The sequence below is a fragment of the Rattus norvegicus genome, chromosome 15 (genome assembly GCF_036323735.1).
Source record: "Rattus norvegicus strain BN/NHsdMcwi chromosome 15, GRCr8, whole genome shotgun sequence".
Taxonomy (NCBI): Eukaryota; Metazoa; Chordata; class Mammalia; order Rodentia; family Muridae; genus Rattus; species Rattus norvegicus.
In genome coordinates, this window is record NC_086033.1 from 90,901,949 (window position 1) to 91,046,127 (window position 144,179).

The 144,179-nt window shown below is 37.2% G+C and overlaps 1 protein-coding gene, 1 long non-coding RNA gene and 1 pseudogene across 2 annotated transcripts; 2 read left to right on the top strand and 1 right to left on the bottom strand.

Moving 5' to 3' along the window:
- Positions 1-55,091: 55,091 nt before the first annotated feature.
- On the top strand, positions 55,092-74,491 carry LOC120097074 (uncharacterized). The gene is made up of 4 exons (XR_005494267.2): positions 55,092-59,509; positions 61,032-61,107; positions 70,131-70,242; positions 73,931-74,491. It is a non-coding gene; the product is annotated as an uncharacterized LOC120097074 (long non-coding RNA).
- Positions 74,492-90,735: 16,244 nt separating this feature from the next.
- LOC134482006 (endogenous retrovirus group K member 19 Env polyprotein-like) lies at positions 90,736-95,077 on the top strand (annotated as a pseudogene).
- A 27,738-nt stretch (positions 95,078-122,815) lies between these two features.
- On the bottom strand, positions 122,816-124,782 carry LOC100363428 (PCNA-associated factor-like). The gene is made up of 2 exons (XM_039093860.2): positions 124,752-124,782; positions 122,816-123,208 (listed from the first exon to the last, which is right to left on the bottom strand). Exons 1-2 carry the CDS (start codon positions 124,780-124,782, stop codon positions 122,898-122,900), a joined length of 342 nt encoding a protein of 113 aa, XP_038949788.1. The 3' UTR covers positions 122,816-122,897.
- Between the last annotated feature and the right edge of the window lie 19,397 nt (positions 124,783-144,179).

Genomic DNA, 144,179 nt, shown 5'->3' on the forward strand with positions numbered 1-144,179 from the left:
TTAAGATTCCTTCTTATGTAACCTTAAAGTGTACTTTTCTAGATATTTAAGGCTAATTATATTAGTTTAATATATATTAGGAACTGATAGGTGTCCGGTAAGGAGAAATAAATTATTTTCCCATTTGGGTGTGTAGGCAATAGTAATTTACTTCTTTTTTTTTTGATAATTTAATGTAAATGTTGCATTTATATAATTTCCACTCTTCCTTCTAATTCCTCCAACTCTTTTAGTACCCTGCTCAAATCCATATCAGACTCACCACCACTCTTATGATTATTTCTGTTACACACACACACACACACACACACACACACACACACACACACACAAAAGCTAAGGAGTGAAGTTAGTTTTGCTGGTATATACATGTGTTTTGGGCCAACCACTTGAGATTTGATAATCTATCAGAAAACACAGCCATTGGTTACATATACTTTTTATGTAGGGGTAGAAGGCTATGATATTTCTTCTCTGCCTAACGGCATGTTAGATTATACTGTTATTATAAAGGATTTATTTAGGTAATCTTTTGTTTGAGATTTCACAAACCTAGGATATGTTATCTAACAGTAGATTCCTCGTCCTCTGGCTCTAACATCACTTCATCCTCTTCTGACATTTTCTCTGAGCCTTTCATGTAATAAGCAGGGAAAAGGAATTCACTAACCAAAACTGGCATCCAAAGTAAAAGAATGAAATGTGGCCATCCACATTTGAAACTTTATTTTGAACACGACTGACTTGTTAAGTCAACTTTAATCACATTTCACCTTGGTCATAAGACATTGAGAACACAAGGTGATAGATACCTTCCTGATAACTGACTCACAGTAGTAGAAGGTCTTAGGTGAAATCGTGTTGGGGAGGAAACATTAAAATTCTTACCCACCTATGAACCTTTTTATCTAAAACAATAATTGGCTTAAGATGGTCATGAGTTTAATAAGAGAACAAAGAAATAGTAAACTGCATCCCGATTTTTGAAAGGACAGGAAGAAACTAATTTTGTACTGAAATTGGGGCCTGGGATCCATGTTTAGAGGATTTTCATGCCCTACATGGGACCCTATAAAAAGCTAAATTTACAATTGAATCAAACTGTCAAAATACTTATATCTTATATCTAAATACTTATATCTATGTCTGCAAATTAAACCAGCTTTCGAGTATCTTTGGAGAAACTGCAGTTGTAGTGGAAGATGATCCCTATAGAGCAAACTTACAACTTAACAAAACACACAAAATAAGTGCCGGGTGAGTTTTCAGCATCAAGTATATTATCTCTATTATACCCCCTGCTTCCAAGACTCAGGAAACCCTGTATAAAGAACGGCATAAAAAGTAACAGCCAGCATTGGCAGAAGACTACTGCAAAACAGGGTTGCATAAACAGGACAGTGCTATTGCTCTCATAAACTCATAGCCGCTAATGTTGCCTGAACAAGATCCTTATTAGATGTTACCAGTTAGCATTCCGGTATGACAAGAAGAGAGGTTCAAAAGACTCTACTTTAATTGTGGAGCTATTCACAGCTGATGCCTTCTGGAACATGCCAAGTAAGTTTTCTTCAGATATATGTCACAGTAGGTTTAAATATATATGTGTATATATATAATATATTAAATATATATAAATAATATAAATGATAGTTGGTGATAATGCAAGCATATGAAAAGTATGTTTGGGTAGACATTGTGAACTATGAACGTTCACAAATGGTTAAGTCACATGGACAGAAGCACTAGTAGTTAAGGTACAGCATTAAGTGATCATAGAACGATAGTGTTTGAAAGGAAAAATGTAGATATTCTAAGACAATATCAGAGAAGAAGACGAGAGAGGAAAATCGATGGTGCTATGATGGCTATGAATACAGTCATAATCATAGAGAAATTCACATATGTATGTACATTCATCAATAGTAACTAAAGAATTGCTCATGCATTTCGTAGAGAGAGGGGCCGTTAAGAAATTAGGAGGAGAGATGAGACTGTACTGTTGTAGATTAAGTGTTCATGCATGAAGTTCTTAAAAAAACTATATTGATATATCTTCTGAATAATTTTAAGGAACATGTATTACTAGAGATTTTTTTCTTTTTTGCTTCTTGCTGGAAAACGTTTAATATTGCTCTAGTATATAACTTCCTAATTTATTGAGTGGTTGAGGTATGGATTTCTCTGTTGTTTGTAGAATGTATGAAAATTCACATTTACCTTCTGTTGGGAAATTGTTTGTTTGTTTGTTTGTTTGTTTTTTGAGACAGGGCTTCTTTGTGTAAAAACTAGTATAATGACATACACATATTGAAAGTGAATCTAAAAACAAACAAAAACAAGACAAAATAAAATAAGAACAAATAATGATACCAACAAAAATACTACACTGAGTTTAAATGGTATACCTCAATATTTGTTTATAATAATGTCATCATTTATTAAGTGTCCCACACGCGACCTCTCGCCAGCTCGCCAGCAAGAAAACACGCGGGGACATAGGAATCCTAGCTGCGACCAAACTTTATTAATATCTTAAGGAGAAGCCCCGGCGCACCAACATGGCGCGGCTATATAGACCCTAGCGCGGCACATCCACACCTGATTGGTCGCTTACCCATGATATCATAAGGCACACCCCGGAATGGGCAAAGACCTGGCACGAAGGGACTCTTGCACATGTGCACACAGTTAACTTCCTAAAAGGAAGTCGGCTGGCGAGGCGGAGGCCAGCGCCATCTTGTCTAGCTCGGCCTTCCACGTGGGGCGCAATGGAAGCCATCGCCATCTAGTGGTGGCGAATGTTGTTGCGGCCCTCTACAATTAAGTGATATTAAGTTATTAAAAGAAAGGTGCATTTACCTTATACTCTCCTCAATACGTTAACACTATTGTTACAGAAAGTATGCTACAGCAATTGTATTATATATTCAAGATTCAAGAACACAGAAGGAACTGTTGAAGAAATGGCAAAGAAATTATGAGCAGATCTTGTTTAAACAAGGCCACCAGATTTTGAATCCCTGAACCATAAGAAATTCAGGTTGTAGTGCTGCACACATGTAGCATAGTCCACAAAACTGAGGTGGTCAGATCAAGAAGAACTCTGTGGGTTCTCTACCAGTCTAAAAAAAATAAAATGAAATAAAAGAGAAAAAAAAAGGGAAGGGAAAGAGAAAAGGGGGGAGGAAGTCATTAAAGAAAAGAAAAACCCAAATCAACAAAGACAAAACAATTGAATTTATGTGTCAGAGTCTTCTGCTCTGACTTACAATAACAAGGAGTAAAGGGCAGAGGGGAATACCCAATGCCTATCTCTGACCTTTGTTCACATACACATGGGTATCTGCATGCACCTGTACATATATGTATATCTATAACAGTGCATATAAAGAGACATTCACTCACACACAAATAACTTACAAGTTACATTTATGGTTCACTATTTAGTTCAACTTATTTTTTGTTCCACTTTAGAAATCTTTTCTAAAATGAAGTAATATTGGAATGTGGAAATAGTTCAAAAATTGACATTTCTAAACTATGACATAGTGTAAACTATGAAGCATTATAGCATATTCCTCACTGGCTAACAGAAGTGCAATGCAGAAAAGGTAGTAAAATATTCTAATAGAAACTTTAAAGCAAAATGCAGTCACAGAAGCCCAGAATGCTTAAAATATCAAAGGAAAACTAACATGAAACATATTTTGGTCAACAGATAGCAAGATAGATGAGATGGTACTTGGTGTTGTCAATGAATGTTACTGAATTTCTCACTTCTAGACTCATGCAGTCAAGATATTTAAGACTTGGCAGTGAATGCCAGATGTAACAGCATTTATAATTTATACACTGTAAGTGTCATATATACATATATGTACATTATTTATGCATAAATTAGAGTAGTTTATAAATATGTATACATTCATATATACATACATGCATGCATAATGTGAATCACTTGGCAGAAAATACGTCAGTAATCCCCTTAAATATTGTTCTTCTAAGATTTCTACGCTGAGAATTCTGTGTCTCACCATAGAAGCTGCTTTTTCTTTAACATTCAACTTTTGTGATTAGGAAAAAGACTGATGTCCTCCTCACACTTCAACAAGCATGTCCTGAAGTCTATCAGACACAGATGTGTGTTGAGTTCACTAATCGACAATATCTTGCTTCATTGTTATTCTGATCCTATTTAGAAATGAAACCATAATGACTATAATTTAGCTTGAATGGAAGTTGATTTAAATGGGGGTTGCATTGCCTCATTCCTGCTCCTTAAATAAGCACAGATCTGTCTGTCTCAACATACCAAATGTTTCTCTTTCTCATCTGACCTCTTCATTTGGCTCCTTCACTGAATATTTCCTGAATATTGTCGCGACTACCAAAATTCTAACTCTTTGGATTTGTTATATATCATTTACTAGGATTCATCTAAAATATTTTAATTTCTGTATTGTAATACCTCGAGGTTGGATGGGAAAATAAAAAAAAAAAAAAAGAATCCACCAATTCTTCTCTGCAATGGAAAACTCAGTTGTGTTCTTGAAATTTCTTATTGTACTCAATGTATTCTACTTCAATAAAACTGACTTGAGTGATTGCTTTATTATTAGCATTGTCTAAAGTATATTTGCATATTCCATGTGTCTTGGAAGTTTTCTTCTCAACTTAAAAATAAATGCTAGTTTTTATTAAATGAGAACAGAAATATTTCAAACTTACCTCGATATTTTCTCTTTTTAGATTTTTCTTTTCATGAATAAATTTGCTTTTCAAATCTCTGAAACACGAGCTGTACAAAAGACCTAACAAGGGGAAATGTTTTAATTAATGGGCTGCATGGTTATCATACAGTCTCTCTAAGAGTGAGAATGAAATGAGTTGTTTATGAAAGATCAAATCAAATTATCTTCACCAATTCACCTGTGCTAATATTTATATGGATGCTTTAAAAGATCAAAGACTTTTTATGTTTCCTAACTTTTTCCTGAAAGCATGTTGACTTTTAAGACAATATTATCACAAATTCAACTAGAAAGGTTACTTATTTTTCACGTTTCATATGTGATCAAAATATTACGGCACCCAGAGCAGACCTGGGGTGCTGGCTTTGAACCCACTTCTACGATACTCAGAAGGAGCCCAACTCCCAGGTACTCAGAAATGCCCAGGATCACAGGTGAGGTCACAACAGCTGCCCTAACACCCAGAGTAACTGGGACCCCAGAATCCAGGAACACAGCAACCACTGCTCAGCCAAAGGCACTGGTTCTTTCTGGTTTAAAACTGCACCCAGAGCAAACCTGGGGTGCTTGTAATAAACCCACTCCTACAAAACCGAGAAGAAGCTCAAACTCCAGGTGCTTTGACACACCCAGAATCATAGGCACTCTGACACGTCCAGGATCACTGGAGCTCTGAAACAATCAAGATCAAAGTTGAGGCAACAACTTAGCTTCCAGTGTCTGGTGTAACTGGGATACCCAGAAGAACCAGGTAAACACAAAACCCTGCATAGACAGAGGCACAGGTTCCTTCCAGGTTGCACCTGTGCCTAGAGAAGACCCAGGCCTGTGGCTCCCCACCAACTACTGCACACACTGATAAAACTTGACTCTCAGGAGCTCGGCCACCACACCAGGATTTCAGGATCCCAGATGAAGATTAACTCATAGGAGCTCTGATACAACCAGGAACTCAGTATCACAGGATCCCAGAATCACAGGATCAGAGTGACAGCTGGACTCTAAGGATTTCTGCCACAACCAGGATCTAATCAGAGACAGCAAGGACAGTTGCCTCTAGAGATAAACAAATGGAGAGAGGCAAGCTAGAATATAAATAACCAACAGAAACCAAAATAACCAATAGAAACCAATGCTACTTGACAACATCAGAAACCAGTTTTCCCACCACACAAAGCCCTGGATCCCCTAACACACCTAAAAAGAATGATTCAGAGCTAAAATCCCATCTCATGAATGTGAGAGAGGAATTTAAGAAGGATATAAATAATTCACTTAAACAAATACAGGAGAACGCAGGTAAATAAGTAAAAACCCTTAAAGAGGAAACACAAAAATGCCTTAAAAATTACAGGAAAACACAACCAAACAGGTGAAGAAATAGAAGAACACGATCTAGGATCTAAAAAATGAAATAGAAACTAAAGAAATCACACAGAGAGACAACCCTGGAGATAGAAAACCTAGAAAAGAGATCAGGAGCCATAGATGCAAGCATCACCAACAGAATAAAAGGAGATATAGGAGAGAATTTCAGGGGTAGAAGATATCATAGAAAACATCCACACATCCATCAAAGATAAAATAAAATGATTGTTCTGTCCTTAGGATTGTACTACAGTAGGTTATGCAGTGAAATGTGTTACTTGAGTTTCTGTAAAGGTTTTAGTGGTAGTTCTTTATCCAATGTAGCTCAGGAAGAACAAATATTTTTCTCAATGGTACATAACTAAGGAAAGAAAAAATGTTTAAATGTGCGTGGGTGCGTGTGTGTGTATATGTGTGTGCATGTGTACGTGTGCCTGTGCACGTGTGCCTGTGCGTGTGTGTGTGTGTATGCGTGTGTATGTGTGTATGTGTGTGTGCGTGTGTGCGTGTGCCTGTGTCTGTGTTTGTGCATGTATGTATGTGCGTGTGCTTGTATGTGTGTGTGCTTGTGTGTGCTTGTGTGTGTGTGTGTGTGTGTGTGTGTGTGTGTGTGTGATAAGAAGGGTGGGTGCTGACGTGCCCTGAGTTCTCTAAAATGAGAAACAAAAGTAACCATATGTCACATTTTAGAAAAGACAAAAAACACCAAATTAAATCTTTTTGAGCACATCACAATAGAGCAGACTTAAAACCAAGTGCTCTCTTTATATGTTTCCTCTTCTCTCCAATGTCCATTAGTTTTTCTTAATTTAAAATGGTGAGCAAATGGGTACACTTACAGCACATTGTTTTGACTTTTCAATCCTTCTGTTTTTTTTCAAGTGAAACATACTGCCTTTAAATATAATTTGATTTTTAAAATAATAATCTAAAAGTTAATTCATAGAAACAGGCACAGGAATGCCAAGCCAACTATTTGGTTGCTGTTGGGTGTGCCAAGTTGACACACAAAAGTCATTATTGCAATATTTGTGATGTTTTCTATTAGTGCATAAACAGTCCTCAACATTAAAAAGGGTATGGTTTTGTATTTATAAAAAAAGCTAGTATTCATTCCTATCACCAATTAATAAGCAAACAGAAACATACTATAAATATAAACACAAAATGAAATATCACTTGGTAATCATATGTTTTAATTTTAAAGTCTTGGTACAAACAAAGGTAAATTTCAATTTATTCTTGATTAATACAACTTCAGTAAAGTTGAATGAAATGCGAATTGACATACTAACTATTGTAAACATTAAAATATAAAACATTAAAAACCTTGCTGGTTTTTCTGGCTAAACCATGCTTATCTATACCCATTGCTATTTGTGTATGTTATTTGATTACTCTGATTTTTTTTCCTTTTGCTCCTAATTTAATATTCATTTTGGCTTTCAGAAAAAAATGTGGCTTTTACTTCTGATTATGTAGTTAAAAATAGGGTTGATTACTTAGTATTGGTAAGATAATAACTGCAATGGTGTTTAATGCACTTTTCTAATTCATCCTTTATTATTTTTGGAGGGAGTTCTGACACCTTATAAATGCAAATCAACTTCAGAAGCACTTAGCCATGTAAATAAATATGCTGAAAGCATTATTGAAAAAATTTTGAAAATCAGAGCTGCTTTTAGAAGCAAGTAGAGAATGTGAAAATTATCTACCATATCATCAGGACTCACTGACTTTCAATGGATGACCCACCGAAACTTTTATTTTTATTCTGGGAAACAATATTTAATTTTTAGAATAATTCATAAGTATAAGTCCATAGAGGCAAATGTCATAAAAAGGAAATAATGGTTAGTTTTTTGCAGTTTTTAAGGGTAAAATGAGTAATTTGACTTTTTTCTAATATATTCCCATTTCTTTTTTACATCACTTTTAAATTGTCAATGGCTTATATGATTGTTGTGAATCGATTATTTCAATGTTGACTTCTGATTCTGCTTCTTAATAGTACATGGGAGAAAGCCACACACTCACAGACAGCTATGGATTAGATGTGTCTTAGTTTGGAGTTAATATTAGTACAATTTGTTCAGGCACTGATATTTTGTGGGATGTTAAGCAAAGATTTTGTAGAGGAATGTTGTTCCAGTAACATGGCTGCTCTGGCAAGGGGTCACGTCCACATACTTTCTAGTTCTCTGTTGTCCAGCTGGAATGACACACTTTTAATCCTTCTGACTAGTATTTAGATAAGTCTGTAGCATGTACCTTTAATCCCAAACAATGTAGGTAAAATTAGTTTGTTGAAGAAAGTACCCATATGGTGAATCAGAGAAAGATTTGTCAGAATGCATTAGATTCTTGGATACACCCAACTCTCACAAGAACAGATAGAACACAACTTAAGAGGGAAGGATACAAAGAGATGGAGGGAGGGAGGGAGGGAGGGAGGGAGGGAGGGAGGGAGGGAGGGAGGGAGGGAGAGACAGACAGACAGAGAGAGAAATGAGGAGAGAGGGAAAGGGAGAGGGAGAGGGGGAGAGAGAGAGGGAGGGGGGAGGGAGAAGAAGCTGAGTTTATTTAGCAGTAAGCTTTAGTGATGACAATTAGATTTGGTGAATATGTTACTTTTACAAGATGAATGAATTGTCAAAACGGGAGGAGGAATAAGAGGTGATACAAGCCTCTGAATTGCCTTTGTACATAAGCCTACCTGAAGCATTCAGTTGTCTTTGTTGTTGATTTTGTGTGACCCTATCTCCTTAATTACACTATTTCTTCCTTTTGGAATGGAAATATTTACACTGTCATTGTATTTGGCAGTATAATTTATAATATGCTCTATATGAGCCATATGAATTTGTTTTGGTTCTCAGTTTGTACATTATACTTGAACTTTTAAGCAATGATAAGCCTGTTAAAACTGTGGGAAACCATGCAGCAAGACTCACAAAACTATAAAACATGTTAAAGATTTTCCACTGTGACATTACAAAAATACATCATTGTGAACATGCCAACTGCCCTTCCTGAAAGATGTTGGTAAAGACAAAGATTAGTTAAGCGTTTTGATTACTGTTACTAATACTGCTTTCTAAAGCGGTCCTACTAGTTTTATGCCCACAGATATATGAGTATGTAGTTTTTTATAAAATAGATAAATCACATCTTTTCTTAAAGTAAAATAAGATAAGCCCCGTAAATCGATAAATAAGTAAATAATAAATACATAAATACTCTGGGAAACCTTGAGGATAGATTGTATTTTTTATGCTGTTAAGAATTAAGAACTCAAATGTGCCATCCTGGATGGGACAAGATGGCTTTTAAAACCTACTTTCCATGCCCCTACAGAGGTTTTATAAATAAGCAGTGAACAATTGTTAAAAGAGAAGCTTCAGTAGTGTTCCTAACTGAATTTATACCTATGATAGAGTGGCTTTTCAGTAAAGGAGTCCTCCTTTAGTAATATCCACTCTTGCTAGCATCCTCATCTTAGGTTTGGTAGGTAACGTTAATAGATTAATTTCTGTATCAAGATTTTCATGGTGTGATTGCACGTTTTCTATCACTAGGACCAAATCTATTATCAACATATATTTGCTCACATGTCCAAAGAAAATGTTGCAGAACACAAGGCATACTGCATTAGAGACAAGCCGTAGAGGCTAGGGGCTGAAAACCACGGCTTCCATAGAATCATCTCTCATAAGCTTAAATGTTTAGAACTTGATAGAGCATGATAGACTTTTGAGGAATAAATGGGTGTTGAGAGCTTTGTTGTAGCCAAGAGGTTAATTCGTAAGGTGTGGGTATTTTGGTAGCATGATAGGAGGCGATGAGAACATTAGAGTTTTGTGCTATTAGTGGTACAGTAGTGTTCTACAGAGTTGACGTTCTGTAATTCCTAGACTTCTATATGCTCTTTACTTTGAGTCTTGTTTATTATAAGGTGAGCTGTTTTACTTCTATTCCATACTAAAATGGAGAGTAAAATATATGTTAAAATACAGGCACATTTCATCCTTCTTCCTTTAAACCTTGGCAAGCCTTAATAATGCTATCAAAAACTAAATATGCAACAAAACAATTTAATAGAGTATGGGTATTATTGAACACATTGTCTTAAATGCTGTTAGGAAAGAGGGATAAATTTTGTAGATGAACACCGATTTAACCCAAAGTATTACTTTCATTTTGAGAATGCTACATATTTTCACAGATTAATCTGACTCATCTATGAAAAAAATTAACAATAATGATATTGGAAATCAAGCAGTTAAAGATAATTCAAAACTTTCATTAAATTCATGAAAATGAATCAAATTCACTGATTAACCAGGATGAATAAAAATATAAAAACAAGATCCATGTCTGAATAGATTTAGTATCCTTGGGCAAATCTGTCCATGACCAAGACCAACATAGATTTTATGTTTGATATATTTATATTTCATTAAGTTAATGGTTTCCAATTGGCCTAACATTTTCATCACCTTTGAATTATAAAATTCCACAGGAAGTGGGAAGCATTCTGTATCATTTGGCTTTGAGTTCATAGGCAGCCAGGATTTCTCAGTCTGACCAAGTACTGTAGTTAGATGCAGTGATAGAGCACAGCCATGTACAAATAGAAGCCCCAGGGACCTGGCACAGGAGAAGCTTTTCTGAGCCCCATACTCGCCTGCATTCTGTTTCTCCTTCTGCATGCACCATATGCTTCATCTTTAAATAAAAATCCTATTCTCAGTGAATCATAATGCACCACTTTAAAAGATCTGTGTATTCACGTATTAGCAGACTGGAAAAAGGATATTCCTATCATAACACAAATTTTCTGTAGATATTTTTGACATGGACCAGGTTTTTTTTTTCTTTAGATATTTGTTTTACTTTTTTCACTTATCTATTCACTTTACATTCTGATCACAGCCCTCCCCCTCGATTCCCTGCCCCCTTACACAGTCCCTCTGTATGCCCATGTCTCATTCATCTTCTCCTTAAGAAGGTATAGGCAATCTCTGGGTGTCACCACACTATGTCACATCAAGTTTCTGCACTGCTAGGTACATCCTTTCCCACTGAGTAGAGAGAAGTAGAGAGAAGCCCCGTTATGGGAATTGATTCCACAGACAAGCAACAGATTTAGGGACAGTCCTTGCTCCAGTTTTTGGGAGATCCACAAGAAGACCAAACTGCATATCTGTTAGATGTATGTGGGGCACTAGATCCAGCCCATATATGTTATTTGATTGGGGTTCAGTCTTTTTCAGCTGCCAATGTTAGTTGACTCTGTTGGGGTCTTCCTGTGGAGTTCCTGTCCCCTTCAGGGCCCTCAATAATTCCACCAAGTCTTCCATAAGAGTCTATGAGCTATGTTTAGTGTTTGTCTGTGGATCTCTGCATTGGTTTCAGGCAGTTCCTGAAGTGGAACCCTTCCAAGGACAGTTATGGTAGGCCCTTGTCTGCAAGCATGACAGAGTACTATTAGTCAGGTCAGGGACTGGTGCTTACCTATGGATCTCAAGTTATGACAGTTAATGGGTGACCATTCCCTCAGTCTCTACTCCTTTGTTCTTGCATATCTTGTAGAGAGGAAAATTTGGGTTACAATAGCTTTCTTAAAGGGTTGGTGTCCTTATCCTGGATCCTGCCAGGCTATAGTAGATGCCCTCTTCAGGTTCCATATCCCCACTACTGTGAGTCTCAGGTACCATCACCCACATAGGCTCCTGGGAGCCTCCCCATCCCAGGTCTCTGACATACACTAGAGATTCCCCCCAGCCCCACAAACCCTCAGAGCTAAGGATTTCTATTAAATCTCCCAACCTTCTCTCCTGTCTTTCCACACACTTGATCTTGAACACACCCAGTTACCTGCTCCATTAACCTTCTACCCATTTACTCCCCTACATTTGCATCCTAACATTACTGCCCCTTCCAATTGAGATTCAAACATCCTCTCTTGGTCCTTCCTTCTTGTTTATACTCTTATGTGGAGTGTAGCTTGGGTACCTTGTGCCTAGTGGCTAATATCTACTTATTGGTGAGGACATAACCACACATGTCATTTCCCATCTGGGTTACTGCACTCAGGATATTTTCTAGGTTCATTAATTTGTATACAAACATCATGATGTTCTTGTTTTAGTAACTGACTAGTATTCCAGTTTGTAAATAAACCACATTTTCTGTCTCTATTCTTCAGCTGAGGAGCTTCTGAGTTCTTTTCAGTTTTTGACTATTTCCAGTAAAGGACCTATGAACATAGTGGAGTATGTGCCCTTGAGGTATGGTAGAAAAACTTTGGGTATATGCCTAAGTACAGCACAGTTGGGTCTCCAGGTAGAACAATTCCGAATTTCAAGAGAAAACTCCAAATTGATTTCCAGAGAAGTTTTGGAAGTTTGCACTCTCACAAGCAATGGAGAAATGCTACACTTGCTCCACATCCTGGTCAACATGCACTGCTGCTTGCGTTTTTGAACTAGGTTGGTTTGAACTATAATATTTTGAATGATGGTGTTTTGAATTGTGATGGGAATAAAATGGAATCTCGGGTGTTTACTTTCTTCTCCCTCCAAAGTGGGATTGAAACATCCTCACTTGGGCCCTTGTGTTTATTAATCTTGAGTTCTGTGGGTTGTACCCTAGGTAATCAGTACTTTTATGGCTAATATCCACTTATTAGTGGGTATGTACCATGCAGGTATTTTAGGGTTTGAGTTACCTCACACTGGATATTTTGTAGTTCCATCTATTTGCCTGAAAATCTCATGTTATTCTCATTTTTTTATATTTTTATTGGATAGTTTATGTATTTATATTTCAGATGTTATCCCCTTTCCCAGTTCCTTCTCTCTCTCTCATTTCCCCTTCCCCTGCTTCTATGAGCATGCTTACTCTACCACCCACCCAGTCCCACCTCAATGCCCTGGAATTCCCCTATGCTCGGGAAACCAGCCTTCACGGGCCCAAGGGCTTCTCTTCCTATTAATGTCAGACAGTACCATCCTCTGCTACATATGTTGCTAGATCCATGGGTCCCTCCATGTATGCTCTTTGGTGGTTTAGTCCCCCGGAGCTCTGCACAGTTTGTTTGTTTGGTATTGTTGTTCTCCCTATGGGGTTTTAAAAACTTTCAGCTCCTTCAGTCCTTTCATTACCTCCTCCATTGGGGACACTGTGCTCAGTCCAACTGGGTTGGCTGTGTATATCTGCCTCTGTACCAGTAAGAGTCTGGCAGAGCTTTGCAGGAGACATCCATTTCAGGTTTCTGTCAACAAGCACTTCTTGGCATCCTCAACAGTATCTGGGTTTGGTGTTTGCATATGGAATGGATCCCCAGGTGGGGCAGTTACTGTATGGCCTTTACTTCAGTCTCTGCTCCATTCTTTCTTCCTGCGTTTCATTTTGACAGGAGGGATTCTTAATTAATATTTTTGAGGTTGGTGGATGACCCCATCCCTCAACTGGGTGATGTGCCTATCCACTAGATATGGTCTCAACAGGTTCTCCCTCCTCTTTGTGGGGTATTTTGTCTAATGTCCTCCCTTTTGGAGCCTGAGAACCTCTTGGGTCACTGGCATCTAGAACTTTCTAGAACCAATTCCCAGTGTAGACTTTAGCATCCACACTTTGGTGTGGTCTTTTTTCTTCTTGAGTTTCATATGTTCTGTGAAGTTATATTTTGGGTATGCCGAGATTGGTGATAAAGATCCACTTATCAGTGAGTGTATATCATGTGTGTTCTTTTGTGACTGGGTTTCCTAGTACCATCCATTTGCCTAAGAATTTCATGTAATATTTGTTTTTAATAGCTGCATAGTACTCCATTGTTTAAATGTATTCTGTATCCATTCCTTTGTTGAAGGGTTCTCTCCAGTTTCTGGTTATTAAAAACAAGGCTGCTATGAATATAGTGGAGCATGTGTCCTTGTTATATGTTGGAGCATATTTTGAGTATATTCCCAGGAGTGGTATAGCAGGGTCCTTAGGAAGTACTATGTCCAGTTTTATGAGGAACCATCAGACTGATTTCCAGAGTAGTTGTACCCAGTTTGCAGTCCCACCAACAATGGAGGAGTGTTCCTATTTCTCCACATCCTCACCAGCATCTACTGTCACCTGAGTTTTTGATCTTAGCCATTCTGACTGGTGTGAGGTCAAATCTCAGGATCATTTTGATTTGCATTTCCTTGATGACTAAGGATGTTTAACATTTCTTTAGTTGCTTCTCAGCAATTTTATATTCCTCAGTTGAGAATTCTTCATTTAGCTCTGTACCTCATTTTTTAACAGGGTTATTTAATTCTCTGGAGTCTACCTTCTTGAGTTCTTTGTATATATTGGACATTAGACCTTTATCAGATAGAGGATTGGTAAGGATCATTTCCCAATCTGTTGGTTGCCATTTTATCCTATTGATAGTGTCTTGTGCCTTACAGAAGCTTTGTGATCTTATAAGGTCCCATTTGTCGATTCTTGATCTTTGAGCATAAGCTATAGGTGTTCTGTTCAGGAAATTTTCCCATGTGCCTATGTGTTCTATGCTCTTCCCCACTTTCTCTTCTACTAGTTTCAGTGTATTGAGTTTTAAGTGGAGGTCCTTGATCCACTTGGACTTGAGCTTTGTACAAGGAAATAAGAATGAATCAATTTGCATTCTTCTATATGCTGACCTAATGTTGAACCAGCACCATTTGTTGAAAATGCTGAGTTTTTCTTGATTATTAGTTTTGGGTTTTTGGATTTTTGTTTTTGTTTTGTTTTGTCTTTTACCCAATTGGATGGTTTTAGCTCTTTTGTCAAAGATCAATTGACCATAGGTGTTGGGAGCGATGCCCTTGAAACCCTTCATTATTGATGTTAATATTATGGTTAGAGTTAAGTATGACTGGGTTCATGAAAAATCCCCAGCCAGCTGCAGAAGACTAATACAAATCTGGTGGTTAGGATGAATAATGATATGATAAAGTTCTTACTTTGCTGAGAAATACATCTAACGTCAAGATACCCAGTGTGATGACTTATAACCTTTCTGAGAAACCAAAATCCTGTTGACATCAGCTGACCACACGAATACTGTGTCCTTGGCCTGCATAAATGTTTCCCACTTGCCCCCTCTCTCTATTACCCCTGTTATGGTATAAATTCAGCCTTGGGAAAAAATAAAATTGTTGTCTTGATCAGGCTTGGTGTCCTTCTTCGTGTCTTTTGTCCCCCATTCTCTTCCAGGTACCCTCTGCACCCTCATTGTTACATAGGTATGTGGATTCATTTCTGGGTTTTCATTCTATTCCATTGATCTACCTGCCTGTTTCTGTACCAATACCATACAGTTCTTATCACTATTGTTCTTTAATACAGCTAGAGGTCAAGGATGGTGATTTCCCCCAGAAGTTCTTTTAGTGTTGAGAGTAGTTTTCACTATCCTGGGTTTGAATAGTTTTCACTATCCCGGGTTTTTTGTTATTCCAAATGAATTTGCAAATTGCTCTCTCTACATCTAGGAAGAATTGAATTGAAATTTTGATGGGGATTGCATTGAATCTGTAGATTGCTATTGGGAAGATGGTAATTTTTACTATATTAATCCTGCCAGTCCATGAACATGAGATCTTTCCACCTTCCGAAAACATCTTCAATTTCTTTTTTCAGAGACTTGAAGTTCTTGTCATACAGATCTTTCACTTATTTGGTTAGTATCACACTAAGGTATTTGACATTATTTGTAACTATTGTAAAGTGTGTTGTTTCCCTAATTTCTTTCTCAGCCTGTTTATACTTTGAATAGAGGTAGGCTACAGAAGACACACATACACATTGAAGCTAAACAACACTCTATTCACTAATAACTTGTTCAAGGAAGAAATAAAGAAAAAATTAAAGATTTCTTAGAATTTAATGAAAATGAAGACCAAACATGCACAAACTTATGAGACACAATGAAAACATAGCTAAGAGGAAAACTCATAGCTCTGAGTGCCTTCAAAAAGAAACTGGATAGAGTATACACTAACAGCTTGACAACACACCCAAAAGCTCTAGAATAATAGAAATAAATACACTCATGAGGAGTAGATGGCAGGAAATAATCAAACTCAGAACTGAAATCAATCAAGTAGAAACAAACAAACAAATTATTCTTGTTCTTAATAGCTAAATAGTATTCCATTGTGTAAATGAAACATACTTTCTATATCCAATTTTCCATTATGAGACATCTGAACTATTTCCAGTTCATGGTTATCACAGATAAAGCCCCATAGTAGACCATGTAACCATGTGGTATGGTCGGGCATCTATTGGGTATATACCCAAGAGAGGTATAGCTTCAGGTAGATCTATTTCCAATTATTTGAGGAACCTCCAGAGGATGACTGAGGCCTGTTTCTTTTTTGTAGAGTACTTTGAGGAGTGCTATTATTAGCCCTTCTTTGATAGTTTGGTAGAAATCTCTACTAAAATGACCTGGCCCCAGGCTTATATTAGTTGAGAGACTTTTAGTGACTGATGTATTTCAATAGGACTGTTTAAATAGTTTACCTGATGGTGATTTAACTTTGGTAAATGGTATCTGTCTAGAAAATCATCCCTTTCATTTAGATTTCCATTTGTGGAGTACAGGCTTTTGAAGTAAAATTTAATGATTGTTTGAATTTCCTCAGTGTCTACTGTTATGTCTCCCTTTTAGTTTTGATTTGTTAATTTTGATGCTGTTTCTCTGTCTTTTCATAAGTTTGGCTGAGAGTTTATCTAACTTGTTGATTTTCTTAAAGAACTAGCTCTTGATTTAATTGGTTCTTTGTATTGTTCTTTTTATTTCTAATAGATTGATTTCAGCCCTGTGTTTGATCATTTCCTGCCCTCTTCTCCTCATGGGTGGGTTTGCTTCATTTTATTCTATAGCTTTCAGGTGTTGTAATGAGTTGCTAGTATGTGATCTCTCCAATTTCTTCATAAAGGCAATTAGTGCTATCAACTTTCCTCTTGGCTTTGCCTTCATTGTGTCTCAATACCTTGAGCATGTTTTGCCTTCATTTGCCTTCATTTTTATTGAATTCTACAAAGTATTTGGATTTTTTTCTTAATTTCATCATTGATATATTGGTCATTGAGTATAGACTTGTTCATTTTCTATGAGTTTATTGGCTTTATTTAGTTTCTGTTGTTTAAGTCCAGCTTATTTTAAGGTGATCTAATAAGATGCAAGATAAAGGACACAATGTTCTTGAATTTGTTGAGTCTTTGTTTGTGACTACATATATGGTGAATTTTGGAGAAGGTTCACTGAAGTTCTGAGAAGAAGTTTCTTTTTTTCTTTTGTGTCCTTGTCGATTTCTTTTGGCTAATTTTTAATTGAAAGTATATTTTATTAGATATTAGAAAGGTTACTTCGGCTTGTTTCTTGGATCTGTTTATTTAGAAAACTATTTTCCAGTTCTTTCCTCTGATGTAATGTATACCTTTGTTACTGAGGTACATTTATTTTATGCAGCAGAATGATGGATCCTGTTTGCCCATAAACTCTGTGACACAGGATAACCTGTGTCCTTTTATTGGGGAATTGAGTCCATTGACGTTGAGATAAGTTAATGACAAATGTTTTTAACTCCTGTTATTTGATATTGATAGGGTTAGTCTCTTTCTCTCTCTGTCTTTCTCTGTGTATCTCTGTCTCTGTCTCTCTTTGTCCCTGTTTCTCTTTCTCTTTGTCTCTGTCTCTCTTTGTCTTTCTGTCTATCTGTCTCTGTCTCTCTCTGTTTCTCTGCCTCTGTCTGTCTGCCTGTCTCTGCCTCTCTCTCCATCTCTCTCTCTCTCTCTCTCTCTCTCTCTCTCTCTCTCTCTGTGTGTGTGTGTGTGTGTGTGTGTATGTGTGTGTGTTTTTCTTTTGGCTTCACTATTAGATAACTAATTTCACCTGTTTTCTTGGTGGTAGTTATCCTCCTTTTCTCAGAGGTTTTCTTCTAGTATCCTCTGCAGGGCTGTGTTAGTAAAAAAATATCTAAAGGTTTAAATTTCGTCTTGTAACGGAATACCTTTTTTTCTGCATTTATGGTGATTAAGTTTTGCTGGGTATATATTACGGGCTGACATCTATGATCTACTAGGGTCTGTAAGACATCTGTCCAGGACTTTCTGGCTATTAGAATTTCTGTTGAGAAGTTTAAGTGTAAGTCTGATATGGCTACTTTTATAAGTTGCCTGGGCTTTGTACCTTGCAGCTTTTCATATTCTTTCTTTATTCTGAATATTTAGTGCTTTGATCATTGTGATGACTGTTCCTGGTTGTCAACTTGACTACATCTGAAATGAACTACAATCCAGGAATGGAAGACATATCTGTAATCCTGTTCTTGGGGAATGGTGGCCATAGACAAGGCCCACATGGTAGTACATTTCTTTATTCCCAGGAGACAGAGACAAGATGATCCCTGCGTTCAAGGTTGACCTGGGACAGAGCAAGTTCTAAATCTAGGTGTATAGTACATGCTTTAATAAAATCAATGGGAAAAAGAAGTGTTGAGTTCTTTATTCATCTGCTTATCCTTATACACCAACACATCTGGTGGAAACTGCTTACTCAGGTTTCCAGTTAGTACACAGGGCCAGCTGAAACACCTAGTGTAGTGGGACTGAGCAACTACTAGATTCATGGACTTCCTTTCCACAGCTACCCATTGTTGTGTTAATTGGACTTCCAATAACTTCCCTTAATATATAGAGACCTTCCATAAGTTCTGCTACTATAGAGAATCCTGAAGAATACAGTTATTATGTGACAGAGCTATTTTCTTTCCTGGTTTATTTGGTGTTCTGTAAGCTTCTTCTATTTTTATTATCATCTTTCTTTGGATTAGGGGAGTTTTATTTTACAAATGTGTTGACGATATTTTCTAGGCCTTGAGCTGGAAATTTTCTTTTTCTTCTAGTCCTATTACTCATCAGTTTGGTCTTTTCAAAGCATCCTAAATTTCCTAGATGTTTGGTGTTGAAACATTTTTAGATTTTGCATTTTTTGACTTATGTATCTACTTCTTCTATTGGATCTTCTACACCTGACATACTATCTTTCATCTATTTTATTCCGTTGGTGACTCTTGTTTCTGTGTAGTTCTTGTTCTCTTTCCTAGGTTTTTCATCTCCATGTTTGCCTTCTTTTGTGTTTTCTTTAAGGTTTCTATTTTCATTTTAAGGTATTGAACAGTTTTATGTATTTCCTTCACATGCTTAGTTGTGTTTTCCTGTATTTCTTTGCATTTAATTGTTTCCTCTTTAAATGCCTCTGCTTCATTGTATTTTCCAAATAGATTTATTTATCTCCTCTTTAAATGCCTTTGTCATTTTCATAAGATGAGAATTAAGATCACTGTCTTGATGTTATGATATCTAGGGATTGTGGTAACAAGGGTGGTGAGTTCTGATGGTGTTGACTTGCAGTGGCTTTTGTTAAATTTTGTTCTTGTTCTTGACTTTAGCCATCTGGTGTTAGCTGGGCTCCCAGGAGGTAGGCAGAGTTCTGGCCTGGAAAGTGCAGTGCTGGTCTGCAATTACAGGTAGAGATGTGGACTAGAGATGGAACACAAAAAGTACTGGGCAACATTAGGGCTGCTGGGGTTGAGGAAGTTCAGAAGACAGGGGACTGAGGTGTGGGGATCTCATCTGGTTGTTCTAGGGGGCAGCAGACCTCCTGTGAAGCAGGCAATGGTGTGACCCTGGGAGTAGAGTGCAGACCCACAATTATAGCTTCACTTTTTAAATTAATAAAAAACTTATTTTTCTTTTGTTTTTGAGATTTTCATATAATTAGCGCACTTCTTCATTTCTTTTCCTCCCTTCAAACCTTTCAAAATCTTTCTCTTTGCTCTCTTTCATTTAAAATACTGTTTTTATAAATATACATGGATATCCATATACATATATAGTCGAGCCAGTGTTCTCAAAATTGCACAAATGACATTGTGCCTCAAAGTAGTAATTAAGTATATATTTGTAAAATGTTCATTTGAAACTAGATTTTTGATGAGATAGAAAATAATCCTAGATAGTTGTATATTATATGACAGGTTATAATGACAACTTTCAGATAACTTAAACCTGAAAACTATTTCTTGAAGAAAAAAAAATTAAACCAGAACCTGGAGAGGACATTATTAAATATAATCATATTAACAATAAAATTTTCTCTATGTTTTTACTCTATGTAATTTTGAGATCATTGCATCTTTTTAAATGAGAATAAATATTTTTTCTAATTATGCAGAAACTATATCATACTGCAAATAATTCCTCTATTCCCTTTGTAGTGACTTACTGAGTAACAGGAGTGGAAAAGCCGATTTACATCACTGTTGTTAGACAGGTATTATGGAGCAAAGCTGACATACGTGCTTTTACTGTTCTCAAGGAAGGAGGGAGGGTTTTCACACACACCTACACACATGCACATATATACACATACACAAATGCAAATATATCCATGTGGTATGAATACTAGAAGCAGGGCTAACTTGAAAAGAGAAGGCGAGAGGAGGATAAGGTGCTGGGAATTAATGTTTTCAAATATATGATAGAGCTCTATGTATTAGAAAAACGTGATGAAAACCTAAAAAAATTATATACATTCGGATGTGTATATTATGTATATATGTGTATTTATTAATATATACATATTAATAATTATTATTGGATTTTATAAATGTGTCCAGTACATGTATTTCAAAACATTTCTTTTTATCTTTTTATATTTCCTTTTTAAAAAATATTTTGTTATTTCCTTGATAATTACTTTTTTCACAGCAATTCCAAACTTTTATTTAATCCCTCAAATTTATATTCAGTCCCCACATTATTTTAGGCAGGACTATCCAGCACTTTTATGAGATCTGACTAAGAATTTTCTATTCTTTTTTATTCTTTTTCTTTCTTTTTCCTTTGTTTTTGTTTTTAGAGAAGGAAATGATTTCTTTCTTCTTACACTTCCAGGTCAAATGCATCATTGAGGACCTCAATACAGGAGCTCAAGCAGGAACTGAAGAAGAAGCCATAAAGGAACACTTTTACTGATTACTGAGGCGCTCTTTTTTGGATCATACTCAATTAATTTTCTTTTATAACCCAGGACCACCTGTCAGAAAGTGGCACAGCCCACAGTGAGATGAACCTTCCTGATGAATCAACAATCAAGAATATGCCCCCCACGTGCTCAGAGGACAGTCTGATGGAGACAGTGCTGATGGAGGAAGAGGCTGCTCTGTTCCAGGTGACTCTAGGTTGGGTCAGGTTGACAATAAACACTAACTAGCATAACTATCTCTTGCTAACTTAACACACAAACATATCACTGTAAGCCATAACCTTTCATTTCTTGTGTGTCTCCAGGTGTCTAATGTGGATATTATAATAGGAAATACAACTTTTAAAGCTCCACATCATACTCACCCCCTTATCCCCCAGTTCTTCCCCTTATCTACCCATAAACCTTTTTGTGAATTTTATTTTAACACATTAAAACTAATTTAGTCTACCTATATATTTTTGGATGTGTGTGTTTGTATTAATAATATATTATATATACATATATATATATAAAGCTATACATGTGTGTGAGTGTGTGTTTGTGTGTGTGTGTGTGTGTGTGTGTGTGTGTGTATCACATCATCTGTTTTTAAGAATTAAGGTTCTTTGTTATGAGACATAGAAATAATAGATTGCTACAAGGACTACACCAGGGCAGCTACATGCAATAAATGACAGTGGTTGTGACTGAATGCAGGAGATCTGTGCAAGTCAAAGCCACATCAAATTCCTTTATAAAGAGGGAATTTGGGCATAAAGTTCTATGCATAGGCATGAGGTTAATGGCAATTGGTAGATGTTGAGAGGGAGAGTCCTTTATTGCTAAAAGTGTAGCTGCTGGTGAGTCAATCATATGTCACTGTAAAGCCACTTCCACTGAAATGCAGCCCATAAATGGTACAATTCTCAGATTTAAAGTTTGAGTAAATTTTCGATTGTGTCTTGTGAGTTTCCCACTTCTTGTCTCAATCAATTTTAGTACATTTTTATCATCGTTAAATGTAATTATTTCCCTTATTGGTATCATTAATTTCTCAATCCACAGATGTAGGCAACAACTAATTTAGTGGCTACAGATGCTCATATCCTGGCCACTGTATATAAAGAATAGGAAGCAATTTGTGATCTTTGTGCTTACGTTTTTTAGCACCTTGGCTTAAATGTTGATCTTTTCAGTGTCACGTACAGAGCTTCCAGCTTGTATTATTTTAGAATAATTATGTGCTCTATATGGAAAAATCACCTATTACATACTCAGTGTACATTAGGAATTTGGGACATTTCTGCATTTTGGTTGTGAAGAGTGAAGCCCTATGGATACTTCCTTCCTAATTCTAATTCAAATTCTAGCTCCTAAAGATTGTTAACATATTTTTCTATTTTCTCTAGTTGACATCTTCCTTTCTTCTCATGGAATTTATTATTCCTTGTCAGGGATAAGAAATGGCCTTCTCTGGGCTTTGATAACAAGCTTTATCAGACAGTTTTTTTTTTTCTTAACTGTAAATGTAATCGTTGACTATCTTCCATTAAAGAGAGAATATATATTAATACATTTGCTTTATTATTCTCAAACTATTATCTGGATTGACTCAATTGGGGAACCATATTAGCGCTTCAAAATAAGTACCTTAGTGACTTAAACCAACAAATTGATAGGCAAAATGACTTCCCTCACTGCGAATTGTTCGGGGTAATTCTTTTATTATCAAAACAAAAAACAGATCAAAACCCAATAAAAACGGCATGCACAAATTAAGCTCTGTGCTTCATTTAACTGCATAACCCTTTTTGAGCTCTGGAGTATTTCACAAGTATTATGAGAAAGTGCAACATTTTCTTAATTATATTGGCTGTATATTTCTCCTAACTAAGCATTAGAACATTGCTGTTTAAGTCTGATTAGTTTCATTCTTATTATAATATGCAAACATGCTGTCTCATATTCCTTCCTTATTATTGATGTTTTAAGTCTTTCTTGAATGTCACATACGAGCTTATGTATTTTACATACATATTGTCTTTTCACCCCTGTTTGATTATTATTTTTCTTGAGTCAGGGTGTAGCTCAGATCTCAGGCTAGTTTTCATTATAGATTTGAATCACCACAAATGATTTCCTCAGTGCGAAACATCTAGAATATTAGATCCATAGATTATGATGAAAATATTATATTTAAAGCATATGTTAGTTTTCAGTCCTGAGAAGAAACTCAACGGGAAAAAACTTTGTTCTAAAAGCAAGAGAACTTGAGTATAAAGCCCAGGAGCCATATAAAAGCCACAGATAGCAGCTGAAAGATCAGAGGCAGATATTTGCACCCAACCAATGGACAGAAGTCGATGACCCCTGTGGTTGGATTATGGAAAGGCTGGAAAAGGCTGAGGAGGAGGGCAACTCTGTAGGAGGACCATCAGTCTCCACTGGACTCCTTTGATCTCTCAAACGTTGGAGCACCAATCAAGGAGCATACACCAACTGATATGTGGCCCCCAACACATATACAGCAGAGGACTGCCTTTTATGGGTTCAGTCAGAGAAGATGCACCTAACTCTCCAGGGAGTGGGAGGCCACGTGGAGTGGAAGGTAGGGAATGTGAAAGGTTGGGTTGTGGGAACATCCTCACTGAGATGGTATCTGCGAGAAGGTATGGGATGTGAAACAGTTAGTGGGTAGACAGAGAGGGGGATAAAATTTGGAGTGTAAAAAAAAACATTAAATGAAATTTAAAAAAAATCTAAAGAAAGAAAGGTGAACCTTTCACACTGCCTCACCACAATAAAGAGAAAGGGAGAGGGAGAGGGGAAGGAAGAAGGGAAGGGGATAGGGGAGAGAGGGAGAGAAAGAGAGAGAGAGAGGGAGAGGAAGAGAGAGAGAGAGAGAGAGAGAGAGAGAGAGAGAGAGAAGAAGAAGAAGTAAGTAAAGTCATGTTTACTATAAAGGCTTTTGCAGAGTAAGGCAATGACTTTACATGAGCAGAAGTACTAGCTTAGTCAGTTTTGGATCAGCACTGAAAAGTTCAGCCCATTTTCATTTTGTTAGGCTAATTTTCAGCTGCCAAAATATCAGATCATTATAAGTAATTGAGGAAATTATCCCAGGAGATATCTAACAGGAAGTATATAACAATAATCACCTAAGAACTTTAAAAATAATTTTATTTTTTGTATATTTTTTTATATTTTACATTTTCATATTAAATATTTATATTGAAAACACTTTCTCTCATACAATATATTCCAACTACAATCTCCACTTTTTCTACTCCTCTAAGCTCCCCACACACCTCTCTTCTCCCCCAGATCCATTTCCCCTCCCTTTCTTCTTCAGAAAAGAGAAGGCTTCCAAGAGACCACAATCAAACAGGATAAAACTAGATATAATAAAATAAGGAGAAAGTCCTGCCATCACGGCCGGACAAGGCAATCAATACAAGGAGCAACATCTTCAGAGCAGACCATAGAATCAGAGGTTCCCCATTCCCACTGTTAGGAGTCACACAAAAACACCAAGCTCTCATTCATAACATATACAGAAGGTGTGTTTCAAACCCATGAAGGCCTTGTGCTTCCCTCCTCAGTTTCAGTGAACATATGTGGGGCCTGATTAATTGATTCAGTGGGCCATGTTCTTCTGGTATCCCTATTCCGTCCAACTACAATCTTTCCTTCCCATCTTCTCCAGAGTTCCAAAATACCTGAGGGAGGGACTTGAGTCAGCCATCATATTTAGATTCCATCTCTGCATAATGTCTGGCTATAATTCCCTATCCTTGCTTCCATCAGGAAGCCTGTCTGATGATGACCGGGCAAGGCACCAGTCTATGAGTATAGCATAGTATCATTAGGAATTGTTTTTCATTGCTGTGAGATGTCAAGACAGAAGAACCACTGATGGTGGACAGCAGCTTATTTCCTGGTTCAGTGACTGAGGGGAATATGGCAAATAGGAATCCATCAGGACATTCTTTCCTCTGGCCTCATAGCATGTACCCGCACATACATATGCAGACACAACATGCACACATACCATACTCACACATATTCATACACATTCATATGCCAAAAAAAGTAAACGTGAATGTGGAGAGATATTCAGTAACCACCTTTTTTATTCGATATTTTATTTATTTACATTACAAATGCTATACCCTTTCTCAGTGGTTTCCCCTCTGGAAACCCCCTATCCCATCCTCCCTCCCCTGGCTTCTATAAGAGTGCTCCCCCACCCTTCTCCCACTTCCTCCCTCCTTGCCTTGACATTCCCATACACTGGGGCATCGAGCCTTCACAGGACCTCTCCTCCCATTGATGCCTAACAAGGCTATCCTCTGCTACATATGGGGCAAAAGCCATGGGTTGCTCCATGTGTACTCTCTGGTTGGTGGTTGAGTCCTTGTGAGTTCTGGGGGGTCTGGTTGATATTGTTGTTCTTCCTATGAGCTGCAAACTCCTTCATCTCCTTCATTTTTTCTCTAACTCCTCCACTGGGGGCTCCATTCTTGGTCCAATGGTTGGTTATGAGCATCTGCCTATGAATTTGTCAGACCCTGGAAGAGCCTCTCATGAGACAGCTATATCAGGCTCCTGTCAGCAACCATTTCTTGGCATCCACAATAGTGTCTGGGTTTTGTGTCTGTGTATGAGATGGATCCCCAGGTGTGGACTACTCAAGGGAGGAAATAGGGAGACAAAGTGTGGAGCAGAGACTGACGAAAAGGTCATTAATAACCACTTTTTATGTCTTTAAATTTAGACTGATGTTATCTGTTATCGGTTTTATCAGTAAGTGTGCTTCTATTAAAATTCAAAGAATTTAAGTTATTCAGAAGAAAATGTAGAGCTAACATGATAGAAAATTATTGAAGGCTGTAGTCTCTCAGAAATGTGCTGTACACAGTCTCAAGAGATTTAGCAAATTGAAGTGAAAGTAGAAAGGAACAAGAATGAGAAGCTATGAAACTTCCACCTGGGTGAAAGAATCAGTGTTGGGCACATTGTTAAGCTATTCGAAAGGAATAAAGACAAAACAGGATTTCAGCCAGTTCTTACTTCCAGAGACAAGAAATAGCTTCATTTTTTCCTATAACCAGTTGTTTTTCTGTAAATATTGGGAATATATAATGGCCTTTCACTTACCTTTTTCTCTAAAGTATTAAATGTTGTATCTAAGATGGTCCATGAGTCTTTCCTAACAACAATACTTAATCTCTTACACCCAGAGTCAATATCAATCTGAACAATTATAACTGCTTCCTTAAAGAGTGAAAACTACTAGTGTGTCATTTTTAAAAAGGAGGTAAAAATATAAAAATAAGAGTTGACTATAAGAAAAGATCACACAGTTTACGGGTTGTTTGTTTAGGTGTGTTTAGTTTTTCTTTTGTTTTTGAGTTTACTTGTCACCTGAAGCCATCCATGTTACAATAGGGAGATAATGTCATGGAGACAGGATAGAATTCTCTTCTCTCTCTTCCACTATCCTTCTCCCCCATCTCATTTCCTCTGTCCCCCTCCCTGCCCTATACTTTTCTCTTTTTGAAGTGTTTAGTGAGTGAATATAAGAATTTGTACATATTAGAAATAAACTCTTGTATGGTTTAGATGACAGAAATAGAGTGGATTCATAAAAAGACATTAGAATTTCTCCTTTTTTTCACTCTTTCGCACTTTTTCTTGTAACAAAATGTTTAAAACACTAAATAGAGAGCCTGACTGTTTAATGCTCATCACTCACTTTAAAACAGCGATGCTTCAAGTAACCTTCACCTATCAGCACTGTAGAACAGAAATAATAGCAAACTAAAAATACATATTGGACATTAATCCTAAAAACAATCCAAGATTTCCTCTATATGAACCATATGAGAGTCTTGGGGTGTTTGGTGCAACAATTCATCCTAAACAAATTTCTTATCTAAAAGTGCTCCTTAGATATATGCTAATTTGTACTGAACTTAGTATAGGAAGCCATTTTTTAAAAATTAGTCAAATAGAATATTTATAGAAATTAGCCGTTTTGTTTGTTTTTAAACAATTAAGACACATTTATTAGATAACAACAACAACAACAAAAAAAAAAAAACAAATGCAACCCCAGAGCGACCAGAAAATCAAAATAGTTAAAGGCGATGCTCTTTTTCAGCATAATTTACTCATTATAAAATACAACGAAAGCAGTTTTAACGAAATACAGTTAAGCAGTGGAGATAAATATAATTAATGTTCTAACATCACATTTTGATGCTGTGTGACTTCATGTTTAGAGACACAAACTCATAGTAAACTAGCTCTAAGCTATTACTACAGTAGTGACCCCAAATTATATTAAACAAATCTACTTTTGCAAAGGTCAAACAATCATGATATGACTAGGAAAGAGCAATTTTGAGAGTTAAACTTTTGACATGAAAAAATAAAAATGACATTATTTAAAATGGTTTTTATTAAACATAGCATTTTAGAGGAAGTATATAAAGCAGTCTCTGTTTACATAGCATTCTCATTACCACAGCTCAATATTTTAAGCCTAATAAAATAATTACAATAAAAGCTAAGCAAATATAATTCTGTCACATAAATACAATAAATGATAAATAATCGTTAACAGGGAAACTACAGGCATTAACTCTGAAAACAGATGATTAACTCAAAGTGTGATGTTTTAATGAAAAAATTATTTTATTTCAAATTTTTTAAAGAATTTCCAGTCGTCATGAGCATAACATCATTCTCATGCTAATGATTTTCTATGATATTTTAATTATGGAATTTATGATGGGAACAGAATTAGGCTTTGCTCTCACATCTGCTTTTATGTGATATGATTTCCAAAATGGCATGAGAAGCCTTTATTTCTTTATTTGGATTTTCAGCATAAGTTTGTTATTCTATACATGTAAACCAACATGTATTGATGATCATTTTACAACAATATATATTTTTTCCCAAGAAGTATGTTTTAAGTGAATTGGGTAGGGGTTTCCAATAAAATTGACTAAGGAGCTGGATGTGTTCATAGGCTTCCAATATTTATACACATAAGACTTTTGTAAAAATTATGAAAGTAACAGACAAGCCAGGAAAAATGAAAAATCTCAAGGAAAGGCAAAGCTCTTTATTAAGTCACAAATAATGTTCTCTCTCTCTCTCTCTCTCTCTCCCTCTGTGTATGTGTGTGTGGGGTGTATGTATATATCTATAAAAGCTTAGTGTACATAATTTGTTCTGATAAAGAGTTCTTTGACTTCTCTAGAAACCTGTTTTCACCATTCATTAATGTTTTATTTTTGGGGGGGGGGATTGACCCAAAAACATATTAGTTTTACAAGATGACTTTATTCCTTGAATGAATCTGGCTATTAATGTTTAGATTTCAAAAACTTTATGTGATATCAAGAAATATTGGAAATATTCTATTGAAAAGTGTATCCAGACATTGAAGGAAACATAGTAAATGAGAGATTTTATAAGAGGTACATGGTACAGGAGAGTTGTGTTGAAAATATGGATACAGTGGGTTGGACAGAGGACTTAGCAGTTAGAAATGCTTGCTGCTATTCTAGAGGAACAGAGTTCAATGGGTAGCATATTCACTTAGCAGACCATAAATGTATGTAACTCTTGTTCCAGAGAATTTGATATCCTACAGTCTCCATCAGTACAAACATACATTGTATGCATACACACAGCAATAATTTAAAAAAATGAAACAATAGTATATAAAAAACAAGTCATGGGTAAATAAAACAAAAAGACTGTGTAATTAATTTTACTTTGCTGGGTATGATACACTACTCACTAAACCAGTATTTTCTGCAATATTTTTATTTGTTTTTAAAAGTGGTTTGATTATTTATATAATCATATATTTGTATAAAATACATTATTATCATATATTATAATCACATTTTCCCCTCTGCCAACTCTTCAAAGATCTGTTCTTCGCCCCTATCCCACCAATGCACTCAAATATACAGTTTGCTTCTTTCACTCATTAGAAAACAAACAAACAAAAGCAAAAATGCCAACAAAACACAATAATAAAAAAGAAAGAAAAAGTAGAAATATATGTATATATATATACACACACACACACAAAATATAGAAAGTTGCATACATACAAAAGAAATCAGAAAGTACCTTATAAAAGCACAGGAACTATAAGTTAGAGAAGAAGAAAGAAAAGAGGAGCAGGAGCAGAGGAAGAAGAGGAAGAGGAAGAGGAAGAGGAAGAGGAAGAGGAAGAGGTGGAAGAGGAGGAGGAGGAGGAGGAGGAGGAGGAGGAGGAGGAGGAGGAGGAAGAAGAAGAAGAAGAAGAAGAAGAAGAAGAAGAAGAAGAAGAAGAAGAAGAAGAAGAAGAAGAAGAAGAAGAAGAAGCCGACGCCGACGCCGACGCCGACGCCGACGCCGACGACAACGACAACAATTCCTAACCATTGAGTTAATTTTCTGTTGAACACCTATTACTGGGCATGGGGCCAGGACTTAAGTGTTCTTTGTGTTCCCAGTAAAAGTCATTTGGAAAAAACTAATTTTGTTTTGAGAATTTTTATTAATTAGAGATAGCTCCTAGGTTAGCTATAGGGGATGGGGTCTACTTCCACTCTCCTGGGACCCTATCTGGCTTACAATTGTGCCAGATTTGCTATGACTTCCCATATATGACTACTTTATCCTGTCCAGAAGACTTTATTCTTTTGGTGTTTTCAATTCTCTCTGGCTTTGCCTATCTTCCAAGCATTTTTTCCATTAAAGTACTTGATCTTTGAGGGGAGGAGTTTGATGGAGACATGTCATTTAGGATTGAGTCTTTCACTGTCTCTCTGTCTCTCTGTCTCTGTCTGGCTGTCTCTCACTAGAATATCATTAGAATATAAATATACATCTAGAAAAATAAAGTAAGATAAATGAAAACAGAAAACAACAATAATAATAATCATAAAAAAGAGCCAAGGAAAAAGCACAAGAAAGATATATGCATGCAAAGACACATATATTTGCACACAAGTAAATCCCATAAAAACACAAAAGAGGAAATATATATATATACATACATACATACATACATACATATATATATATGTGTGTATATATGGAAGAAACTTGTAAGGTTAAACTAAAAACACTATGGGACTAAGAAACTCATAAATGTAATTGGGTTCATATTACTCCTGGGCATGAGGCCTGCCATTAAATGTGCTTTTGTACTCAGTGGGACTCCATTGAAGAGAAGCAAGTTTTATTTGCTAATAGTTATCAACTAAAGATAGCTTCTGTATTAGAGACAGGGCTTTGTGTGCACTTCAGTGCTTCTCATTTCTGGGACTCCATCTGGCCTAGATCTGTGTAGGCCCTGTGCATGATGACTCAGTCTCTGTGAATTCGTATGTATATCAGTCATGGTGTGTTTAGAATGTCTTGTTTCCTTGGTGTCCTTAATCCCCTCTGGCTCTAATTCTTTCTCATTCTAATATTCTGTGTCATATTCTTAAGTGTCCCTTGATTCTGGAAAAGAAAGATTTAAAGGATACGTCCCATTTAAGACTGTGTATTCCAAAGTCTTTCACTTTCTTCATTATTGTCCAATTCTGGGTCCATGTATGTACATATTCACATCAACTGCAGGAGGAAACTTCTTTGATGTGGCTGCAAAAGAAACTGACTATGTGTATGGATTCATTGGGAGATATTTATTGCTAGGACCTTAACCAAAACAGACAATATTTTATTTTCCCCTAGGTTCCTAGTCTATCTATTCTCAGGTTCTGAATCAGCAGTGCTATATTGGTTCTATCCAGTGAAGGGTCAAATAAGCTGCCCAAACTCCAGTGCAAAAACACAATTAACAACAGCTGGGGCAATATGACATCTGCAAAGCCTAGTTATCCTATGACAGCAAGATTTTCAAATGCTGGGGAAGCACAAGAAAACCCATTAAAACCAAATTTATGAAGATGATAGAGGTCTTCCAAGAGTATGTAAAAATGTTCCTTAAAGAAATTCAGAAAGATACAAACAAATAAACAAAAATGAGAAGAAGTCAAGTTCCTTAAAGAATGTGAAGAAAGCCAAGAAAACCAAAACAAACCAATCAATCAAACAGGAAAACAAAGAAACAAAGAAACAAACAATAAAACAAACAGGTGAAGGAAAAATTTCAATATCTGAAACTAGAAATAGAAGCAATAAAGAAAACAAACTAGGGAATTCTGTAAATCAAAAATTTAGGTAAGTGAGCAGAAACTACAGATAAAAACATCAACAAAAAATTGCAAAAGTTAGAAGAGAGACTCTTAAGCATTGAAGATATAACAGAAAAATGAGATATTGGTTCAAAAATATTGCTAAATCTAAAAAGTTTCTATCACAAGACATCCAGAAAATCTGGGACACTATAAAAAGGCAAAATGTAAAATTAATAAGAATAGTGGAAGGATAAAACACTAATTCAAAAATGTAAGAAATATACTTATTAAATTCATAGAAGAAAAATTTCCTAACTTAAAGTAGAATGTGTGTGTGTGTGAAAAATCTTACAGAAGACCAAATATTTTGAGTAGAGAATAAGTCCCAGTGTCACATATTAATCAAAACAGAAAAGAGGTTGAATGAACAAACAAAAGTGAATATTAAAGTCTGCAAGGAAAAAAAATCCAAGTAACATATAAAGACAGTCAAGTTAGAATATACTCAAATTCCCAGCAGAGACACTAAAAGCCAGGAGGGCCTGAAGTGTCTCGAAAACTCTTAAGAAACCACAGATGTCAACCTAGACTACTATACAAGCAAAGTTTCAACTGCCACAGATGAAGAAAACAAGATCTTCCATGACAAAGTCAATTTTCAACAATATCTATGAACTAATCCAGCCATATAGAATATAGTAATAAGAAAATACCAACAAAAGGAGGTAAGCAACAACCAAGAAAGCAAAATTAACTCCCCTTTGTACATTTAGGTTTTAATAAGGGTTCTTATATGCTTTAACCTCCTTTCTAGCCCACCACCCACTAGGGTAAAAGGAAAGATTAATAAGGCAAAGTGGGGTTGCACCTGTTTAGAAATAGTTCTTTGGGTTGATTCCAATCTTCATTGTCAGGATATTAGCAAGTCAGTTCACAGGAATCAGCAGCAGTAACTCGATCCACTCTCAAACACCATTCATAAATCAACAACCGCAGTTGGATTCAAAGGAAAGCACAAGGCTCTGCCAGTTGGCCTGAGACTTCAGAAGTTGTAAGAAGCTGCGAGAAGAACAGTAGAGGTTCTTTCAAGTGTTTCTCTCTATGGAGTCATGGCAAGCAATGATCAGTGCAAAAGGCAGGCTGAACCAATGTCAGAGCATTGTCAGTCAAAAGCAGCATCAGCGAAGCCCAATGAAAACCTGAAAAGAGTGAACCAATGCCAGAGTATTGTCCACTGTCTGTTGGTTGTACCTATACTCTATTGAATCATCCTGTGTTCTCTAAAGCATCTGTTCTAGGAAAACATCTAGGCCCTTTCAACAGGCAGCTTCCAGTAAAACACCATGTGTCTGTTTTCAGCAAATCATTCCTTTACATGTCTTCTTCAGAGAAACAATTGTCATAAGACAATTCCAGAACAGCATCACATGACACAACTGAGTCTCCAGAGAAACCAGAAATGTACACATCACCGCTTCATGAGAAAAAGTTTTGAAGAGATTAGGAAATAAAGGGACACACCTAACCATAATTAAGGCAATTTCCAGCAAGCCTATAGTCAACATCAAATTAAACAGAGAGAAACTCAAAGCAATTCCACTAAAATTGGGAATAAGATAAAGCTGTGCACTGTCTCCCTATCTATTCAAAATTGTACTTGAAGTTATCGCTAGAGCAACAAGAAAACCAAAAGGGATGGAGAGCATAAAGTTTGGAAAGAATAAATCAGTGTATCATTAGTCACAGATCACATGACAGTGTACAATAGGGATCCGAAAATTTTTACCAGGAATCATTTGCATCTAATAATACCTTTAGCACAGTGCCTGGATAAAAGATTGATATATATATATATATATATATATATATATATATATATATAGAGAGAGAGAGAGAGAGAGAGAGAGACTCCATACATATAGTCAATAGTCCTCCTATATATAAATGACAAACAGAATCAGAAAAAGAACACTGTTCCCAATTGCCACAAAAAATGTAGATTATCTTGGACTAAGTCTAACAAAGCATGTCAAAAATCTGTATGATAAAGTCTTTCACTCTTTAAAAAGGAAAATTCAAGTTGTCAAAAAATAGAATGATCTCTCATGCTCACGGATAGGTAGAATTAACATAGAATGGCAATGGCCATCTAACAAAAAAGTAGACAACACACCAAAATTCCATTACAATTCTTTGCAAACCTTGAAAGAACAAAATTCAACTTTATATGGAAAAAAAACCAAAAACCAAAACCAAACAAACAAAAAACACCCTCAGCATAGCCTAAACAATCCTATACAACAAAAGAACTGATGGGGTATCACCATCCCTGATTTCAAGCTGTACTACAGAGCTGCAATAATAAAACCCACATAATAATTAGCATAAAAAGAGACAGGTTATTAATGAAATCTAATAAAAGACACAGACCTAAATGCATACAACTATAGACAGCTATTTTTTGATAAAGATTTTTCATATCTATCACCCTGCATAAAGCTTAAGTCCAAGTGGATCAAAGACATCAATGTAAAACTATTCACACTGAATCTGATAGAAGTTATAAAAGTCTTAGTGATTGACATAGCAGACAACTCCTGAAAAGAACACTGATAGCATAGACCCCAGGATGTTAAGTAACAAGGAGGGCTGAGAGGTGTAGGCAAGCATCTCCCTGGGAGGGGGAAGTAGAATTGATTTCATGGATGGACTGGGAGCAGGTAGGGTTAGGGACAATAAGGATTAGGTTGAGGGGGGATTAGAAAATACTGGGAGAAATGACTCAAAGGAACTCATACCAACTTGGAGAGGTCAGGGAGCCTATAGAAATCTCACCCAGGTCTTCTGCATATATGTCATGGTTGAATAGCTTGATGTTGCACTGAATCCTAACAGTCCAAAGAGGGACAGCCCCTGCCTCTTTTGCCTCCTTTTGGAACTCTTTCCTCCTATTGGGTTGCCTTGTCCAATTTTGATTGGATCATATGTGCTTGGCCTTATTTTAGCTTGTTATGCTGTGTTGATGTCCCTAGAAGGACTTCTCTTTTCTTCAAATTAAAGAAAAAGTGGCTATCATATTGAGAGGGAAAGGGAGGGATTGCAGGAAGGATATTGGCTGGAAAAATGAAAAGACGAGTAGAAAGTAATGTAATTCCACATCAATTATCCTGAATGAGAGAATCCAGGCAACAAAAGAGAACTTACTTATCGTCTTAGGGATTTACTGCTGCAATAAAGCACTGTAATCAAAAAGCAAGTTGTGTGAAAAAGGGTTTATTCAGTTCGTACTTCCACATTGCTATTCAGAACTGAAAGAAGCCACGAGAGGAACTCCGGTAGATCTGGAGCTGAAGCAGAGGGCATGGAAGAGTACTGCTTACTGGCTTGTTTCCCCTGGTTTGTTCCTCTTGCTCTTTTATAGTACCCAAGACCACCAACCCATGGATGGTCTTAGCTGTCAGGAAGCTAGTCTTCTCCTAGGGGCCTTCATTTGAAGAGGTATTCTCAGTTCCTCCTGCACCATGCCTATCTGGATGCTGTCATGCTCCTGCCTAGATGATAATGAACTGAACCTCTGAACCTGTAAGTCGGCCCCAGTTAAATGCTGTCCTTTATAAAGTTGCTTTGGTTGAGAGGCCAAATTTTTAAGTTCAGAATCCATTTTAGGGTGCCTGACCTACGTTTGTACTCAGGTAAACTCACAGGCCGGTACCTAACATTAGTTTCCAAGTTGTCCCCCAATGAAACCCAAGCCTAACTCCAGTCTCTAGGCTAATCCCCAACAAGACCAGCATCTCTAGGTTATACCTCAACAAAACCAGTGTCTCCAAGTTACTACCCACCCCCTCCCTAACAGCCACAAATATAGAGGAAAACACAAATTCTTTGACAATTTCACATGCAGATGTTGCAATCTGCCAAACCCAATGAAAATAGTTCCGGTTCCCCAGCTCCCAAGCCACGATGCTGTTCTGGCTGATGATAACTCATGTTGCAGAAAGTTAAGCCCAAAACTCAAATGCAGTGGTTTAAAGGTAGGGTCATTGGTGGTAATTAGAGTTGAATTAGCACATGAGGTGGGAAGGCATGATGGCATTACCGGCATTGTAAGAGAAACAAAAAAGAAGACAAAAGAGCATATTTGCTGTTCATAAACACAGGTGACAACATTCTTGCCCTTACTTTGAACACATAGTTGTTTTTCTTCTCCCTTATCATTTCTACTAAGCCACATATTTCTTTTTTACCTTGGCCAAAGGTTAGCAACAACACACGTTCAGCCTTGCCTGAAGATAAACAGTGTTAAATTATTACAGTGATAAGATAAACCTTACTGAGACAACAGCTAAGGAAAATTTGATTTAAATCTATGTGATATGTAATAGCTTTTTAAAGATTATGAGTTTTAAATTAAGAAATAATGAAACTGTTTTCTTTATACCTTGTCTTCTTAATGTAAATGTACCATCTGAGACTTCAAAGTACAACACACCACGTTTTTAAAGAGATGGTGCTGTAAAACACAGAGTTGTTGATAATTTCTAATCACCATCAAATTCACATGACTATCATACTCTAAGTTATAAACTATAATATGCATATTTATTGTTATTTTCCTGGAATCCAATTGTTTAACATATCAGAGAAAGTGAGAAGTATATTGCAAAGTACACTTTTTGAAAGTTATTGCCTAGTTTATAGCCATTTGTCATATTATCAGAAAATTTGGAGCAAGCCCGACCTTGGTTGCCAGGCGGTACTAGGAAAGTTGGAGTCCCATGCAGGACTGTTAATCTCTTTAATAAAGTATCTTAGAAAAAGATTCAGATGCATGTTCAACAACCATTGTGTTAGCATTAAAATACAAAACACACAGAACGCAGGTTGTGAATCTCAGCAGTGAGTGGGAGGAAGGAGATGGAGGAGATAAGAGAAAGCCATTCCTTTTTGATTAATAATAGAGGTATTTCATGCAGCTGCATTACACAGAGAAAATAGCCTTAAAGCAAGAATGCAGTAGACCAAATGATCAGAGAAAGCATATGTTGACTGTGTCTAGTAACTAAAGGGGACAAAAAAGGTAATAAAGGAAAAGTTACAGAGTTTTGTGTCAGAACTAGGAGCGGCAGACAGATAAAGCAGAGGGCTGAGGATTCTGGAAAGAAGATAGATATTATCTCATAGAAGAATAATTATTCTGCCCATTTTTTTCAGCATATCTTTTGGTGAATTGGTTTCCTGATGCATGATCTCTTGTCTAGGTAATTGACAGGTAGCTTGACTAGATCTTATACCTTGAGTACAATGAAAACATAGGTATTCACTCAAGAACAGAGCTAGAATCAACCCTCTTGATTGTGAGAAAATAACTTTTCTAAAACAGACCTTAGCAGAGCCCTGATAATGAGACTACTGTGAAATCTACGCCTCGGAAGAGGTAATCTTAACATCATTTATGAGATAATATGAAATGGCTGTAAAGATATCACCTATTTCCAGTATAAGAACCCAGAGATGTATTTGCAATGATCTTCCTCAGAAGACCATTAGAGCTTAGACTGGACTGACAGTTAATACTCATACATGTCATCCCCTAGGAAAGGGTGCTCATCTGGGAAGAAATTAGAAATTATGAAATGTTGGATCCTCTAACCTGCATTACTGTCCTGACTGGGAACAATCAAATGTTCCACTGAGTGGATTTGATGCCTGCTACGCAGGGAGGATTTCATATCTGATACTGTAAACAAATTCAAGGCCCAAAGCTAGGAAGTTGTATGCTATTCTGGAGAAAATACTGATGGTTCTGTTTCTTGCTATTATTTTTTATTTGTTCATTTTGTTTGTTAAACATTCTGTCAAAGTGTCCTCTAAATAAAATTTTGCACTGCTTCCAGCCTGGCTCAGGAGAGCTTCCTCCTGCAGAGAATTATGAAGAACATATTGGTCCAAGTGCTGAGAATAAGCAATTCTGATTGCTCATCCATATATCTGTATCAGTCCCACCTTCACATTAATGCTGAGAAAACATCACGGAATTGGAGGTAAAAAAAAAAGTCTAAGAGCCAGAGGATAGAGAGGATTATGGCAAGAGCCTAGTCTCTGAATGTACATGGTTACTGCAGGAAATGAAGTTGAGGGGAGGCATTAGGGTGAAGGAGAAGTTTGATGTACGGTAGGAGTGGGTTCAAAAGAAATTGATTGTGTACATTATGAAATATTCAAAATACAGAGCAAAATAAAGAAACAGGACTTCCTTCTGGCTTTTCTGAAGCAGGGATCAGTTACATCCCTGTAACCTTTGCTCCCATGGCCTATGACCTAAGCTGCCTTTCCGATTTCTTTTTCCTCTTTCTATCTGTATATGCTTTAGTATTTTTTGACTTTACTTTTTTGGTTTGTCTGCTTGCTTTTTGTTAGTTATTCTATTGCTGTAAAGAAACACTATGCAAGAAAAACAAGTTTGATATGAAAGGGTCTATTCAGTTTACACTTTCCATTGCTGTTCGTCACTGAAAGAAGTCAAGACAGCAACTCAAGCAGGGTAAGGACATGGAGGCAGAGGTTATGGAAGACTGGTATTTACTAGCTTGCTCCTCATGGCTTGTTTCTCCTGCTTTCTTATAGAACACAGGACTACTTACCCAGGGATGGCACCACCCACAATGTCCTGGGCACTCCTCCATTCAAAACTAATTGAAAAGCTGGATCTCATGGAGGCATTTTCTCAACTGAGGCTCCTTTCTCTCTGATGACACTAGTTCATGTCAAATTGTCACACACCCAAAAAAAAATAGCAGTACCCTGCTTTTGTGTATTGATTTGTATATGTAGATTGATTTGACTAATGTGAAAGTTTTTTACTATTTACACATAGCCCTTATAAATGGTCTCTTGTATTCCACATACAAAACAATTTAAAGTATATCTTGGGAGATGGCATGTTTGTATTTTCTAGCTTTATAGTGAACTTCCTATCATCTGCATAGTGAACTCTCTTTGCTCAAGGAAATTTCAGAGACAACGTTGTGTTCCAACGCTTCTGACAAGTTCCTCATTTTTCAACATTAGCCAATAGATTCACCTACAATTTCATGAAAGCAAGACAAAGTAATTAGTATTTTCCGAGCCTAAAATGAACCTTTCCTAATTCCATAAATTAGTGCCGTTTGCAGAAAGACACACTTTTTGGAATCGTATGTGAGCAAGTCTACTTCAATACAGCAATCAGCACATCATAAACATACTAAGGCTTATAAAATTTAATTACTAAATATGATACGATACGGTTTATTATGTACACGATGTTTTAAATTTTATTGTGCTATATATGCTAATATGCTTTTAAAATTATACTGGAATTGTTTTTCAAATCAAACAATCTTGATTTTATTTAATCAGAATATAAAACTCAATTGTAGCTATATGATAGCAAATTACTTTAGAAATAGCCCCTGAATTATATTTTAATGCTTAAGGAGTGGCACTGTTTGAAAGGATTAGGAAATGTGACCTTGTTTGATGAAGTGTGTCACTGAGGTTAGGATTTCTGATTCTAACAGCCCAAAGCAGACCATTTGAGGTTACGAAATCTCTAGGAGGCCAATTATCACTCTCTTCCTTCTGCCTAAGGATCCTGATTTCTTGTCGACGTTCGCCCATGGATATTGAGCTCTCATCTATTCTTCAGCAGGTTTGCCTGTATACCACCATGTTCCCTGACATGACGACAATGGACTAAACCTCTGAAATTGAAAACAAGCCCCACTTAAATGCTTTCTAAGAGTTCCTGTGGTCATAATGTCTCTTCTCAGAAATAGAACACTGGCTTACACCATATCTCATGGGAATCCCCATGGCTGCTTCAAATACTACCGAGCTCCATTGCTGAAAATAACACCTGCACAATTCACTGAACACTGAGAAGTGGTAAGTGATGTTGTCTACATAGAATTGCCTATATAGAGCATCTACTCCAACATTCTAGTATCTTTGGCACAGGAAGTTACTCTACAGACTACCAAAAGAAAAACAAAATCTAAGCAGTCATAGAACAGACCTACAATGGTTCCCTGCCTGAAATACATGCTAGTGGAAATGTGACACAAAACTTGTGTAAGTCTGGTATTACTTAAAGCCCACTCCGTGCTATGGCATCCATACCCAATGTTGCTTAGGTGAATAAGAACCAGACCTAAGACAGGATATTCTACAGATCTAGAACAAAACATAGCAATAAACCATAGCAGTAAAATAAAATGATCGTTATAACACTCTGCTGTACTAATAGATCAGTGGCTGCATTCTGCCATTAGCAGAGAAGCTTCCTCCCGCAGAATAGGGTAGTAAACACAAGACTCTCATCCAGATATTATGCACAGCATGGGAAACATTAAAATATTCATGCCTAAATCGAATGACCCCATCTAATTCCTATTCTTGAGGCTCTATGTGATACTCAAATAGTAGTTTGCTTTCCTAGTAGCCACAACAGGCTGTGTTCACTCATGGGACCTATTTAAACTAGGCATGGTAGTACAGGTCTATAATGGCAATTAGAGGTTGAAGAGTAAGTTCCAAAGTTTGAATCCTTCTTGAGCTACCTTAAAATTTAAGAAAGACCTGGAGACCCTGAAAAACTCAAGGAAAGGAAAGGAAAGGAAAGGAAAGGAAAGGAAAGGAAAGAGAGAAGGAAGGGGGGGAGAGACAGAAACAGAGAGACAGAGAGACAGAGGCAGAAAGACAGAGACAGAGAGACAGAGACAGTGACAGAGATAGAGACAGAGACACAGAGATAGGTAAGAAGACACAGAGAGAAAAAGAGAAAGGAAAGAAGGAAAAAATTAAGGAAAAGAAATAGCAAATTAACAAACCATTATTAAAATGAAAATTCCAGTAAACTAATACTATGTCTAGAAATGTAATCAGTATCAGTTTATTATATTGAAAAAGTTAGGCAGGCCCAAAGCACAACTGAAAAAGCAGAAAATTATTGGTTTTAGTCCATGACACATATTGCATATTAAAAATTGCAATATTGCAATGTACACTGAGGAATATATTCATTATTCAGGTATTTTTATAAATTTATATATCTTACAAAAAGATGAAATATGTACAAATAACTAAATATTAATGAAGGAAGTAAAATTTTATAATCCTTGGGTTGGGGATTTAGCTCAGTGGTAGAGCGCTTGCCTAGCAAGCGCAAGGCCCTGGGTTCGGTCCCCAGCTCCAAAAAAAAAAAAAAAAAAAAAAAAAAGAAAAAATTTTATAATCCTTTTATTTTTAATTATGTGTGTTTCATTTATTTGTATTTAATTATTTTAGCAGGCATAATGAGGCTTCCACCTCTTCATAAATTGTAAAAACTCAAAATAAAGAAATTGGGAAGGTAGTAATACTATTATGTTACTAGTAAGAAAATAATAGAATCATTAAAAGGCAAATTAAATATTCTATTGCACTCCTGAGGCTGCAGAGCAGAGGAGACCACCAACACTGCCCACCCCTGCCCACATCCCTGGCCCAAGAGGCAACTGTATAAGGCCTCTGGGTTCCCGTAGGGGAGGGCCCAGGAGCGGCAGGATCCCTGCGCCTGAGACACCGCCAGAACCTGAAGGAAACAGACCGGATAAACAGTTCTCTGCACCCAAATCCCGTGGGAGGGAGAGCTAAACCTTCAGAGAGGCGGACACGCCTGGGAAACCAGAAGAGACTGCACTCTGTGCACATCCAAACGCCAGAGGAAAACACCAAACGCCACCTGGAACCCTGGTGCACGGAGGCTCCCGGAAAGAGCGGCGCAGATCTTCCCGGTTGCTGCCGCCGCGGAGAGGACTTAGGCAGTACCCCACGAGCAAACTTGAGCCTTGGAAACGCAGGTAGGACCAACTTTTCCCCTGCAAGAAACCTGCCTGGTGAACTCAGGACACACAGAGGCAAAATTCCTCTAGGACCGGGCACTTCCTGTGTTTACCGGAAGTCCCACACCCGCGGATCCCGGCCCGCAGCAGCTCTCTGCTCCCAAACCCCGTGGGAGAGAGACCTCACCGCCTGATCAGGTGGGCACTCCTGAGGCTGCAGAGCGGAGGAGACCACCAACACTGCCCACCCCTGCCCACATCCCTGGCCCAAGAGGCAACTGTATAAGGCCTCTGGGTTCCCGTAGGGGAGGGCCCAGGAGCGGCAGGATCCCTGCGCCTGAGACACCGCCAGAACCTGAAGGAAACAGACCGGATAAACAGTTCTCTGCACCCAAATCCCGTGGGAGGGAGAGCTAAACCTTCAGAGAGGCGGACACGCCTGGGAAACCAGAAGAGACTGCACTCTGTGCACATCCAGACGCCAGAGGAAAACACCAAACGCCACCTGGAACCCTGGTGCACGGAGGCTCCCGGAAAGAGCGGCGCAGATCTTCCCGGTTGCTGCCGCCGCGGAGAGGACTTAGGCAGTACCCCACGAGCAAACTTGAGCCTTGGAAACGCAGGTAGGACCAACTTTTCCCCTGCAAGAAACCTGCCTGGTGAACTCAAGACACAGGCCCACAGGAACAGCTGAAGACCTGTAGAGAGGAAAAACTACACGCCCGAAAGCAGAACACTCTGTCCCCATAACTGGCTGAAAGAAAACAGGAAAACAGGTCTACAGCACTCCTGACACACAGGCTTATAGGACAGTCTAGCCACGGTCAGAAATAGCAGAACAAAGTAACACTAGAGATAATCTGATGGCGAGAGGCAGGCGCAGGAACCCAAGCAACAGAAACCAAGACTACATGGCATCATCGGAGCCCAATTCTCCCACCAAAGCAAACACTGAATATCCAAACACACCAGAAAAGCAAGATCTAGTTTCAAAATCATATTTGATCATGATGCTGGAGGACTTCAAGAAAGACATAAAGAACTCCCTTAGAGAACAAGTAGAAGCCTACAGAGAGGAATCGCAAAAATCCCTGAAAGAATTCCAGGAAAACACAATCAAACAGTTGAAGGAATTAAAAATGGAAATAGAAGCAATCAAGAAAGAACACATGGAAATAACCCTGGACATAGAAAATCAAAAGAAAAGACAAGGAGCTGTAGATACAAGCTTCACCAACAGAATACAAGAGATGGAAGAGAGAATCTCGGGAGCAGAAGATTCCATAGAAATCATTGACTCAACTGTCAAAGATAATGTAAAGCGGAAAAAGCTACTGGTCCAAAACATACAGGAAATCCAGGACTCAATGAGAAGATCAAACCTAAGGATAATAGGTATAGAAGAGAGTGAAGACTCCCAGCTCAAAGGACCAGTAAATATCTTCAACAAAATCATAGAAGAAAACTTCCCTAACCTAAAAAAAGAGATACCCATAGGCATACAAGAAGCCTACAGAACTCCAAATAGATTGGACCATTTTATGGATTTTTATCTAATTAATGTGTTTAATTTCATTAAATTAGGACATAAATTTAAGTTATAGATTTTAGTATATAATCAATCCCTCTTTTAGTAATGGTGACATCATGGTTTGAGCACATCAAGAAAATATCCCAGGACATTGCATCTTTTTAGTGACAGATCTAGAACTCAGAAAGTACCTGCCTAAGAATAAGAATTCAATATGATATGTTTGAATCATTAAAATTATATGTAATGTGATTAAAACTAATATAATATATATGTATAAATTATGGATCATTTTTAATAAAAATCATTCATCTTGTTTTTACTTTAAATCCTTTTATTCATTTTAGTTCTTACTTTCATTATTACAGTTAAGGCAATTAAGCCTTATCTAATGAAATTAGAGAAATTCCATTTATTTCATTTCCTATGCTTCAAAGTATCTATGGTAGTACAATAGTCCAGGGAAATGAATCAAATGCAACAAGACACATTATACTGCAGTGTTTAACATTGTCTTAATTGTTGACATAATTAAGTAGGCCTATTAAAGTCCCTACTTCGTAAGTTGTGATATAGGAGATAAAAATAAAATGTTCTTTTCCTAAGTAAATGAGAACGAAGCAACATTTTCTTACTTCTTGGGGGTAATTTAATTTCAAGATGAAGCCAGCATTCTTTCCAGGAAGTGTTCCCATACATTTCACCATTTCAGTTTATAATTTTTAGATTTTAGTAGTTGTGAGAAACAGAGAATTAAAATTACTCTGGTGAAATGATTCATTAAAGCAACTTCTATATTGTGAAACATTTAGATATACACACGTGCATTCTCTATCTTTTTTGAATTTTTACATTTGCACATAGATTTGATAATTTTGTACAACTTATCAGAATAATTTTAAAAATGTTGCTGCAGTTTAGCTCAAATAACTTGTTTGGATTGACTTCAGTACTGCTAGTAAGAATATCTTGTGCACATTGCACAAAGAACTCATGAATGTACTTGACTAAATGTGATTGGATAGCCAGTTTGTATGTTCTTCATATGGAAGATTATTTCTTCTTTTAAGATCCCTTTGTAGTCTTATGGGGCCATAAAATGGAAAGAGGAAAAAAAAGGGATGCATGGGAGTCTTTGTAGGGAGGAATGTGAAGGGAAATATGATGCAGATATAAAATATTCTCAAAAATATTTAAGAACTCACACTCCATTACTAAATATATCATTATCCTTGCCCCAAGACAACTGTGTGGACAAATTTTAATTCAGCAACGTGGCTACTCTGGCTGGACACCATCAGTCTCAAAAGACAGAGGCAAAAATATTTTTGAGGTAAAGGCAAGCCAGATGTAGAGCAAGTTCCAGGTACAGAAGAGCAGAGCAGTTCAACTGGTGGTTGTTCAGTGTGTGGAGTTCTAAGGAAGTTCTTCAGAGACCGGTAGCAGAAAGAACAAGCTAGGCACATATGAAGACAGAGCCAGTCACAGTCAATATTACAATTGAGTATGCATCTACATTCGAATGCTAATTTTTCATATGGTATATACTCACTATATGTTGAATTATGTTTCATGAGTAATTCCAGTTTCCAATAGATTATTGTTGTATATTTTCATATATTGATCATATTTTTATGCCTAAAATTTAATAATTAAATATTTATCAGAGTATTTTCTAGGCTTTTGCTTTTCATCTTATGCATACAGTAATTTCCTTTTGAATTACAATCACTATTATTCCAATATCTTCCCTCTTTTTTACACTTGCATTTTTAATATTTTCCTAATTGCTTTCTAAATATTATTACACTGTGGTAAGAGGCACATTAAATTCCCTTTTTCAAATTTATCTCAAACCTCATGACTTATATATCCATATTTTATAATATTAAAAATAGATTCTTCTCTCATAGAATACATCCCAACCACAGTTTCCGCTAACTCCACTCTTCCAGTTCTATACTTCACCACTTTCCAAGATTCACTTTCCCTTCAGTTGATTCCATTGAAAAAGATCAGTCCCCCTAGAGAACAAAACCAGAAACAACAAAACAAAATACTAAAAGACAAGGCAAAAGCCCTCTGATAAAGGCTGGAAAATGAAACAGGAAACACAATAGGATAAAAAGAATCTCAAAGGCAGACAAGAATCAGAAACAGAGACACTATCACATTTAAGACTCCCACAAAAACATGAAATTAACAGCCATAACATATAACATATAACTTGTACAGAAGACTAGCTGCAGACCCCTGCAAAGCCTGAGCTTGCCTCTTCAGTTTCTGTGAGATCATATGAGCCCTGTATTAATTGTGCTCTTTCCTAGAATTCTATGACTTAAAATATTATTTCAGGTCATTTTTTTAGTATTTGAAGATGGTATATAGAATAGACTTAATTTATATTTTGTTGTAATATTTAGGAGCCAAAGTAAATTTACATAATTTAATTCATGGTATACCTCTTGTTTAGTATTGCATTCAAATACTAATATTTCTATTTAAAAAATCTTTCCTTTTCAATCTTAAGAGTGTTTTGTCAATGTAACCTATCAATTGGACATTTAGTATGACATAGGACTAGAAGCTGAGTGTACAAATATTGTGTGCATTCTAATTTCAAGTTTCTAATGCCATGTTATAGACCGTGTAATTGTATTCTTAAAATTCTGCTTGGTACAGGGAGATTTGTGTTTAATGTGGTCAAGATAAATTGCATAAATTTACAAAAATGTTTAAGAAAAGTATAAATATATTATTATAATACATCTATAAGATTTAAATTTGAATAAAGAAATAATTTTAAAATGTTGAAAAAGTACTTGTTATGCTTATTGACTTAATTATAATACTAAGTAAAAATATATAATAGGTTGGATCAGAAAAGAAATTACTCCCATCACATAATAGTAAAAACAGTAAATGGACAAAACAAAGAAAGAATATTAAAAGCAGCAAGGGAAAAAGGTCATGTTGTTGTAAAAATATAAAAATAAAAGAGTAATGGTGCCTTTTTACCCCGCTGGGTCCGTACCTCGGTGTCCAGATATCTGCTAGATATCTTGTTGGAAACACATCCTGGCCGCACACTTTCCTACACTCAAACACTCACATAAAATAACACACAACACAATAATCTTAGATCCAATTGATAATATATAATTGCCCATTTAAACATACAAAGCCTGGTACCATCCATCTCTTAGGAACATTAATAACAACCTGTAAATGCACAGAGCAGAATCTGAGCATCACCTGTCATCTTCTCCTGTCACGGCTTCTCTCCCCCTTCTCTCTCTCCTCCTCCTCTCTCCCTTAGTCTCCTCCTCTTCCTTCCTTCCTTCCTTCTCTCCCGCCCATCCTTCCTTCTCCTCCAATGACAGGCCTCCTTCTATCCTATACCTGCCTCACCTGTGACATCATCCTACAGGTCAAGTAACATATACAGGCAGACCTATCAGAATAACACAAGAGTTTTCAACAGAGACTATGAAAGCCAGAAGATCCTGGGCAGATGTCATACAGACCCTAAGAGAACAGAAATGCCAGCCAAGGATACTATACCAAGCAAAACTCTCCATTACCATAGATGGAGAAACCAAGATATTTCATGACACAACCAAATTTACACAATATCTATCCAGAAATTCAGCCCTAAAAAGGATAATAGATGGAAAATTCATGCTGGAAAAAGTAAGAAAGTAATCTTTTTGCAACTAACCTAAGAGAGACACACAAACATAATTCCACCTCTAACAACAAAATAACAGTACGCAAAGATCACTTTTCCTTAATATCTTTTAACATCAATGGACTCAATCTCCCAAGGGAAAAAAAAAAAAAACACAGACTAACAGACTGGATACATAAAGAGTACCGAGCATTTTGATGCATACAGGAAACACACCTCAGTGACAAAGACAGATACTACCTCAGAGTAAAAGGCTGGAAACCAATTTTCCAAGCAAATGGCTACAGCTAAATCTTAAAGAGTCATTTTTTAAACTGGGAGTCCCTCCTCCCAAATGTTTCTAATTTGTGAAAACATAACATAAAACTCACCAGCATAATTGACCCAATGTCAACCTGGCATAAATACACCTGTTAAGTTATATAATGCTTTCTTTCTTTTTCAATAACAAACCTCATATTAATATCACCAACACCATAAAGAACACTGTAACATCTTAATCCTATCATTTTCATTTTGTTCCTTTAATCTTTGATTTTGAAAGTATAATATGACTACATTTTTCCTTTTTTTCTGTCTCTCAAACCGTCCACATACTCCATTTGTTGTCTTTCGAATTCATGGCCTTGTTGTTTTCATTAATTGTTTTCATCACATGCATACATACGTATATGTTCAAAGTCACATAGTCATTGAAAAATCTTAACATGTTTTTCTTTTAATAATATCCAAAATCACTTTCTAAATTATCTAAATTGTCTCCAAAATTTCAAATAATCTTTAAAACACATTCACATTCAAAGTGTTGAATCTCTCAACTGCAGAATCTTATAATATTTTAAGTACATACTTTTCTTTTCCAAGGGATATAAAATGTTCAGTACTTGGTTCCTGGCCCGAATTTTGTCACAATTTCTGTCTTATTACTATTATAAAACTTGGGAAGGAAAAGAGTTTGTTGTATAGACAACCTTTAATCTACCATGCACTGAGGTTGTAGCAGAAACTCAAGGCAAATGAGGAGAAGCATGAAATGAGGTAAAAGCCATGGTGGAATACTGATTACAGCTCTGTTCCCCCAAAAACTGATTACTCAACCTTCTTTCCTTTAGCACCCAAACAATCAGTCCCAAGTATTATTTACTATGAGCCAGCCCTCCCACATCAATCATTGAGTGAGCAAATGCACAACAATGTAGAGGAATCCTTTTTTGGCCTAATTAGATTTTCTAATTTTTCTAATTTTATAATGTATTTATAGCCTTTTTCATGCATCTATATTTTTAAGACTACTGTGTATCTGTTTTTAGAAAGTAAGTCAACTTGAACAACAAACACCTTACAAAAATGAAAAACAACAATAATATTATTGTATGTGTTGAGATAAAATATTTAGTGCATTATCTATTAAGAAGAATCATGTTAATGTATATGTACCATGTTTTTTTAAATTTCCTTATTCACAGATGTTTGTTTTGTCATGTGTTCACAGTACACGTATAGAGGAGTTAATAACTTATTCACTAAATGTAAATTAAAATTCTTCTTATTAGTTGTAAAACAAAATTAAACATGTCAATTTTATGTTATAAAAACTATGTTTTACATTAGTGTGCACTTAATGTGCTGTCTTTTAAAATATGCTCTAAGGTCCTTGGCTTTTTTATCAATTTTATGGGTTTGAATATTAATTTTTTACTAGCAAAATATAGTTTATAAAATCTAAAATCCAAAATCTCAATGAAGAAACAGCTTGATAAATGAGTGCTACTCGCATAATGTAAAAGGAGAAACTATTTTTTTTGGAGTCCTGTGTCCTGTTTATTTGTCTGGAGAAGACTATTATCATCACAAAGTGCTCTTTTGGCATTCCATGTTGCCTTTGTGTCTGCATCATTGACCTCTGGGTCTTAAATAGAAAATAGGGCAAGTAGACAGTATTATAATCCCTGAATTATGAAGACAAATGTTAAATGGAATGTAAAACCATACACATGAAAGATAAAAGGAAAGAAAGGGCTTATGAAATTAGATGCTTCTGAAGAGATTTTGATATCTTGCCCTAAATTTAAATGATATATAGCCTGACAGAGGGAAGAATGGAGATAAATCTGATTAACTTTCATCTAGCAGAGGACATTGTGAGTTTGTATACTAGGACCACGAAGCATATCTCTTGGTGTTATATGACATCCAAATATTTGAAATAAAAGTAAATATGTAGATACTGAGTAGCTTGGAGGTTAATATTTCTAAAGATTCTCATAAATTTGAAGAGATAAATTTGTCTTATGACCTTATGTCTATTATTCTTTTTTTTCTAATGTCGGAAATATTTTTTATTGTTCAAATTATTATAATTGTTAATTTTTAACCAATAATTTCACCCGTCATATTATTTTGGTATTTTACCAGATGCCAGTTTGTAGAAATAATTATATAGTTAAGTTGTAGAAGAAACCAGATACTAATAGAGTATTATTTTAGTTTTTTTCCTCAATAAAATTGACCTTTTCTCATACATAAAATATTAAAGCAACAGGGCTAGAAACAAAAGGCCAGACATGTAGGAAATCAGGGTTTCACAGATATTTTTTGAGTATGATAAAATTGTATTTCTCATTTTATAGTAAGAAATGGAAATGGGGCTCCATTAGAAATTATTTTATGATGTCCATGTACTTTTCATCATTAATATCTTTTTTTTTGTCTTCTTTTTTTTTTTTTTATTATTAACTTGAGTATTTCTTATACACATTTCGAGTGTTATTCCCTTTCCCGGTTTCCGGGCAAACATCCCCCTCCCCCCTCCCCTTCCTTATGGGTGTTCCCCTCCCAACCCTCCCCCCATTGCCGCCCTCTCCCCATAGACTAGTTCACTGGGGGTTCAGTCTTAGCAGGACCCAGGGCTTCCCCTTCCACTGGTGCTCTTACTAGGATATTCATTGCTACCTATGGGGTCAGAGTCCAGGGTCAGTCCATGTATAGTCTTTAGGTAGTGGCTTAGTCCCTGGAAGCTCTGGTTGCTTGGCATTGTTGTACTTTTGGGGTCTCGAGCCCCTTCAAGCTCTTCCAGTTCTTTCTCTGATTCCTTCAATAGGGGACCTATTCTCAGTTCAGTGGTTTGCTGCTGGCATTCGCCTCTGTATTTGCTGTATTCTGGCTGTGTCTCTTAGGAGCGATCTACATCCGGCTCCTGTCAGTCTGCACTTCTTTGCTTCATCCATCTTGTCTAATTGGGTGGCTGTATATGTATGGGCCACATGTGTGGCAGGCTCCGAATGGGTGTTCCTTCAGTCTCTGTTTTAATCTTTGCCTCTCCCTTCCCTGCCAAGGGTATTCTTTTTCCTCATTTAAAGAAGGAGTGAAGCATTCACATTTTGATCATCCGTCTTGAGTTTCGTTTGTTCTAGGGATCTAGGGTAATTCAAGCATTTGGGCTAATAGCCACTTATCAATGAGTGCATACCATGTATGTCTTTCTGTGATTGGGTTAGCTCACTCAGGATGATATTTTCCAGTTCCAACCATTTGCCTACGAATTTCATAAACTCGTTGTTTTTGATAGCTGAGTAATATTCCATTGTGTAGATGTACCTATTATTCTTAATGACAATTAAACATAATAGACACCTTCATTGTACACATTTGCAGATGCTATGCACAATGACACATTTTCTCTACAAAATGTATTCAATTAATAAAGCATCATTTATTAAAATATATTTTATGTCTAAATTGAGTTTCAATACATATATTAACAAAATTCTATATTAATTAATGAATTTTTAACTTCAGGAACTCTTAAAAGGTCACATGTTTCAGGTAGATTCAAGAGTATTTAATATATTTGTATTAACTTTAATTTTGTATCCATATAGTATGTACATTGATAGATACAAAATACATAGATATGTATGCTTTTACATGAAGTAAAACTTGAAGGAAACAAAACAATAGTAAATGCTTCATAAGTTATATTTTTAAAAGATGTACACTACAATCTACAAGAACGAATAATTAAAACTGTGTTGCTGTAATGGAAGGAAGATGGAAATTAATATTGACTATGAATGAAATTCGTAGGCAAATGGTCGGAACTGGAAAATATCATCCTGAGTGAGGTAACCCAATCACAGAAAAACACACATGGTATGCACTCATTGATAAGTGGCTATTAGCCCAAACACTTGAATTACCCTAGATGCCTAGAACAAATGAAACTCAAGACGGATGATCAAAATATGAATGCTTCACTCCTTCTTTAAAAGGGGAACATGAATACCCTTGGCAGGGAAGAGAGAGGCAAAGATTAAAACAGAGACAGAAGGAACACCCATTCAGAGCCTGCCCCACATGTGGCCCAGGCATATACAGCCACCCAATTAGACAAGATGGATGAAGCAAAGAAGTGCAGACCGACAGGAGCCTGATGTAGATCAATCCTGAGAGACACAGCCAGAATACAGCAAACACAGAGGCGAATGCCAGCAGCAAACCACTGAACTGAGAATAGGACCCCCGTTGAAGGGATCAGAGAAAGAACTGGAAGAGCTTGAAGGGGCTCGTGACCCCATATGTACAACAATGCCAAGCAACCAGAGCTTCCAGGGACTAAGCTACTACCTAAAGACTATACATGGACTGATCCTGGACTCTGACCTCATAGGTAGCAATGAATATCCTAGTAAGAGCACCAGTGGAAGGGGAAGCCCTGGGTCCTGCTAAGACTGAACCCCCAGTGAACTAGACTATGGGGGGAGGGCGGCAATGGGGGGGAGGATGGGGAGGGGAACACCCATAAAGAAGGGGAGGTGGGAGGGGGATGTTTGCCTGGAAATCGGGAAAGGGAATAACACTCGAAATGTATATAAGAAATACTCAAGTTAATAAAAAAATAAATAAATAAATATTTTTTAACAAAAAAAAAAAAGAAAATGCCTCAAAGATGATATACTCTTGTTATACTATCAGATGTCTTGTTCAGATATATGTTCTTAAGATTAATTTTCCTTGGACAATTCTTTCATTTCTTCTCTTGATATATAAACCCTGTTCCAAGAACTCTGTCTCTCCTATTATTCTTGGTGTCTTCATTCCATTCAATCCATGGAGTTGGGATGTGTCTTAATTGTTCACTTATGACCCAAAGCTTCCTGAAAACATTCAAGGCTACAAATGAATGGAATCATTTATTTCATTTGGAGTTTTCTTTTTTATGGCTGTACCACTCTTTATTGCCCAATATGAATTACTTGAAACATCAGGTTTACAAATATATATTTTATATTTGTCTTCTATGGATGTGAACCTTAACATTACTGCTGCAGTTTCACTGTGTTGGAAGAAAATATCTAGCACTTAGAATAAAATAAACATTTATGATATACATTTTATTCACAGGGTGAATACTTTGGTGACTGGAATTATTTTATATTTGAGGTTTACTTTAAAATCCCAGTGAAATCTAACTGAAGACATAAATAAATATTTTAAGTTTTAGTCACTTATAGAATAAGAAAAATTTCAATTATATTTTACTTAAATGCATTTCCTACTCAATGTAGAACATTCTTCTTGGAACCTCTAACACACAGTGCTATTTGATAGCATCTGTTGAAATATTAATCAGTCCTCCCCTCAAAGGAAAAGAAAAAGAGACTTAGTCACTCAAAGGAAAAAAAGAAACTTATTCAACAGCTTGTTAAATTTTATGCCTCCTGCTTCTACTAGAAAAGTATTATGGCATTATAACATAGGACTTATCTAACAATATGTAATAGTAAGTACAACAGGACAATACACTAAGATCTAGAAATTAGCATAAATTCAATGAGTAATATAAAATAAAATATGGAAGATAAAACTGACAACAGATAGGATAGAAATAGATAAATTAGCGCTAATAGGAAATTTTAAGTGCTGTCAGCCATAATGATATAATTATGATTAAGAATACAAACAAGAAATATCAACAAACCATCAACCAAGACGATTTCATAAATATGTGTAGAACATTTATTTATGCATTCTTACCAAAACTAGAAAACACATATTCTTCCCTTGTTCTCATGGGAAATTTCCAGAGCATTGTGTATTAACCCTTATTCAATAATAAGAAAGGAAAGAACAGATCATTGATCTTACAGAAATGAAAATCAAAACAGAAAGGCAAATGTAACAAAAAAAGAAAGAAATCAACAAAACAAAACAAAATGAAATAAAGGATATTCTCTCTGTGCCTTGTGTACTCTCTCTCTCTCTGTCTCTCTGTCTGTCTCTCTCTGTCTCTGTCTCTCTGTCTCTGTCTCTGTCTCTGTCTCTGTCTCTCTCTCTCTCTATATATATATATATATATATATTATAAATATAAATTTATTTTGTGTTAGTCAACTATTCCTAGGGATGGGACTGCCCTGGTTGTTATAGCCAGTTGCACTATATAGGAGAACACGTACTTGTTTTACCAGTAGACATTAATTGCAAATAGCTTCTAGGATAGGGTGAGAGCCACTGTGTCACTAATTCATGGCCCCATCTCCCTGAACCTGCACAGATTTTGTAAATGCCGGCACATTTTCTCTGAGTGCATATGTGTGTCAATCTTGGTATGTCTGAAAAAGGTCCTTGCTGTCATCCACCCCTCTGGCTCTTAAAACCTTTCTGCCTCCTCTTGCATGAGGATAATGGACCCTTAAAGGGAGTTTTTTGTCCGTTTGTTTTTGTTTTCCTAGATCTTGTGTTGCTTTAACTAGTACAAATAGAGAAATTTTCTTTCTAGAAATAAATTTAATTATTTATTTTATTAAATAAATAATTTGTTTACATCTCAAATCATATCCTATTTCCAGGTTACCCCCTCCAGCAACACCCCATCCCACATCTGTCCTCTTATCTCACTAGCTACACATTGTCAAGTTGTGGGTCTCTGTGCTAATTCCCAAAAAATAATACTGCAAAAAGGGTCTTCTCTGAAATTGGGTGGTGTAGGCAGTGATCTATAGAATAACATTTGGCATTAGGAGTTGTTTCATTACCATTTTCCATTTGCAGGATAATAATATTAGATTTCCTTGTATTTCCATGACTTATCTAGTCTCAAATATTTGTTCACTTCCACAGTAGGATTCAATTTCATGGAGTAGGCCCTAAATCTAACTAACAAAAGGAAAGAAACAAAAAAGAATTGCTGTTTACTCTCATTCCTTTTTTGTCACTATTAAGCCAGTATCTCTTGCAGACAAGTAGCTGCTATAGGCTTTAAAGGATGTATCTGGATGATACAGAAGGTTACTTTTCTCCTACCATAGTGTACATGGTACCTTCCAGTATCCTCATGATAGTTAGCTGTTACAGTGTAGCTTTCAATATTATGCACAGTAGTGAGTAGGAGTAAAGCTCCCAGTTAGCCCTTGACTCCACTTCTGGATCTGATGTCCTCAATAATTATCTTTAGCAACAGAGCCTTCCTATCATGTTGTAGAGAGAAAGCAATAGGCTTACGTTCCATTATTCAAGAATACGTAGCTTATTCCTGCCTCTTTGTGACTTGACTTGGTTGCATAAAATGTCTAGTTGGGGTTCAAGCCAAGAGAACATCTTTATTACCCAGCTGCTTACTACCATAGGTGTTTGAGACATGAGTGTAGCCCCAAGCTCCTCTCAGCATGGGTTTTTAAGCAAGCAAGCAAACAAACAAACAAAAACAAAATAAACAAACAAATAAAACAAAAAACATCATTTGGATTGACATACTTCATTTAGAATGGGTTGGCCAGAAGTAAGAGAACAGAAGCCAAAAAGCTTCTTTACAACTGGACTAAATGAGGTTTTAGTTAAAATGACAAATCACAGTTACTTTCCCTAATCCCCCCATCTCTCGTATCACTTTATTTTTTGAATATACATTTTTTGGTCTTTTGTAATAATTTTCTTAATTTTCACAATCCTGAGACCACCAGCATTTGGGGATATGGAAACTGAAGTGGTCAGCCGTCCCATGAGGGAGAGCCAAGCCCTGACACTATTAATGATACTTGGCTATGCTTGCAGACAAGAGCCTAGCATAACTGTCTTCTGAGAGGAATCGTCCAGCAGCGGATTAAAGAATGCAGATACCAACAGCTGACAGTTTAAGTGGCGCTTGGGAGTCTTGTGGAAGAGTCGGAGGAAGAATTGAGGGAGCCAGAGAGGTCAAGTATACCACAAGAAAAACCTACAGAGTAAACTAACCTGGGCCTATGGGAGCCTGAACCACAACCAAAGAGTTTGCATAGGCTGAACGTAGGCCCCGTACACGTAAGTAGCTTGGTCTTCATATGTGTCTCATAACAATTGCAACAAAGGCTGCCTCTTATTCTGTTGTGGACCTTGGGATCCCTTTTCGCTTGCTGGTCTGTCTTGTTTGGCCTCAGTAGGAGAGGATGTGCTTAGTCCTGCTGCAACTTGGTGTCCACAGCTGCTTGGCAACTGTGAGCTGCTTCTCGGTTCTTTTTTTTTTTTTTTTTTTTTTTTTTTGGAAGAGGAAGAGGAGGAGGAGGACTGGGGTAATGGGGGAAGGGACCTTGTGAGGGTGGGACTGGGAGAAGAGGAGCGATTGGATCAGTTTGTAAAATGAATAAATAAAGAATACAAAAAGAGTTGGGTTTGAGAATTTTGATAAGCCCTCATTGTTTTAATGAAAGTGGGGCACTTGAGAGGTGTCTGCCATTTTTAGCTTTAAGCAATCTAGTTTTGCATTCTATTCATTAGAACACTTTAGTTGCACTATTGTGGGTTCACAGTTTATAAACACTGTGATTGGATTCTATGACACCTTAGAATCTTCAAGAGACTTCTGTTAGAGATAAGAACTTTAGTGTGGGAAAACCTTGCTAAGAAAAGTTGAAGTACACTATGACTGGATAGCCTGGGGGCTCAGCACAAAAGCAAAAGGGGAGACTCCCTTCATTAGCTGTTTTCTCACTGCCTGCCTTTGTCTGGAAAATGAAAAACCCCTACCTAAGGATGTCGCCAAGCCTTAGCTTGAGTACAGAATCAATTCTGAGTTTCCAGATAAAACCTGTTTAACCAGTACCTGAGATTCTTGAAATGCCTTAAGTCACACTGAGTAGGGTTGATCTGCCTACTGACAGCTGGTCCTGGTGAGGTCTTTCACCATACTTCTTCACAGAGCATCTCAAGCCCCTCATCCCACCCTTACCTCACCCAACCCCTTGCTCCCACTGCTCTCATGGATTAATTGGCTGAGGATCCATAAGAGACCCACATTCCAAATGTAATCGCACATTCTTATATTCATAATATGTACTTTTGAGGAAGAAAGATATAAGGTAATGGTCCAGTTAAAATTGCATATAAATATTAATTTTCAAAAGAATCGAAAGCAGGTAATACAGTTCAATGACGGGATCTTTTCTCCTTGACCTAATCTCTGCGTTTGGTACAACTATAATAAAAAAAGATAATTAATTAAAAGTAGATGAGAATGTTATATGCTACTCTTTTAATATTATGGACATATCTTTTCCAGGGCATTTTTTAATGTGTTTTCTTTGTGACTAGCCAAATTTGTATTTATTACTATAATTGAAAGCAAGGCCTCACATTTTCTAAGTAAGAACACTCAGCAGCTATAAAAATCTCCTCAAAATGAATATTAGCTTCCATGCATAAAACTAATGGGAATACTTGTGTCTCTTTTACTTCATGTATTTGTGTTTATATATACAAGTGATAGCTTGCTTGGTTAGGGATAGAAGAGTGATATAAATACAGTGGTAATTAAAATCACTTTAAGTTGAAATAGTCTATGGTTTATCTTAGAAACAGGCCCAATAAATGCTAAAGGGACTAATTAGCACAAATATTTGAAGATGAATGATTGTGTCTGTGGTCAGTGAAGTCCAGTGAAGAAAAGAGTGGTTGATTAACAGTTTGATTGTTTTCTTGCTGGCTAGTCTGTTGAGAAATATCTTTTTCACAGGAAAAACTCTGCTTTCAGACTTGTTTGGTGTTATAGTTTCATTAGAAAGGAGTTGTTCCCAATTTGTTCTTTCCTGCCCAGGTGTGACCTTTGCTGATACAGTTTGGAAACCTAATTCCAGTACAGAGAAAGATGAGTCAAGGGTCAATCATGAGAAGCATGGTAATGTTCCCTGTACAGCTGCTACAATTCATGTCAAGGAGATAGAGTAAAGGTCAGGGCATAAGGTGGGCTCAGGAGTGTTAATAGAAAGGCTACGCTTAGCCATCTAGATTCCCACTGTTTTTTAGTGCAGGTCATATTTTAGCAGGCAAATATAGAGAATTTATAAATTGTCAATAACGCATATGATTCTTCATGTTATACATTTGATATATTTTATATATTTTACTACATCTATTTTTACCTCAAATATATTTTACTTCACCCATTTTTGAGAACAGAGGGTGGCAGTTTTGTCACTTTGATAATATTGTTTTCTTAGTTTATAACTATTATATATATAATTAAAATTGAACATATGTATATATATGTATTTAGATACTTATGTATAATATATATGGTTGTCTTAATGTATTTAATGTTGAATGGGTAAAAAATTATTGTTTCAAAATAAAGTCTAGGAAAATTTCTTAAAAGTGTAATATAGGTTTGTAGTAATAGTGAATACTGTTATGCTGGATAAAACTGAATAAAACTGCAGATGTATAACAATAAGAATGAAAAGTGTTGCACAAAATAAGAGCAAAAATAGTTAATAACCTTATAAGCATTGTAATGTAGCTTACTTCTTCTGTGTGTGTGCAGTCATGTGCACTGCTCATTGAACCACACTATGCATGAAGAGGTTAGAAGAAATCTAACTTGTTAGTGCTCACATCCTATGGGTATAGTCAGGATTCTTTGTCACTGTTCATTCTGTCAATGAAATTGTCCTATGGACTTCGACGACACCTCTGTCTCTACATTGCGCCTTTAGGAGAAGGATTGGGAGATAGAAGTATTAATTTCACTTCTGATGTCACGTGAGCATGAGTAATTTAATCTCATGTCCCAATATTCAGGCCCGATGCTTTGTTAGCTGTCAATTTAACAACTCCCTAGCCTCAACTGTTGTCATTTCCAGGAATCGCTTGCTTCCCAGTACACCAAGTTACATGGTATAGTTTGATAATCAGAAGAGTTGATCAATTATAATGTCCATTTAAAATGGAGCAAAATACATTTTTGTCATTTAATAATAGCTATTTGGAGATACAATTATTTTCTAACTTGGATGTATATTAAACTGAAATTTTTAAAAAAGAAACTTTGCATTAGTGATATGGGTCAAATTATTCTATTTCATAGTTTGTTCAAATTTTCTTTAAAATTAATATAAAAATGATTTACTATTTTGAAAGAGGCTGAAGACCGAACCTAGGCCATGCAGGATGCTCCACTGTGCTAACCGGGAGGCTTTAAATATGGCATATTTAAACAGTAATTTGTGTTTCGTTCAAAAATGTTCTGATTGTAAAGTTATTTAAAGTTCGTTGAGCATTGTAAATTATACTTTTTCCATAAATATTTTGAAATATTTGTTTTTAAGCTATTAAGACAAAATAAACTATGGTAGACTTTCATGTTTTTAATTTGCATAATATACCATTGTATCTTTCTCTAGTTTTAATTAATATAATTCTGCTTTCAAGCAAATAAATGCTTTCCTGTCAATTTGCCATTTTACCAGCACTGTATAAATTAACCTTATTTTTAAGCCTTATTTTTTATTATGGCAGCTTGCTATTTTTGTAACATGGTGATTTGGTTGAACACAATAAAGTACAGTAGTAACTGAAAAGAAAAAGAAAAAAAAAAGATATAAAGACAACAGTCCAGGTAGTCTCATATACATAGATGTTTTTCACAAACGTCAGAAATCCACAAAGTATGAGATTTAAAGTTATTTATCTTTTTTTGAGACATATCTGCTCCTAACTGTTCCCCTTTGGTGGATTTAACGAAGAATGTGAACATCTCTACCTTCAGGTGAGGAAATAATTTGTGGCTAGGCAGCCACTTGACAAAACTGCCTGTTTCATCTGCAGACTATACTGTCCAGAAAAGGACAAATTATGCAGAATATTTGACTGATAAACTCTGCCAAGACAGGGTGATTAGCCCTTCAAAATCTCCATTTCAAGAGTCTGTCAGTTGATTTTGGGCCCGAAGACTGAAGACTTGCACTCACATGTTCCTAACAGGCGACTGCACTAGTGGAGATTTGTCTCTACAACCTCTCAGTTCTGGAAGCCATGTTAGGCTTCCTATGTGTATAGATATTTGGTCGTTCTCAGATTTCTGATGGGGTTGAAGACTGATTCTAGTTTCATAGCCTATCAGGCTGTTTAACTCTGAAAATACATATTTTATTGGATAGTTATCAGATAGTGTACAAGCTAGCAAGATATAATATAGATTTTAGGCCTTTCTTAAATAATGGATAATAATGGAATAGATAACTAAATATTCTGTATAACTGATGTAGTGTTGGACTGGGTGTTAGATATATTTTATGCTTTTAATTACAAAATGATAATAGTTGTGCTCAGCTTAAAAAAAAAAAGAAATGATGGAATTTTCCCGATATTTTTCAGCATCTAATGATATAATCTTGTGACTTCTTTCAGTTTTTATATACTGAATTATATCAATGGATTTCCACATATTGAATCATCCCTTCATGTCTTGAATGAAATCTACTGGACTAAGATGGATGATGTATTGATGTGTTTCTGCATCCAGCTTGTGATTATTTTACTTTTTTTTAAATAAATGATCCTAAGAGAAAAAAAAAAAAAAAGAACTGGGCAAGTCCAGGCAAGCACAGGCAAGTTAATTACTAATAGAGAAACCCCAGACTCCAGCCTTTACACTCTGATAATGGTTCCAGAATACCTAGAGATAGAGCAAGAGAAGGCCACCTACCGGGGATTTCTTCACAACGGTTTCCAGCCTCTACACCCTGGCAATGGCTCTGGAATGCCTAGAGATAGGGTAAGATAAAGTTCATCTACCCCAGAACTTTAATGTGCTTTAAATAGAGCCTGGGAACTCACTTGATTGTCTCTGTCTTGGTAATGGGAGACCCCAGCGTGCTGGACTTCTACAGAATAAAACACTCTGCATTTATAAAAAAAAAAAAAAAAAAAAAAACTAGTATTAAGAATTTGTTTAAATTTTTAGCACTTAAAATGAGAAAAAAGCTATTTAAATATTTGGATTACATGCAAATATAGCTGACACTTTATCTTTTGAAATGTTCATGAAGTGTCTGAATTTTTTCTACTTGTTCTATATGTGATATTTTCTTGTATTTATAAAATCAAATTTTTATATTTATTGAAGTCACCCTTTCATATTTTATATTATGTAGAAATATTAATAAATATGGGCTGGTTATACTTAAAATTTTAATGCTTGTCTAAACAATGTTACTTATTTCACTAACAGATAAATCATTATTTTATTAATTAGAATTATTTAAAAAGCCCCCAATTTATATATGATGCAAAACTTTGAATTACCTTTCATTAACATGCATGAGGAAATGAATTTTAAAATACACTGTCTTTTTCTTTATTGTATTTATTTCTTGTGACTTTTTTCATGTGTTTCAGTTTTCACATCTCTTTTTTTTTTTTTATTAACTTGAGTATTTCTTATATACATTTCGAGTGTTATTCCCTTTCCCGGTGTTCGGAAAACATCCCCCTCCCCCTCCCCTTCCTTATGGGTGTTCCCCTCCCCATCCTCCCCCCCATTGCCGCCCTCCCCCCAACTCTTAAGAGTCCTCTGAAGAGGTAAATTATATTTAATACACCTTTAAATTACCTTTTATTGATTATATTTCTCCTGTGTATAACTTCCCCACCTGTTTTTTAAGAAAATTTTATCTTTCTCTGTCTGTCTCTGTCTCTGTCTCTGTTCTGTCTCTCTATCTCTCTTTGTCTCTCTGTCTGTCTCTCTCTCTCTTCCCCCTCCGTGTGTGTGTGTGTGTGTGTGTGTGTAGTATGTGTGTGTATGTGTGTATGTGTGTGTATGTGTGTGTGTAGGTGTGTGTGTGCGTGTGTGTATATGTGTGTGTATGCAGCGTGTGTGTATGTGTGTGTGCGTGTGTGTGTGCATGTGTGTGTATGTGTATGTGTGTGTATGTGTGTGTGCGTGCGTGCGTGTGTGTTTGTGTGTGTTTGTGTGTGTGTGCGTGTGTGTTTGTGTGTGTGTGTGCGTGTGTGTGTGTGTGTGTGTGTATTACTGTCATCTGTCAGTAGAAGATGCCGGATCACCTACATCTGGAGTTACAGATGGGTGTTACTCAATATCAATAGCTTCATTTCAATCTTTTTATCTTACGAGCAATAAGAATTTTAATTCTGCCATTTTGTTTTTATTTTCTAGTTTACAATGTGAAAAAAAACCCATTTCAATTGTAAATTATTTTAAAGAACAATTTTAATTATTAATTTGCTTCACATATATCTACTAACTGTAAATGTAAATGTTTCTATTATTTCCTCAGATAAAATGATGAGACCCCTATCCAAGATCTGTGAATTCATGCCTTAAGCTCAGCCCACAATGTTTCTGTGCTCACGGTAGGTCTGGAAGACTTTAGCTTCTGGAGAATCTAATCCTCTGCAAGCCTGGACCTTGAAGGCTTCTGCTTCCAACCTCCATCTGTTATCTAGAACTAAGCTGCTGAGACTTAATGCTGAATACACTCATATTTCTAGCTTTTTTGGTAGTATGGAGGCTGGTCCAATTCAGTTGTTTTGACCAAAACTCCTCTCCATCCTGACTGGTTCAAATTGGCTTCTCTTGGCTTCTGAATGAATCGCTTTGTTTAGAATGACTCTCTCCCTCATTGCTCTTTTAGTAACTTCTCTTTCCTTTCTGTTCTCATCAGAGTTGGGCATAGCCTATCTCTGCCTCATTCTGTCAATTATTTCTGTGACTTGTCGGTTTCTTTGCTTTTCAATTAGTGTGTCTGTGTTCCAGGCAGAGAGATTAAAGGTGTATGGTATGCTTGCAGTCCATCAGGGATTATATCCTTGCATGTGATCCCTTGCCAGAACAGCCATGTTGCTGGATTAAGATTCCTCTATACCCTACTGTTTTAGATACTCAGTAAATTATACAAGTCACACAAAGTAAACAGATGTCATAACAATTTTCAGGTTTTATTTCTATCAAAATCCTCATTAAGTGATGTACTTGAAGTGGAAACTTAGGGTTCTTTGGAAAGTTGGTTGGATGGTAATTTGCTGGGGCCAACATTTAAAGAACTGTTTAGCTGAAGCAGACACAGATGAAAGGCAAAGCCTCTGCTGAGGCAAGGCCTGTGGAGGACACATGATATTTGGATGGTATACATAGGACTGGACAGACAGTGAACACAGCTGAGCTTGGCTTGTATATAGAGCTAGTTGTGCAACACTTGTGGGTCTCTAGTCTTCACTGATCTTGGTTTTTGCTTCCCTGAGTGGTACAACTCAGGACTTCTTCTAGCACTCCTCCTGGTCCCTCCTGCTGAGTCATGCCCAGGCTGAGGCCTGGCTATCTCTGCTAGGTAGTGCCACAGCTGCTGATTCCTGTTTGCTCTCCTGACTCGACTGAACTGGACTGCTGGTGTAGCCCTGAAGTGTTTTTCAGTGGATCGAGCTGCCACTGCTGACCTGTGAACTGAACTGCTGATTTCCAGACAGCACAGACAGGAGCTGCTCCAAAGAACCTTTCTAAACAGGTCCCCACTTCCCTTGTATCCTTTCTTTCCTTCTACGTCTTTTGGGTGGTCGGCTAGAAAGGAATATAAAATGTTTAAGAACGATCATTAAAAAATAGGTGTTTGAAAAAATTAAAGTTACATCTACTAGGAAGCCATGGGACTGCTTTCTATCAGTCCATGATCATAAATGTGGATTTATCTCTTATTTTGATTTAATATTTTGCCTTATTACCTATACTTATTTACATGTGTAGAGCTTATTGATACATATGTGTCATCTCTATGTATCTATATCTATATATTCATTTATATTGATACATACTATATGTTTAATAAAATTTATTACATTTCTTTAATTCATATGAGAATTTTAGATCTCTGTAGTTTCAACCAGATATATCAAACACGCAGGAAGATCATTTACCTTAACTGAGAAGTATTTCCCCTTTTAGTTTCTAAAAATATATGTGGGGAAGACACTACACTTATTGAGAAGTGAAAATTTACCTGGAATTTAAAATAATACCCTGCTGTTCAGCAGATTGGAATAAAAGGTCCAGGAAAACCAGCTGTGAAGTTGACAGAGACTAATATTTCTCTGAATAAAACACTGTAGCTATAAAGTTTCCTACTAATGCTTTTTCTCTTTTATCTCTGTCTGTGAGAGACTACTGAATTTCTCTTCACCCAGGAACTCTGCTCACTAACATTATCCACTACCAAATTCTTTAATACCAAATTCTTTAACTCTTTGTTATTTGACATTACACACACACACACACACACACACACACACACACACACACACACAAGACCACACAAGCCCATGAAATCCCACTTCTAGCACATGCATAAATTCTCTCTTAAGAAAAGCCCAAAGCACTCCATTACTGCCTGTTTTTTCATTATATTCCTACAGTTCCGGCATCTCAAATCTATTGGAGCTCCCCTTAAGACATTTCCTTCACCAATAGGCTTTTGTGGGTTTCACATTTCCAATTCTTTCTATAACCATTCAGTGCTCCACATGCTGCCAATACTAGTAAAATGTGGGAAACTCATACAAATTACCAAATTTGGTTGAAATGATTAGATATGATCCTAGCTTGCTCTATTCCATCACCTCTTGTTGTTGAAACTAAGTAGGTTTAGCATCAGTGGCACTTGTCCTTATTCTTTATCATGGCTAGTTCCTTAGCCACAACAAACTAGTGTCAACTGCACCAGAGGTGCTTGTCTCCTCAATCACAACTAGTTTCTCAGCCACACTTGACCAGAACAATATTCCTTGAAGTGGAAGTTTCTGAATATGTCATGTGATGCAGATGCACATGGTGTTTTGCTAAGAGAGATTTCCTTGGTGCTTGACTGGGGCAAGGCCATGGGAGGACATGTCATATTTGACAAGAGTAGAAATAGGACTCAAAGGTCAGTGAAGGCATGGGATCTCAAATCATCATCTTCACTGATCTTCTTTTCATGGAGAGAGGAACAGCAAAGGTCTTCATATAGCCTCTGAGGTAGTCTTGGTGTCTCCTGCTGACTTGTACTAATTTGGATAATGCTTGGTCATTTCTCCTACATTGTGCCATGATTGCTGGTTTGTGTTTGATCCTAACACTATGGAACAAGACTGTTGGTATCCTGACAAATGGAGATTGGATTTGCCCCAAGGAACTTCTTCTAAACAGATCCATATCCCTTTGTCCTATTTAACATCTTTTCTCCCCTACCTTTAGACAGTGGGCTAGAAGGGGGATTGAATCATTTGAGAACCCTTTTTAAAAGTAGATTTCAATGCTATCCCCTTTCCTGGTTTCCCCTCTGCAAATGCTCCATCTCATCTCCCCTACCCATGCTTCTATGAGGGTGCTTCCCGACCCACCTACCCACTCCCACTCAACACCTTGGCATTGAAGAAAATAAAATACCTAATTAAAAAAGAACCCAATTTATCTCAAACTATCTAGAAAAGAGGGTTTTGAGTTTTTCCACTCTCAGCAAAGAGTCTGACATTGGAGTGATAGATATGCTAATTGCCCTGATTCATAAATTCAAATGAAAATTGCTTTTGTTCATCATAATTCTGTGCAGTTATTATGTTAATTAAAATTCAGACTGAAAGTAAATTAAATCTAAAAAAATAGATTTAAAAAAATTCTAAGCCTATAATTTTCAATTGAGACCATTAAAGGAAAGACCCTGACAGAGATTTTCATGGACTCTAAAACTTCAAATTTAAACTTTAAATCCCAGTTCACCAACATGTGCTTTATTGTCAGCATTATAATCCAAGTTCCCAAAATAGCCAAGTGTGCTTAAGCACTCAATGTTTCATAGACCCCAATGGCCCTAACTTTTTCCACAATCCTCCCAAAAGCAACCTGACTGGGTCTATCACAGCAATTCCCATGATCCAGGTACCAAGGTCTCTTTTTGATTATTTTCTGTTAGTGTGATATAGACTACAACTTAAATCCAATTATACAGAAAAAAATTAATTTGGCTTACTTATTTTTATTTAGAGATCATTGAAGAAAACCAAGTCAGTAACTCAAGGCAAGGGCCTAGAGGAAAATCCTGAAGCAGAGACCGTGGGAGAGAGTCTTGATTACAAGTGTACTTTACCTGCCTTGTTCAGCTAGCGTTTCCCTATAACCATGGACCATCCGCCCAGGGGTGGCACCACCTGCAGTTGTCTAGGCTCACCCACATCAATCATTAACTGAGAAAATGCTTCACACGCTTGCCTACAGAAAATAATGTTGGAGATATTACAACATTTGAAATTATTTGTTTCTAGATAACCCGTTTTAGTTGACATGCAGCTTTCTACTCAGTGTAATTAAATCTCCCTGGAAAGACTTATCCTCTGAGATGCAGAAAATGCTTTGTTTCTTATGTGAATCATAATTCTGTAAAATTTGTCATTATAGATAATAACATCATCTGACTGGATTCTACGTATGTTCACACACACACACACACACACACACACACACACACACACACACCACATTTTACATTACTTGGTGCATGAGTATTTGTTTTAGGATTGTGCTGACTGTGACTTTCTTTCTTTCTTTTTTTTTTCTTTTTTCTTTTTTTTTTTTTTTTTTTGCACTTCTATGTCACAGACTGTGGTAGTTTGAATATACTTGATTCATGGGAATTGCTGTTATTAGGAGGTGTGGCCTTGTTGTAGGAAGTGTGTCACTGCAGAGGTAGACTTTGAGACTCCTGCTAGCTTCAGGGAAGACAGACTATAACAATTTTGCTTTAACAGTCAACTTGAATAGTTTTACTTATGCACAAATGTGGTTGTTTGAATGAAAATGCCCCTCTAGGCTCCTAGGGTGTAGCACTGTTAGATGATTAGATGCACTGGAGGATTTGTGACCTTGTTAGAGAAAGTATGTCACTGGGGATGGGCTTTGAGGTTTCAAATGCTCTAGACAGACCCAGTAACTCATTCTTCTGCCCACTGATCCAGACATAGAACACTTGGCTTTTTCTCCAGACTGTGTCTGCCTTTGCTCATCCATGCTTTCTGTTGTGGTGATAATAGACTAAACCTCTGAATCTGTAAACCAGCCCCAAAGAAATGTTTTCCCTTTTAAGAGTTGTTGTGGTCATGTTGTCTCTTCACAGCTACAGAAATCCTAACAAAGATAACTGGGATAATACACTGATAGGCCTGACCATGCTTTTGTTTAGAGGAATGGTAATTTTGGAACTTTGGTATTTTTGAGAAGCAACTGAATATTTAAGCAGTGTTTAATGAGCCGTCATAGGAGAAACAAAGAAGACAGTGTTACAGGGAGAGATTTGAACTGTAGGTGACAGGCTCAAGACCTTTCAGAGGAGAAGAATATTAGTGTGTGGCTTAGAGATCATTCTTGTGATATTTTGGAAAATAATATGGATGATATTTGCCCTAGTCTGAAAAGTCTGTCTGAGGCTAAATTGAAGAGGTTTGGATTAATTGCATTTGCAGAGATTTCAAACATCCTGGTATTGACTGAAACACTGCCTATGTCACACTGACTGTGTCATATGGTTATTAGTAAACAGTCTTATGCATAGCTACAATTTTATAAAGTAAGCTGAGCAAGGAAAAATATAAAATGTATAGTATGAGAATAAAGAGAGCACCTTTAAACAGATTAAAGAAAAGCCTGTTGCTAAGTAAAATAGAAGGGGTAGTGACCTCAGGGCAAGAGCCTACCCAGCTAAACTTCCAATTTGTGCAAAGGAATTAAAGTGAGAAGAAAAGAAAGCTTAGAGAAAGACATGGTGGTATACCTCAGTATGCTTAGGCTGGTGGATCTCTGATTTCAAGGTCAACTTGATCTACAGTGAGTTCTACTCCAACCAAATTTAACAAAGAAGGAAGGCATAAAAAACAGAAAGCCGTGAAAATGTATTTGAATGATATAGGTCACATTCTAGCCCGAGCAAAGAGCAGAACTTGGCAGATTTGATCATATGATTTTGTCAAGGATACAAGAAAGGGGTTATGGAATATCCCTCCATGACTAAGGAAAGCATCTGGGCTAAGCATGTGTGTCAGGAATATTCCAGCATGGAGGTCCAGAGAGGCCATTTTGTGAAGCTGTGAAGGTGAAGTCTGGATCCTAAGATATTAGAGATGCCAGAGTTGTAGAATACCTGTGCAGGAAGCTGCTAACAGGAAGTGAAAATAGACCAACAGAAAGAAGTATGTTGCAGTTAACAAAGCTAAAAGGATTTGAAGATCTGTAGAGAACTTTCACTATTACACATGAAGATGTAGAGTCTGGAGTCTGGTCAACTCATTTTCGGTATTGTCTGATCCAGTATTTCTTCACTATACTTTCTTTACCTTTCTTCCCTTTTGGTAAGGTAATATGTACTCTATTCCATTTTTTTCCTGGAAATATGTAATCTGCTTTTGTTTTCAATTTTCAGAAGTTACAGTTAAAAAATTGCCACAAGTCTCTGAAGAGACTTTGGGATTTGAAAAGTCCTGAGACTGATAGACTATGGAGACTTTTGAAGGTAGACTGAATGCATTCCCATATTATGATATGGTTAGAGGCCTATGGGAAGCAGGTACTAGAACACTGTGGTTTGAATGAAAATATCCTCCTTAGCTTCATAGAAAGTGGCACTATTAGGAGGTTTGTTCTTGTTAGAGTATGTATGATTTTGTTGGAGAAAATATGTCATTAGGGGTGGACATTGAGGTTTCAAATCCACCTCACTTTCTCTTCCTGCTGTTTGGTGAGACAGATATAACCCTTGGCTCCTTCTCTAGCACACTGTCTGTTTGTGCTCCACTATGCTTCAGCTGTGATGGCAATGGCCTGAACATGTCAGCCAGTCCCAATTAAATGATTTTCTTTAAGAGTTTCTGTTGTCTTGGTGTTTTTCCACAGCAACAAAAACACTAAAACAATCGTTAAATACTATGCATGAAAGTTAATGACTAACACGTCATTCAAAGTTAAAGGTAGTATCTTGATAATTTATGAAATGATAAATGGATAGATAAATGATGGGATGGTTTCTTTTATTAAATGTTTCCTTATATGTTTATTTTACATTTGTTTGTCTGCATGTATGTTGGTGTGACATGTGTATGGTAATTACTGACAGTTCTGGTTGTCCTTTGGGCACTCTGGAAATTAACTGGGTCCTCTGGAAGAGCAGCCCAGACTTAACTGCTGGGCTAACTCTACAGCAATAAGAGAATTTTCTTTTGTTCTACACTGCATTGATTACTGTCAGGTTAATGTATGATTATTGTTTTTAAATGGATCTTTATAGCATGTACTGCAAATCAGATGATAGATAATAAATATTTGGTGACACTTAATTTTTCCTAAGTTTCATTTCACAATTTGAACATATCTGAAAATCCATAAAAGAAGACCAAAGCCAGGTCTCTAGCAGACTATTCACTAAGCACCTTGAAATTAAACTATTTGAATTTATGAAGTCTTATATACTGAGGGGCTTGTTGGCCGACATGATGTTATGTTCAAAATCTCACGACTATACTGTGTTATTTTTAGTCATTTTCATATTTAAAATACCATTTTGTTTTATTCATTCATTTTTTTTCGATTTTACGAACCCTTTTGTATGTTCTTGAGAAAAATATCTAAAATCTATATTAGTGGACCACTATGAAATCCATGACAATATCTCTCTGGCTTGGCACATCATTGAGAATTAGCATCAAATGACCTAATAATATTTTACTAACCCTCTTTTACTTGCACTGTATAATTAAGAAAAATGTGACTCAAATGTTAAAAATGACTACTGCCTTCAAATTTCTAAGATATTTTTTCTTTAATATGAAATGGTTACTTAATATTTGCTAACTTTATATCATTTTCAGCCATAATCAAGAACTAACTTATTATTGGAATTAATAATTATAGAACATTACAATGGGCATAATAAAATGAATGATGTGTTTTTGAAAGAATGGAATTCTTAAGAAGAAGACCACTATGCTTTATTTTTTCTGTGTGTCACTACTAGGTATGTTAGGCTTGTAAATTTTTGTAATGTGAGCTGAGGAAAATGTAACTATTATAACCCCTTATATTTTTAACTCTTCATTTCATATGATGGCAAACTATAAATATTCAAATTATTATGTTGACATTACCTGAATTTTTCAAGCTAAGCTATCAAACCATTTTGGACACTATTTTTTTAAAATACAAATACACTATGAAATATTTGTGGAAATTTACAATATTTTTATTGATTTCTGAGTGTGCATGTGTACACCTAGTACACATATGTGTGCTATGTCTATTTGCCAGTTTGAATGGCTGAATGTGTAGGCACACCCACGCCATTGTGTATGCATAATGGTCAGAAATCCTTCATCTGTCACTCTGTGACTTCCTCCTTGCTTGCCACAGGGCGTTTGTTGGTCACAGGGGTGTATTCCACAGGCTACTTGGGTTGAGCTTCACGCTCCTGTCTTTCCCCTGCTTGCCATTCTCCAATGGAACAGGAGAATTACAGACTCAGCCCTGGCTTTATGTGGTCCTTATAATTCAATGTCAGGTCTTCAGGCTCTTGTATCAAGTGCTTTACCCTCCTCTCCAATGTCAAGATGAGTTTTAATGAGGCTCCTTGCTTTCATTCCCCAAACTGGTTTAAAACCTATCAAATTAGACTTGTTGATTAGTATTCAGTCAAATATTTAGAATTTAATAACCTTTAGCTACTTTAAATATAGATCTCCTTCTTGCCTGCAAATGTTCAATTTGGATTGTCTCGGTATGTTTGATAACTGTGCCCTGTTAGTTCCAAAACTGTCCTGAAGCGGACTAAAAGTTAAGTTCAATGCAATGTGGTGAAAAATAATAGTAGGAGTTCCTGGAATTGTCATGGAGGTTGTCTTTTTCCCCACATATTTTACTAGAAAGATGGCTGCAAGGTCCAAACACACATAAAGCTTCAGTGTGATCTCCAAGATGTATTCATGCAAAATTGAAACCCATTCTAGAACTAGAAGCAATAATTCTCAGTAGATTCTGTCACATTAGAGACTAACAAACTTGGTTTGACATCAGTATGAATCCCCTTAGAATTATTAGCACAACTACATTTTGTACCAACAATTCCCGCCCAGCTATAAATCTATTTTCATAGTATTTAAGGGAGGTATCAAGAGATAAGTAAATAGCAAAAATGTATAATAAAATTATTAATTGCCACAACAAACTGAGATAATATTTGCATGTGTTTTTAAGTACTTGAACCCTTGATATTTTAATTGTACTTCTAATTAGTTTTCAAATACCTCACTAGTGTTTAAGTGTAATATTCATATACAGTTTTCATTATGTTTCTGATTTCCCTGGTGTGATTTTTCAGGTCTCCATTTGCTTTGTTTTCCTTATCTCTGGATCAAGCTATAGGAGAAAAGAAGGGGTCAGAGACTCAACACAGTGACGGAAAAGAAGAGGCTTCCTTGTTTTGATCCTCTGTAAGTGTGGCCAACCTCACTTTTAAAATACAGTGTTACCTATGAGTACATTATTAAAGCTACTTTATTTTTCCTTCATGGCCTTCTGCTTGCTATGACTCTCCTCTGTCTCTCTTCCAGGCTTTTGCACACAAACTTTAATCTAGTATAGTTTATTAAAACAATCTGCTTTTTCCTCAAATTTATTAGGTCCTTTGCTTATGTTATCAATACTAATGGAACTCGGAACAGATTCAGCCTCTTGTTCTTGCCCCAGTGGTGACTGGCCTCAGTGGCCTGGTAATTACTGGCCTGGATGGGCCTTTCTTCTCTGCCAGTTTTTACTTCTCTCCTCATCTGAATTCCTTAGGCATTGTAGCTGTAGTATTTGAATACTACATTTCACATCATCAGACTGCTGTTCTAAACAAACATGTATACAAACACATTTTGATCCACAGATCTTCTAAAATATTGTCAAAATATATTAAAAATCAGATTTGCCCTTTCTGAATTGCCAGCCACCTTAACTGTCCTACAATAACAATTTTCCACCTGCTTTATCTCCATAGCTCTAAGCTCTGTTCATTATAATATCCTTTCTTTTTAATTTTTTACAAACCTTTATTTATATTGCAACTCTCATGAGTAAAACAATATCCATCTTTGCGATGATAAAAAAGGCATGAGCGTTTTCTACATCTGGACCCAATTCAATTATTGAATCACCTGGCTTTGCTTTTTAAGGAATCATAAGACTTTATATGCTTTTTCATTTTTGATTTCAAAACATTGACTTGATGTGTGGATGTCTGGCCTTCTTCCTTAGAAATCTGGAGCACAGTGGGGTTCAATTAATTTAGATTAGGGCTGAAATAAAAATATAAAGAATTATGAAGATAAAAGTAGGATTAGCTCAAAGGCATTAGGAAAGTTTAAAATGTGTGCCTCTCATAGTGGGTCTAAGATGCTAAACTTGCCACTAAGAGATAATTTATTATTAATAGTATATTATTAATATCAGCTTTCAAAGCAAAACGGTATAGCATTTGAAAAGAAAATGAAACTAATTTCATTCAGCAAGTTTAGCTTCTTAGCTATTACACAATTTTCCTTGCAGCATTTGGATACGTTTTTCGCCTCATGAGAATCCTGTTCTGAGCAATTTAACACATAAATATAAAAGAATGTTTCGATTCACAGATTTTCTAAAAATATTATTATGCTTTTCTTAGCCTAATTTCAACAGTAAAACCAAGTATCAGGATAAGGTCTCATTCCCCCTTTAAATAAGGCAACATTTTTCCTTTCTGTTCTCCCTCTAGCCCTCTGTTAATATTGTAGAAATCATGAGTTGTCCCAAAGCATTTCCATTTCGTGTGTATAAATTTAAATATATGTGTTTTGTTTTGTTTAAATTAATACTAGTTTTAATACAAATTCTGACTTTTGCATGGATCTTTTATGATTAAATTCACCTGTAGTTAACATATATTAACCATAGATAATATTTACAATATGCACTCTCTAAAACCATGAGTGTTGGAAAAGCAAGATCACTCAGTAGATAAAGATGGCAGGCTTCAAGCCTGACAAACTGAACTCTACCCTTGCAACAGATGGTGTGGAAAAAGAAGACTCTTCCTAAATTTCCTCTGAACCTAAGTGTATACCATGATATGAGTGGCCATGACACAAACACACCCACCCCCAAACAAATAAATAAAAAATTTAAATTCATATATAACAAAAATATGATTCTTACATTTTCCCATCCATCAGAGGTATTTGCATTTGTCATAATTGTGCAAATGTTTCCTTAAAATAATCATAATTTACTGCTATATATCCACACATATATTAAAAACACATATGTACATGTGTGCATATATATATATATATATATATATGTTTGTATATGTTTATATACCTATAGGTTATAAATTAGAACACCACAACAGTATGTGAATACTTAATATGACATGGTAATATTTTTATTTTGTTTTAAGAGAGTATGTAGCCCTTGCTGTCCTGGAAATCACTTTTTAAAGCCTTTCTGGCCTCAAACTCAGATATCTACCTACCTCTGCCTCCACCATCTGGCTTGACAAGGTAATAATTTAAATATTATATATACTAGAAAACATTTTATATCAAAACTACTCCTTATATTGTGATTATTTGCTTCTTGTTTCACTGGATAACCATATTTTGATCTTTGATACATTTTAGTATTATATGAAACAAAGAAAAGTATTATGTGGAAATAGGGAAAGCGAATGAATATTTTGGGATATTTTTTCCACAGTTAATTATTATATGAAGTGATTTGATGGTCATGAGTTATTAAGTAAATGTTTATTTAGAAATATTTCACAATAAGATTAGTAAAATACAAGAATTTTTCCATGATTCATACTTACACAGGTAAATTAAATCATTAAATCATTAGAGGTAAAGGAATGTCAAATAGACATACTTTCCAAGTGTCTGTGAAAGATGTTCATTACGTTTATCCTTTCTGAACTATATCTACTTTTTCATGGTCAGACAACGGTCATAACTTCTAGTGTATAATTTTTCATGTATCATACAGTTGGCAGGGAAAAGAATCTCTCACGAAACACAGACACTGCTGTTACAGATGGCTTAATGGTATAGCCTTAGACAGAAGCATTATGCTCTTATTGACAATTGACATTTATAATAGGAGAGTGAGCTTAGCTGGTAATTTGAAGACAGGAAGGTGGCCAAAGACGTCATGTTAGCATTGGGTGAAAGGATCATGATAAACTGGTAGTTGAAGGATGCTTAGGGGATGCTGGTGTCAAAATGAAAGAGATCAAGTACAAGGGGAAAAGCAGAGACTAAGAAAGGCTGTGGACCTGAGTTTCCTAGTCACAGGAAGATTTTTAAGAAAACAGGCAAGTGCTGCAAGTTAAGTCATGTTTTGTCAAGAACTAGAATCCATGCTGGCAGAAGGCACTCCAGTTCTTATTAGAACGGGAAATGAGCCAACACATTTAGTGACAATTTAGTAATACTGGGCTTAAACCAGACAATAAAACTAATGCATTTTTAATGTAACCATGTTGATCCTCTCAGTCTCATGGTAGAACAATGCAATGTGACAACAACATCTAAATATGGTCAAGTGATCTTCCTCTCACAAAACAAGTTATTCTATTAAAAAGGTTGCTAACAACTTTAACTAACTTCATATTATGGTAAATAGAATATATTTATTGCTGTATATTTTGATTACTATATGATTTGCTCACATAGCAGATGATATTGTGAATACACACAACAAATAAAACTCTGACATTCTACACACAGTCTATTAAATAGCCATTTATCTTTAAATTAAAGAGTATGAAAGACTATACATGGTCTGACCCTGGACTCTGACCTCATAGGTAGCAATGAATATCCTAGTAAGAGCACCAGTGGAAGGGGAAGCCCTGGGTCCTGCTAAGACTCAACCCCCAGTGAACTAGATTGTTGGGGGGAGGGCGTCAAGGGGGGGAGGATGGAGAGGGGAACACCCGTAAAGAAGGGGGGGGGGGATGTTTGCCCGGAAACCGGGAAAGGGAATAACACTCGAAATGTATATAAGAAATACTCAAGTTAATAAAAAAAAAAGGAAAAAAAAGTATGTAAATTTATGTTTCTAAACACTAACATGTATAACATTTTGTGTCAACAGATATAACGTGGTGAGCAAAGCAGCACAGTTTTGTAATTGATTCTGGAAAGATTGTGTTACTTTCTACAAGAAGACTGGAATCGCATTTATGGCTTGGTAATAAGAAACTCAGAAAGCTATTTATTCTAATTTGAGATATCTGTTGCTGCTATACATGACAAATGAAATGGTACTTGTTTTTGTACTTGACTTACCTAAATTAGTTTCAGTGAACAGTGGTTCTTTAGAGCAAGCCATTTTCTAGAAGGCACGGTATTGGGACGTTTCTTCTTTTTTTGAAAGAAAATGAATTTTTTCATATGATATATTTTGATCATGGACTTTGTTCCAGCATCTCTTCCTAGATCTTCCCACTCCTTCACTGTTCCACACCTCCCTTTTCCTTTTCTCCAGAAAACAATCAAAACAAACAAAACCAAAAAAAAAAAAAAGAAAAAGAAAATAACAACAGCAAAACTTTTAATTTTTATAGACTTAATCTTTGAGTTTGATGTAATCTCATTTATTGGTATTTTATTTTGTGGCCTATTTGTGCTCCCATTAAAAGAATTTGCCAGTATCAATTTTGACAATTTCCTTTCCAGTCTTCTGCTTGTATGACTTGAATTTTATTTTCTTACACATAAATCTTATGTGTGGTTATCACTAAAATGGGATAATCGGGGACTCAGTTTATGCTTCTGCAGATGCATATACATACAGCATTATTTGTTAGAGAAGTGATTCTCTGCCTGTCCCGCGCGCGACTTTTCGCCGGCAAGGAGCACGCGGACATTAGAAATCCTTACTGCGACCACTTTATTAATCTTAGAAGAGGAAAGCCACGCCGCGCCAACATGGGGCACTTATAAAACCCTCGTGCGGCGCACCCACACCTGATTGGTTGTTACCCATGATCTCATAAGGCACGCCCCGGAGTGGGCAAAGACCTGGCACGAAGGCACTCTTGCACATGCGCACAGTTAACTACCTGAAAGGGGGGCCGGCTGGCGCGGCGAAGGTTGGCGCCATCTTGCAATGGCAGAGTCTATCCTGACCTACCACGTGGGGCGCAGTGGAAGACAGCGCCATCTAGTGGTGGCGAATGCATTGCGGCCCTCTACATCTCACCCTTACAATTTATATAATTTTATAGCAGAAATGATCACCCTATCGCGTGCAATGAGGAAACCTCAGCGATGTGCAAGGGCTGTTCAAAGGAACACTGAGTCTCTCTCAATCCCAGTGCAATGGATCCACAGATCCATGGGGTGCAGGAGCAGAGAACTCAGATACAGAGAGTATCCCTCTCCTCCCAGTGCAATGGACCCACAGATCCATGGGGTGCAGGAGCAGGGAACTCAGATACAGAGTAAATCCTGAACAAGATAACCAAATTCCAGGTGAGGCCCTATGTACAATGGCCACAAGTGCTTGAGTGATAACGGCCTTGTCACGTTACTGTTGAGATCTGAGTTTGTAAACCAACCAAGTATGAACACTGATCCACAGCATAGGGCTGTATCAAACAGAGCCACTCCCGATAAGTAGTGGGCACCTCATATGGTCCTCCTCAGCTGTTACCACCAAGGGCCGTGGTCAAGCTGCTCTTATAATAAAATTTTGAATTCCCAATTGTTAGTAACTACTCCAGAAAGTTCACCCACTGTACTTGTCTAACAATAGATTGGGGGAGGATAACTCCAGACACTGCAGACACAATGTCTGCAGCAGTAATGGCTGCTACAATAGCAGCGAAAGTGTCAAGGTCTTTTCCAGGACAGTTCAGGATCAGTCATTCTTCTCTGGAACAACCAGCAGGCAATGGAACCATTTCTGAGATCTGTATAACCAGGACAGAGTTCTCCAGTCACTGTAGCTTTACACAGGTGGCTTTCTGTGAAGCTACAGTCTGTAAAATGACAACACCAGTTACCAGTTAAGGCAGCAAGAGTCACCAGGGAAATGAAGGGACAGGGGTAACAGCTGGAGTCCAGTCTTCTCCAGGAAGCAGCAGTGTACTGAGCGTAGGCCACAATGGGACGGGAACACACGCAGCGGTAATGGGACTGCAGCAACGGCAAAATCTCTGTGATGACAAAGGATGAAGGGGAATCTTCTATCTTCCTCTCAGGGCAGAGGAATGACTCCAGGGACCCGAACCAGGAGAGCTGAATAACCAGGATCAGCAAGTCTCAGCAACCACCCAGGCAGCTGGCACACTCTTGTAGCATCCTGTAGAAAAAACACAAACATTCCCTCTTCCCCATATAAAATATCTGGACAGGAACATGTCAATAAGTGGATCTCTCTATTTCACCTAGGCAGAAGTATGCCTAGTTGTAGGGTGCCATAAACTTTGGCATCCAAATTTTTAAAATTGAAATAAAAGGAGCATTATTTAGCGTACAGGGATAACTCCCCCTTTTTATTTATTAAGATATAGTAAAGATATTATTTATTAAGGTAAGTCCTCGAGGATTAAGTTGAGGACATTGAGCACTTGTATTTATAAATTGACTTGTATACCAAAAATATTGTCTCTATCATAATTGTATTGGATATATAAAGAATGAGATTTTTTTCACTAATTGTTCTTAATGTAAGGCCTATAATCTGTCTGGAATCTTGTCCGCCCTTGTTAAGGAGCCCAGGCAATCCAGTTTGAGTTCTTAAATGTCCTATAAAGGAACAGTATTTAGTGCTCTTAACCACTAAGCCATTTTTTTTTTACCTCACAAACTTTATTTACCTAAACATAAGCATTAATTAGAAATGTCAAATCTTGTAAATATTGTCCAGATTCAGTCTTACTAGAAATCTCTGAGCTGGCAGGATGAAGCTGGGAGTTGAAAGTAAACAAATGGAGTCTTCCTCTTTTTGTGAGGGTGTGTTATCAACTCTATTACCATTTTTAAAGAGCTGGGTCTATGGTTTTGTTTAGTTGTCTGAGCCAGAGCACTGAAGGGACAGTGAGTTGTCAGACATTTACACTGAAATCACTCACTGATTTCATGTAGAAAACTTGTCTCTAATAAAGCATTAAGTAATTGAAATCAATTGTAAACCACAAGCCACACATTGGCTATCAGTATATGAATAGAAAGCTTGATTTTTTAACATATTAAAAACAGCGGCTAAAGCATGGAATTTAATAATCTGTGTTGAAGCAATAGAAACTCAGGAGAATAAACAAGTGATCCAATCATACCTGTATCTTTTTCATTAGATGAACCACCTATAAATACAGTAAGCACATTTCCTATGGGTTGTATGTACAAATAATACAGGCAGTACAAAAGCATGTAAAGAGTAAAATTATCAATTTTGTCTGAGAAATTTGTATATGTAATAGGCCAAATATCAGTATTTAGTAGTAACCAATTAACTGTTGTTTGGAATAAGATATGTTTTACCAGGTTTCTATTCAAAATACTTCCATGACTCCAGTCCACAACTCTGTACTAACACAGCTGAAGCTTTATCTCCAATGTGCATAACAAAGACCTAAGTCCTCTGGTAAGGTGAGGTACTTAGCCAATTAACATATCTTTAGAAGCTTAAAATTAGCTTCACATATTCTTATCCAGAGTAGTGTAACAGCTACTCCCCAAATATTAAAGCTCATTTTGAGAGCAAAGTTTTGTAGTAAAAATTTCCATATACATTGAAAGATTTAAGTTCTAACTTCTTACACTGAAGAAGCAACAAAATTATATAATATAAGGCTGTTAGCCATTCTTAATGATATCACTTTATGGGCTCTCTAAAACTATAAGCAAGCTCACGAAATGAAAACTCACAATTGCTATGACGAAAACAAATTGTATAAAATCAATCCTCTAAATCTGTCTTGAAATGGCAGTTGGAGTAAGGAAACTGACTGTAATGCTCTCACAAGTTCTAAAACCTCATCAATCCTTCGTAAATCTTGTAACAATCTCTACCTGTTTGATTTTCCTTAATTAAAGATAAGTTTGAGTTAGTCAATGTAACACTGGCAATCCTAAATCACAATCTTTAAGTTCTCTTTGTAACACCAGAACACAGCCACGAGGTCACCTGAATTCTGAGTATGTGACTAGGCAGCTGTTCTCCAGGCAGTGGAAATTAGCATTAGAATACAGATAACTTCAGGGCAAGCCACAACTTTGGAAAGCAAAACTCAACCTCCAACAAACAATCTAGTCTCCAAGGCACCCCAGGTCTATCTATTATGTTACAAAGTTTGACTGTCAATTCTTACATTTGGATGCACAATGGTGTGGTCTCCAATACCTCAACAACGGACAATGTCCTAAATTCTTTTAGAAGCCTGGTTTTTAGGATAAGAGTTCCATAAAAATATTACCTGTTTTAGACCTGTTTCCCTAGGTTGGCCCATGTCACACGCTATCTAGAATGACTCCATCCAGATTACCAGCTTTATGTTAACTTTCTGTTACCAATATTATACCTTTTTAACCATATCCAATAACTTGAAAGCCAATAGTCCATAACCAAGGCAAGTAGAGCATATTTATACATATAAAACCAATGAGAAACAAAATTGAAGTGGCTACACCTATCTTTAATATATAGACCAAACATCATTTTTACCCTTTTACCTATGATTTTAAGAGAAGCACCTTGTCACCTGTTGAGTCAAGTAATAAGTCAGGGATTTTTTTTTTAAGAGAAACAGCTATCAACTCTTGTATGAAGAAGCTGTTGGCGCTTTTAAGATCAGCTCGTGTAGACGCTTAGCTTCTGGTCAGCTTCTCCAGCTAATCTAGACACCTGGCTCCAGGCACAGGGCTTTAAAAACCTGATTGAAACTGTTTTTTATTCATTTGTTCCTTTTTGAAACGAGTTAAAACCAAGTCAAGGTGTGCACGACCGGCAGATAAAGTTTTTACCATTTTTTCTTTTGAACAGGAAACATAAAACTTATAGACAACGAGAAACAAAAACCACAGACATACACTGACAGACATGGGGACATCCTGGTGCACCAGAGAAAACAATAGACAAAGAGGGGAAAAAGCCAGATGGTGTTCATGCCGACTATCCACTCGAGTGGAGCTGATATGGGCGATGGATTGTCTCAATTCCTGGGCTAGTCCACCAATGTGTTGAAACCCAATTTCTGTAAGATACTGAGAGATATTATCTGAGCAGTACGATCGACATTCGCCAATGGTATGGAAGTGAAACACAGCCCTGAGTTTTTTACTCACAACCCAATTACATTAACTCTATCAGGCTGTGCACGGGCACTGAGATGTCCTTTTGTTTGATTCTCCTGAATAAATTTTCAGGCGGTCTGCCTCTATCAAATCTGATCAGTATGACTCTGTAAAGCTGTCGCGTCAGCGCCCGGACGCCGCGGCGTCCCCAGAGCCGGCACGGGAGCTTAATTACACCTTTCATAAGCACTAAGACAAAGTTTTTCTCCCAAAATACTGTGTTCCTTTTACCTCCTCCCTTCTCACCCGGGGCGTTTTTTCCCCAATCTTTCACTTCCAAATTGGAAGGGTCTGGTGCTTGAGATCGATCAGTTCGTTGCAACTTTTCACTATCCTCTGTTTCTGACGCTTTTCGCCCTTCCCCCAACACTCTCCGCTTTGCTGTTACAGCTGGGCAGTTCCCACGCGACCTCTGACGCCTTTTGGCAGTAGCTAGAAACTAAAAAGGTCAATAGAAACAACTCGAGGGTTGCCAGAGCAACCATAGCGGCACCTGCCGCGTCCGGCAGGGGACTGAGCTGGAGCAGATCAAAGCAGATCATTGTCTCTCAGAGTTTTTTACCTGCATTCCACAGCTTCTGGATTTCTTCCGTGAAATGGAGGCTTCCTCTTGGCACCGGCGATGATGTAGCTTTCTGTGTCCCGGTTTCTTGGCACCAAATGTCCCTCGCGCGACTTTTCGCCTGCAAGGAACACGCGGACATTAGAAATCCTTACTGCGACCACTTTATTAATCTTAGAAGAGGAAAGCCACGCCGCGCCAACATGGGGCGCTTATAAAACCCTCGTGCGGCGCACCCACACCTGATTGGTTGTTACCCATGATCTCATAAGGCACGCCCCGTAGTGGGCAAAGACCTGGCACGAAGGCACTCTTGCACATGCGCACAGTTAACTACCTGAAAGGGGGGCCGGCTGGCGCGGCGAAGGTTGGCGCCATCTTGCAATGGCTGAGTCTATCCTGACCTACCACGTGGGGCACAGTGGAAGACAGCACCATCTAGTGGTGGCGAACGTATTGCGGCCCTCTACATCTGCCATTAATTTTTGTTGCACTTACTAAATTAAAATTGACAACATAAATACATTTATTTATAGACTCTACACTCTTTGCACAGATCTATATTTCTATGCATTGTGTTTATACGTTGAATGTATTTTAAGGTCAGAAATTGTGGTGCCTCTCATTCTGTTCTCCTAGATCAAGGTGACTTTGGTCCATCCAGATGGTTGATAGATTCATAGAAATTTTGCTATCATCATTTCAATCTTTAAAAATAGTACTTCATTTTCATTTCATAAGACACCCATTGTACCTCAAATTTATGTGTGAGGACTACAAAGACATCAATGATTTTAAAATTCTGAATGAATTTTTCGAAACCATAAATGTAGGTTCATTATGATTTGTACATTGACCAAAATCTTTTTTATTCATTTTGTTCTTGCTCCTTCTTGTCCATTGATTTTTTTTTTTACCCCCACACCCTTAGAAGCACAGAACTTACGCATCCTTAGAAAATTCCCTCCATCGTTTTTATTTTGTACTGCTGTAAGGTATCTTTTTCTTGATTTCATTTTCAAATATGTTTCCTTGTACATGGAGATGTCTGTCGTTAGATATCTATTTGTCATCTTCTGGGGAACATTAACAGTGTTTTTTGGTGTTATATTAAAAGATAATTCATTTCCAAGAAGTGAGAATTATATTGTATATTTCAATACATAAATATGGCATATAAAATTTATCAAAAGTAATTGTATAGCACTGTCAAAAGAGATGTGGAGAAGATATTGAATTTGGCAATGATGACAATCAGATACACTCTTCAAGAAATCACATAAAAGCATTGTATTTTAAATAACCATGGCCATGCTTATGGAAAACAGAAATACAGATTTCCAACATGCTAAGAAGTTAAAATGTTTTGAAATCTGAAATACCTGATAGGAAAAATATGTTTACTATCACCATTCTTACTAGAATTTCTTGTGAGCTGTGAGGTAAGAAAGAGACTCAAAGCTTTGAAATTTAATAGAAATATTTATACCTATAGGATATTTTACTAGAGTAAACTAAGATAATAACCAGTCATTTTTTTTTTCATTTCTTTTAAATTTATTTAATACTTAATAATAATACTTTGGTTTCCAGGCAAACATCCCCCTCCCCCCCTCCCCTTCCTTATGGGAGCTCCCCTCCCAACCCTCCCCCCATTGCCACCCTCCCCCCAACAGTCTAGTTCACTGGGGGTTCAGTCTTAGCAGGACCCAGGGCTTCCCCTTCCACTGGTGCTCTTACTAGGATATTCATTGCTACCTATAAGGTCAGAGTCCAGGGTCAGTCCATGTATAGACTTTAGGTAGTGGCTTAGTCCCTGGAAGCTCTGGTTGCTTGGCATTGTTGTACATATGGGGTCCCGAGCCCCTTCAAGCTCTTCCAGTTCTTTCTCTGGTTCCTTCAACGGGGGTCCTATTCTCAGTTCAGTGGTTTGCTGCTGGCATTCGCCTCTGTATTTGCTGTATTCTGGCTGTGTCTCTCAGGAGCGATCTACATCCGGCTCCTGTCGGTCTGCACTTCTTTGCTTCATCCATCTTGACTAATTGGGTGGCTGTATATGTATGGGCCACATGTGGGGCAGGATCTGAATGGGTGTTCCTTCAGTCTCTATTTTAATCTTTGCCTCTCTCTCTTCCCTGCCAAGGGTATTCTTGTTCCCCTTTTAGAGAAGGAGTGAAGCATTCACATTTTGATCATTCGTCTTGAGTTTCATTTGTTTTAGAAATCTAGGGTAATTCAAGCATTTGGGCTAATAGCCACTTATCAGTGAGTGCATACCATGTATGTCTTTCTGTGATTGGGTTAGCTCACTCAGGATGATATTTTCCAGTTCCAACCATTTGCCTACGAATTTCATAAACTCGTTTTTGATAGCTGAGTAATATTCCATTGTGTAGATGTACCACATTTTCTGTATCCATTCCTCTGTTGAAGGGCATCTGGGTTCTTTCCAGCTTCTGGCTATTATAAATAAGGCTGCGGTGAACATAGTGGAGCACGTGTCATTTTATATGTTGGGGCAACTTTTGGGTATATGCCCAAGAGAGGTATAGCTGGATCCTCAGGCAGTTCAATGTCCAATTTTCTGAGGATCCTCCAGACTGATTTCCAGAATGTTTGTACCAGTTTGCAATTCCACCAACAATGGAGGAGTGTTCCTCTTTCTCCGCATCCTCGCCAGCATCTGCTGTCACCTGAGTTTTTGAACTTAGCCATTCTCACTGGTGTGAGGTGAAATCTCAGGGTTGTTTTGATTTGCATTTCCCTTATGACTAAAGATGTTGAACATTTCTTTAGGTGTTTCTCAGCCATTCGGCATTCCTCAGCTGTGAATTCTTTGTTTAGCTCTGAACCCCATTTTTAATAGGGTTATTTGTCTCCCTGTGGTCTAACTTCTTGAGTTCTTTGTATATTTTGGATATAAGGCCTCTATCTGTTGTAGGATTGGTAAAGATCTTTTCCCAATCTGTTGGTTGCTGATTTGTCCTAACCACAGTGTCCTTTGCCTTACAGAAGCTTTGCAGTTTTATGAGATCCCATTTGTCGATTCTTGATCTTAGAGCATAAGCCATTGGTGTTTTGTTCAGGAAATTTTTTCCAGTGCCCATGTGTTCCAGATGCTTCCCTAGTTTTTCTTCTATTAGTTTGAGTGTGTCTGGTTTGATGTGGAGGCCCTTGATCCACTTGGACTTAAGCTTTGTAGAGGGTGATAAGCATGGATCAATCTGCATTCTTCTACATGTTGACCTCCAGTTGAACCAGCACCATTTGCTGAAAATGCTATCTTTTATCCATTGGATGGTTTTGGCTCCTTTGTCAAAAATCAAGTGACCATAGATGTGTGGGTTCATTTCTGTGTCTTCAGTTCTATTCCATTCGTCTGTCTGTCTGTCTCTGTACCAATACCATGCAGTTTTTATCACTATTGCTCTGTAATACTGCTTGAGTTCAGGGATAGTGATTCCCCCTGAAGACCTTTTATTGGTGAGGATAGTTTTAGCTCTCCTGGGTTTTTTGTTATTCCAGATGAATTTGCAAATTGTTCTGTCTAACTCTTTGAAGAATTGGATTGGTATTTTGATGGGGATTGCATTGAATCTGTAGATTGCTTTTGGTAAAATGGCCATTTTTACTATATTAATCCTGCAAATCCATGAGCATGGGAGATCTTTCCATCTTCTGAGGTCTTTTTAAATTTCTTTCTTCAGTGTCTTGAAGTTCTTATTGTACAGATCTTTTACTTGCTTGGTTAAAGTCACACCGAGGTACTTTATATTATTTGGGTCTATTATGAAGAGTGTCGTTTCCCTAATTTCTTTCTCGGCTTGTTTCTCTTTTGTGTAGAGGAAGGCAACTGATTTATTTGAGTTAATTTTATACCCAGCCACTTTGCTGAAGTTGTTTATCAGCTTTAGTAGTTCTCTGGTGGAACTTTTGGGATCACTTAAATAAACTATCATATCATCTGCAAATAGTGATATTTTGACTTCTTCTTTTCCGATCTGTATCCCCTTGACCTCCTTTTGTTGTCTGATTGCTCTGGCTAGAACTTCAAGAACTATATTGAATAAGTAGGGAGAGAGTGGGCAGCCTTGTCTAGTCCCGGATTTTAGTGGGATTGCTTCAAGTTTCTCTCCATTTAGTTTAATGTTAGCAACTGGTTTGCTGTATATGGCTTTTACTATGTTTAGGTATGGGCCTTGAATTCCTATTCTTTCTAGGACTTTTATCATGAAGGGGTGTTGAATTTTGTCAAATGCTTTCTCAGCATCTAATGAAATGATCATGTGGTTTTGTTCTTTCAGTTTGTTTATATAATGGATCACGTTGATGGTTTTCCATATATTAAACCATCCCTGCATGCCTGGGATGAAGCCTACTTGATCATGGTGGATGATTGTTTTGATGTCCTCTTGGAATCGGTTTGCCAGACTTTTATTGAGTATTTTTGCGTCGATATTCATAAGGGAAATTGGTCTGAAGTTCTCTTTCTTTGTTGGGTCTTTGTGTGGTTTAGGTATAAGAGTAATTGTGGCTTCGTAGAAGGAGTTCGGGAGTGATCCATCTGTTTCAATTTTGTGGAATAGTTTGGATAATATTGGTATGAGGTCTTCTATGAAGGTTTGATAGAATTCTGCAGTAAACCCGTCTGGACCTGGGCTCTTTTTGGTTAGGAGACCTTTAATGACTGCTTCTATTTCCTTAGGAGTTATGGGGTTGTTTAACAGGTTTATCTGTTCCTGATTTAAATTCGGTACCTGGTATCTGTCTAGGAGATTGTCCATTTCCTGAAGATTTTCTAGTTTTGTTGAATATAGGCTTTTATAGTAAGATCTGATGATTTTTTGAATTTCCTCTGAATCTGTAGTTATGTCTCCCTTTTCATTTCTGATTTTTTAAATTTGGACACACTCTCTGGGTCCTCTCGTTAGTCTGGTTAAGGGTTTATCTATCTTGTTGATTTTATCAAAGAACCAACTTTTGGTTCTGTTGATTCTTTCTATGGTCCTTTTTGTTTCTACTTGGTTGATTTCAGCTCTGAGTTTGATTATTTCCTGCCTTCTACTCCTCCTGGGTGTATTTGCTTCTTTTGTCTCTAGATCTTTTAGGTGTGCTGTCAAGCTGCTGACATATGCTCTTTCCTGTTTCTTTCTGCAGGCACTCAGCGCTCTGAGTTTTCCTCTTAGCACAGCTTTCATTGTGTCCCATAAGTTTGGGTATGTTGTACCTTCATTTTCATTAAATTCTAAAAAGTTTTTAATTTCTTTCTTTATTTCTTCCTTGACCAGGTTATCATTGAGTAGAGCATTGTTCAATTTCCACGTGTATGTGGGCATTCTTCCCTTATTGTTATTGAAGACCAGTTTTAGGCCGTGGTGGTCTGATAGCATGCATGGGATTATTTCTATCTTTCTGTACCTGTTGAGGCCCGTTTTTTGACCAACTATATGGTCAATTTTGGAGAAAGTACCATGAGGAGCTGAGAAGAAGTTATATCCTTTTGCTTTAGGATAGAATGTTCTATAAATATCCGTTAAGTCCATTTGGCTCATGACTTCTCTTAGTCTGTCGACATCTCTGTTTAATTTCTGTTTCAATGATCTGTCCATTGATGAGAGTGGGGTGTTGAAATCTCCCACTATTATTGTGTGAGGTGCAATGTGTGTTTTGAGCCTTAGTAAGGTTTCTTTTACTATGTAGGTGCCCTTGTATTTGGGGCATAGATATTTAGGATTGAGAGTTCATCTTGGTGGATTTTTCCTTTGATGAATATGAAGTGTCCTTCCTTATCTTTTTTGATGAATTTTAGTTGAAAATTGATTTTATTTGATATTAGAATGGCTACTCCAGCTTGCTTCTTCTGACCATTTGCTTGGAAAGTTTTTTTCCAGCCTTTCACTCTGAGGTAGTGTCTGTCTTTTGCCGCGCCTGCAGCAGAGATAACCGAGCTCCGGGGCAGACATGACGCCTGAGTGGGAGCTGGTTCGAGGGTTCGCACCACACGTGGTTAAGCCCCCTGCTTGCATGCGGTGGACTCCAAGAAGATGTGCAGCTGGACTTGCCCCCTGCTGCAAACTTGGCTCTGGGCTGATGGGCATCTGGGTCATGGGAAAGATCGTTGTCAGCACTTATTTCTTTATTTTTTCTTTGTTTGATTCTGAATATGATCTTGGCAAGACAGAGACTTCCTTTAATAATAGGACAGAAGGTCGTGATCTATTTTTGATCACTAATACCACAAGCTTTCCTGCTTCCTCTTTACAGCAGACAGAGCCTCTGATGACAGGGACTCCAAGGTTGCAGATTATGTCTTCTCTTATAGATAAGGAAATATAAGATTTAACAAAGAATTATACTTATAAGGCTCGTGATGCTTCTTCTATTAGGGTGTTGGTAGAACTGTTGAGAAATGATTCCTTGAGCTTTGGGTCGGCTATGAATATTTTACAGAGTATAGAAACAGGTGGTGGCAACCAGGTACTTACAGGGGACCATATGTGCATCGACCAACGGATGCTCCATTACCATATACTGGAGAATATGATTTGAATTTTGATAGGTGGGTTACTAAGGATGGATATAGGGTCAGGTATTTGTCACTGCCTTGGTCAGAAAGATTGACAAGAGCCCGTCCTCCTTGGTGTGTGCTCTCAGAAGAAGAGAAATGGGAGGTAAGGTCACAGATCATCAGATACTTTAGACAGGGATCAGGCATACAATATTATTGCCCCAAGCCTTGGATGTACATCTACAGGACTAACAAAGATGGGATCAAAGGGTTAACTAGAGCGATAGAACTAGGTGCACAGACCTGATGGCGTAAAATATGCCAGACTTGCGGTCCCCTGAAACTTCCTCCTTGATGTGACAAACGGAAAACTAGACTAGGCTGGCTGACTGCGGCTCGTCTGAAAAAAAAAAAAGCAAGCTATACCTTTTTGCAGAAAAATCAAATGTTCTTGGCCATGGTCCAAGATTGTTATGCAATGAAAATTGTGTATAAATGTCTGATGCTCTCTCAGTAAAGTTGCAACAGCTGACCACACTCTCTCTGTGTCTGTGTCTCTGTTCGCCATCCTGTCTCCGCTCCACGCATGTCCTCAACAGGGGTCCCCCAGCCGATCCTTGGAACCTCCAAGATTGCCGACCACGGCAGCTGGCGCCCGAACAGGGACTTGAACCCTGGACACGTGCATGCTGTTGTCTTCTTGTGTTTTTCCTGTTTGTCTTTTATCCTCTTGCTTTAGAACTGCAATCACTACAGGAGCGGAACGGACTCACCGAAGGGAACTACAGTCCCGCCTACGGAGAAGAGGTAGGTGAGGGTGAGTCACTCATTATGGGAGGAACGGGCTCAAAAGGACAAAAAATGTTTGTCTCAGTATTACAGAGGCTCTTAGCAGAAAGAGGCCTCAAAGTCAAGGAAAGTACTGCTGTAGAATTTTATCAATTCCTCATGAAGGTTTCCCCCTGGTTCCCAGAAGAAGGAGGTTTAAATCTAGAAGATTGGAAGAAAGTAGGTAGAGAAATGAGAAGATACACCGTTAAGCATGGAGAAGAAACCATTCCTAAACAGGCATATCCCATATGGTTACAGATGAGGGAAATCTTGACAGAACAGTCTGATTTGGTCTTGTTATCAGCTGAGGCACAATCAGAGAAGGATGTTGAGGAACCAGTGTATGATTTGCCTTATGATGATGTTACTGAAGTTAAGGTTAAGGAAGTCAAGGAAAAGACTTATGGAACTAATAAACCCCTTGTTAAGAAAGACCCCCCCAAAGATGAACCTCTTGGGATTGGATGATGATGATGACCTCTCCCCAGGGGATTGGGATGATCTAGAAGAGGAGGCAGCTAGATATCACCTTGATGATGATCTGGTCTTTACAGTGAAAAAGGGATCCAAGGGATCTAAAGCACGCCCAATACCAGCCCCTCACAGAAAACTACTACCTCCAGTGGGTTTCGCAGGGGCCATGGCTCAAGCTAGGGAGCAAGGTGACACTTCCTTCGTTTTCCCAGTGGTCTACACAGGAGACAGTGATGATGAAGATTCCCCCACATGGGAACCATTACCCCTAAAAACATTAAAGGAATTACAAGCTGCAGTATGAACCATGGGGCCTTCAGCGCCCTACACTATACAGATAGTGGACATGGTGGCCAGCCAATGGTTAACTCCGCATGACTGGCACCAGACTGCCAAAGCAACTCTCTCCCCGGGGGATTATATCCTCTGGAGGACAGAATATGAAGACAAGAGCAAAGAAACTGTACAAAAATCCTCAGGAAAAAGGGGGCCCAAGGTAACTTTAGAGATGATGCTGGGGACAGGAGCATTTGTTGCCCCTGCTTCTCAGGTAAAAATACCCAAGTTTATCCTAAAAGAGGTTACTACCAACGTTGTTTTGGCCTGGAGAGCAATCCTGCCTCCTGGGTCAAAAAAGACTGTCTTGGCGGGAATAAAACAAGGAAATGAGGAATCCTATGAGACCTTTGTCTCTAGACTGGAGGAAGCTATCCACAGAATGATGCCCCCAGGAGAAGGGGCTAAAATGCTCTTAAAGCAATTGGCATGGGAAAATGCTAATTCACTATGCCAGGATCTTATAAGATCAGTGAGAAAAACGGGAAGTATACAGGACTATGTCAAAGCCTGCATAGATGCCTCCCCTGCAGTGGTACAGGGGATGGCCTATGCTGCTGCCATGAGAGGACAGAAGTACTCAGCCTTTGTTAAGCAAACATATGGAGGAAACAATGCTAGGGGCAACTCTGGCCCCACTTGTTACTCATGTGGAGAAGTGGGACATTTAAAGAAAGATTACAAAAGAGGTCAAGGGGAGGGCAAACGCCCCCCTCCTGGCCTGTGCCCGCGCTACAAGAAGGGCAGGCATTGGAAAAGTGAGCGTAGATCAAAGTATGACAAGGATGGAAATTTGATTACAGATAAAAAGGAGGAAGAAACAAAAAACTAGATGAGGGGCAGCCTCTCAGCCCCGTACAAAGAGAGGAAAATAAAGGTCAAACCTCGGAGTTAAACCCCGAGGCCATTCCGTTCACTATTCATGACCTTCCGAGAGCTACAACCGGAAGCGCGGGTTTAGATCTCTCGTCCAAGGTCGATGTCATCATTTCTATGGAAGAAGGGACGGTTTTAGTCCCTACAGCAGTAAGGGGAACTCTACCTGAGGGAGTTACAGGGCTCCTTATAGGAAGAAGTTCCAACTATAAGAAGGGCCTAGAGGTCCTTCCAGGAGTCATAGATGCAGATTATCAAGGAAAAATAAAAATTATGGTTAAAACAACCAAACATACAGTCATCATACACCAAGGAGAGCGTATCGCCCAGATATTACTCTTGCCATATTTAAAGCTGCCCAATCCAGTGATCCAGTCAGAAAGAGGACTGGGAGAGTTTGGATCTACTGACCACATACATTGGGTCAAAGAAATCAAGGAAAGCAGGCCAATGCTCACTATTTATCTTAATGGTAGAAAGTTTGTAGGCCTTCTTGACACAGGGACAGATAAGACATGCATTTCAGGAAAAGACTGGCCTTCTCATTGGGCCGTCCATCAAACAGAGAATTCCCTACAAGGCTTAGGCATGGCCTCAGGAGTAGCCAGAAGCAGTGAGCCTCTGATTTGGGAACATGAGAACAAGACAGGTAGCATACAGCCTTATGTCATACCTACATTACCATTTACCCTCTGGGGAAGAGACATTATGAAAGACATGGATGTAAAATTGGTCACAGCAGAACAGGATTTTTGATGGGGGCCATTGAGGGCAACCTGTTCGCAGATCAAATATTGTGGAGATCTGACCAGCCTGTATGGCTCAATCAATGGCCCCTGAAAGAAGAAAAATTACAGGCTTTACAGAAATTAGTCCAGGAACAATTGAGGTTAGGACACATAGAGGAAACCAATAGCCCATGGAACACTCTGGTGTTTGTTATAAAGAAGAAATCAGGTAAATGGAGATTACTACAAGACCTAAGGGCAATTAATAGCACCATGCATGACATGGGGGCCCTCCAGCCTGGACTGCCATCCCCGGTGGCAGTCCCCAAGAACTGGGAGGTAATAATTACAGATCTACAAGATTGTTTCTTTAATATAAAGTTGCATCCTAAAGATTGTAAGTGATTTGCCTTTAGTGTTCCTTCTTCAAATTACCAACGACCCTATCAACGATATCAGTGGAAAGTACTCCCCCAGGGGATGAAAAATAGTCCCACATTATGTCAAAAATTTGTGGATCAGGCCATTTCTTCCGTTAGGAAAAAATATAAAAATTCATATATGATTCATTATATGGATGATATATTGATAGCCCACCCTCAGAGGGCCATAGTGGACCAACAATTAATTGACCTTATAAATGCTTTGGAGGAATTTGGCTTGATTGTCTCTGAGGAGAAAATTCAGAAATATGATAATTTAAAGTATATAGGTACCAATATTAGAGGTAATAATATAACATATCAGAAATTACAGATAAGACATGATAGACTAAGAACGTTGAATGATTTTCAAAAGCTTTTGGGTAATATTAATTGGATCAGACCCTATTTGAAAATAACTACCGGAGAGTTGAAACCATTATTTGAGATACTTAATGGAGATCCTAACCCCATATCTACCAGACAATTGACTATTGAGGCCTGTGAGGCATTAAACAAAGTAAATGAAAAATTGACTCTAACAAGGGTCCAACGCTTGGATCCTGCTGAAGAGTGGTCCTTGTGCATTCTAAAAACTAATTATACCCCCACAGCCTGCCTGTGGCAGAATGAGATATTAGAATGGATTCATTTACCTCATATTTCGCATAAAGTTTTGGTTTCTTATGATACCCTATGCACTCAATTGATTATCAAGGGAAGACACAGGTCTAAGGAATTATTTGGAAGAGATGTACATAATATTGTCATCCCATATAATAAAGCTCAACTGGAACAATTATTACAAGAAAATGATGAATGGATCATATCCTTAATTGGCTTTACAGGGAAAATATTTTTCCATTTACCTCAGGACCCAGTTTTAACTTTTGTATTAGAAAATGAGGTGATTTTCCCTAGAGGATATTCTAAAACTCCATTAGAAGATAGAATCAATATATTCACTGATGGGTCCTCAAATGGATGATCAGTGGTGTGTATACAAAATAGGGACCCCATTATTAAGAAGAATTCAGGGTATTCAGCTCAACAGGCTGAAATTGAAGCAGTCTTAATAGCTTTTACAGAAGTGAAACAGGCTTTCAACCTTTACACAGACTCCAAATATATATTTAACTTGTTTCCGGAAATAGAGACGACAGTCCTGTCGCCGAGAACCAAGATTTATCTCAAATTAAAACAGTTACAAGAATCTATTCAGCAGAGACAAAATAAATATTTTATAGGACATGTGAGGGGCCACTCGGGGCTTCCAGGTCCTATAGCCCAAGGAAATGCTTTAGCAGATTCACTAACAAAAATCATGCGGGCTGTAGAGACAGCTAAGAAGAGTCATGATCTACATCATCAGAATGCTGCTACACTTAGATATCATTTTCAAGTTACTCGTGAACAGGCACGAGAAATAATTAAATCTTGTCCTCATTGTCCAGATTGGGGGCATACATTAAAGATGGGAGTTAATCCACGAGGATTAAAACCTCGCATTTTATGACAAATGGATGTGACTCACATAACAGAGTTTGGAAAATTGAGTTATGTCCATGTCACAGTGGACACCTACTCACACATGGTGTTTGCCTCTGCCAGAACGGGAGAGGCAGTGAAAGATGTAATACAACACCTGGTGCAGAGTTTCTCTTACATGGGTATCCCGAAGAAAATAAAGACTGACAATGCACCTGCCTATGTGGCAAAAACCTTAGAGCATTTTTATCAACAGTGGAACATAGCCCATGTCACAGGAATTCCATACAACCCACAAGGGCAAGCCATTGTGGAACGTATGCATCAGAATATTAAAACACAGATTCAAAAGTTAAGGTCAACAGGTAAGTATTCAACTCCCCATCATTTGCTTAGCCATTCCCTATTCGTTTTGAATCATGTAAATACAGATAACCAGGGGCTTACAGCCGCCGAAAGACATTGGACAGAGAAGGAGAGTGCTCCTAAACCCCTGGTCAGATGGAAAGACCAATTAACTGGCCTATGGAAGGGGCCAGATGTGCTAATTGCCTCTGGACGAGGCTATGCTTGTGTTTTCCCACAGAATGCCGAATCACCAATTTGGGTCCCAGACAGACTCATCAGGCCAGCCAAAGGAAACGGACATCCGTCCCCCACGCCGAAAGAGGCCGAACCGCCCGATAATGCGGAACCTGGCCAAAAAGATCAAGGCGACTCGCCTAGAGCCAAAAATAAAACCACGCCAGACGCCGACGTGGACACAACTTAAAACCCTGACAGCTCAGGCAAAGAAAGTATTGAAGGCTGCACATGCCCCGGAAACGGCAACCTTGCTGTTTGTGGCTATGCTTGCAGTCATGAGTGCGCCCACCGCTTTAGGGGAAAGTTATTGGGCTTACTTACCAAAGCCACCCATATTACATCCTGTAGGGTGGGAGGTGTCGGATCACATCAAGGTTTTAACCAATCAAACATTAGTAATAGGGGGATCGCCTGACATTCACCTTCTAAAGAACAGCTCGGGTTATGTAGATTTTGAGGGAAAGTCCGATTCTCTGCCCATTTGCTTCTCTTTCTCCCCTTCAGTGCCAGTGGGCTGTTTTCAAGTGGGAAAAAGGGTGTTTAACACAGATACCCCCACCTTGGACAATACCAAACCAGATGGAAAGGGCAACGGGCGGCGTATGTGGGAATTGTGGATGACCAACGTGAGCGATAAAGAAGAAAAAAAGACAACATTATACCACAGCAAAGAATCTTCCGCCGCGCTACCCCCATTGCAGAGCAGCATTTAAAAAGGACGCCCTTTGGGAGGGAGATGAGAATGCTTTCCCGCGCTGGCTTCCATGTGCCTTCCCTGACAATGGGGTAAGATTCTCTCCCTTAGGCGCTGCTGGACTTCTCTGGGACTTCTCCATGTCCTCACCTGATAAAGATCAGAACAATTATCTCTCCACCAACTCAAAACTTTATGGGAACTACGTGCCTCCAGTTGGAAAACCGATCAAAAGATGGTATGATGCGGGGTGGGTAGAACCGACATGGTTCTGGGAGCCACTCCACACGGACCTCCCTGATAGACAGAACAAACCACTGATAGAACATCCAGAACTGTTCCGACTGGTTGCTTCTAGTGAGAAACTTTTGCTGAAGAAACCAGGAGCTGCTGATTATGATGCTGTTTCAGTTTCTGCTTGTGTTACCTATCCCTATGCAATATTAGTAGGATTGCCACAATTGATTAACATAGATAAGGTTGAATCTATTTTTAGTATTAAGTGTACATCATGCAAGCTGACTAATTGCATTGATTCCACTGTATCGGGATCTGTTATATTGATTGTCAGGAGACCTCCTTATGTTTTGTTACCAGTAGACTTGGAAGATGAGCCATGGTTTGATGATTCTGCCATCCAGACTATTAGGTATGCTACGGGTTTGATTAGGGCAAAAAAATTTGTAGCAGCTTTAATTCTAGGTATAACCGCTTTGATAGCTATTGTTACTTCTTTTGCTGTTTCTACTACTGCTTTGGTTAAGGAAATGCAGACTGCCACTTTTGTTAATGATCTCCATAAGAATGTTACCCTTACATTATCAGAACAGAAGATTATAGATTTGAAATTAGAAACTAGATTAAATGCCCTAGAAGAGGTAGTATTAGAATTAGGACGAGATGTTACAAACATTAAGACTAGGATGGCCACACGCTGTCACGCTAATTATGATTTTATTTGTGTGACTCCTTTACCTTATAATGCTACAGAAGAATGGGAAAGGACCAAAGCACATTTGCTAGGCATATGGGATGATGATAACATTTCTTATAATATTCAGGAATTGACGTCCTTAATCACAGAAATGAGTAAGCAACATGTAGATACAGTGGACCTCTCTGGATTGACAAGATCCTTTGCGGATGGAGTTAAATCATTAAATCCAATCGATTGGACACAATATTTTATTTTTATTAGAGTTGAGATTTTACTACTTGTTGTTGTACTAATGATCTTCCCAATTGTATTCTGATGCTTTACAGATTCCATTGCCCAGGTTCAAGCAGATCTCAATTTGGTGCTTTTAAAAAATAAAAAAGGAGGAACTGCCGCGCCTACAGCAGAAATAACCGAGCTCCGGGGCAGACATGACGCCTGAGTGGGAGCCGGTTCGAGGGTTCGCACCACACGTGGTTAAGCCCCCTGCTTACATGCGGCGGACTCCAAGAAGATGTACACCTGGACTTCCCCCTGCTGCAAACTTGGCTCTGGGCTGATGGGCATCTGGGTCATGGGAAAGATCGTTGTCAGCACTTATTTCTTTATTTTTTCTTTGTTTGATTCTGAATATGATCTTGGCAAGACAGAGACTTCCTTTAATAATAGGACAGAAGGTCGTGATCTATTTTTGATCACTAAGACCACAAGCTTTCCTGCTTCCTCTTTACAGCAGACAGAGCCTCTGATGACAGGGACTCCAAGGTTGCAGATTATGTCTTCTCTTATAGATAAGGAAATATAAGATTTAACAAAGAATTATACTTATAAGGATAGTGATGCTTCTTCTATTAGGGTGTTGGTAAAACTGTTGAGAAATGATTCCTTGAGCTTTGGGTCGGCTATGAATATTTTACAGAATATAGAAACAGGTGGTGACAACCAGGTACTTACAGGGGACCATATGTGCATCGACCAACGGATGCTCCATTACCATATACTGGAGAATATGATTTGAATTTTGATAGGTGGGTTACTAAGGATAGATATAGGGTCAGGTATTTGTCACTGCCTTGGTCAGAAAGATTGACAAGAGCCTGTCCTCCTTGGTGTGTGCTCTCAGAAGAAGAGAAATGGGAGGTAAGGTCACAGATCATCAGACATACAATATTATTGCCCCAAGCCTTGTATGTACATCTACAGGACTAACAAAGATGGGATCAAAGGGTTAACTAGAGCGATAGAACTAGGTGCACAGACCTGATGGCATAAGATATGCCAGACTTGCGGTCCCCTGAAACTTCCTCCTTGATGTGACAAACGGAAAACTAGACTAGGCTGGCTGACTGCGGCTCGTCTAAAAAAAAAAAAAAAAAAACAAGCTATACCTTTTTACAGAAAAATCAAATGTTCTTGGCCATGGTCCAAGATTGTTATACAATGAAAATTGTGTATAAATGTCTGATGCTCTCTCAGTAAAGTTACAACAGCTGACCACACTCTCTCTGTGTCTGTGTCTCTGTTCGCCATCCCGTCTCCGCTCCACGCGTGTCCTCAACAGGGGTCCCCCCGCGGATCCTTAGAACCTCCAAGATTGCCGACCTCGGCAGTCTTTGTCTCTGAGGTGTGTTTCCTGTAGGCAGCAGAATGCAGGGTCCTCGTTGCGTATCCAGTTTGTTAATCTATGTCTTTTTATTGGGGAGTTGAGGCCATTGATGTTGAGAGATATTAAGGAATAGTGATTATTGCTTCCTGTTATATTCATATTTGGATGTGAGGTTATGTTTGTGTGCTTTTCTTCTCTTTGTTTTGTTGCCAAGACGATTAGTTTCTTGCTTCTTCTAGGGTATAGCTTGCCTCCTTATGTTGGGCTTTACCCTTTATTATCCTTTGTAGTGCTGGATTTGTAGAAAGATATTGTGTAAATTTGGTTTTGTCATGGAATATCTTGGTTTCTCCATCTATGTCAATTGAGAGTTTTGCAGGATACAGTAACCTGGGCTGGCATTTGTTTTCTCTTAGGGTCTGTGTAACATCTGTCCAGGATCTTCTGGCCTTCATAGTTTCTGGCGAGAAGTCTGGGGTGATTCTGATAGGTCTGCCTTTATATGTTACTTGACCTTTTTCCCTTACTGCTTTTAATATTCTTTCTTTATTTTGTGCGTTTGGTGTTTTGACAATTATGTGACGGGAGGTGTTTCTTTTCTGGTCCAATCTATTTGGAGTTCTGTGGGCTTCTTATATGCTTATGGGTATCTCTTTTTTTTAGGTTAGGGAAGTTTTCTTCTATAATTTTGTTGAAAATATTTACTGGTCCTTTGAGCTGGGAGTCTTCACTCTCTTCTATACCTATTATCCTTAGGTTTGATCTTCTCATTGAGTCCTGGATTTCCTGTATGTTTTGGACCAGTAGCTTTTTCTGCTTTACATTATCTTTGACAATTGAGTCAATGATTTCTATGGAATCTTCTGCTCCTGAGATTCTCTCTTCCATCTCTTGTATTCTGTTGGTGAAGCTTGTATCTACAGCTCCTTGTCTCTTCTTTTGATTTTCTACATCCAGGGTTGCTTCCATGTGTTCTTTCTTGATTGCTTCTATTTCCATTTTTAATTCCTTCAACTGTTTGATTGTGTTTTCCTGGAATTCTTTCAGGTATTTTTGTGTCTCTTCTCTATGGGTTTCTACTTGTTTTTTTATGTTTTCCTGGAATTCTTTCAGGCATTTTTGCGATTCGTCTCTGTAGGCTTCTACTTGTTCTCTAAGGGAGTTCTTCACGTCTTTCTTGAAGTCCTCTAGCATCATGATCAAATATGATTTTGAAACTAGATCTTGCTTTTCTGGTGTGTTTGGATATTCCATGTTTATTTTGGTGGGAGAATTGGGCTCCGATGATGCCATGTAGTCTTGGTTTCTGTTGCTTGGGTTCCTGCATTTGCCTTTTGCCATCAGATTATCTCTAGTGTTACTTTGTTCTGCTATTTCTGACAGTGGCTAGACTGTCCTATAAGCCTGTGTGTCAGGAGTGCTGTAGACCTGTTTTCCTGTTTTCTTTCAGCCAGTTATGGGGACAGAGTGTTCTGCTTTCGGGCGTGTAGTTTTTCCTCTCTACAGGTCTTCAACTGTTCCTGTGGGCCTGTGTCTTGAGTTCACCAGGCAGGTCACTTGCAGCAGAAAAGATGGTCTTACCTGTGGTCCCGAGGCTCAAATTCGCTTGCGGGGTGCTGCCCACGAGCTCTCTGCGGCGGCAGCAACCAGGAAGATCTGTGCTGCCATTTCCGGGAGCTTCAGTGCACCAGGGTTCCAGATGGCATCTGGTGTTTTCCTCTGGCGTCCGAGATGTGTGTGCAGAGTGCAGTCTCTTCTGGTTTCCCAGGCGTGTCTGCCTCTCTGAGGGTTTAGCTCTCCCTCCCACGGGATTTGGGTGCAGAGAACTGTTTATCCAGTCTGTTTCCTTCAGGTTCTGGTGGTGTCTCAGGCGCAGGGGTCCTGCCGCTCCTGGGCCCTCCCCTACGGGAACCCAGAGGCCTTATACAGTTTCCTCTTGGGCCAGGGATGTGGGCAGGGGTGGGCAGTGTTGGTGGTCTCTTCTGCTCTGCAGCCTCGGGAGTGCCCACCTGACCAGGCGTTGAGGTCTCTCTCCCACGGGGTTTGGGAGCAGAGAGCTGCTATAACCAGTCATTTTGATCTAATATTTTCATTTTTACAGCTTTAGAATTTTATTTCTAATTTAATACTGAAATAGATTAAATGCTTATTCATGTATTATCTATAGAGGTCGTCAGTTTTGACAAAGGAATGAAATGCTATTCTGAATTGTACTGTTCATATTGTGGATAATGTTTCTACTGGAAATAAAAACCGTATTATAAACATTTAACACAAAGAAATAACTTGTACTAAATTAAATAATAATGTTTATCAATTAGTGTATAGGTATGGCATTGTGCAATTTATACACTTTAATTCCCCTCCTAATTTTCATAATACTCAAAAGGAATTCTTGGATGAAGAGTAATTTATTCTAAAAATATGTAAATCAGAAAAGTTCAAAATCACATCTGGAAAATCAGTCAACATTTTAATTATGATTTCTAAGGATTTCTTAGGAGATGTTTTATTAACCTGAAGTATGTACACAAGTTATAATGTTCTAAGGATGGAAAAATGTTTAACGTATCGATGAGAAATTTTTCATAAAATTGTGTTAAACCAAGATGTATCATAACAAAGAGTGTTGCCACTGTACTGTGATTAGAAGTGCACTAGGCATGAGACACCCCATACCATTCCCCATGCTACACCACCCTTACACTGATCTCCTCTAAGAAAATAATTGTATGTAATATTTTTCATGGCAATGTTGCTCAACTAAAATGAAAGTTAGCCTTTTTTAAAATCTGTCTTTCTTCCTACATAACAAACAATTGTTTAGTACAATCGCCTCATTTTTAAAATAACTGAGCAACGTTAGTAGCTTAAATACATACTTCCTACTTATCTACTCTAAAGAAGAAGAAAAAAGAAGTGACTAGTGTACATTCACCACAATTTATTTGTAGTTATTCAGGAATTATGTAACAAACTTATCTGGATATCTCTAAGGTTAGCAATTACAAACTGTAGTTTTGCTTTTACATTTATTTCCACTGGGACATTTTTGTTAAATATTTTCTGATATTTATACCCTCACTGATTCTTTTCTACTTTTAAATATCAATGACATACCTACAGTCACTAGGTTTTATTGTATCCACCATGGAGTATGTATACCACAATCTCTTTAATTCAATATTCGCTTGTGGTGTTCTAAAGCTTGCACTTTAAGGGGCATTATTTTGTCCTGAGTATTTGGCTAAAGCTGTGTTGGCTGTTTTCCAGCCTATCTCAGTTTAGAACCTCTGAAAACACAGTGTCCCTAAATGATTTTACATGCACAAAGGAGAAAGAGAACTTCATGGATAGTAGCAAAATAGCTGACACACAAATGCGGAGAAAGTGCTTGGGGAGCCAGCATGGTTTATCAAGTAGGAGTAGCAGCAAATATAGAAATGTAGTAGGAGGAAGACTCGGGACAGTTAAAGAAGTCAGTGAGAACTTTATAAAGCAGAGAATAACAGTTATCTGAGTTATTTATATGACCAAATAAGGGAAAGCACACCAGGTTTTTCCTTTTTTGAAAGATGACAACACTTTGCTAACATCTGTTCATATTTTGCTTACTGAGTCTGACAGTAATTTCTTATACTATTTTTTCCTCTGCATTTTGTTTCTATAATATCTGAAGAACTCTATTTTGTCTCATGAATCACTCAGAATAAAGAGAAATTCGGAATTGTCTGTTTCTTGGTTTCTCCCCTAACCACTCTCATTTATACACAGTATTCATGCACTGTCCTGCTATTCCATAGGAAAAATCCATTATAGCTAAGTACATTTCTGATATCTGCATATTGTTAAATGTTCCTAATGTTAGTCTTTCAGGTTATCCATAACTGTTGAGCTCCTTTAAGAATTATTAGGAGGACTCACTTAAGAGTGCTGTATTTTGATTCAACGAAAAATGACTCTAATGATATTATACTGCAAAGAAATTCAATGATTACCTATAACTTTCGTTTGTAGTATAGATATGAATGTTTTACTTAATTTTATTCAGATATTGAGCCAAATGATCTACAATCTATTAAGAGTTCAATAAACACCGTATACTAAATTATATTCCATTTTCAAAGTGTATTTTTCAAAGTGTATTTTTAATATTTTTTACTAAATTGGGAACCTCTCTTAAAAATACCAATATATATTTTCATATTCATGTTCATATACATATATTATTATACATATACATAATTATTAAAATATAAATCCACCATTTAAAATCAAAACTCCATGTCCAGATGTCAGTTAATACCTTTGTGTAATTAATGGATAAATTATATCAACTTTATAGTAAAAATGAACAACTTTGGTACTTTTAGGCCACATTACCTATTTAATAAAATGTGACAGATCATTAGACGAGATGAAAGTGACTCTGGTATTTTATGATGTATCATGCTAACAACTTATAAAATATATACACACCTATTAAAAGTATAAGTGCAAAAGGTGTTAGAGTGAATTTATATCAATATAAAGATTATAAATATGATATTCAAGTATTGAATATAGCCATTACCATGTTCATTAGACTGAAGAAAGAATAAGAATCTGGAATAAACTAGCAGAAAATCAGTAGTTTGCATGGTAAATGTGTTTTAAAATGACATATGACAGAAATTAGGTTGAAGAGTGAATTACTGAATGTCTAAGACTTAGGGGTATCAGGCCAACTTATAGTTTCAAAAAAAAATTCTAATTATTGTACCAAAGACTTAGGTCATTGCAAGATAGATTTTCCAGACGGCCACCCACAGAACTACTGAGTATTTGTCTAAAGGATTTTCAAGTTAGCTTATTCCACAAATATCAGAACGTCAATAGTTACTGTGGTACTATTTGCAGTATATTAGTTGTGGAATAGATCTAGCAAAAAGGTGAAATAATCAAATTTATTGAGATTCTGGGCATGGAAGCAAATAAGATATCTGTAGATTCTCATCCTCTCCCTCTGACCATCCAAGTCGAATCCCCCAGTCTCACACCTAGTTCTGAGGCAGAACACCAGCTGCAGGCTCATGCTCTTTCCCTCCTGCAGGCAACTCCAATTGTTCACAAGACTTCCCCTCCAAGGTCTCCTTGTTATTGGTTCACCCAGCCTCCAACGCCAACAGGCATTCCCTAGGAACCATAGTTCACTCTGGTAAAGGAAACAGGTATATCAATGGAAGATCTTAGATTCCCCTAGTTTCTTTCCCAACTCTGCGACCTCCCAAACCTCAACTTTCGCGGATTCCACAAATCTTCCCCCTCTTAATTGACTGCCCAAACTCTGCTTTAATTATCCTCACACTCCAGCAGATACTCCCTGGGAGCCAGGGTAGACTCTGCTGGCTAAGCAGGTAGGCTAACATCAGAATTTCAAATTCTCCCTCAGTTCCTCCAAATCCAATACTGCCCCCGCCCGTGCTCTCTTCCCTCAGCAGACCTCCAAGAGGCTTCCTTCTATCTCCTGCTTCCTTGACCAGGGTATCACACAGCTTTTATGTCACTTCTCAATCCTGGCAGGCACTCTCTGCAAACCCATAGGCAGTATGGACAGGGAAGCAGAACGAGTAACTGCAAACCTTCATCTCTCCTACTCTCCTCCAAATTAAATCACACAGCGTCATCCATAGCTCTGTCACAGAAAACCCCTGATATACCTCCCTCCCCCATCACCAGAAGATCTAACAGATCTTTCCTGCCTCCTTACCTTCTTCCCCCTACTCCTTCCTTTTTTTCCAGTTCACTACTCTAAAATGCACTTCCTGGGAAGCTACAGGCTACCCCATCCTGGGAGACAGGCTGACTACCTGCCTATTTTCAACTCTCCCTCTTCCTCTAATATCAATCCCTTAGTCCCACTCCTATCACTGTAACAGAATCTATGAGATGGCACTCTTGCAATCTCATCTGTAGTAGATCTCACAGACCTACCTCTCCTAAACGTTCTACCACAACTCTTTGCTTTACCCCAGCTCAGAAGTACTGGATGCACTCCCTGGGAACCCGCAGGTCATTCTAATCAGGGAAACAAGTCTGCTAATTGCAGATCTTTACCTTTTTCTTCATTCCTCCATGTCTAATCCACAAATTCACCTCTAGCTCTATAAACAACCTTCTCCTATGGCCTCTCTTCACTATTTGCCCCATTCCTAGTGGCTAAGCATACCCTGGTGGGATACCCTGCTTCCACCATCCATGACTCCTGGCTCATCCTGATTCATAAGTAACCCTTCTGTAAACAAATGGCAAAAGATATGAGAAAGAAATCAGAGGACAACATCTTTCATAGTAGCCTCAAATGCCATACAGTAACTTTGGGTATCTCTGCCAGTCGAGTAAAAGATTTATATGTGGTTCTATGTGTTAATCTGTTCTAATCTTCCAGTGGTGGTGCGAGTTCCTCCCTACCTGCCCCAGTGTTCTGAATTCCCAAAAGGAAAGACATTAATCCTAGCTATTTCTATTTGAATAATATTGAAAAAATGATTATAATTAAATCACAATCTAATATAACCATGAATTTACTATCTGGTCCTTAACTTGAGTTACTTAATTATTCCATCAAGTTCATAAGAGCAGCTATAGAAGAACTGGATCTAAGCCTAATATTTTTAAGAGTTGCATAGGCAAATGCCTATCTAAGGGTAATGATATTAATTTCAGATTTTATATCAATATAAAAGATTTTTATCAACAAAAACCTTAAATCTGTATCAATATATGAATTCCATGCCAATGTAAAGAAATTATAACTTCAATTTTGTATCAATTATAAAGATTTCTATCAATGTAAGTTTATGGCTTTATAATCCTTTGTTTAAGAATAAACTTAATATCCTATTTCTATTTGTGTATTTCTCCTAGCCAATGGTTGGGCAGAGATAGGTGGAACTTTAGGAATGATGGACAATTTGGGAACACAAGTAACATAATACAGTCATTAAACACTTACATGTAAAAATGTAAATTCTTTGGAGAAAGAATTTGAAGAAGATAAAAGAAGGTGTAAGTATCTTACACATTCATAAATTTATAAAATAAATATAGAAAAATATGGTCATCTTACGAAAAGCAATTCATAGGTTAAGTGCAAAACCACCCAAAAATTTAAGCACAAATCTTCACAGATATTTAATGAACAATTATCAGCTTACATAAACACACACACACACACACACACACACACACAAACGCACAGGATACCTAAAACTTATTATTTTATTATTATTCTAAATAATAAAAGAAGCATTGGAGGTATCATCATCCCTAATTAAGAGCTATACTACAAAGATACAGTCATAAACACACTATGGTATTGGCAGAAAAAATGATCCATAGATTAATGAATTGAACTGAAAACTCATACATCTATGGATATTTGACTTTTTATATAGAGATGCAAAAAATACTTACTAGAAAATGACAACATTTACAACAAATAATTCTGATCAAATTAGATAACTACATATAGAAGAATCTGAAAAGATCTACACTTTTCCCCCCTGTTCAAAAGCTACTCCAAATGGATCAAATACCACAGCATAAGACAAGACAAACACAACTTGATAGAAGAGAAGGGAAGAAATATCCTTGAACTCATTGGCAGAAAAGAAGACTTTCTGAGCAGAAAACAATAGTCACTAAGATAAACAATAAATGGGACCTCGTTCAACTGAGATGTTTCTGCAGTGCAAAGGACAACTTACTTGGAAAAAAACAGAATACTACAATATGGGAAATACTCTGACATATCCTTTACAGGATTAATATGTGAAATATGTGAAGAAATCAAGATATTAAATAATAAGAAATCAAATACCACACTTCAAAATTGGATAAACATCTTTATCCATCAGGGTAACGCAAGTCAAACTACATTGAGATTTCACTTTAAACCTGACAGAATGGCTTACAGCTACAAAATAAGTGACAGTACATGGTGTCAGGTATTGGAGTAAGAGTAACATTCATCATTGTCCATGGCTGTTCCTAAGGAAGATATAAATTGATGTATTTCAAGGTCCAGCTACAACAATCAAGAGCCTATACACAAAGAGTGTTTCATCCTACCTCAGAGACATTGTTCAAACATGTTCACAGCTATTCCATTAATCATAATGAGAAAAAGAAAACAATCTAGATGTCTCCAACAAAAGAATAAAGAAAATGAGGTACATTTATACAACATATTATTGCTCACCAGCTAAGAAAGAGAGAGGGGGGGAGAAACTCTATGAAATGTACAGGCTTATTGATGGAACTAGAAAAAAAATCATCCTGAGTGAAGTATCATAGATTAAGAAAGAAACACGCAGTGGCTATTCCTGGTTGTCAACCTGACTATATCTGCAATGCATCATTGGAAGGCTCACCTGTGATCCTGGTCTTGAGGCTGGGAGATATGTTTCTGACCTGGATCTTGACATGGAGATCATGAGGCACAGTGGCCATGAATCCCAGGAAAGGATATCTCTGAGTTCAAGATCATCTGGGACAAAGCAAGTCCCAGACTCAGGCATTGTGGTTCACACCTTTAAACTGGTCATCACCTTCTGCTGGAGACCTACATAAGGACATTGGAAGAAAGAAGATGCATTCTTCTTTGCCTGCTTGCCTTATGGGACTGAGCAACCTCTAGATTCTTGGACTTCCATTTATAGCTGCTGCTGATCATTGTTGGGGAGTTGGACTACAGACTATAAGTCATCAATAAATGTCCTTACTATATAGAAACTATGCATAAGTTCTGTGATTCTAGAGAACCATGACTAATACAAAACCTACCGCATTTATTTTCTTATGTGTGGATATTAGCTCTTACATCAATGATAAGTTAAAATCCATACAAAACACAGGTACTAGAAGAAACAGATCTCCTTATGGAAAGGTAATATATTAAATATTAATGGAAGACAAGGAGTTTGAATGCAATAATTATGTAGAAAAAATGGAGAAGTTATGTTGAAAGAAATAAGGAAATCAGTCTGGCAGTTCCTTATTAGAAATAGTTCTACATGAGGACCAAGCTATACTGCTCCTGAGCATATACCCAAAAGATGCTCCAAAATATAACAAGAATACATGTGCCAATGTTCACGGAAGCCTTATTTATAAAAGCCGGATGCTGGAAATACTCTAAATGTCCCTCAACAGAGAAATGGATACAGAAATTTTGGTACATTTACACTATGGAGTACTACTCAGCTATTAAAAACAATGACTTCATGAAATTCTTAGGCAAATGGGTAGAACTTGAAAAAAGTCATCCTCAGGGTGATAACCCAGTCACAAAAGAAGGCATGGTATGTACTCGCTGATAAGTGGATATTAGCCAAAAAGAGACTCAGAATACCCAAAACTCACAGACCAAATGTAACCCAAGAAGAAAAAAGATCACAAGAAAGTGTGGATGCTATAGCTCTCCTCAGAAGGGGGAAAATGAACTCTCGAAATTAGAGGGAGAAAGGGATCTGGGAAGGAGAAAGAGGAGGGAGGGAAATGGGGGTAGAGCAGTTCAGATATGGGAGGAGATGGGGGAGAAGTACAGAGGCTCAGGAATTTTAAAGTAGGTGTGTAGTAGTGGGGAAGGGGAACTTGTTAACAACCATGAAGTCCCAGATGCCAAGGACTCAAGTGGTTCCCAAGACCCAACAGGGAAATACCAACAGGAGGGAGATAGAACCTGTAGAAAACATATCTGGGGCGCATATCTTCCTGGTTGCTGCCACTGCAGAGAGCCCGTGGGCAGCACCCCACGAGCAAACTTGAGCCTTGGGACCACAGGTAAGACCAACTTTTCTGCTGCAAGAAAGCTGCCTGGTGAGCTCAGGACACACGGAGGCAGAATTCCTCTAGGACCGGGAACGTCCTGTGTTTACCGGAAGTCCCAAACCCGCGGATCCTGGCCTGCAGCAGCTTTCTGCTCCCAGACCCCATGACAGAGAGACCCAACCGCCTGGTCAGGTGGGCACTCCTGAGGCTGCAGAGCGGAAGAGACCACCAACACTGCCCACCCCTGCCCACATCCCTGGCCCAAGAGGAAACTGTATAAGGCCTCTGGGCTCCGTGTGGGAGGGCCCAGGAGCAGCAGGACCCCTGCCTGAGACACCGCTGGAACCTGAAGGAAACAGACTGGATAAACAGTTCTCTGGACCCAAATCCCGTGGGAGGGAGAGCTAAACCTTCAGAGAGGCAGACAAGCCTGGGAAACCAGAAGAGACTGCTCTCTGCACACACAACTCAGACGCCAGAGGAAAACACCAAAGGCCATCTGGAACCCTGGTGCACTGAAGCTCCTGGAAGGGGCGGTGCATATCTTCCTGGTTGCTGCCGCTGCAGAGAGCCCGTGGGCAGCACCCAATGAGCAAACTTGAGCCTCGGGACCACAGGTAAGACCAACTTTTCTGCTGCAAGAAAGCTCCCTGGTGAACTCAAGACACAGGCCCACAGGAACAGTTGAAGACCTTTAGAGAGGAAAAACTACATGCCCGAAAGCCGAACACTCTGTCCCCATAACTGACTGAAAGAGAGGAAAACAGGTCTACAGCACTCCTGACACACAGGCTTATAGGACAGTCTAGCCACTGTCAGAAATAGCAGAACAAAGTAACACTAGAGATAATCTGATGGCGAGAGGCAAGCGCAGGAACCCAAGCAACAGAAACCAAGACTACATGCCATCATCGGAGCCCAATTCTCCCACCAAAACAAACATGGAATATCCAAACACACCAGAAAAGCAAGATCTAGTTTCAAAATCATATTTGATCATGATGCTGGAGGACTTCAAGAAAGACGTGAAGAACTCCCTTAGGGAAACACAGGAAAACATTAATAAACAAGTAGAAGCCTACAGAGAGGAATCACAAAAATCCCTGAAAGAATCGCAAAAATCCCTGAAAGAATTCCAGGAAAACACAATCAAACAGTTGAAGGAATGAAAAATGGAAATAGAAGCAATCAAGAAAGAACACATGGAAACAACCCTGGATATAGAAAACAAAAAGAAGAGACAAGGAGCTGTAGATACAAGCTTCACCAACAGACTACAAGAGATGGAAGAGAGAATCTCAGGAGCAGAAGATTCCATAGAAATCATTGACTCAACTGTCAAAGATAATGTAAAGCAGAAAAAGCTACTGGTCCAAAACATACAGGAAATCCAGGACTCAATGAGAAGATCAAACCTAAAGATAATAGGTATAGAAGAGAGTGAAGACTCCCAGCTCAAAGGACCAGTAAATATCTTCAACAAAATCATAGAAGAAAACTTCCCTAACCTAAAAAAAGAGATACCCATAGACATACAAGAAGCCTACAGAACTCCAAATAGATTGGACCAGAAAAGAAACACCTCCCGTCACATAATAGTCAAAACACCAAACGCACAAAATAAAGAAAGAATATTAAAAGCAGTAAGGGAAAAAGGTCAAGTAAGATATAAAGGCAGACCTATCAGAATCACCCCAGACTTCTCGCCAGAAACTATGAAGGCCAGAAGATCCTGGACAGATGTCACACAGACCCTAAGAGAACACAAATGCCAGCCCTGGTTACTGTATCCTGCAAAACACTCAATTAACATAGATGGAGAAACCAAGATATTCCATGACAAAACCAAATTTACACAATATCTTTCTACAAATCCAGCACTACAAAGGATAATAAATGGTAAAGCCCAACATAAGGAGGCAAGCTATACCCTAGAAGAAGCAAGAAACTAATCGTCTTGGCAACAAAACAAAGAGAATGAAAGCACACAAACATAACCTCACATTCAAATATGAATATAACGGGAAGCAATAAGCACTATTCCTTAATATCTCTCAACATCAATGGCCTCAACTCCCCAATAAAAAGACATAGATTAACAAACTGGATACGCAACGAGGACCCTGCATTCTGCTGCCTACAAGAAACACACCTCAGAGACAAAGACAGACACTACCTCAGAGTGAAAGGTTGGAAAACAATTTTCCAAGCAAATGGTCAGAAGAAGCAAGCTGGAGTAGCCATTCTAATATCAAATAAAATCAATTTTCAATGAAAAGTCATCAAAAAAGATAAGGAAGGACAATTCATATTCATCAAAGGAAAAATCCACCAAGATGAACTCTCAATCCTAAATATCTATGCCCCAAATACAAGGGTACCTACATACGTAAAAGAAACCTTACTAAAGCTCAAAACACACATTGCACCTCACACAATAATAGTGGGAGATTTCAACACCCCACTCTCATCAATGGACAGATCATGGAAACAGAAATTAAACAGTGATGTCGACAGACTAAGAGAACTCTTGAGCCAAATGGACTTAACGGATATTTATAGAACATTCTATCCTAAAGCAAAAGGATATACCTTCTTCTCAGCTCCGCAAGGTACTTTCTCCAAAATTGACCATATAATTGGTCAAAAAACGGGCCTCAACAGGTACAGAAAAATAGAAATAATCCCATGCTTGCTATCGGACCACCACAGCCTAAAACTGGTCTTCAATAACAATTAGGGAAGAATGCCCACATATAAAGAAAGAAATTAAAAACTTTTTAGAATTTAATGAAAATGAAGGTACAACATACCCAAACTTATGGGACACAATGAAAGCTGTGCTAAGAGGAAAACTCAGAGCGCTGAGTGCCTGCAGAAAGAAACAGGAAAGAGCATATGTCAGCAGCTTGACAGCACACCTAAAAGCTCTAGAACAAAAAGAAGCAAATACACAAAGGAGGAGTAGAAGGCAGGAAATAATCAAACTCAGAGCTGAAATCAACCAAGTAGAAACAAAAAGGACCATAGAAAGAATCAACAGAACCAAAAGTTGGTTCTTTGAGAAAATCAACAAGATAGATAAACCCTTAGCCAGACTAACGAGAGGACACAGAGAGTGCGTCGAAATTAACAAAATCAGAAATGAAAAGGGAGACATAACTACATATTCAGAGGAAATTCAAAAAATCATCAGATCTTACTATAAAAACCTATATTCAACAAAACTTGAAAATCTTCAGGAATGGACAATTTCCTAGACAGACACCAGGTACCGAAGTTAAATCAGGAACAGATAAACCAGTTAAACAACCCCATAACTCCTAAGGAAATAGAAGCAGTCATTAAAAGTCTCCCAACCAAAAAGAGCCCGGGTCCAGACGGGTTTAGTGCAGAATTCTATCAAACCTTCATAGAAGACCTCATACCAATATTATCCAAACTATTCCACAAAATTGAAACAGATGTAGCCCTACCGAATTCCTTCTACGAAGCCACAATTACTCTTATACCTAAACCACACAAAGACACAACAAAGAAAGAGAACTTCAGACCAATTTCCCTTATGAATAGTGACGCAAAAATACTCAATAAAAGTCTGGCAAACCGAATTCAAGAGCACATCAAAACAATCATCCACCATGATCAAGTAGGCTTCATCCCAGGCATGCAGGGATGGTTTAATATACGGAAAACCATCAACGTGACCCATTATATAAACAAACTGAAAGAACAGAACCACATGATCATTTCATTAGATGCTGAGAAAGCATTTGACAATATTCAACACCCCTTCATGATAAAAGCCCTGGAAAGAATAGGAATTCAAGGCCCATACCTAAACATAGTAAAAGCCATATACAGCAAACCAGTTGCTAACATTAAACTAAATGGAGAGAAACTTGAAGCAATCCCACTAAAATCAGGGACTAGACAAGGCTGCCCACTCTCTCCCTACTTATTCAATATAGTTCTTGAAGTTCTAGCCAGAGCAATCAGACAACAAAAGGAGATCAAGGGGATACAGATCGGAAAAGAAGAGGTCAAAATATCACTATTTGCAGATGACATGATAGTATATTTAAGTGATCCCAAAAGTTCCACCAGAGAACTACTAAAGCTGATAAACAACTTCAGCAAAGTGGCTGGGTATAAAATTAACTCAAATAAATCAGTTGCCTTCCTCTATACAAAAGAGAAACAAGCCGAGAAAGAAATTAGGGAAACGACACCCTTCATAATAGACCCAAATAATATAAAGTACCTCGGTGTGACTTTAACCAAGCAAGTAAAAGATCTGTACAAAAAGAACTTCAAGACACTGAGGAAAGAAATTGAAGAAGACCTCAGAAGATGGAAAGATCTCCCATGCTCATGGATTGGCAGGATTAATATAGTAAAAATGGCCATTTTACCAAAAGCAATCTACAGATTCAATGCAATCCCCATCAAAATACCAATCCAATTCTTCAAAGAGTTAGACAGAACAATTTGCAAATTCATCTGGAATAACAAAAAACCCAGGAGAGCTAAAGCTATCCTCAACAATAAAAGGACTTCAGGGGGAATCACTATCCCTGAACTCAAGCAGTATTACAGAGCAATAGTGATAAAAACTGCATGGTATTAGTACAGAGACAGACAGATAGACCAATGGAATAGAATTGAAGACCCAGAAATGAACCCACACACCTATGGTCACTTGATTTTTGACAAAGGAGCCAAAACCATCCAATGGAAAAAAGATAGCATTTTCAGCAAATGGTGCTGGTTCAACTGGAGGGCAACATGTAGAAGAATGCAGATTGATCCATGCTTATCACCCTCTACAAAGCTTAAGTCCAAGTGGATCAAGGACCTCCACATCAAACCAGACACACTCAAACTAATAGAAGAAAAACTAGGGAAGCATCTGGAACACATGGGCACTGGAAAAAATTTCATGAACAAAACACCAATGGCTTATGCTCTAAGATCAAGAATCGACAAATGGGATCTCATAAAACTGCAAAGCTTCTGTAAGGCAAAGGACACTGTGGTTAGGACAAAACGGCAACCAACAGATTGGGAAAAGATCTTTACCAATCCTACAACAGATAGAGGCCTTATATCCAAAATATACAAAGAACTCAAGAAGTTAGACTGCAGGGAAACAAATAACCCTATTAAAAAATGGGGTTCAGAGCTGAACAAAGAATTCACAGCTGAGGAATGCCGAATGGCTGAGAAACACCTAAAGAAATGTTCAACATCTTTAGTCATAAGGGAAATGCAAATCAAAACAACCCTGAGATTTCACCTCACACCAGTGAGAATGGCTAAGATAAAAAACTCAAGTGACATCAGATGCTGGCGAGGATGCAGAGAAAGAGGAACACTCCTCCATTGTTGGTGGGATTGCAAACTGGTACAACTATTCTGGAAATCAGTCTGAAGGTTCCTCAGAATATTGGACATTGAACTGCCTGAGGATCCAGCTATACCTCTCTTGGGCATATACCCAAAAGATGCCCCAACATATAAAAAAGACATGTGCTCCACTATGTTCATCGCAGCCTTATTTATAATAGCCAGAAGCTGGAAAGAACCCAGATTCCCTTCAACAGAGGAATGGATACAGAAAATGTGGTACATCTACACAATGGAATATTACTCAGCTATCAAAAACAACGAGTTTATGAAATTCGTAGGCAAATGGTTGGAACTGGAAAATATCATCCTGAGTGAGCTAACCCAATCACAGAAAGACATACATGGTATGCACTCACTGATAAGTGGCTATTAGCCCAAATGCTTGAATTACCCTAGATTTCTAGAACAAATGAAACTCAAGACGGATGATCAAAATGTGAATGCTTCACTCCTTCTCTAAAAGGGGAACAAGAATACCCTTGGCAGGGAAGAGAGAGGCAAAGATTAAAACAGAGACAGAAGGAACACCCACTCAGAGCCTGCCCCACATGTGGCCCATACATATACAGTCACCCAATTAAACAAGATGGATGAAGCAAAGAAGTGCAGAGCGACAGGAGCCGGATGTAGATCGCTCCTAAGAGACACAGCCAGAATACAGCAAATACAGAGGCGAATACCAGCAGCAAACCATTGAACAGAGAATAGGTCCCCTGTTGAAGGAATCAGAGAAAGAACTGGAAGAGCTTGAAGGGGCTCGAGACCCCATATGTACAACAATGTCAAGCAACCAGAGCTTCCAGGGACTAAGCCACTACCTAAAGACTATACATGGACTGACCCTGGACTCTGACCTTATAGGTAGCAATGAATATCCTAGTAAGATCACCAGTGGAAGGGGAAGCCCTGGGTCCTGCTAAGACTGAACCCCCAGTGAACTAGACTATGGGGGGGAGGGCAGCAATGGGGGGAGGGTTGGGAGGGGAACACCCATAAGGAAGGGGAGGGGGGAGGGGAATGTTTGCCCGGAAACCGGAAAGGGAATAACACTCGAAATGTATATAAGAAATACTCAAGTTAATAAAAAAAAAAAAAAGAAAACATATCTGGTGGATCTGGTCGATAGACATGGTCCTCACTTGAGGGTTGGGGCCACCCACCCACCTCAAAAATATGAATCCAGAATTCCTCCTGTCAAAAGAAAATGCAGTGAACAAGAGTAGAACAGAAACTGAAGGAAAGACCATCTAGAGACTGCCCCTACTAGGGATGTCTCCTATCTGCAGACACGAAACCAAGACACTATTGCTGGAAACAGTCCTTACTGACAGGATCCCAGTAACTCTCCCCTGAGAGGCTCTGCCAGAGATGGATCAATATAGATGCAGATTTACACATCCAACCATTGGACTGAGAACAGGGACTCCAATGGAGAAATTGGGACAAGGCCTGTAGGAGCTGAAGAGATTTGCGACTTCATAGGAAGAACAAAAATATTAACCAACAAGACCCGCCAAACTTCCAAGCACCAAACCACCAATTAAAGAGTACATGGGCGGGGGTGGGGGGACATAGCTCCAGCTAGATATGTAGCAGAGGATTTTTTTATCTGGCATCCTTGGAAGAGTAGCCCCTTGGTCCTGTGGAGACTTGCTGACCCAGGATAGGGTAATGCTAGGGCTCTGAGGCAGGACTGGGTGGGTGGGTGGATGGAAGAGGAGCACCCTCATAGAGGCAGAAGGAGGGAGAGGGGATAGGGGGCTTGTAGAGGGAAAACTCAGAAGGAGGATAACATTTGAAATGTACTTAAATAAAATAGTCAATAAAAACATTTTTAAAAAATGTACCATGGAAGAAATGGATGCATAAGTTAAAGAAAATATTACATCTAAAAACTTCCTGACACAAAACATCCTAAAAGTCCTGGACAATATGAAAGGCCAAACCTACAAATAAACACAATAGAGGAAGGAGGGGAATCATAGCTCAAACAGTCAGAAATATTATCAACAAAATTACAGAAGACATGTTTCCATGTCCAAGATGGAAATGTCATTAAAGCCAAAGAAGCTTACAGAATTCTCAATAGATTGGAACATACAAAAGATTCCCCTTGCAACATAATAATCAAAACACTAAACATACAGAACAAAGAAAAATATTCAAAGTCTCAAATAAAAACTACAGCATATAAAGGTAGACCTGTTAGAATTACAGTCAACTTCTCAATGGAAACTTTAAAACCAGGAGTAGTGCACATTCTGAAAGACCACAGCCAGGGTATTATACCTAGCAAAACTTTCAATCAACCTAGATGAATGAAAAAACATTCCATGACAAATCAAACAATAATTTTCTACAAATCCAGCCCTACAGAACATGCTAAGAAAAAAATCCCTCCAAAGCGAGGTGGTTAATCATACCCCTGAAAACACAGAATATAAATATCTCACACCAAGAAAACAAAAAGGAAGCAACCCGTACATACCACCAACAGCATCCACAGCACTACCTCTGACAACAACAACAGAACAACAGGAATCAACTCCCAGTGCTTATTGATATCTCTCAATATCAATGGAATTCCCCAATAAAAAAGACACTATCAGAATGAATGTGTAAACAGGATTGAGACCTCTCTGTTGAATCCAGGAAACACACTTCAAAATGAAGGAAAGCTATTACCTCAGGGTAATGGATTGGAAAAAAATATCTCAAGCTAAAGGACCTAAGAAGCAAGCTGATGTAGCCATTCTAATACCAAACAAAATTGCTTCAAACCAGAATAACCAAGAGATGGAAAATGATACTATATACTTACCAATGGAAAAGTACACTAACATTATATTTCAATTCTTTTTTTTTGCAACTTCACATTTTCCTGTATTTCTTTTAATTTTGCCTTCTTACTGACTTTTTTAATTTTTAAAATTCATTTATTTTTACACTCCAGATTTTATTTCCTTCCTAGTCCAACTCTGACTGTTCCACATTCCATACCTCCCCACTTGCCCAGTATCCACAAGGATGTCCCCACCCTACCTCACCTCTAAACGTCCTGGGGCCTCCAGTCTCTTGAGGGTTAGGTGCATCTTCTTTGCCTTAACCCAGACATGGGAGCCCTCTGTTGTATATGTGTTGGCCTCTATGATGCAACACAAGGGTACTCACCTTTGTGAAAGAAACACTACTAAAGCTTAAATCCCTCACTCACAGACAGTGCGAGCCATCAATAGACCACTCTCAACAATGGACAAGTCCTGCAGGCAAAATCTAAACAGAGAATTGCTGGAGCTAATAGATATTATAAACTGAAGGACCTAAGAGCTACTAAAAGAACTTTTGCCCAAACACAAAAGAATGTACCCTATTTTTATCACCTCAAACTTCACCAAAATTGAGCACATACTTGAAACACAGAGAAAGTATCAACAGATAAAAGAAAATTGAAATGACTCCCTCCATTCTCTGTACTGAATTACTGATGGCTATAACAATGTTGATGCTGAGAATCAAACTGACGTTTGCTGCAAAAGCAACTAGCGCTCCAAGCCCCTAAGTCATACCTCCAGCCAAAGAATTCTCCTATTTTGTAAAAATAAATTCATGCATGTCTATATGGTGGATTGAATGTCAATGGCAACCTTAGGCCCTTAGGGAGTTGCACTATTTAAGGGACATGTCCTTGTTGGAGTAGGTGTGGTCTTGTTGGAGAAGGGTGTGAAGAGAGGTGGGTTTTGAGTTCATACAGTCTCAAAGCAGGCCCAGTGTTACTCATTCTTCCTGCTCCGCTCTAATAGAGACACAGCAACTTCAGGTCCTTCTCCAGGACCATGTCTGTCTGCAAGCCTCCATAATCCCACCACAGCAGTAAAGGACTAAACTTCTGAAACTGTAAGCCAGCTCCAATTAAATGCTTTCCTTTATAAGAGTTGCCATGGTAATAGTGTCTGTTCATAGCAGTAGAAACCCTAACTATGAGAGTATATTTTACTTGAACGTAGAAAGGAAACTGCTTAGGGAACCAAATTGCAAGAAAGACCGCAGATGGTATTGTTGTGCTATCTTTAGCCTTTATATGGAAAATTAAAAATAAAATGGAGAAATAAATAGGAAAGTAGAAACTATTGTTATTCCCAAAAAATATGCATGCACTGAGAGAACATAATCCCAGACTATATCCAAAGAAGAATGAGGACTTTGAAGATCCATTTTTATTTGTGCACAATATGCTTTAATTGTATTTTACTTGTTGTGATGAAACACTTGACAGGAACAACTTCATCAAGGAGTCATCAATTTTGGCTCACTGTTCCAGAGTGCACTGTCCATTGTACCAACAAGGCATAGGAGAAGAAGCAGCACATTTGTACTTGTGGGAACTTGCAGTGGCTTATCCAGAAGGTGCTGTCCAGCAGGTGGATACAATACAGGAAACAAGGCACACTATAACCCTAAAGATGAACCTGGGGGACTCATAATCATTGACCAGGCCCTGATCCCCTAAACTCCCTAAAGCTCCCCAAACCGCTTCGGTAGCTAAAGATCAGCTCTCTAAACATATCAAATATTGGGTGACACATTTCACATTCCAGTCATAAGCATTCTAAAGCTTGAAATAATTTTAGCAAAATTTAATTGGACAAACTTTTTTTTTAAAAAAAAAGCAAAACATAAGAGAAATCAAGGGGATTCAATGTTATATGAAGAATTTATTATACTTTAGAAGATGAACAATTTAGTGATAGTAATATACCTTTTGTTCACATGCATATTATTATAATTTCAATGATAAAGAGTGCCATATTGAAAAATGATCTTGTAGAACTTATATGACAACGCCTTAAACTAGAAATAGCCACATCATCTTCAAAATGATAACAATGTATGAAATCTCAACGAATATTTTAAGAACTCTCATTGAGCAGCATTAATTAAAGATAAAACTAAGCAAGATTCGAGACACGCAAATCACCATTAGAAGTTCAAGGTTTGCGAGAATTAATGAATAGAGTCATGAATCATTCAAGTGTCTGCATCTGGGCATGAGGGAGGTTAATGGCTCTAAGGGTGTGAAGTGGTTCTTTGAATGCTGCTAATATCCAATTTCTGTATTTGAACCTGGGTCACCCAGACACATTTGCATTAAGCTCTCAACGATCCTGAAACTTACAATTATCCTCTTATGTTTCTTAATTTATCACACGTGCTATGCTTCTTCCTTATGTTTGTAAAGGAAGTCTATTCATTCATGCTTCTTTTGTACCATATGCTATTCCTTCCCCCATCTTTCTCATATATGTTCTTCAGAGTTGGTTACATACTTATCCGTAAAATCCTTTGAGCCGAACTGGTTACTACAGTTCACCTACTTAGATTTGACTTCAATATGACCTTTTTGGGTTTTTTTTTGTATATATATATATATATATATATATATATATATATATATATATATATATACATGTCATCTTTTTTTGTTGTTTTTCTGGCTATTATTATACACAGAAGCTACTGGGTTAAAATTTTCTATTTAGAGTTTTATTTCTTCTTTTTCTTCTCCTTTTATTCACTTTTTTCCCAGTTAGCTTTCTTCTCTCTCAATTGACTTGAAACACAATGTCAAGATGCTAAAAATATAGTAAAGAAGTAGAATATATGTGGTAAACTAAGAAAGTTCATGGCCCTGTGGATGGTAAGAAATCATTACACCACGAAGATTACAACTCTAGCTACACAGAGGTATTTTTTAAACTATTGTACTGGCTGGTTTTCTGTGCTAACTTGACACAAGTTGAAATTATCACAGAGAAAGGATCCTCGGTTGAGGAAATGCCTCCATGACATCCAGCTGTAAGGCATTTTTCAACTAGTGATGAAGTGGGGAGGGCCCAGCCCATTGTGCGTGGTGCCATCCTTGGGCTGGTGGTCCTGGGTTTTATAAGAAAGCAAGCTGCTCAAGGCTGGGGATGCAAGGCAATAAGAACTATCCTTCCATGGCCTCTGCATCAGCTTCTGCTTCCTGACCTGCTTGAGTTCCAGTCCTGACTTCCTTTGATGAACAGCAATGTAGATGTGTAAGCTGAAGTTGCTTCTTGGTCATGATGTTTTGTGTGGGAATCGAAACCCTGACTAAGCTAACTCTGGTAAATTAATTTATGATTCACACAATACTTTTTTTAAAAAAATGTATTACAGGTTGACCATAAACTCAAGGCAATTTTCCTTCCTCGGCCTCTACCATTTTACATACCACATTATGCTTTCATAGGAAAAAGAATGTTAGAATTACTTTCCAAGGTGGATAATTTTTACAAAATGAAAAAAAGAAACAATCTTCTCAAACAAATCAAAAACCTAAACAGAGGAAAAAGAAAACCGTAAAGCAAGTCTACAATAAACTTAGAAACAAATTTAACAAAGCATGGAAAAAGAATCTCTACATTAAACCACAAACAAATAAAATTAGTTTTAAGATAATACAAAAGTAGGGAGGGACAGTGAAGCCACTGAGGCCTCCATTTTAGGTCTGAGACCTGCCCTGGGAGCAACCAGAGGGTAAGACAATGCCAGGCATTCCAGGAATGCAGAACACCAGGAATATTCTCTCCCATTTGTGGAAGCGGAAGTGCACCAGAGTAATCCTAGTCTTGCCTTTAAAACACCCCCCACCCACCCATTAGAACGGCCTCAGTCCCAAAAGGAAGGAAGCTACAGCTTAGATAAAAATTCTGCTACTTACAACTGGATATAGTGAGGTGGTTTCTCACTGTTTTGTAACTCATTTAATGTTAATTCTTGTTTATTCATACTGGAAAGATGCTCATAGCCAAATGAAAAGGCAGATTTGGGTAGAATAAATAAAGTAGCAATGCCACCCACTTTCTGTAGACTGAGGTAAGACCTGGAAAGCGTATCAGCCACAGACATGCACAGTGCGTAAGATAAATTTGTGCCAGAAATCCCAGGCATCACACCTGATTCGAGCCATACTTTAAAATCATGGCTCTAACAAGGTATGGGAATTAAAACAAACAAGTCTGACTCACTGTCAAGCTGGTCTTTAGTTCAATATATTGTACCTATGTTCTAGAAAGCAAGAATGAGAAAAAAAAGGAAGAGGAAAGCAAAATTCCACATTTTTAGAGGTTGTTCCTCAAAACGATTCTACATTATTGACTGATATTTTGGTATGTGGACTGGATTGATTCAAAGGAGAATTGAAAAATAATCTTTGGTTTTGGTACTCTTACCTCTATTTGATAGGCAAGGTGAAAAAACCTCGCTCAAGTCTCGGGATGGCGTGCCCCAGGAAACACGAGAGACCGATCTTGATGTAAAAGCAAGAGGCCATTTAATAATAACCTAGCTCTGGGCCGACGTGAGAGACGCAGGAGAAAGAGGAGTCGACCCCGAAACTCAAAAGTCAGGGGTTTATATAGGGAAAGCTAGGGGGTTTGGCTAATTTCTGGCGCGGCTATAAGTGATTGGCTCATTCAAACATGGCAGTGAGATTACAGCACAGCAGAAGAGTAAGTGCTGCCTGGAGTGTACAGCATTTTAGAAGCCAGGGGCTTATCAGGGTTTGAAGGACATCTGGTTAAAGTGTGACTCTGAGTAAGCTGGGGGAGGTGCCCTTCTGCCAGATGGTTTATGAGTCAGTCCTGATAACTTGGGCTGGTTCCTGCATTCCTTTTCTTTATCTTTATGATCTGTTAGTCCTAGTGGCAGGGCTTGTTTTTCACAGTGTCTAGCCCTGAGTCTGTGAATTTTGAAACTTATTCTTTTAACTTCATATTTTTAAACCTTAAATCTGTATAATTTTCCTTTCAAAGGCAATAGTCAGTGAAATAAGAAAAAATACTACAGATAAGCAAATTAAAAAATTATCTTTGCTTTTCTATATTTTACAACTTATCCTTGTCTTAGAAAGGGGTCGGTATGTTTACTACTGGTGACATAAGTAGAGAACTACATAACCACGGCAAGTCTTAAATACGGGTTACTCAAGCTTCCCATTTCCTTAAATACCTTCTGAGCGTTAATGTTATGTCGTTTACTGTAGATTTACTTACAGAAAATGAGTTTGTCCTTAAGAACAAAATGAAAAAAAAATAAAAAAAGGAAAAAAAGAACAAAAAGAACAAAATGAAGCAGAAATCAGAATCTGTCAAATATTCAGTTAGATTTTAATTAACTAATGCTCTTCCAATTAACAATATGCTCTTTTGTAAGAAAACATAAACGTCATGTAAATGTAAATGTTCTATATTTTTCAATTGTAAATATGTTTTCTATCATTTTCCAGATAATGTATTATAAGATCATTTTACTTTCGATGAAAAAATTGTAAATAACTAGGATAAAGCACTTCCTCTTGTGCAAACCACACATAGATGCAATTTACAAAATATTATGAGTTATAGGATAATGTATTACTTGTGTACAGAATCCATAAATATATATTAATATGTTGTATTTATGGAATCAATTCTTCTTTTTAATGAATGATGATTTTAGCTACGATTATTGTGGTGTACACCTATGAAATACAAGAAGGCAAAGAAGGAACTCGGGTTCAGACAATTGGGTGGATTGAAAATGCTTGGCCCAGAAATTGGCACTATATAGACATGTGGCTTTGTTGGAGTTGGTGTGGCCTTGTTGGAGCAAGTTTGTCTCTGTGGGTTTGGGCTTTGAAAGCTTCCTCCTAACTGCCTGAGGATGCCACTCTTCTCCTAGGGGCCTTCAGATGAAGATACAGAATTCTCAAATCCTATTTCACCATTCCTGCTTTGATGCTGCCATGCTCCTGCCTTGACAATAATGGACTTAATCTCTGAACTTGTAACCATCTCCAACTAAATGTTGTCCTTATGAAAGTTGCCTTGGTCATGGTATCTGTTCACAGCAGTAGAACCCTTATTAAGTTGACAATGAGCTACATATTTATTTTCTTCAAAAATGTATTTCTTTTATTTGCTTTATATTCCTATCACAGCACCCTCCCTTTTCTCCTCCCAGTCCTGCCCTTATGAATCCCTAACCCATTATAACCTCCTCTTCTCCTCAAAGAAGGGACCCTTGATTATCTCTCTACCCTGGGACATCTAGTCCCATCAGGATTAGGCACATCATCTCCCACTGAGGCCCAATAAAGCAGTCCAGATAAGAGAAAACGTATCAAAGGCAGGTAATAGAGTCATGTCTGGATTCAATTCCCCAATAAAAAGATACAAATTAGCATAATGGATGTCATAATAGCATCCATCATTCAGTTGAATACAAGAAACACAACTTGGCAATAATGGTCATTATACTAGAGTAGAGGGTTGAAAAAATATTTCTGAGCAATCAGATCCAAGAAGCAAGCTAGAGTAACCATTCTAACATCTAACAAAATTACTTTTAGCCAAAATTAACTGAAAAAGTTAGACATTTGAATTTAAAGAAAAGAATTCAACAGAGTACTGTTTACACATACTTGGAAAGCTCTGGTTAATTTGCTATAAAACTTCTTTTACCATCTGGGTTGTAGCGGTACAGGCTTTTAACACCACCAGAGGCAGGCAGATCTGTGAATTTAAGGATAGCATCCTGGTCTACAGGAGTTACAGAACAAGGATTCACAGAGGAACCCAGTATTGTAAAATCGAAAAAAAAATAAAATTGAAAGAAAGAAAAGAAAAGAAGAAAAAAGTTCTTTTCTATTTTTCTGCTTTCACTAGTTAAAAGTCTAGGAAACATAATTTCATCCTAAAATTGGTAATTTTTTATTTTATGTTTTATTATTGTGTAAAGTATTACAATGAGTCACATTCATTTTACAATCCTGGATTAGATATGTTTTAGTTGAAACCTTTCATATCTATGTGCATTTGTACTAATGGAAATAGAAATGGAAGGTTTCAGAACCAACTCATGTTCCAATTGTTTTCAGCAATGCTCTATTGCTTGTCCCTTACTATTCTCCTCCTAGAATGACCTAATGAAACACCTGTACCCAGTGAAAACCTAGTGCTGAGCTGTTCCTGTACAAGAATCATGCCATTTATAAAGAACTGGGTAGTTAGAAGTCTCCCTTGTATATATGAAGAGAAACCCAGTTATCATGCTATAAGCAACTTTTCCTTGGAAGAAAAGAAAAATCTCTCTTTACCTAAGCATTGGGTATAAGGAAAAATTTCAACGTTGTTGATGGGATGTAAGAGAGAAGCCTAACCCAATCACTGTCATAATGTGTCTTCTTTCATAGGTAACACAGAGGACCATGCTATTTAGGGCTTTTAAGTTTCAAGTTTGTTCTTTAGTTATTCTCTTTGTTCATGAATTCCTACCCCTATAAGTCTGAAACTGGTTTGTTATTTTTTAATGGTAATTGATGTCATATTCTCGTTAATTCAATAACTCAAGGATGCTGCAGAGGCACACACCTGTAGACATTCCCTCAACCTGAAAAGACTTCCTTCATTGTTTCTGCCTGCACCAAATCTACCCCCAGAAACCTCTGATAATCTTTACATCACCATGTTTTGTATTTTGTTTTATTTTGTTTTGAAGAGTGGTGCTAATGGGGAATATTACAATATATAACAAATCCATAACAAAATTTTCATTTGATACATAACAAATTTAAATAAGTTAAAATGATTCTATTCAACTTTTCATTACTAGATACAAAACTAAAATTGAATAGATGGTGAAATGGAAAAAGATATACTAAAATTAGTGTTGACGTGATAAATTTGAGTAAGGTTAACATCATGACTGCATGACTTTAACAATAGAACATATCATAGTGCATAAAAAAAATCTTACAGTATTGTGGGAAAAGAGCCATCATATATTTTGCAGTGTAGCAAGAGGAAGAAATAGTATGTGCTCTTTTAAAATTCATTTTATAATGTCTAATATCCATTTCTTGTAGTTGAAGCATTGTAAACTGTCAGGAGCCATCATAGGACAAGCTAATAACTACCTGAGATGGTTAGCTTCACATTTTAATCCATGACAGATTTGATCTTATAGGGAACACCAGGGAAAATTCATTTTAGAAAAGATTACTGCTATTAATATGTTTTTCTTATTATTAAGCATATATAACAATCACCAGGTATCAATCCACCCTCTTTGAGCAAATCTCTCCAAGTCTAGAAAGATGTACTGTCCTGAAGTGATGTTATATAGACAAATGGACGACTTCTTAATTCTCAATGATGATACTACAAGAATTCTTAAAATTATATTGGTGTTTATTAAGCTCATTTATAGTGGGATTTCTATTAGGTCATTTTCTGATAGTCAAAACTGCAACGAGAATTCTGTCAATCTACAATGTGTCACCAGTTAATTGCATCTAGATTGTAACCAGATTTTCTAATACTCAGAGCACCTACTAAAAGGTTGTAAAACAATTAACCAAATGTCATAAAAAGGGAAATAATGTTTTATTATAGGTGCTAGGACAGAAGATAAAATATTGACTGAGTTTATCTATACAAAACTTCACTAACAACTTAGTTACGGTTTTTAATTTTCAATGAACCTGTGGAGCTGTGACAGGTGACAAATGTTTAACCAGATAATTACTCCTAATGGAGATGCAGGTAAACATTCTCTGCTCTAAACTACTATTTCGATTATGATTTAATTTTACATGTGAACTTGTGATGAACTTTTTAACATATGATTATGAATTCTGAAAGATGTGTAAGTACGAAGGACAAAGAGACAACAATAAGAATTTTTTTCCTAGTCCCACTTAGGATCTTTCTTCTTTCCCCCTTTTCCTTAGATTGCATTCATAGGAAACTTTTTGCCACTTAGTAATAAATGCTTTAATCACTTTCAAAGTGTCCCTTTTTCTTCATATGACTTCTACTAGCAGGCTAAAAGTTAGAGCCATGCATGAATTTCCTGAGGGGCTCCCAGTAGAAAAGAAATGATATCAATAAATTCTGAAAATCAGTTGTCAAAAGTCACAAAACAATTGAAAAATGCACTTATTTCCATGTGTTTTGTAAGTAATGTATGCATGTATGTATGTACGTATTTATTTATTTTTAATATTGAATTTTTTAATGTAAAAAAGACTCAGTCAAAATGCACTATGGCACAAACACACAAGCACACGCACATAAAAATATAGCACTATTTCCGTAATCAATGCCCATAAAATGGCATCAGTACAAAAATCTAAGCAGAGACAGTAGATTAGTAATTAGAGCATCATGTAATGTTGGTTTTAGGAAGAAGCATAACAGGTAAAAAAAGGGACATATGACAAAAATTCAAGCATGCAATTCAAATTTACAAATTATAAAAATTGGCTGCTTTTATAGTTGGTTTCTTTTCAATGGCTAAACTTTAGCCTCATTTTTTTTTTCAAGTAAATGCCTGTTAACAAGCCAATTGGAGAAACTCATTTACCCAAATTTACATCCTAGAATATGTAAGTAAACTGAAGACATTATTCGGATGAGTAAGTTCTATTCATTTTCATCATCTCTGTGATCAGGTTGCCAAGGACATGGTTTTCTCCTTGATTTTCCTAAGCCACTGCTTCCTGCTTCTTCAAGAATCTGCTTCTCTTTTACAGAATCTTTAGGGGACAGCCTGAAGAATTCCCTGATGCATTTTTGCCACTTGGGAGTTGGGCGAGCAAAGACTGAGTTCCCTCCAGCATTCTTATTTTCAACTTTTCTAGACGAACCTGAAGAATTGGTGACAAAGGTGGAGAAGCCAAGCACCTTCCTAGGGGCTTGAGAAGCCACCACTTTTCTGTAGTCTCCTGGGATGTCTGCACCATGTTCACGCAAGAAGAGACAACTTTCACCAACTCCACAGCTATAGATGTCTCAACTGGACAAGAACCCCAAGTAATGTATCTACTACAGGATAGATAAAATGCAAGTGTTGTGCAGATATAGCTATTTGGACTTAGAGAGTACCACTGATATTCTTAATATAATTAAAATTATTCAAACATGCAGCCTGGAATAACCACATTAACATTACTACATAGAAAGATGTACTTTACTCCTTGGTTGATGAACTAATGAGTTAAATTTTGTATTCAAATAATTAATTCATTAACCTGGAATTTAGACGGATAGTAATTAGAAAAATTTGCTTTTCTCAAAGCTTTCTTTATCACCTCTACTTTGCTTGCTTTGACTTAAATATTTCTTCTTTGTCTGTGAAAATGAAGGGGTCTAATTTAGAACTATTTAAAATATTCCCATCAAAAGTTACTTTTTCAACAATTTTCCAACCACGTAGCTTTTTTGGTATTCATAGAATCCTTAATTGTCAATGAAAATATATCCCTGTATGCATATTACTTGAGGCTGTGACAATGAAATACGTAAAAGAATGGAGAATTATTAAGTAACCTCTGTAATGCTTCTTTTCAAAAATACTAAAATGGATAAACCACATGCACCGATGCATATGAAGGTGTGTAATCACAACACTTGAAAAGCACAATCATCATAGGTGGAAGAGGGGGAGTTACTGTTGAAGTTGCAGGAGACAACCGGGTCTTCAGTGTAGCCCAGGATGCCCTTTAGTGGGCCCTCAGATGCCTGCTTCACCACCATCTTGATGTCATCATACTTGGCAGGTTTCTCCAGGCAGCATGTCAGATCCACAGTGGTTACATTGTGGGTAGGAACACAGAAAGCTATGACAGTGAACTTACCGTTCAGCTCTGGGATGACCTTGCCCACAGCCTTGGTAGCACCAGTGGATGCAGGGATGATGTTCTGGGCTGCCCCTCGGCCATCATGCCACAGCTTTCCAGAGGGGCCATCCTCAGTCTTTTGAGTGGCAATGATGGCATGGACTGTGCTCATGAGCCCTTCCGCGATGCCACAGTTGTCATGGATGACCTTGGCCGGGGGGGGGTGCTAATTAGTTGGTGGTATAGGATGCATTGCTGACAATCTCGAGGGAGTTGTCATATATCTCATGTTTCACACCCATCACAAATATGGGGGCATCGGCCAAAGGGGCAGAGATGATGATCCTTTTTGGTCCCACCCTTCAAGTGAGCCCCAGTCATCTCCATGGTGGTGAAGACACCAGTACACTCCAGGTCATACTCAGCACCAGCGTCACCCCATTTGATGTTAGCGGGATCTGGCTCCTGGAAGATGGTGATGGGCTTCCTGTTGATGACAAGATTGCCATTCTCAGCCTTGACTGTGCCGTTGAACTTGCCATGGGTAGAGTCATCCTGGAACATGTAGGCCTTGTAGTTGAGGGGTCATTGAATGCAACAATGTCCACTTTGCCAGATGCAGAGAAGAAGGCAGCCCTGTTAACCAGGCACCCAATACCGCCAAATCTGTTCACACAGACTTTCACCATCTTGTCTATGGGACTAAGCTGGTACTGCACGAGAAGATGTGGCTGTCTCTGGAACAGGGAGGAGCAGAGAGTTCATTTCTTCCCTCCTAATATATGATTTTGACTGAGAACGCAGATCCATTCCCTCAAACCTAAATGCAATATATATCATATTTATATATATATGCAAACCTATATAGTTATAAATATATATAACTACACACATCATCTATACAAAACTATTTGCACACATAACATATAAACTACTACCCACATATCATATATATATATATAAGTATACACACACATATATAAATATACACATATATATACATATATACATATAAATATATACACACATATATATACATATATATATATGTATATATATGTAAAGTTTACTTTTCCAGATTATAATTGAGAATGAGTGTTCTTACTTTAGTGATCTCATCACCATGTCTGCACTCTGTTATGCTTCCTAGTCCTGATAGATTTGTAGTGTTCTGGAACTATAAGACAAATTACACTTTTCTTTTATAAGTTTCCTTGGTCACGGTATTTTATCATAGCAACAGGTAGTAACTGCTACTTCTCTGTGATTTGACATGGGGTACCTTTCTGCTATGTATGGATTTCACAGCTCTATGTCTCTGTCAAAACAAATCATAAAGAAGCCTTTACTTATAGTTTGTTGTATCTCAAGCCTTTGGCACGGTTATAATTTTCCTATCACTAGCATTTGTGTGATCTGTGTTTTCAAAACACAAATTGTAGTACCGTGTACTCTGAGTAGAATTTTCCCTCTCCAAGTTCTCCCACATTCTCCCCACTGCAAGGATTGATAAACTTTGGAGCATTTAGTCTGAAGTGGAATGCCTTCTTCAAAATCCCTGCTCCATGGTCCCATGCTCTATGCAGAAGAGGAGGCAAGCAATGTAAGATCCACACCTGAAGAGATAGCTTAGAAAGTATGCAATGCACAAAATGAAAGAAGCTGAGCAGTCATCTATTTCAGTAGAAATCCAAAAAGTGTATTTTGAGGCAAAATGGAAATCACACATCATTTACTTTGACTTATTTAGAGTAAAATATGTGCTGGTTTTCAGGTGTTAGTCAGCATTATATAAAATATTTTAACAACTTGGAATCCATTATGTTTTGATTGACTTACTTTGGAAATAAAATGACTGTTCAATTTAAATTTTCTGTCATAAATTTTTCTGTCAGAGTAAAGTTAACATGAGAATTTTCTTTTCTCCCATGGCCTACTTTGAATTGTGACTGCTAATATTATTTTTACTTTCCAAATATAGCATCTTTTATCTAAAATGGATAATACATATTAAAATTCTTAACAGCTCTAGCATGAGTTTTATCCAGAGCAGTTATAAGGCAGAACTAAAATATATTGTACAATACAGTCTTCTAAATTCCTTTTCTTGACAAACATGAGGTGACATGTATCACATATGCACATTTTGTTTGAATAAAAATATGTTTGAAGGTAGTTCTCCAAACATAAGATTTCTCACTTCTGTATTTCAAGTGATTAGCATCACTCTCTCACTGGAATAATCTTTCAATACCACTATATTTGTTTTGAATGAAAAGGGGACTCTTTAAGATCATAAGTGTGTGCTTAGAATTTTCCCTACTTATTAAATATACAACATATTGTACCAAGCTATATAAGTCATAGAAGAAATCTCCAGAATTGATATAAGACAAATCAGTAGATTGTATACAAAAGAGTAGTAGTTTTCTGATTTAAATCATAGATTGATTTTTTTATCAATTACTGTTTAACAATTAATGAGTTGATCTGATATTTTCTAATAATCTCAAATTCCCAATTACCATAGGATTAATTTATTATTCTCATTCTATAGCTATAGGCTATAGGAAGCATTACCTTTATATACTATTTACATAGTGATACATTGATTTATTTTATATGTATACACCAAAAGACACAGAAGTCATTTGTGGACAGTATTCTTTAAACTAGTAATGAAAGTCAAATAGTTTCTAGAAATAATTTGAATTATGAAAGCTATGCTTATATTAATATATGTTACTTGGGCTGCAGATAGGACAGGACACAATAGATTTCTTGATTTATAAACAAAGTATGGGTACAAAGAAATATCGGCCTGCCTATTCAAGGTATTACTTCAAACAAAATTAATACTTTAATATATTATAGTCAATATTTTTCAATGCATGGAGTTTCTTCTAAATTATTCTTCTTATTCTTTTTTTTTCTTTTTTTCGGAGCTGGGGACCGAACCCAGGGCCTTGCGGTTGCTAGGCAAGCGCTCTACCACTGAGCCAAATCCCCAACCCCCTTCTTATTCTTTTAAGTATTAGCACAGTACAATTTTTACTTTCAATGTATGTTAAGTACCACATATTCCATAATCAATCATGAGTAAATTACAAGTATTAAAAAATTATAGCTCCTGAATATATATTGTTTATAACTCATGTTTTTAAATCACTGGAAATAAGTTTATAGATCCCTGTAAATAGAAATATTAGCCAAAAAGTACAGAATACCCAGGATACAATCAACAGAACTCAATGAGGTCCAAGTGAGGACGCCTCAATCCCACTTGGATGGAGAAGAAAGAATCACAAGAAGAATTAAAGAGAGAGGGACCTGGGTGGGAAGGGGACAGGGAGAAGAAGAGGGGAATATGATCTTGTATTGGAGTGGGCAGGACTGAACCCCTAGTGGCTTCAGGAAAGAATGGAAACAGGCACCCTTGGAAGGTAGAAAGTGGGGTGACCCTAGGAATGTACCACATAGACCTGGGAGATGAGGAACTCTCAGGACTCATAAGGAGAACTCATCTTAGATGAAATGCCTTACAGTGTGGAGAGGGAAGCTGTGGAGTCCCCTTCCCCTAGAAAGATGGGGCATCAAAAAGAGGGATGGGTTTGCCATCCCACAGTCAACTCTGAGCCATCATTGTTCCTGTCTGAAAGAACTTCAGGGACACAAATAGAGAAGAGCCTGAGGAAAGGGAGGTACAGTGACAGGTCCAGATTGGAATCCAGCTCAGAGGGAGACCCCAAGGGCTGACACTATTATTGATGCTATGGTGTGCTCACTAACAGGAGCCTAGCATAACTGACCTCCGAAAGGCTCAACAAGCCGGTGAAACAGTCAGGTGCAGACATTTACACCTAACCAATGAACAGAAGCTGGTGATTCCTGTGGTGGAATTAAGGGAAAGCTGGAAGAAACTGAGGAGTAGGGCAACCCTGAAGGAACACCAGCAGCCTCAACTAACCTGGATCCCTGGAATTTCTCAGATACTGAGTCACCAACCAGGTAGCATACACCAACTGATATGAGGCCCTCAATACGTATACGTCAGAAGACTGCCTGGTCGGGACTCAGTGAGAGAAGATGCGCCTAATCCTGGAGAGACTTGGAGTTCCAGGAAGTGGGGAGGTCTAGAGTGGGGTGGGGGAACAGCCTCTTGGAGAGGAGACAGGGGAATGGGGGAAGGAGGTATGTGGGATGTGGAACAGTCGAAGGGTAAACAGGGATTGGGATAAAGTAAAAAAAATTAAAGAATAATTATTTTTATTTTTCCATAATAAAAACAGCAACAAAAGCTCCTAAAGAGAAAAAAGGTTGTTCTGAAATACAGTAGAACTGATCTTTTCCAGACTTCACCTTTCCAAAGTCTTTTAAAGGGTCAAATTCTGTGTTCTTTTCATTCTGTAGATAATTTATAAGCAAAAAACTTGAAATGGCAAGAAATGACTTGACTACAAAATGAACTGAATATAGTTTTCACTACTTATAATTAATAAATTTAGCACGAAGAATGGGTCAAGATTGCTAATATATTCTATTTGATCATTTTTCCAAATGTGCTATATTTCTAAATGAGGGTTATAAATATGTTCACTGTTTTTTAAATAAGTATTTAATATTTAGTTCAGTAAAGTCAGTTCTCTTGAAATTCATTTAAATAAAGCATATTTTGTATAGAGGAATGAGAACAACCAGTTCTAATAATTGATATATCAATAGTGAAAAAGTGTTTCTTCTGCATATACAATATGACTCTTAATTTTGTTGAATATATATACATAAAAAGAAATAAACATTATATTCATATCTTTAAAAAATTAAAAGTTATATTAGTGGAAAATGTCGAAAAACATAAATCCAGATTTAAAAATTCAGGTAATTTTGGGAAATTTGAATAATTCCTAAAGATTCTCTTTTTCAGTTTTTGAAATATAGTAGGGATATGAAATAAAGCTCAGTGCTGCAGAATTTCTCAATAAGAGCAAGTTTAAATCAGTGTTAAAATACTAAAAAACGTGCGTCTTAAAATATGTAAATAAATTTCACAAAAGTGAATATACTCACTAACAGGTACACGCACACACACACCACACATACTCACACACACACACACACACTCACACACACTCACACACACACTCACACACGCACACACACGCACACACACACACACTCATACACACACACATACCACACGGTATATATGCTTTCCTCTGGACATACTTCAACAGTTACAAAAATGAGCTCATAATAGCTGTAGTTAAAGGACAACACATAAGATAAATCTTGATAAAATTTCTAATGTAGTTGTTCTCAAGACTTCAAAGGCCCCACTCCTAGTGAGGATGCATTTGAATTTCCATGCCCTAGTGAATGCCCAAAACCCCACATGAATGTGGGAAGTACTAATTGGACATAGGGAACTACGAACATGATTTATGACATTAAATTAAAAAAAATCACACTTAACATGGTCAAGATGATAAAGAAGTCACAAGCTAGAAAGGCAGAAATCATAAAATACGTTATTTTTCACCATTCACATACTCAAATGGTATTTTTTTATAGGAAACAGATATATTAAAGTCAAATGCAGCAGGCAAAAAATGTAAGTAAGTAAATAAAATCAAATTTAATGTGTATTACAAAGGTTGAAAAATTCTGAATAGCCATCTAAATATTGATAATATTGAATTTAAAAATGTGCTTTATGATAAAACCACACAACTGCAATGATATTCTGTAAAGCTTACTTAAAAGAATTTTTTAAAAATTATCATTAGACCAATGACAACATTTAATCAAAATCTACCTTGTGAATCAAAGAGGTTTTGATCTTAAGTCATGGATAAATGATTGCTTGCAGGAGACTAAGTGACTTAGCAGTAATAGAAACGAGTGTTTTCCAGATGCTACAGGTACAAGTGTACAAGTGTTAGTAGTGTACAAGAATGTTTAGGGATAACGACTATATCGTGAGCACAAGTACAGAACAAAGCCAGTGGGAGAAAAAATTCTCAGCCATGTATGTTGAAGAAATTATACCATGGGGCTTAAAACTGAAGTAATGAAAGAACATTGGCAGGTGATAGCCCACAGAGATGGGAGAGTCAGCTTTCTTCAGAGATATTGACCTTGGCAGCATTTCCTAATTAGTGCCTGACCCTGTTAACCGCACTTACCTTATCAACACTGAATGAAATCAGGGGTTCCATTTAGAGGAAGTTATTAATGAAATCAGTCCGAGACGACATAGGATATATATATATATATATATATATATATATATATATATATATATATATATATATATATATGTGTGTGTGTGTACGGGAGGGGTTTATATTACATAATCATAAAATAACATCCATGCATTAAAATTCTCAAAAGTCATATAAAGAAGAGAATTTTTGGACGGAAAAGTCGTGGGTTATGGGAAGGATTGGAGGGGAAGAGGTCAGGATAGACGAGATCAAAAGCCATTTTATGTTAACTGTGAAAATTTCAAAACACAAGCCAGCTGCATCACTAAAACTCCTCCCCATGACTCCCATGCCATCCTGCTGAGTCATGTGTTACCATCTCACAAAACCTGCACTTGCTGCTGTCTGACTTTCTCTTAGGCTTCCTCTTCCATCATGGCCCCAGCCCCATGAGTACAGCTGGTAGGCCCAAGTAAATGACACCTGGAAACCTAAGTGAAAGTTCCCTAACCCTCCTCTTCCTAGTAGAAGTAGAGATAGCCTCATGAGTAATACTATAAACCTAACTACCACTGAATTTTCTACTTATACTGATAGAATAATATATAACTGAAGAATACTTGATTAATTTCTGTTGGTGTATTTTTGGGGTGGTGACACCATTCAATTCCTTCTTAAAAGAATGTAACATTCTATTTCGTGGTCAAGGGTTATACTATACATGAAAAATGTTCATAGTTAAAATAAAGCTACCTTTGTAAGTTTTTACAGTGGTCTTGTAACTGTGTAAGGAATTATAAAATTGATTTTCAAATGGTTATGATATTTGGTGGAGTATTTGCCGCAAGTTCAAGTACTAAAATAAATTTTCAACTCATACATTTTTTATTAATTCTAGATTTTACTTTATAAATGCAAGCTTGTTATTATGCTATAAACAATCACATTGAAATTTAGAGTTTTAATGAAAGTCAATTATTTATATCCTAAATCTGTAGCTCACTATTTTATATGAGGTACAGCTGTGCAATTTCTCCCCTTTAAATGTGATCCCACATGTATGATTCAGGTTTAATTTATGTGTATAATTCTCATCTTGAAGGTGGGTTAGCAACTGCTGAGGCATGTGGGCTCTGTGCCATGAGTCTCATTCTCCATATGTCTCTTTCAATCTTCCAGTAGTGTCATCTACACAGGGACATGAAACCAAGGTAATTCTTCAATGAAGCTTCCACTTATGCCAAGGTCATTAACGTGCATTGTATTTATTGATATAATACACCAAGAGTTATCAAATATATACACATACACACACACACATATATATGTATATATTATAGTGTATATATAGTGTATTATAGAATCTGTCTCCCTGTAGGCACTGTGCAAAGTGAGGAATATAGTAACTGATGAGGTGGATAAACAAAAGGGTTTCAGTTTCTACCACTGATTCTCCTCAACCTATCTATTGAGTAATTGGGAGCTTTGGGGATTTAAAACTCATTTTAATTATTAATAAATTTCAAGAATTAAAATTTATAAAGTAGTATTAGTGAATCAAATTTGTTGTATATGTAGTTCTTATTAATATATTTTCTAAATGTGTTCACCTTTTTTCTATTTTTATGAATATTATTCAACTTCCTGGTAATAATTGTGCTTATTGTGTTTTGAGGTCTTTTATCTCCTTATATATTTTTTCTTTCCTACCACAAACTGAAACAAAGTAGGCATGGAGAGGTTTCCAATAAATATTAGCGTTAAAGAGTGTTATCTTGACTTCTTTTTTCCCAATTTGTATCTGTTTGATCTCCTTTTGTTGTCTAATTGCTCTGACTAGAACTTTGAGTACTCTATTGAATAGTTAGGGAAAGAGTGGGGAGCCTTGCCTTTCCCTGATTTTAATGGGATTGCTTTGAGTTTCTCTCCATTTAGTTTGAAGTTGGCTGCTGGTTTGCTATATATTACTTTTTATTATATTTATATGTGAACCTTGAACTCCTGCTCTAACCAATACTTTTAGAATGAATGGGTGTTGCATATTGTCAAAGGCTTTTTCAGCATGTAGTAAGATAATCTTTTTTTTTTTAGTTTGTTTATATAGTGGATTACATTGATATATTTTGGTACATTGAACCACCCCTGCATTCCTAGGATGAAGCCCACTTGATCATGGTGAATGATTGTTTTGATGTGTTCTTGAATTCGGTTTGTGAGAATTTTATTGAGTATTTTTGCATTGATATTCATAAGGGAAATTTTCTGTACTTCTGTTTCTTTGTTGGGTCTTTTTGTAGTTTCCATATTAGTGTTACTGTGGCTTCAAAGAAAACATGAAGCTCAAGAAAAAGGAAGACAAAAGTATGTGTGCTTTAGTCCTTCTTAGAAGGGGGAACAAACATATTCATAGGAGGAGACATGGAGACAAAGTTTGGAGCAGAGACTGAAGGAATTCAGAGTCTGCCCTACCTGGGAATCCAGCCCATATACATAGAGCCACCAAACACAGACAATATTGCTGATGCCAAGGAGTGCATGATGACAGGAGCCTGATGTAGCTGTCCCTGAGAGGCTCTGCCAGAGCCTGACAAGTACAGAGGAAGATGCTCGCAGCCAACCATTGAACTGAGAACAGGATCCCCAATGGAGGAGTTAGAGAAAGGACTGAAGGACCTGAAGGGGTTTGCAACCCATAGGAAGAACAACAATATCAACCAACCAGAGCCCCCAATGCTATCAGGGACTAACCCACCAGCCAAAGAATACACAGAGTGTACCCACAGCTGGATATGTAGCAGAGGATTCCATTATTATCTGGCATTACTAGGAGGGGAGGTAGGCAGGTGGGAGAACACTCTCTTAAGGGCAGGGGGTAGGGAGGATGAAATAAGGGAACTTGTAGAGGGAAAACTGGGAAGGGGGAATATGTAACACTTGAAATGTAAATAAATAATATAATGCATTAAAAAAAACAAACTCTAGGAGCTGGTTTTTGAGGATATCAACAAAATAGATAAACCCATAGCCAGATTAGCAGAGGGAACAGAGACAGTATCCAAATTAACAAAATCACTAAGAAAAAGGGAGACATAACAGGAGAAACAGAGGAAATTCAAAAGAATAATCAGATCCTACCACAAAAGTCTATTCAACAAAACTGGCCAGGTACCAAAGTTAAATCAGTATCAGATAAACCATCTAAACAGCCCCATAACTCCCAAGGAAATAGAAGCAGTCATTAGAATTATACCAACCAACCAACCAAAAAAAAAAAAAAAAAAAAAAAAAAAAAAAGCCCAGGGCAAGATGATTTTAGTGCAGAATTCTATTAGACTTTTAAAGAAGATATAATTCCAATACTTCTTCAACAATTCCATAAAATAGAAACAGAAGGAACACTACCCAATTTTTTATTGGATTCTTTTTTACATTTCAAATGTTATCTATTTTCCTAGTTTCCCCTCTTGAAACAAACTATCACACTCCCCCCTCCTGCTTATCTGAGGTTGCTCCCTCACCCACCCACTCCCTCCCTCTTCCCTGCCCTGACATTGCCCTACATTGGGGCATCAAGCCTTGAGAGAACCAAGGGCCTCTCCTCCCATTGATGTTGGACAATGCCATCCTTTGCTACATATCGGGTATAGAGACCTTTAAATCCCAAATGATATATAATTGAGGGGCAGACAAAGTGACACAATGAATCAGAGACGGGATATCAGAACAGCAGAGGTAAGAGATAACTTAGCACATCATTCATCACATTTGTTTATAACAAGAGCAAAAATGTAACTAACACCAACTTTTCATATTCCTGAATAAATTCCAATTCTGTATAACATGTGAACAAATAACAAAATATTTAAAAACAATTTTATGAGAGCTTTAGTAATACTATTATCAGAAAAAATAAAACAAACATCACAATAAATTAATGTAATGGAAAAGAGTGATACCTTGTATGTTGGCATGTCAGCAATTTTAGAACATATTAAATCCATTATTGAGAACTATTTAACTATGTTGCATGGGTATAAGTATATATGTGTCCTTGTGTCTGTGTAAACATGTATGTATGTATATATATACATATATATGTATATATATGTGTGTTTGTGTGTGTGTGCGTGATGAAGTTGGGAAAAGTCAAAGTCTAATACTCTAAAGAAATTTAAGTAAATAGTCACAATAATTGACCTTCAGACTGCATATATGGTTTTACTTATTTTATAAATTAAACATTTTTATTTTGCTTGTCTTATTATTAATATAGTCTAATACCAGTAGGTATATTATTTATAAAATATGGAGACTGAGACAAAGTGAAATGCCCCTAGCATTTACAGTAAATTATATGTCCACTGCTACAGTAGAACTGATATGATCAGTCATCTTTTGGAAACCCATCTCTGTAACTCTTCCTTAGAAGAGAAAGATATTTTTTGCAATCTTAGAAGAGAAAAAGAATGGAAATACTTTCCACAGAGTGACAAGCCAAGCATGTGGACATGCTCTGTACTTACGTTTCAATAGACTTGAGAATTTGTTCTAGCTTTAGTCCTCCCTGTTGCTTCTTGGCTGAAAACTACATACTTGTGTCCACTTGAAGAACTCATATTCATTTTCAAATTTTTCATTAAACATTCCACAAAACTTCCGTATACATCTTAATTTTTAAAAAATCCATATAAAATTGCAACTATAAATAAAATAATATTTAAATTTTTTGATTTAGATTGTGAACTATTCCCTAATATCATCAAAATATTTTATACATCGTACAAAAATCTCCATATGTAAGCAAGCACTATGTAAAATGACTATATCTATCTATATCTATATCTAGCTATATCTATATGGAAAGTTAAATAAAATAAAATTTAAGGAACATGAAAACAAAATAAATTTTATTATCCTTGCTTTGTTCCTACAGAATGTCACTATTACTTAGGTAGACTAACTTGGTTTTTCTTTATTTGCAATTATCAATCGATCTTAGATTGATTGCTGATAAAAGTAATTCTATCTCAGAATGGATATACATCTCAAGCATTCACTCATACATTGATTAAACAGATCACATAAAGCAAGATCACATTTTATGGAGGAAAATAACATTCGCCAAGTCAAAGGGTACTAGTTTTAAGGAAATAGATACATAGAATTTCCATCAAAGTGAAATGTTGACTGGCAGGAATAATAGAGAGGTACATATGACTATGGAAACTTCATGAAACTTACAGGGCTTTGGAACCTGAGACAGAATACTTACAAATGTGCTTTTTTGTTTGTTTGTTTGTTTTTTTGTTTCTTCTTCTTTTTTTTTTTTTCTTTTTTTTCTGGAGCTGGGGACCGAACCCAGGGCCTACCACTGAGCTAAATCCCCAACCCCTACAAAGGTGCTTCTTGTGTTAATGAATCCAGTGCATGGTTCTTAGGGGAGAGGTAGCATTCACGGGGGTCAGAAATTTCACCTGGTTATATAGGAAGAAAGAACTATATTTTTCATCTACCACTAGATATATTAGCAAATATAAACAGAGGCATCTATTAGGGCAAAAGCAAAAATGTATCCAGTAAGAGTTTAGAGACTCAAGTATGATTTTGAGGTAATTGTTGGCAAAGGAACATTCAACAATGGGCACTGAGATTTTTATGGATATCACGAACTGTGCTTCTTTTATATCTGATGATATTTGATAAGAGATAAAACTAAAGAAAGGAAGTAATAGCTTCATTTCTTTCTAATAATTAACTTCTCACTCATGAGTTTGTTTAGGAGTTGTTCTCTGTAACTCTTGATTTCTTCCAATAAGGACAGCGTTCTTATTTCATGATACCTCTTTTAAGGAATCCAATTGTCTATATAATTTTCAAACCAATTTATCCAAGGTAATTGAGGCTGAGATAACAATTGCCTATGGAACAAAACGTTGCCTTCTTGTGATGAACAAGTATTTGGTTATGCAGAGAGTTTTTATTTTATCTCCACGTTCATAATGCCACAGCTAATTTTTAATCATAAAATTGTGTTAAATTCACAGACCCTCCTCATATAAATATTGAGGGTCTGACATGAGCAAATGAGGGTGTAATGTGATGATTTATAGCTAACAACACTAGTTAACTTCTAATATCCCTCATTCTACCATGTAAAGTTGAGATTACAGCCTGGTGCCATACCTGCTTTATGCTGAAATAGAATTAAGTCCAAGAGGTTTGGTTGCTGTTCGTTTGTTTGTTTGTTTGCAATAGCCAAGCAATCTACCTTGAAAAGCATATTCCCAGACACTCGTCTCCATTGTAGATGAAATGCTTGCATACACGATTTGACCAAGCTTAACATATCTGAGCTGAACTTGAGGTTTCTATCCAGAAGTGATGTCTATCATGTAATCAAATGATGCTCTGTGGAGAAAGTACAGACTGGGATGCCCGACGCTCTGTCCCAAACCAAAATTGGATGGTACCCAACCCCAATACGGGAAGCTTTATTTGATGAGAAAAGATAGCCAGGTGGGCTCTGTCCTCCACACTTACTGCTGATTCATTTAAGTTCCGCTCATGTGTGTGTACAGCTTAGAGGGTCTAGTATGTTAGGTTTTCATATAATATTTTAGTTCTTTCCCGCAGTATTTGCTTGTTCATCTTTGTATTCCATTTTAGATGTATCTATCTATGCCCTCCCTAGTGAGAAAATAATATAATTATTATGAAATCCTCTGACTATAAAGCATTTTTTGAAAGAATAATATCAGGGCAGCTTGGCTGTTTTCCAATGGACTCTAGTGCAAATCCCAATGCACATAGCAGGTGGCTTGCAATCACCAGAAGCTCCAGCTCCCTGCTACCTGGTGCTGTCTTCTGACCTCCGCAGGGATCCACACTACTGACCCTACTTACACAGGGCACAGCCACATACACATCCATCCACCTCCACATACACACACACACACACACACACACACACACACACACACACACAGACACACACACACACACAATTTCATCTGAATAAATTAAAAATAGTATCATACACAATTTTTCCATTTTTTTTAAAAATCGGGTATTTCTTATTTACATTTCAAACGTTATTCCCTTTCCGGGTTTCCTGTCCATCAGCCCCCTAACCCCTCTCCCTCCCCTTCTATAAGGGTGTTCCCCTCCACATCCACCCCCCTTTTACTGCCCCCTCAACAATCTCCTACACTGTGGGGTCCAAAAGGAGGGAAAACAAGAAATAATTTGGATTAGAATCTGTAATACCACTGTTAGTTCAATTTTATCGATATGCAAATAAATGTGCAAATTTTTATTGAGGACCGTATAAGCATATGAGTATGTTTCCGTTTTGAATATGATACCGTATGACCTGCAAAAAAGGTCAAAGAACAATGATTTTAAAAATCTTCATAAACATAGGATCCTGTAAAAGATAGCTATGACTCCTTGTGGTAAACTTATTCTAGAATTTATATAAACTGTATACATGGTTTTCTAATATTTTATACAGTACTATAAAAATATTAAAATAATCAGCAAATATAGAAAACTGAAAAGCTTCTACCCGATGTTTTAAACATTGAAATAAATCTCATCAATTATGACTCATTTTATAAATAAGAAACCAAGAACCAGTTGAAATGAATAATGAACGCACTGGGATGGAAAGAGTGGGATATTAATAAAACCAGTTGCTTTCTACAAAATAAGTGATTAGAAATGACGACAAAAGGTTACTTTATATGAGGGAAGCCTAAGAGTATCATTCACATTCAGCAAGTAACTGAGTGCCATCACTCATGTAACAGATTGAGTCATGTTTTGCAGTATTTTCAGATACAAGAGCGTAGCACCACGTCTGTGACACTGCACAGATGCAGAGCATGTATTCATCATGAGCAGATTTTTGGTAAAAGTATTGCCATGATCATAATACAGAAATCTGTCTGTACAATGCAAATCACTCATGCCTCAGAGGTAAGCTCAGATTGTTTCAAGCTTCTGCAGAGGAACGTTGTAATGTTTACAAGTTTATTGGTTGTTCTGGGTAACAGGCAAAACTATTTTGAAGTCATGGATGAAAAGGTTAAAACATCTTAGTATTCAATTTTTCTGACCAACCTCTCCTTTTTTTTATTACATGCACGAGCATGGGGTCATACACCAGGCTGGGGGACCCTATCACCTGCCACATCACAGAAGACGATTCTCTACCCCAGCAGCTATCAACTTATACCAGCTCCAGGGTGTGCAGTGGATGCTGGGAATAATCTCTATCACCTTTGAGGCGATGACTTAGGCTACCACTCATTCGGGTCACAGAACATAGGGGAATCAATGTGTAACCAACCACTAAATTTTGTCCCATTGCCCTACTTTTGCGGTTGTGGAGAATGCTAGCCCGGATGAGAGAGGAGAAAGCACATCAATGCTCTCACCTTGACTGGACCATATGTGGCGTGATGTGCTCACTGCCTGAAATGACTGTCAGAGGATAATCACCCACTTTCTGAAAATAACCTTTTCTAGTGTACAATCATAAAATAATAATGAATAGAGTCATTTGTAGCAATTAGTCAGGGTCATTTCGTTTTGAGAGGTTGGATTGAACAAAGAGCCAGAATAAAAACAGAAATATTTTCTAAAACAGCTACTTAAATTTTTTTTTAAAGAAAATTTGGGAGATATCCCTGGACCTTAAATAGCCATTAAAACTCTTACATAAAAACCACAAGCCATTTGGGAAGATTTACACACTAAAACAAATAAAAACAGTTGAGAGTAAGATGTTTAAATGATAGAAGAAAAACTATATTGAAAAATTAAGATCTCCTATTTCTAAACAGTCATTATCCAGCACAGCATTTTATAATATTTTATTTCCAGAGTAATGCTAATTTTGTCTGGCATCTGACTGAACACTTGCAGTGGGAGTTATCCCTGCCTCTAAATTTGGCTTTGCAATCCTACTGCTTTTCCCTGAGTCACCGATGATTCCCTGGCTACTGACTCATTATTATTCCCACCCCCAGTTCTCTGTTTTTAATCACTTGAAATTTTCTCTCTGCTGCTTGCTTATTTTTTTTAATTACATCAGCCTACTTATAATCTAAATGGACTACCTTAATATTAATGATTAAAGGATAATCCGCTACCCTCATGTTCTCTTTAATTTGATTTAGGCCATAAGATATACATATATATGCATATCTTTTATAGTATTATTTTGTTAATATTGACTTAATGCATCCTTTAAGAAGATTTATTTGCTTTTCAATTTATTAAATACATTGTTCTTTGGTTATATTAATGGGCAATTATTAACCAATCAAACTTTACTTGCAATTGTATAAAAATGACATGGCACTTGCAATCTAAAAATGACTCATGTGATAACTAGCCCATAATATTTGAGAAAAACAAAGATTTACATATAATGTTGTCTATAAAACAGAGAGCTAATATAGAATATCGGTACTTCACCGTGAAAGATATTATACCTTGTAAAATGCAGCAAAATAATATTCTATATAGGTCTACCTACCATGCTGTCAAAATAGCACTTCATCTTTTACCTTAATATCTAATGATAACAGTTTAATGGATCATAGGTATTTATCTGTGATTTTCATGTTAAATACTCTAGTAAACACTCAGTGATTATTTACAATAGGCTAGCATCCCACTTACTGTAAATATGATCTTGATTATCTGCAAAAAATTGAAATAAAACAGGAATTCTGATCATTGAATTTTATTACCTTGACATACGATCTCAAAATATTTTCTCTAAAAACCTTTACCAGACTCCGTAGGATGATCCGCAAACGCATTTCCATTTCTCATTATGAAAATTCTAGGATAACCCTGTGTAACAATCTCCTAGAAATAGTTTGTCTGTTTGTGTTTATACAGAAATCAGGATGGTATTCAGATTCCACTGAAGGAAAGGGATAAGCATTCTCTTGGAAACTGAAAAGAATGACCTCATGCAAAAATCTGTGATACACAGTTGGTACTTTTCAGGAGTTACAGAGTACCTAACTTTATCTAATTATGAACATTATAATTATGTGGTTCCTATAAACAAAAGAAAACTATAGATAATCTATACAATATTTTCCCAATTTTTAAGTTTTAGAATCTGGGGTAACCAAACATTTTCAACTATATTTTTTAAATTTTACAAATTATACAGTATGAAATGTCCCATGATATTTAAATATATATATATGTATATATATACATATTCAGAATTGATCCTATGCTATGCAACCTTTTTGTGACTCTTATTTTTTTTATTTTTTTATTTTTTCGGAGCTGGGGACTGAACCCAGGGCCTTGCGCTTGCTAGGCAAGCGCTCTACCACTGAGCTAAATCCCCAACCCCTCTTTTTGTGACTCTTAAGCATATACTTCACTATGCCAAATAACTGAAGGAATAGATATCAATTTAACTACCTCAGTCTTTTGCCTAGTTCTGTCATTATTTAATCATATTAATAGCCAAATTAAAATCTAATAAGAAAATTTTATCTTTACCTGTTCCAGGGAAGGAAAATTTCAATACTTTCTTCCAAGTGCTAACAATAACAACACTTTGCTCCTTGTTAAATATCCACACAAATAACATTACTGAGAGCGTATGTCGTATGAGGTATGTTTTGGGAGAAAGCATGTAAACTAATTCAGATATTAATTAGAAATTAGGACATAATTCATTAGGAATACATTTTACACTTTTATTAAAAACACAGTATGAACTTCTATTCAGAAATAACTAATTTACATAAAATATTCCATAAAGATAAAGTTGTATTTATAAAATGTACTGAGTGAACTAAACTATTGACAATGAGTAAGAATGTACTATATATCTTTTACTCTGTATATCTATATTTTCGTACAATATTAAATTCACCATTTATTTATATTATATATGTAGTACTTAATTGAAAAACAATAAAAATTTCTTAGTACTATTCTAACTTATAGATTTGAATATGTTTTTCTAATGTTTTGCAATAAATGACCCCATAGGCTCAGAAGTTTGAATGCTTAGTGACTTGGGAATGGCTCTATTTAAATGGAATAGGGGTGTAGACTTGTTGGAGAAACTGGGAACCTGCATGTGAACCTGGAGATTTCAAAAACCCAAGTTACGTCCCTCAGTCTCCTTTCCTGCTTCCTAAAGACCAAGATTTAAAATTCTCAGCTTCATCTGCCTTAGTGCAGTCATGTTTCCTGGCATGATAATAATGGACTAAAACTCTGAAACTCTAAACAAGCCTCAATTAAATGCTTTGTTATATTGAGGTTCTTGTGAACATAGCATCCCTTTACAGCAGTAAAACACAATCAAGAAAGTTTCATTTAACCTGAAAAAATAAGACACAAGGGTCTGTCAACTTGGAACTAATATTTTGTACTAGAAAAAAAATAAGTAAATCTATTACAGATTTTAAAGTAAGTTCTAGCAAGATTATTTTATGTGAAGTAACACAACAATCTTGAACTTATAAAAAAGAAGTAGGTGATTGCAAACTTTGTGTGGTTGAAAACTAACACACACAATTACTCTATTAACTCTTAACCTTCAAGATGCTACCACGTAGAATCACCTGACAGTAGTAATTTTAAGAATAATTTTTGTCTGATTGTCCTGTGGACAATTTAAATAAAACTGATCTCGTTAGAGAACAGGCTAATAACTTATATAGTTAATAGAAATTAATTACTGAATGTAATAAAAATCATATATATTCACCATTTATGTCATGTCAACTGTTAATGGCTTGTTAGATTTTAATTTAATAACACAAGCAGATGTATGCCAATGAATAAATAGATAATTTTATATGAACATATAGACTTAATAAAATAGTAATATGAAAATATCTAATTTTATAAAAGACAAATCAACCTGGCAAACTGTGTAAAGAGGTGATATTTGAAAGACATTGAATGGCAACATAATATTCACCTATGAGACTTTGGTAATTATCAGCAAGATTGTAGACATATATAAATTTATTGTAAATTCCAGAACTGCATGTATCAAAAGCAGCATGAATCACATTGAAAAAAAACCAATATATTCAGGTAATAGAAGAAATATAAGGATGTTACCTAGTTAGATATTTTAATAATCACCTTACTTGAAACCAACTTCCCACATGAGTCGTTTTCAACAATTAAAGAGATTATGACAGGAGGGACATGAGCTTAATAACAATCTGTCTTCAATAACTCAGTGATTTTTTTTTCCTTTTATGATGAGAAAAAAGATCATCCAGGGAACTCAACCCTGTGCTTAAGGCAGTATGAGAAATACAAATGATAGATCAATGATTGCAAGAAAGTAAAAAAGATTCCCCAAAACAAACTGTCCCCTAGTGAAAAATTGAGCTACGTGCTACATTCATTTTGACTAGGAGAAGCTGGTCTGGACATCTGCTGTCTTCCCGTGCTTGTGATTGCTCCAGATGGCAACATCTTACTGTTCTCCAGAGTTCTACTTCTGAAGAATAACAATGCTATCCTCCTGAACACAACAGTCTTATTTAAATATTTCACAGATACAGAATGGTGCTGTTACTGATATGCAATATTACAAAACAACTCTTGTTCCAAACACTTAAAAATGTAAAAATGGAATTTTTTACATATATATATATATGTATATATATATATATATATATATATATATATATATATCTCAAATCAGATATCCAGAAACAAATTGAAGAAATAAAAGAAAGTTATAGCACTATATATGAGCATTTATGAGCATTTGAAACACTTTAATGATAAAAATGTATCTATATCCTAAAATCTCAGACCTAATTAATGGACTGCAATTTTCAGTATTTCATCAATTAGGTATTCATTATAAACAAATTGTCAGCTCCAGGTCATGCGTGGGTACTTTGAGAGAGAAGGTGACATAATGAGAGGAAAAAGAGAGGTTATTTTAGGGTAATTATGAGTGTACCAGAAAATTTTGACAATGGACAAAGGAAATAACAGAAATTAGGGATCTGCCATGTGAGTTGGCCAATAAGTAATATATTTAAGTGCATGAGAAAGTAATCCCTAACAATAATAACCATCTCTACTGTACCAGTTTATTGAAATACTGAATCTTGGTTCTGACAATAGTACACACACACACACACACACACACACACACACACACACACACACATATATATGATTAACTGTTTTTACTTAATCAATTGTCATTCATAGATAGTAATATACTCCTCTGGGGGGGGAATAAATTTAATACTGGCAAATAAGTGAAAGGAACACAATTGATATTTGAAAATCTGTACATTTTGTACATTTGATGCAGATAACTAGAGCAAAGAGTGGGTACAGGGTTCAAAATAAGAGTTTTTGAAATTGGTATGAGCATATCTTGAGCCTCACTGATACATCCGTTAGGGAATCAAACCATCAAGGATGACTTGGACAATCACTGTGTGATGTTTGAAGCCAAAGTGATCTGGAGCTCACTGCGAATTGGGTATATTCAGTCTAACTTACAAACTTCACTCAGACCAGGAGCATTTAGTGCAAACTTTAGAAAGTTTACGTTGATAAGTCCATTTGAGTTAGCCAGAATTCTCTCGAATAAGAGAACTTACAAATGGAATACTTTAATATAAAAGATATATTTAAAATGCCTTATAGGCTGTAGTACACCTAGTCCTTAACAATGGGTGTCTATCAATAGAAAGTTTGAGAAACCAGTGGTTGTTAAATCGACGCAACTGGATTTCTCAGCTGGTCTTCACTACTCTCCAGAAATTGAAAAACGTAGACTCTTATGCCAGTGATGAAATGAGCTTGTCAACAAGGGTGAGGGCAAG

Coding starts and splice junctions, on each gene's coding strand:
- LOC100363428 (XM_039093860.2), bottom strand. CDS start 124,782: ATGGTGAAAGTCTGTGTGAACAGATTTGGCG. Junction 123,209..124,751: donor CTGTGTGAACAGATTTGGCG/GTATTGGGTGCC, acceptor AACATGGTGCAG/ACATCCCAGGAGACTACAGA.